The 136,735-nt window shown below is 47.1% G+C and overlaps 2 protein-coding genes across 3 annotated transcripts; one reads left to right on the forward strand and one right to left on the reverse strand.

The window, feature by feature from the left end:
* Positions 1-29,032: 29,032 nt before the first annotated feature.
* On the forward strand, positions 29,033-67,777 carry LOC142825329 (maestro heat-like repeat-containing protein family member 2B). Of its 2 annotated transcripts, XR_012899755.1 has the most exons (26): positions 29,033-29,150; positions 29,984-30,146; positions 30,647-30,745; positions 32,248-32,399; positions 33,333-33,476; positions 38,833-38,925; positions 39,617-39,686; positions 39,801-39,914; positions 41,160-41,233; positions 41,952-42,074; positions 43,532-43,655; positions 44,898-45,007; positions 47,103-47,255; positions 49,041-49,195; positions 50,714-50,876; positions 51,320-51,516; positions 52,809-52,946; positions 53,155-53,266; positions 57,731-57,877; positions 58,886-59,068; positions 59,952-60,107; positions 61,140-61,274; positions 63,491-63,593; positions 64,566-64,631; positions 66,552-66,815; positions 67,682-67,777. XR_012899755.1 is itself a non-coding variant. In XM_075917285.1 (25 exons), exons 1-25 carry the CDS (start codon positions 29,136-29,138, stop codon positions 66,623-66,625), a joined length of 3,063 nt encoding a protein of 1,020 aa, XP_075773400.1. In that variant the 5' UTR covers positions 29,033-29,135; the 3' UTR covers positions 66,626-66,881. The 2 variants fall into 2 exon arrangements, 1 of the variants encoding a protein (XP_075773400.1); XM_075917285.1 differs by lacking the exon at positions 67,682-67,777 and having other exon boundaries at positions 66,552-66,881.
* A 15,824-nt stretch (positions 67,778-83,601) lies between these two features.
* On the reverse strand, positions 83,602-88,249 carry LOC142825333 (macrophage metalloelastase-like). The gene is made up of 5 exons (XM_075917289.1): positions 87,780-88,249; positions 87,528-87,678; positions 85,426-85,551; positions 84,796-84,957; positions 83,602-83,738 (listed from the first exon to the last, which is right to left on the reverse strand). The coding sequence occupies exons 1-5, from the start codon at positions 88,035-88,037 to the stop codon at positions 83,716-83,718; spliced, it is 720 nt and encodes a 239-aa protein (XP_075773404.1). The 5' UTR covers positions 88,038-88,249; the 3' UTR covers positions 83,602-83,715.
* Positions 88,250-136,735: the final 48,486 nt, after the last annotated feature.

The following is a 136,735-nucleotide window of genomic DNA, read 5'->3' on the forward strand; positions in this document are numbered from 1 at the left end:
CCTGAGGTTAGGAAGAAATTCATTTATGTGCAACTTATTCCTTAAACGAGACCATGTACTAGATTCCATGAATCACTACATTGATTTAGCACAGTAATTCCTACATGTTTTCTGTGTATAAGCAGAGTTGGTGGAATACTGCAAAAAAAGTACGGCTATGTCTACATTGGCATGATCTTACGCAAATACTCTTTAACGCAAGAGTTCTTGCGTTAAAGTATTTACGCAAGAGAGCATCTACACTGGCATGTGCCTTTGCACAAGAGCATCCGTGCCAGTGTAGACGTTCTATTGTGCAAGAAAGCTCTGATGGCCATTTTAGCCATCAGGCTTTCTTGCGCAAGAAATTCATGTTGCCTGTCTACACTGGCCTCTTGCGCAAGAACAGTTGCGCAAGAGGGCTTATTCCTGAGCAGGAGCATCACAGTTCTTGCACAAGAAGCACTGATTTCACACATTAGAATGTCAGTGTTCTTGCGCAAGAACTCCCCTCCAGTGTAGACAGGCAGCACGTTTTTGCGCAAAAGCGGCCACTTTGGCGCAAGATCGTGCCAATGTAGACACAGCCTACATGTTCCCTCAAATGTTGAATGGCTATTCATTTTCACTAGGGCAGGTCAAAAACTTCTCTCTAATCTAATTATTAATGGACAGCTGGACTCTCAATTACATCACATTTTTCACAAAAAGTGATTTTTCACAGAAAATGTCTTTTGTCTACAAATTCATAAGGGTTTCACTTCTATTCAGGAGATGTGGCTATTCTTTAGATTGGGGTGGACAAAAGTCTCTCAGCGGGCTGGATCCAGCCCACTTTGGGCTTTGATCCGGCCCGCGAGGCAATTACAGACCCCTCCTCCTAATTAGAGGACTCATGATGGGGAGGAGCTCAGCTGAGCCCCTACATGCCCCACACTGCCACTGGAGAGGAGGCAGCGCCAGGACTCAAGCACCTCTATAGGGCCAGCCTGGAAGCATTGCTACCACAGCCAGGCAGCCAGGGGCCAGCCCAGGAGACACTGCTTCTGCGGCCACACAGTCTGGGGTTGGCTCCGGAGGATGGAGACGCTGATACCACAGCACCTCCAGGGCTGGACCCGGACGGCCTGGCTGCAGTAGTGGTGCCTCCAGGCCAGCCCTAAGACACGGTAGCAGCACCTTCAGGGCCAGCCCTGGGTCACATAATTGTGGTAGCAGTGACTCCAGGGCGAGCCCCAGGCCATGTATCCGCAGTAGTGGCACCTCTGGGGCTGGCCCCTGGCCATGTGACTGCAGTGCCTCTGGGGCAGCCTGTAGGGCCTGTTGTGTAGCCATGACAGTGGAACCTCCTGGGCCAGCCCCAGGCCATGGTGCCTCTGTGGCAGGTGGTACCTGGGGTCCGGCCGCGTGGCTGCGGCAGTGGCACCTCCAGCCTCTGGGGTGGCCTGTGGCTGCAGTGCCTCGGGGTCAGCCCTGGATCGCATGGCCACAGCCGCAGTGTCTCTGGCCTTCGGAACCACGTGGCCCGCAGAAGCAGGGCCTCCCTCTGGGGCAGCAAGGACAGCGTGGCTGCAGCCATTGCTGCAAGGGAGCACGAAGCCAGGTAAGGTTCCCCCTCATGTCCAGACCCCCTCACTTACACCCATTTACCTCCCCACCAACACCCAGCATCCCCAGCTTACTCCGACACCCTCCTTTGTTCTTTAACCCTCTCTCCTGGCCACACACTGCACCCTCCCTCGTTCTTGCTCCCTCCAACTGGCCAGAAACCCTACTCCCAGCCTGCTTCTGCACCCCAACTGCCTCCCAGATCCTGCACCCTGTCCCTATCCTACTTGCTGGGAGTCTTGTCTCACACACTGTCCCCTTGGGGACAGCCACCACCAGTGTCACAGAGAACGAACCTGGCACCCTTGAACACAGGAAGGATAAAGGGGGCCCTGAAGGTAGGGAGGTTGGAGGGCTCCTTCAGTGTCACAGTGGAAAAGGTACCTACCTCTGAAGCCTTATTTTTATCCCTACGCCAGAGTCTAATCCACTAACTCCAGAACTCCAGAAAAATAAGTCTGGTCTATGGGAAGCCTGTAACCTCAGTTTCCCCCTTCACTTTCCCTCACTCTGTGAAGTTGTGGCCACGAGGAGTAACGGTAATTCGGACTAGAAAGCCTAGTCCGAACTACCTAGTCCGTGCCGCGCGGCACGGGGTTCAAACGAGCCGGGATTTTAAAATGGCAGCGCCCGGCTTATGCAAATGAAGCCCGGGAAATTCAAATCCCGGGCTTCATTTGCAAGTGCGGTATGCCTACATTACCCTCCTAGTTCGAACTAGGAGGTTAGTGTAGACATACCCCTAGAGTCCCAGGAGAGAACAGCATTGGCAGTATTTAATGATCACACAGCGGTGTCAGAGCTGTTCACATTTCTCCAGCAGGGAGAAGGGCCATTTGCAATGACCATGCAGAGCGAGAGCCTGGATGGCCAGGTCTCAGCTGAGCTCCTTTGGGACATGTTCATCTCATAAACAACTTTGCCATTTGCTAGAAGTGCCTTCTCCTACCCAGTACTGCTGGCCCTTGCCCATGCTATTGGCTCCTCTGTCTCCTGCTGCCTCTCATCCATTTATCCCTCTCTTTTGCTATTTCTTTCCTCCCCCTTCTCTTGGGACCCATCTAATTTTCATCCTTCCTGCTGCTGCCACCTCTGCTCCTGCCCTTTCACCCATTTGCTGGTGCTTTCTCCCACTTTTAGCTGTCTCCACCGTCAATTTGCTGCCTTCTGCTGCTGCTATTACCACAGGCTTCTCCCTCCTCCCCTCCTAACTACTCTGTGATCTTGTCCAGGAAGACTGCTGATGCTGGGGGGTCTAGATTGGGATCTGATAAGAGCTGATCCAGCTGCTGTGGCATATGGTGGATCTGGCCAGCAGGAAGGTGTTTGTCTGAGAACGGCCCCCACAGACTCAGGGGATGGGATTGCCCCTGTGCATTCAGCAGGGAGTCTGGAATGATAGGATGGGGAGGGAGTGGAGATTATAACAGATTGGCTATCCAGCTGCCCAGGGGAGTTGAGGCTGGAGCCTGTGAGCACTGAGGAGAAGGTGCTGCCTTGGCTAGCAGTGCAGATGGAGTTAGGCAGTAGTTGAGACCACCCCATTAGAGGGCTTGTGGTCAAGCAAATTACTGCACCAAGCCCTGTTGTGCGCCCACCCACACAGGTTTTTTCCTTGGGCCTCCAGCCTGGGAGGCAGCTGTCCTGCATGCTAGGGGTCACTGAGGGGGGAAATGCAAAGCCTTGCTTCCCATAAGCATTCAGGGTATGTCTACACTACAGCGCTAATTCGAACTAACTTACCTCGAATTAGTTAATTCGAACTAAGCTAATTCGAACTAACGCGTCTAGAACTAAAAACTAGTTCGAATTAGCGTTTTGCTAATTCGAACTAGCAAGTCCACATTGAGTGGACCCTGAACAGGGCTTAAGGATGGCCGGAAGCAGTGCCGGCAGGGCATCCGAGGAGGACTTAGAGCGTGCAGATGCTGTCTCAGGCTAGCCGAGGGCTGCGCTTAAAGGGTCCCGACCCCCACCCCGGACAGACAGTTCTAAGGGGTGCCCCGCTTGCAAAGCAGTCCTGGCTTGGAGTGCCCACACTCGGCACATCACAGCACTCGGCCATCAGACCGGCTGCACTTGCCGCAGGCTGCCATCTGGGGAGAGGGGGCAATTGGGGGGCTGCAGGAGAGCTTCCACCCCCAGAAGCCCGCAGAGCCAGCCCAGTCCTCCCCATCGGGGGCGCGTACCCCATTCCTCCCTCAACTCCTTCCACTTACCCTTCCCTAGCCCCTTTTCTTGATGTACAAAATAAGGGTATGTCTACACTACCTCGCTAGTTCGAACTAGCGGGGTAATGTATGCATACCGCACTTGCTAATGAAGCCCGGGATTTGAATTTCCCGGGCTTCATTAGCATAAGCGGGGAGCCGCCATTTTTAAATCCCCGCTGCTTCGAACCCCGTGTAGCGCGGCTACACGGGGCTCGAACTAGGTAGTTCGGACTAGGGTGCCTATTCCGAACTACCGGTACACCTCGTTTCACGAGGAGTACCGGTAGTTCGGAATAGGACCCTAGTCCGAACTACCTAGTTCGAGCCCCGTGTAGCCGCGCTACACGGGGTTCGAAGCAGCGGGGATTTAAAAATGGCGGCTCCCCGCTTATGCTAATGAAGCCCGGGAAATTCAAATCCCGGGCTTCATTAGCAAGTGCGGTATGCATACATTACCCCGCTAGTTCGAACTAGCGGGGTAGTGTAGACATACCCTAAAGGACAATTGTGTTCAAAAATGGAATCTGTCTTTATTGAACAAAACTGGGGGAGACTGGGAAAAGGAGGTGGGAGAGGGGAAGAGAAAGGCTGGGAGAGAGGAGGGCCCAGATGAAGAGAGGCTACAGAGACTGGGACTGTTCAGCTTAGAAAAGAGGAGATGGAGCGGGGACAGGCTAGAGGTCTCTAAAAGCAGAGGTTGGGTGGAGAGGGTGCATTCAGAAAAGTTCTTCATGAGTTCCCAAAAAGAAGGACTAGAGGACACCAAAGGAAAGGAATGGGTAGCAGGCTTGAAACTAGTAAGAGAAAGTTGTTCTTGACAAAGCAAATAGTTAACCTATGGAACTCCTTGCTGCAGGAGGTTGTGAAGGCTACAACTAGAACAGAGTTTAAAGGGAAGTGAGTTCAAGTCATGGAGGTTGGGTCCATGGAGTAGTCTTAGCTAGGGGGTAGGAGTGGTGTCCCTGCCCAAAGTTTGTGGCAGGCTGGAGATCTATGGCACGAGACAAATGGCTTGGTGACTGTCCTCGGTCCATCCCCTCCAGGGTCCCTAGGGTTTGCCGCTGTCGACAGACAGGCTATTGGGCTAGATGGACCTTTGGTCTGACCCAGGACGGCCATTGTAAGCTCAGGGCTCAGGGTCGGGGGTCTCAGTGGACCACCTTCATTTTCATGCACACCTGCTCCTGGGTAGCCAGGCTGGAAGCTCTCCTGCCCTAGACGGCCACTTTCCTGTGCCTAGTGCGGAGATCGTGGACGAGGTCCATGATGTCTGCACTAACCCAGGAAGGTGCCCGCCTCTTGCAGTCCAGGGCAAGCTCCCGGGAGCTGCCAGCCTGGTCCTGGGAAGAGGGGGTGGGCTGGGGGACATCGGGTGGGTGGTTCTGTGCCGTGCCAGGTGCAGGGTCTGCTGGCTGGGTGCTGGCAGGCTTGCACCTGGCACGGGCACCGTAGCCAGCTCGTGCCCCTTTAAGGGGTCCAGGCCCGGGAGGGGGGCATAGAGTTACCCTGGTGTTGGCCAGAGTGGCCACCAGGGAAAGCTGGGGAGGGCTAGCCTCCCACTAGTTCGAATTAAGGGGCTACACACCCCTTAATTTGAACTAGTAAGTTCGAACTAGGCTTAATCCTCGTAAAATGAGGTTTTCCTAGTTCGAACTAAGCGCTTCGCTAGTTCGATTCAAATTCAAACTAGTGGAGCGCTAGTGTAGCGCCTATGAATGTTAGTTCGAACTAACGTCCGTTAGTTCGAACTAACATTGTAGTGTAGACATACCCTCCGAGACTTTCTCCTTGGCCTGGGTGTTTGCTCAGTACCCTATACCTCACCTGCACCCTAACACTGTGCTCCAGCCTAGCGCCCCTTTCCTGGACCCAGTTTCCCTCCCAGAGCTTGCATCTCTTACCCCCTCCTGCTCCCAGAACTCTTGGTTCCAGCCTGGAGCCTGCACCCCCTGTCCCAGCCTAATGAAAGTGTGTGTGTGGGGAGAGCAAGTGATGGAGAGAGCAGGGAATGAAGTCTGTGAAGCCTCAGGGGTAGGGTGGGTAAATCCTGAGTTGCCCTAATACTTAAAAAATGTTCTTGTGCATAAAAAGGTTGGAGGCCACTGGTGAAGACATTAGGGATGTTAGATTGGAACCAGCTAACTGTTTAACGGATAAGTTGATGCTTGTCGGTTAAACTTAGGCAGTTCCCAGGGATGTAGCTTCACTGTGGCAGGGAAACCACTTCCCTGGGAGCCAGGCCAGCAGGGGTTGACAGGCCTGCTCTTAGGGAGGCATCGCTGTGGGCTCAGCAATATAATGCTTATTTAAGAGCATGCAGCATGTTGCCCATGAGATTTTCAGTGATCACATAGTTACCTATTTAATCAACTTTTAACATCCCTAGTAGACATACCCTGTCTGCTCCATTCACATTCTCACTCAGCATGGGTGCTTGATACGAACATAAGAATGGCCAGACTGGGTCAGAGCAAAGGTGCATCTAACCCAGTATCTTGTCTGCCAACAGTGGCCAACACCAGATACCCCAGAGGGAGGGAATACAAGTAATCCTCACGTGATCCCACAGATCCTCTCCCCTGTTCAGTTGGAAAACAGTACTTCTCGTGGGATAGCACTCATCAGGCTTTCTAATGCACTGCAAGAGCCCAGCATATAAATTACTTCTAACATGTTATTAATATTTCTAAACCCAAGCATAACAAATATCTCAGGTTAGGCCTGAAAAAAAGTCATTCATTTGGCTTAAAAATCATGAGGTTTTTTAAAAAAATATTATTTTTGGACTGTTTTCTGAATTCTGAGTCATTTTGGTGAACTCATGTCATATTTTAAACTTCTCTGTAATCATGACGGATAGAAACTTACTTTTTGAAGGCAAAAACTGAGTTGTACATAATCATGAATCCAAGAGCTAGGGCTCGGAGGAAAAACAAAACTAAACAAAACAAAATCCTGCTAAAGTTGGCCACACACATAGATAATCATATTGTGCTGAGAAGCTCTCAGTATCTGCAGCTCCCACTGACATCTGTGGAAGTTGATGACACTAAGACTTTTGCTCATTGCTTTGGATCCGACATGCCAGCCTTGGAGTTTATGGATGTAGACTGTCGCTCTCCATATACAGCTCAGCAAGTGTGTGGATACATTTCAAAGTGCTTGCTATTCCCTGCCTACATGTGCTCTGCATGTTAGGAAATAAAACGGGTTTAAGTTGTATTTCCTAATGATTATAGTTGTACAAGTTGACAGGCATATATCACTACACGTTTTTATGAGTCCCTGCCTTTGAGTCAGCCTTATGTGTGTCACATCATTTCTTTAAAAGAACAAACTAACTGTTGGGCTACTGTGTATGCAGGCATGTATGTGCGTGTCTGAAGAGATATATCACAAATAAATATCCTTTACTCCTTAATCTTTCATTGTGTCTGTGTAGAGTACCATTGACATGAATGCAGACACACAGATCCATCTGTGTGGATCATTTTGTAGGAGTAGGGCCCAGATCCATAAAGGTATTTAGCCTTCTAACATCCATTGAAAGCAATGGACTTTAGGGCTACGTCTAGACTGCAAGCTTCTTTTGGAATAAGCTTTTCTGGAAGGGTATGTCTACACTAGCCCCCTAGTTCGATCTAGGGAGGCTAATGAGGGTGACCGAAATTGCAAATGAAGCGCAGGATTTAAATATCCCGCGTTTCATTAGCATGTTCCCGTCCAGTCGCCATTTTAGAAATTGACTAGGCCGAAGTAACTGCCTGCGTCTACACGCGGCAGTGAAACGGGATTCCAAATTAAAGCCCTAAATTGAATTAGCTGTTATTCCTCCTGCAATGAGGTTTACCAGGAGTTGCTTCTGGGTGCTGTTGCCTAAGGCTAGCTGAGACATGTGCTTAAAGGGACCCCGCTGCTTGCTTGCCTACCTCTCCGAGGGACAGCAAAGCTTTTGCAGTGTGTGCTCTGGTTGCCCGGCTTTTGGACACCACGGCATACTCTTTGCCATGGAGCCGAAGCTGCCTGTGGGCATGCGATGGCCCCACACTGCTGCAGCTTCTGTTTGTGCAGGCTGCTTCCTGGCCCTGCACGAGCTCGACACCGAGCTCATCATTGAGACCCTCTCCCTGTGTGCGGAGCAAGGCCCTGGCAACTGCATCCCACAGTGAAGAGACGGTTTTGGAGGCTGGACACCAGTTCCGACTGGTGCGACCAGCTGGTCATGGAGTGGTGGGACAACCAGCAATGGCTCCATAACTTTCGTATGAAGAAGGCCACCTTCATGGAGCTGTGTGCCTGGCTTGCCCCTGTCCTCCATTGACGGGATACCCAGATACGACCCGCCATCCCCCTGGACAAGTGGGTCACCGTCGCTGTCTGGAAGCTCGCCACCCAGACAGTTAGTGGTCTATGGGCAAGTAGTTTGGCATGGGAAAGTCCACTGTCCGGGCCCTCCTCATGGAAGTAAGGTGTTCTCAGAATCTCTGGGGGGGGGGGGGGAAGTCTTGGAAAAGGGGACCCTAGGGAAAGGGGTGCGAGGCTGTGGGGGGTGGGCTGGGAGTGGAGGGAAAGTCCCATCCCTGGGGGGGATGTGCCATCCCGCCCTCACACAGCCCTGCAGGGGGTGGGGGACGACTCATAGGGGGTGGCTCCTGCGGTGTTTGAGGGGGAAAGGAGGAAGAGGGACTCCGGAACCTCCCAAGGGCTCAGGCACCCCCTCTCATTCTCTGTTTTCTGTATTTCTTTGTCTCCTTCTGCAGGTGGTGAAGGCCTAACTCCATCCTGCTATACAGGGTCATCTGCTTGGGAGATCTGGACCCCATCATGGCCAGATTTGCCACCCTGGGCTTCCCCACCTGCGGTGGGGCCATAGATGGAACCCATATTCCCATGCATGCACCACAGCATCGAGCCGCCCAATACGTCAACTGCAAGGGCTATTTCTGCATGGTGCTGCAGGCCCTGGTCTACCACCATGGACAGTTCATGGACATTTTTGTTGGGTGGTTGGGCAGAGCTCACGATGCACACATTTTCAGGAATTCCAGCCCCTACAACTAGCTGGAGGTTGGCACATTCTTCCCCCAGCGTGACTGTCAGATTGGGGATGTGCAGATGTAGGGATAACATATTAATATATTGAAAATGATTCCCCCAAATGAAAGTGACTCCCCATAATTTGTTCCCCACAACTTAAAGTGTTTAGATTTATTATTAATTCTTCTTCTTATTATTATTATTATTATTTGTTAAGATTGTTAAATGTTTAGATTTATCATTATTATTGCCCCTTTAGAATATAATGTATTAGGTTATGTAATTTAGAACTGTTAAGAATATAATCCTATGTAGCCAGAAACAGCCCCCCCTCTGTGCTCCAGGGCATGCTCAAGCTTGTGCAAGGGGCTGCTTGAAATTGACATTGCAGAGATACATTGTAACAATGCACTGTCAATCCACTAACTCTGCTATGGGAGCCAAGCCCTGTAATTGACTAAGGGCATTATTACTTACTTAACGCCTGTTCTCTTTAAAACATTGTAACTTTATTCAGCACTCAGAGACTGTTTTAAGCAATACCATCCAGAAACTTTTTGTAACTACAACTCTGAGATATGTAAAGTTATTATTATACAAAAATATTGTATGGGAAACATTAATTAAGGAATGTATGTAAGAGAGAGAGTGCTTGGATGATGAGTGAATGGTTCTGAGAGGTGCCAGCCTGAGAATACAGCAACAAAGGGCTGAAAAAGGCGTCAGGTGCCAGTGCAACCAAAAGGTGTCAAATACTGAAGGTCCACCCGATGAGATCACTGTCAAGCACCTGGCAGCCACCCTGAAGACATCAGCATGATGCAGCAATTTCCATAGACTGGCATAGGAAAAAATTCCTATAAGAACTGGACTAAAAAACTATGGAATCAGAGTCCAAGGTTCTGCTGCCAGCCTACCAGGAGCTTCAGATGCGCATCTGATCAGGACTTCGCTCCCCACTACCATCACTTGTGTACAGAATACCTGGCCATTTTTCTGTCACAAGCAACTTCCAGGCTGGTAACTATAACAAATACACAGAACCTGAATAAATGGATGAATGAATGTTTATATGTATAAGGGTTAAGTAGTTAAACAACATCTTTATTTTTTATTATTATCTTTACAATAAACGTGGCTTTTTGCCTTATCCCCCTCATAAGATCCTGCTTGCTTTTATTTGGTATAACATAGATGCCACTGTGCATCATGGGGGATGTGGCCTACTCCTCATGCCATGGCTGATGAAGCTATACACCTGCCACCTGGACCTCAGCAGGGACCAATTTAATACCCACCTAAACAGGGCCTGTATCCACGTGGAATGCGCCGTGCACAGCTGCCATCCACCAGGCCCATCAAATGAGGGTGCACATCTGGGAAGCTCTGAGGGAGAGTTTCTTTGAAAGACCCCACCAACTCTCCCCATGACCCCCCCCCCCCCCACTAGAGGCCTGTGCCTTGCCCCTCTCTGCCTTTCCCACAACAATCTTTCCCTTCCCCCCTTCCTTGGTATCAGTACAGATACCAGTTTTGTGTTGAAAACCAAGAACTTTGTATTTTGTCCATAATAAAAGTAACTAGGGAGGAGCAGGATTCAGAACCTAGAATCAAAGAATCATAGAACCATAGAGCTGGAAAAGGCCTCAGGAGGTCATCAAGTCCAGCCCCCTGCTCTAGGCAGGACCAATCCCAACTAAATCAACCCGGCCAGGGCTTTGTCAAGCCAAGACTTAAACACCTCTAGGGATGGAGACTCCACTACTTCCCTAGATAACCCATTCCAGTGCTTCACTGCCCTCCTAGTGAAATAGTTTTTCCTAATATCCAACCTGAACCTCTCCCACCACAACTTGAGACCATTGCTCCTTGTTCTGCCATCTGTCACTACTGAGAACAGCCTCTCTCCAGCCTCTTTGGAACCTCCCTTCAGGAAGTTGAAGGCTGCTATCAAATCCCCCCTCACTCCTATCTTCTGCAGACTAAACAGACCCAGCTCCCTCAGCCTCTCCTCATAAGTCATATGCTCCAGCCCCCTAATCATTTTGGTTGCCCTCTGCTGGACTCTCTCCAATGCGTCCACATCCTTTTTGTAGTGGGGGGCCCAGAATTGGACACAATACTCCAGATGTGGCCTCACCAAAGCCGAATAAAGGGGAATAATGACATCTCTGGATCTGCTGGCAATGCTCCTCTTAATGCAACCTAATATGCCATTAGCCTTTTTGGCTACAAGGGAACACTGTTGACTCATATCCAGCTTCTTATCCACTGTAACCCCCAGGTCCTTTTCTGCAGAACTACTACTTAACTGGTTGGTCCCCAGCTTGTAACTATGCTTTGGATTCTTCCGTCTTGTTGAACCTCATCAGATTTCTTGTGGCCCAATCCTCCAATTTGTCTAAGTCACTCTGGACCCTCTCTCTGCCCTCAAGCGTATCTACTTCTCCCCCTAGCTTAATATCATCTGCAAACTTGCCGAGGGTGCAATCCATCCCCTCATCCAGGTCATTAATAAAGATATTGAACAAAACCGGTCCTAGAACCAAACCTTGGGGGAACTCCGCTAGAAACCAACCACCATCCTGACATTTCATATATGGTAGCACACATGTTTTGGCTCTGCTGCACCATCTGAGCCCATATTTGGGTCCCATCTAGACTGCAAGCCTCTTTCGAAAGAGCATCTAGACTACAACCGGTACTTTTGAAAAAGCAAGCCACTTTTTCAAAAGAGAGCACCGAGACAGTCTGGATGCTCGCTTTCGAAAAAGCACAGTTTGCAATACATAGTGCCTTTTTTTGAAAGAGCACTTTTGAAAAAAGGCGTTATTCCTCGTAAAACGAGGTTTTCCATAGTTAAAAAACCAGCCATGGTCTTTCGATTTACTTTCAAAAGAACATGGCAGCAGTTTAGATGCAGGGGAAGTTTTTTCAAAAAAAGGCCACTTTTTTGGAAAAAACCCTGTAGTCTAGACACACCCTGGCTACATCTACATTGGCAAGATTTTGCACAAATACTTTTAACTCAAGAGTTTTTGCATTAAAGTATTTGTGCAAGAGAGCGTCTACACTGGCATGTACTTTTGTGCAAGAGATGTGCTTTTGCGCAAAAGCATCCGTGCCGGTGTAGACGCTCTCTTGCGCAAGAAAGTCCGATGGCCATTTTAGCCATCGAGATTTCTTGCACAAGAAATTCATGTTGCCTGTCTACACTGGCCTCTTGCGCAAGAACACTTCTTCAAGAGGGCTTATTCCTGAGCGGGCGCATCATAGTTCTTGCGCAAGAACTCGCGGCCAGTGTAGACTGGCGGCAAGTTTTTGCGCAAAATCTCGCAAATGTAGACACGGCCCCTGAGCGTCCTCCTGGTCATTCTGGGCCAGGATCCGTTGCATGCCTTGGAGGATGACCACGTCCTGTCTCATCAGGTCCCCCTGGACCCTCCTGCACTTGTAGCTCCCCCAGGGTCAGGCGGCTGCCTCAGCTGGCGGTGATCGCCCATTAGTGACGCTAGTCCGGCTGTGGAGAATAAAGAGGAAGAGGCGGTCAGTCATCCATGCAGACACTGTCCCTGAGTCCGTGCCCTCCTCTGTGAGCTGAGAACAAGAGTCCTCAGGTTAGAGGGCAGGGATGTTCCGGGAGCAAGGCTATGTGTGGCCTGGACATCGGCCCTGCCTCACAGAGGCCCTGAGGTGCCCAGGGGACCATGCTTCTTGCTCCCCCCCATCCTCATCCCACAGACAGGCAGGGCAAGGGAAGTGGTCGGCCACAGTGGGATGCCATGGACAGGAGCGGGGCCTGGAGCAGTCTGCTCTTCCATGGGGGCTGCACGCACACCTGCCAGCGCTGTCCGTGGAAGTGGGTGGTGCCTCAAGTGTGCAGGCATTCCCGTGTGTCGTGTGCGGCACTCCTAAGTCTGTGTGCAGCCATGTGTGTGCCCTTGTCCCCAGCCTGCTTCCAGCAGTGGTTAGTGGTGGGAGGGCATCTCCCCCAGGGGTCAGATGTGTGTGTGTGGCCTCCCCAGAGCCCGTGAACAGGACCCTGGGGACAGGGCCGGATGGAGGCATGGGTGAGCCGGGCAGCTGCCCAAGGCGCCAGCCGATGAGGGGCGCCTAATGGCAGCTGTAAGGGGTGCATGGCGTCCCTTACAGCTGCCATCAGGAGCCACGTGCCCGGATCTCGCAGCGCCGGCCCCGCGGCGCTGGCCAACAGCACCCTTCCACCCATGGCTGCGGGGCCCTGCACGGCCCGGCGTGCGTGCCAGCAGCGCTGGCCGGACCAGGCTGGGCAGCGCATGTGCTGTGCACCCTGGGGGCGGCCCCGGGCTGCGCACGAGTGGCCTTGACCAGCTCGCGCATGCGCCTAGTGCCCTGGGGGGCAGGCCCACGCATGCACCCTGCGCCTGGGGGTGGCGCCGCATGCCTGGGCCCAGGGTGCCAAAGGGCTCAGGCTGGCCCTGCCTGGAGGTGCTTTGGGGCTGCCTCCTGGGGCTGCATGTTGCAGACTGGCACTGCATGTAGTTCCACGTGCACGGAGTGTAGCACAATATCCAGGCCAAGATGACCAAGCGACGATTGCATCCCATCCTCTCTGCGCCCGCCTTCCCTGCCCTGTGTGTGTGAGAAACAGAGCACTCACCTGATGATTCCTCCCCGTCCTCAGAGAATGCGTGTAAGACATCCAGGCCCTGGGGTACGGGCTTGAGGGTGAGGGTGACTGTGCTGGCTGTCTCCTCCTCCTCCTCCTCCAGCTCGTCGTCGGATTCTTCCTCCTCCTGGCCTGGGAGCCCTGGGTTGGCAAAGATGAGCATCTCCAGCCCCAAGTCCACCACCAGGGGTGAGGAAGGGGCTGAACCACCCCCCAGGATGTGGTGGAGCTCAGCGTAGTAGGGCTAGGAGTGGGGTCCTGCCCCAGAGAGAGAGCTGTGCTCCCTTGCCCTCGCATAGCCCTGGCAGAGCTCCTTCACTTTGCTCCATACTTGTATGAGGTTCTGGAAGTGGTGGCCTCTTGTGGCCAGAGCCTCGGCCATCCGACCGTATATGTCGGCGTTGTGCCACTGGGAGCCGAGATCCTGCAGGGTCTCCTGCTCATCCAAAACCTACAGGAAGGCCAGGATCTCTGCCCTGGACCACTATGGCACAAACCTCTTCGGGCCTCTGGCTGAGTCCTGGGAGCCCTGGTCATGCTCCCTGTGAGGGCCAGAGAGGTCTCAGGAGGCTTGTGGCTGGGCCATGGGTCCCAATTAGTGTGGCAGTCACAGCCACACAGTGAGGTGCAGCTCTCTGGGCCAGCCCCCTGCCACAAGTGTTGTCCCAGGTGCCTGCAGCTTTAAGAGCTGGCTGGAGACAGGGACTATAGAGTTCTGATTAGTTTGGACGGAGTGGCCACCAGGGCACCTGTGCTATTTCCTGGAGGCCTCTTCTTTCAAAAGAACTCCCTCTTCTGCTCTTTCAGACAAAGACGTCTTCCTCGTGAAAGAACCCCTCCGTTCTTTCAACTTTTTGTCAGAAGAATGCAATAGCAGTATGGACGCAAGTATTTTTTTCTGGACTAACGGCAGTTATTCTGGAAAAACACTGCAGTGTAGGCATACCCTAAGAGCCTAAATACCTCTGAGGTTCTGGGCCTAAGGCACTTAGGGTATGTCTACACTGAAAAGTTAGTTCGAACAAACGGACGTTAGTTCGAACTAACTTTCCTAGGCGCTACACTAGCGCTCCGTTAGTTCAAACTTAATTCAAACTAACGGAGCGCTTAGTTCGAACTAGATAAACCTCATTTTACGAGGACTAACGCCTAGTTCGAACTAGCTAGTTCGAATTAAGGGCTGTGTAGACCCTTAATTCGAACTAGTGGGAGGCTAAGGCTTCCCAGGTTTCCCTGGTGGCCACTCTGGCCAACACCAGGGAAACTCTATTGCCCCCCTCCCGGCCCCGGAGCCCTTAAAGGGCCACGGGCTGGCTACTCACTTTGTGCCAGTTGCAAGGCTGCAAGCACCCGTGCCTGCACAGCCTGCACCTGCCACAGGATGAGCCAGCCATCCGAGGGCTCCCAGCCCTCCACTGCTCCCCAGGACCAGCCTGGTGGCTCCCAGGAGCCTGCCCGGGGGCGCAAAAGGCGGGCGCCCGCCTGGTCAAGTGCGGAGATCGTGGACCTCATCGAGGTTTGGGGGGAAGCCTCCAATGTCCACGATCTCCGCACTAGCCACCGGAACGCGGCCGTCTACGGACGCATGGCTGCCAGCCTGGCCGCCAGGGGCCACCAGTGCAGCCGGGAGCAGGTGCGCTGCAAAATTAAGGACTTGCGGCAGTCCTACTCCCGGGCTTGCCTGCCAGGGGCCGACCCGGAGGCCTGCCCCCACTTCCATGCCCTGGATCGCATCCTGGGGCCTCATGCCGTCCCTGCCCCCCGGGACGTGATTGACCCCGGGGCAGAGGGACCGCTCCTGGACACAGAGGAGGAGGAAGAGGGCTCTGAGAGCCAGGAGCCTGCTGCCAGCCTGCCCAGGACCCAGGACCCCCGAGGCACGCCACAGAGCCGCTCGCCTGCATCGTCAGAGGCCGGGGAGGCGTCCACCTGTGAGTACCCTCGTGTTCCCCTTATGTGTACGGGGGGCTGGGGCGAGAGGGAGCGCCGGGACCGTGCGCCTGGGCCTTGCTCACCACGGAGCAGCAGCTGGGGATCCTGCAGGGGCCCTGGCCTTGCAGAGGGGAGCTGGGTTTCACACACCTGGGCCCCTGGGGTAATTGACCGCTGGTCTTCTTGCACCACAGCTGCAGCACCTGGGCCTGCAGGGCGCACCACCCCGCCTGCAGCAGCCGCCCGCGCCCAGGCAAGCAGGACAGCCAGGGACCAGGAGGACTACCAGAGGCGGCACCTCCGGTTCCTGGATCGACAGCTCCGTGTCCAGGACCACTAGGTCCAGGAGGACCTCAGGCTGCGCCGGAGGAGTCTGGAGGCCCTGGAGGAGCAGGGCCATGCTCTGCGAGGCCACCTCCAGAGCCTGCTGGACCGCTTCCCATTTCCTCCTCCCCCTGCTCCCCCTCTTGCTCCCCCTGCTCCCACTCCTGCTTCCGCTCCTGCTTCCTCCACACCCCCCCCGTCCCTCCTGCCCCACCCTCCACAACCATTCCCCACCAACGCCCCCGGACCCGCAGTGTGGTGAGACGGGAGAGGCAGCCGGACTCCCACCCCTGAGCTTTCCTTTCCCTTCCTCCCTTCCCTTCCCCTCCCCTTCCAGCTCCCTCGTCCCAGGTTTCCCCCTCCCTTCTCCCACCTTCATTCTTCCCTCCCCCCACCCCAGTTCTGTGAAATAAACAGACGGTTTTGTTTGAAAAACAGGTGTCTTTATTTGACAGTAGGTAGGGAGGGGAAAGGGGAAGGAGGGGGGGTAGGGTGGAAGAAGGCCCCAGTGGGGCATGCAAGGGAGAGGTCCGTCCTCCTCCTCCTCCACCTGGAAGCTCTCCCGCAGGGCTTCCCGGATCCGGACGGCCCCCCGCTGGGCTTCCCGGACGGCGGCGGTGCGGGGCTAACCGTAGCGTCCAGCCATGCGGTCAGCCTCAGCCATCCAGGCTGGCAGGAAAGCCTCCCCCTTCCGCTCACACAAATTGTGGAGCACACAACATGCCGCCACCACGGGAGGGATGTTGTGCTCGGCCAGGTCCAGACGGGTGAGGAGGCATCGAAAGCGGGCTTTCAGTCGTCCGAAGGCCCCCTCCACCACGATGCGGGCCCTGGTCAGCCTGGCATTGAAGACCTGGCGGGAGGGATTGAGGTGCCCCGTGTAGGGCTTCATGAGCCAGGGCTGCAGTGGGTAGGCGGCATCCCCCACCAGGCACACGGGCATGTCCACGTCCCCGACCCTGATGTGGCGGTCGGGGAAGAAGGTCCCGTCCTGCAGCCGCTGGCACACGGAGGAGTCGCAGTACACCCGTGCGTCGTGTGCTTTGCCGGACCAGCCCACATTAATGTCCGTGAACTGTCCCCGGTGGTCACACACGGCCTGCAGGATCACAGAGAAGTACCCCTTTCTGTTGACGTACCGGGACGCCTGGTGTTCCGGGGCACGGATGGGGATGTGCGTCCCGTCGATGGCCCCCCCGCAGTTGGGGAAGCCGAGGGCGCCGAATCCCCGGATGACGGCGTCCGGGTCGGCGAGGCGGACCACCCTGCGGAGCAGCACCCGGTTGATGGCCTTGACCACCTGCGGAGAGAGACACAGCAAAGCGCCAATCAGTGGGGCGCCCGGGTAGCTGGGAGCGTGCGTGTCCTTGCAGTGCCCCACGCCCCACTCCCGGAAGCAACCCCCCTGGCGGCGTGTAGTACGGCCGGGACAGCCCGACCCCTCCGGTGTGGGGCGCTTTCGCCTCCTCCCGCCCCCCCCCTTTGTCCCTGGGGCGGTCCATCCCCTCCTCGCAGCTCCCCTCCCCCCCCCGGCTCGGTGGCCGACGAGCGCCTTACCTGCATGAGCACCGCTCCGATGGTGGATCTCCCCACGCCGAACTGGTTCCCGACGGATCGGTAGCTGTCCGGCGCGGAGAGCTTCCAGAGGGCGATGGCCACCCGCTTCTGGAGGGGGACGGCGGGTCTCATGCGAGTGTCCCTTCTTTGCAGGGCAGGGGCGAGCCACTCGCAGAGCTCCAGGAAGGTGTCCCTCCTCATCCTAAAGTTCTGGGTCCACTGTCAGTCGTCCCAGCGCTCCAGGACGATGCGGTCCCACCAGTCGCTGCTGGTGTCCATTTAAAGAGGTATAAGGGATCTTTTGGAAAAGGCTTTATTTTCCGAAAGATCCGCGTCTAGACTGGCGCTTTTTTCCGGCAAAGCTCCGAGCCGGAAAAAAGCGGCAGCCATGTTTATGCAAATGAAGTGGGGGGGATTTAAATCCCCACTTCATTTGCAATTGTGATGTGTCTAATTTGCATCCCTTTTACGGAAAAAGGATGCATTCTAGACACAGCCCTAGTGTTTGACTACCCTGATAGTTAGGAACTTTTTCCCAATGTCCAACCTAAATCTCCCTTGCTGCAGTTTAAGCCCATTGCTTCTTGTTCTATCCTCAGAGGCCAAGATGAACAAGTTTTCTCCCTCCTCCTTATGACACCCTTTTAGATACCTGAAAACGGCTATCATGTTCCCCCTCAGTCTTCTCTTTTCTAAACTAAACAAACCCAATTCTTTCAGCTTTCCTTCATAGGTCATGTTCTCTAGACCTTTAATCATTCTTGTTGCTCTTCTCTGGACCCTCTCCAGTTTCTCCACATCTTTCTTGAAATGTGGTGCCCAGAACTGGACACAATACTCCAACTGAGGCCTAACCAGCGCAGAGTAGAGCGGAAGAATGACTTCTCATGTCTTGCTGACAACAAGCAGTATAAGAACCTCTATAGAGTAGTAAAGGAAAAAAGAGCCTCTTCCCAAGATTATCCCTGTCCCTGTCCCTGTCCCTACAGATAGAATCATAGAATCATGCGGAGTATAATTTGATGTATTTCTACAACAGGGAATATAAATAACAAAAGTTATGCAAACCCACACCACTAGGTGGAGGCAGATATTTTGAGGAGTTTGTGAGAAAACTTTCAAAAAAGAGAAGTAATATTGGAATTCTGCTTTAAGTCATTTGGCTCACATCTCAGCAGAGTGATCTGTACAGTGCTGGATCTTTAATTTTTTTCCATGAAAGAACCTGGTTAAAATCTTTTAAATAAATCATGTTATTTCCACTCTCCTATTTGTCTGTGCTCTAATAGGGATAGAAAAAATATAATTATTTGCTAATAATGGCTTATATTTGAATCAGAGAGTTAGTAAAATGATTTAAAAAAGAAAATCTCTCTAGAAATGCATATTGTTGTTGCATCAAATTCTGCCGTCCTTGCTCAGATCCTCCTAGGTATTGAGATTCCTGGCTCCCATTGGTTTCAATGGAAATTAGTCTAAATACCTTTGAAGATCTGGGCCTCATACCCTACTCTGACAAAACTTAGGTTGAATTAGAGTCAGTCAAACACTGAGCGGGATTAAGGTGTGCATCTTACTGCACATTGTACAAAAGCTTCTTGCTATCAGTCTATTTTTTGCAGTACAGCTGCTCCCCGAGTTGCAAATGGTCGAGTTACGACCGTTCGCACTTACGACCAAAGCTCCCATGGAGCAGTCATAAAGGCGGTCCCCGAGTTACGAACGTGACCCGCGCTTACAAACAGCGCGGTCACGTGTAACTCAATGGGGTCCAAGTTACGAACTGATCGAGTTACAGCCAAGTGTTTGGTCTGTAACTCGGAGAGAGGCTGTAATGTTTTTTCTGTATTCACCAGTTTTGTTTTCTTGCCTCCTTGGACATGTTGGACTTTGTACATAATGGTGAATAAATGGTATATTTATCATCCTCTCTGACTGTAATGTGTTTTGAGTGATGGCAAATTGTCAAGCCATATTCAGTACAGGCTGATCAATTGATACTCATTAGTGAGATAAGCATGTGAATTGTAAGCCCAGGACTTGCTAAGGGCAGGATCCCACTACTAATTGCTGCAGGACAGTGTGCGTTGCTGCAGAACTCTTAGTTGTGTATGTGCACATGACTTGTTTTTGTAAAAATCTGGCCCTGGGGCAAATAAACTAACATTCAACCAACGATTCAGCTTTTTATCTTGTAAAATACAACCAACTGATAAGTAAAATACAACCAATTAATAAGTAAAGTTTCCTTTTGAGGATATACTATTGCACCAAGATCTGAATTAAGGTTATATGCTAACTTATGAGTTCCCTGACGTCTGCACGGTGTTTGTGATGACTTTGCTACACACATTGGTGTCCTTAATCTGTTCTGTGGTCCTGGGGTTATTTGTCACATGCACAAACATTATTCCTATTGCTGATCCACCCATAGTGGACTGATATTGGATGCCTTGCCCTCATGTAAACAGATACAACGAACAAGCATTGTTACAGTTACCTGTACATGATGCTGTGTTTTTGAAAGGCCTGAACTTATGGAGCAGGTGTAGACGGTGAGGGATGCGAAAAACTAGCAGAGACAGGAAGTCTCTCTGTGCTGACCATGCCCTTAGCTTCTTGTGGAAGTGGCCTCCTGTGCACGTATTAAATATGGAGTACTCTTGAACTGTACTGCTGTACACTTTCTATCTAGCGCAGTTGTATAAGACCCCAGTTTGCACAATGGTATGGAACTGAAGCTTAGCCACGACAGACCCTGAATCAGGGATAAAGTTTCCTAAATATGTAGTATTATTACACTAGTTTCATGTTGGTACCTGGTCAAAGTAGGCTTATCTTCTTGCTTAATTATCTTCTCTGTTGTGCTGTGAATAAATATTACTTAATGACAGTTAAGGACCATCTTATTCTGAGTTTGTACAGGTTCTAAGGCAATGAGATTCTGGCCTATGACTGGGACTATGAGGCAGTACCGCAATACAAATAATCACATGCTGATCTACAGAAATATTTTTCTGCCTTGGACATCCCCACTAGCTTGAGAGATCCAGATGGATCAGTTACTGAAAATGGAAGCAGGTGAACTTGACAGCTTCAGTTTCAGTCCCCTTGTTTCCTGCACTGAGTGTTTTTTCTGCTCTTTACACTAAATGGTAAGCATGTCCACATAATAGTGTGATGAAGATGGATGGATGGGAGGTTTTGACTTCCTCAGTCATGGCATACTGTTGCAGGAAGGTGGTTTGCTGGGAAGAGATGGGGTGGATCTGACCACAAAAGGGAAGGACATCTTAATGCAGTGACTCACCAATCTTATTAGAAGGGCTTTAAACTAAGTTGAGTAGGGGCAGGTGACAAAAGGCAACTAGGTTCAAAAGGTATCTTTAATAGAGGACTAGTTCTTTGGGGAGAATCAGATATGGAAAATTAGAGTAGAATTACAGGAGCAACAAGAGGGAAATCCCTGGGGGGAATTTGATCAATACCTTAGATCAGTGTTTCTCAAAGTGCTCCGTGAAACCACTTTGAGAAAGTTGCTAACTGGCTGCGCCGGTGTGTTTATTTACCAGCACTGAGGCCACGGAGCCTTGCAGGTCCCTTTGGCTCTGGTTAGCCAGTCATAGCAAAAGGAGCTGTGGCTGCTGCTTCCCATGGCTCCCTTTGGCTGCAAACAGCAAATCGGATCCAATGGGAGCCACGAGGCTTTGTGGCTGCGGCACCAGTAAATAAACACACCAGTGTAGCCAGTTAGCAGTTTTCTCAAAGTGGTTTCATGGACCATTTTGAGTATCACTGCTTTAGACGTCTACTCACAAATTCAAGGAATAACAGGACTAAGCAGTTAGAATTGGGAGTACTAATAGACAAGTCATAACTGAGCTTAAGTGGCATCTCAGATACTTGATGGGATAAATCTCATAACTGCAGTATTGGCATAGAGGGGTACATCTTGTTCAGGAAGAGCATGTAGGAATAAAAGGGCGGTGTTGGTGTATTGTACACTTGTTCTGAGTTCCAGAAAGAGGCAAGAGGCAGACCGGTTGAAAGTCTCTGGGTAAAGACGAAGTGGGGAAAACACATCCAAACCAGGAGGAGGAGGGAGATGAGGCATTTCTAGAACAAATAAAACAAATATCCAGAACACAGGCCCTTATAGTAATGAGGAACTTTACCTACCTAGACATCAGTGGGAAAAGTAATATGATAAAACACAAAATATCCAATAAGTTCTTGGAATGTCATGGGGACAATGCTTTGTTTCAGAAACTGAAGGAAGTAACCCAGGGCATAGGCATTTAAGAATTGATTCTGACCAACAGGGAGGAGATGGTTGTGAACCTGTAGGTAGAGGCCTATTTGGGTGAAAGTGATTATGAATAAGGCTGTGAATCATTCATGGAGGTCACAGAAATCATGAAACAAAACCAGGACTATGTAGCACTTTAAAGACTAACAAGATGGCTTATTAGGTGATGAGCTTCCATGGGCCAGACCCACTTCCTCAGATCAAATAGTGGAAGAAAATTGACACAACCATATATACCAAAGGATACAATCAAAAAAATGAACACATATGAAAAGGACAAATCAAATTTCGTGTGTTCATTTTTTTTTATTGTATCCTTTGGTATATATGGTTGTGCCAATTTTCTTCCACTATTTGATCTGAGGAAGTGGGTCTGGCCCACGAAAGCTCATCACCTAATAAACCATCTTGTTAGTCTTTAAAGTTCTACATAGTCCTGTTTTTTGTTTCAGCTACACGAGACTAACACGGCTACATTTCTATCACAGAAATCATGGATTCTGTGACTTTCTGGGACCTTTGTGACTTCCACAGTAGTTGGTGTGGTACATCTCAGGGCATCCCTGGGGCCAGATGCTGTGCTGGAGCAATGGTTGGAGAACAGTCAGGGTACCCTGGGCAGTTCACCCACCTGGAGTGGAAGTAGTAGTGGCACCCTAGCCTGCTCTCAGAGCAGTGGAGTCTGCTGGAGTGCTGCCTTTCCCCAGCACCTAAAATTTATTTAGGGCCATTTTTAGTAAAAGTCATAGACAGGTGACAGGTCATCTTAACCATAGTTCTCTCCAGCACAGTGACAGAGTCCCTGTGTGCCTACCTGGTCATCAACAGTTTATGGAATTTGCTTTGGTCACAAGGATGTCACAATAGTGCTTGTGTAAGTTTAACTGGAAGTTCTGGTTGACAGACTGAGAGGCCATCTATCTCTCAGTACTAGAGCTAGTTGGAGGGAGAAAGGATTGAGAGAAGGTGTTGAGGAAAGACTAAACCATGAATACATTTGTGAGTGAACAGGAGGTAATTGATAGAGGTAAGGGTCACTATTGTATTTTTTATATCCAACCTGTATCCACACATACACATTCAAGAGCATGGGTGCATAGAAACGTGTAATATTCTCCATTTATATGACCAGATCATTAGCTGCTGTAAATCCAGTGAGCCTCTACTGACTTCCCTTTTAATTGACTTGAGTTGAAGGACTGGCCTACAGCCTCTGAACCTGGAAACTTTCCTGACAACCTGAGTCACTATTGGATGTTATGGGGAAGGTCTTCTTTCCTTTCTCCAGTTGTTTTATGTTTAATATGGGTCCTTATTTTATGACTTCTGCATCCTTGGAGCCAAAATCTAGAGGTGCAAAGCATCAGAGATGGGAGAAATTAGAAGAGAAAACACAGAAGGACTTCTCTTCTAGCTGACTGTGTCTAGACTACAAAGTTCTATCACTTTTCTTCTGAAAGAGGCTTTTCTGACAGTTGGCCCGTCTACAGTGGGCCAAATGTCAGAAAAAAAGCCTCTTTCAGAACATCCCTTCTTCCTCGTAGAACAAGGTTTACAGAGATGCTGAAAAAACATGTCTGCTTTTCCAATATTTTTTTGGAAAAGCAGACGCATTCCTTGGACGTGGCAGAGCTTTTCTGGGATATCTCTGGTATCCTGGAAAAACTCTGCAGTCTAGATGTACCTGCTGTCTACTTAAGATATTAAGTGGATAGCTAGCATATTAAATGGAGGATAACAAAGCGTTTCTTAGCAACACTAGTGCTCTTAATCCTTCACCATTACTATTGCAACTGTATGGGCAATGTAAGTTACAGTTCTGATTCCATCTGCATCTGGGTGTTGGAATCGAAGGGTAAGGATGGGTAATCGCCTAATCTTGAGCAATCTTTCACGGGAAGGGTAAATTCTGATCAATTCCTCCTCCATGCCTTGGAATGCTGTTACAATGGAGACAGATAAATATGGCATTTCAGATTTCTTGTTAAATATTAAGTCTCCAGGAGAATTTTTGCTGAGAGACACATGGGAGATAAAATCCTGATTTTATTAATACATCAACTATTTCACAGTTTCATAGAGTTTAAGGCTGGTAGGTCATTAGATCATGTACTTTAATCTTCTGTATGTCACAAACCATTACGTTTCACCTAGCAACCCTATGCTGAAACCAAAACTTGTCTTGGACTAAAAATTGTCACTCTTGAAGGGTATGTCAACACAGCAGTGTTAATTTGGAATAACTGATGTTATTGCAAAATAACATAGTCCGCATCTACCCAGCAAGCCATTATTTCAACATAATGTCAAATAATGTCAAGCTGGAGGACTTCTTTCTCCGACTCCTATAACCCGCATTTTATGGGGAGTAACGGAAGTAGGAGGAAGAGTGCTCTTTCCCCGACTTCCTGCTGTGTAGACAGCGCCAAAAGCCGAAATAAACTATTTCAACTTAAGCTGCACAATTGATAGCTCAAGTTGTGTAGCTTATTTCTGCTTTAGCCCTGCTGTGTAGATGTGCCCACGGCCTAGGAGACTAAGATGCTGTGTGCTGCAGACAGAGGATAGGAGAAACTGAAATGCTACCAATGCCTGAGGCCTTTGCAATGGTAGAGAAATGATTAGGTCAGAAATGCCCTGATGATCCTGGTGGTTGATCAGTGCCCCATACTCCCGAAGAAGACAAATTCCCAACCTCCCAAACAATAATCCCTGCTAGTCTGACCCAGGGAAAATTCCTCCCCACCCTCAAATCTGGAGATCAATTGCATCCTGACCAATGTTCTCTCCAATTCTACGTGTAGAATACATTTTAGGTGCATTGAGGCATGTACGGATGTGTACAACCATTAGAAACACATGTCTGCCACCCAAGTGCTCAGTTTACAGGTAACACTGATCCTGACTATGTGAGCAAGACTTACCAAGACTTAATCTCTGAGGCTTCACATAAAGGTATGGGGCAATCACCCTACCCATGGAAAACACCTAGCTAGATAATTTCATGGAGGTTAGGTCCATAAAAGGCTATTAGCCAGGGGATAAAATGGTGTCCTTGGCCTGTGTTTGTCAGAGGCTGGAGAGGGATGGCAGGAGATAAATCGCTTGATCATTGTCTTCTGTCCACCCTCTCTGGGGCACCTGGTGCTGGCCACTGTCGGCAGACAGGATACTGGGCTAGATGGACCTTTGGTCTGACCTGGTACGGCCGTTCTTATGTTCTTATGTTGTGCATTGGGGGAAAATCTTTTAGGGTCTCTAGAGGCAACTGGACAAATACCTAGTCCATGTGTCTTCTCTGCAAGTATTTAAATTACCATAAAATAAAACTGAAGCCTTTTTTCAAAACAGAGTGCATAAAGTTTGACTTCTAAATTCATACAGTGGGGTCTTTAAAAAGTGGCTTGATTTTCAAGAGATACTGAACCCCTAGAAGTTCTTTGCACCATCCATAGGTAATTCTGGGTGCTCAGCACTTTTGGAAATGACACCCTGACTAAGCAAAACACTTCAGCATGTGTTTAACTTTCGATTTATTTGTTGGCATTGAGTTAGGCATGTGATTAATTTGTTGAATCAGGATGTAGGCGTGTTAATATGGATTTAGGAGTTGTAGTTTAGGCACCCAGTTTTAAAAATCTTGGCTATAAATTATTCTGTGTGCTATCAAAATGCCTAAATTAATAGTAAAGGTGGAAAAGATTATTTTATGTGGGGATCTTATTTAAAAGGAGCAGCTTTTCCTTATTATAATCCGTCCCCCCACAATAGCTCTGCAAACAGACATGGTCACCATGAGGGAAGAAAAGGATTTGCATGATTCCCAGGTCCACTTATCACCATGTCTGGTCTCCTACAGAGTCTTTACTAGATAGTGAATTAAAGATACAAGCACTGAATCCCAACATCAATGATAACCAGCAGAATCCTTTCCTTTAATTTCAGCTGTTTACAGCGAGGTTGTTTTCCTCCTGGACCATATGGACGATCAAGATAAGGCCTCTATTGCCCTTCAGATTGTCAAGATAGCTGAGACCAAACTGGCTGTCGTTGTGACTGTTCTGCTAGAAAAACTTCAGCAGGATGAGGTAGGGCAGTTTCATCAAATCACATCTGTTTTCCATGTTTCCACTCCAAATTCTGTTTGACTTCATGGAAGTAATTCAATACAGAACTTGGCTCAGCCCACCTTCAGTGTAATCAATATTTACCCTTCTGTCTTCATGCAAAACTCATCCTGCAAAATTCTGTTACAGATCAGGATGATATAATAAAGAGACACTCAGAGGAGCACTGTCCTTTTGTACACACTGGAGTACATGGGCTGTATATTATAAAAGTGCACTGTAGGGGTATCTATAATCTCTTATAGCAGTATTTTGTCCTCCTTTAGCATCTTCATCCAAAAACCTCAAAGCACTTACCTACTTACTCATGAATTAGGTTTTACAGCACCTTTGGGAGAGTGATAAACATCCCCATTTACTGATGGGCTGTGTCATGGGGAATTAAATAACTTGCTCAACACCACATAGTGAGTTAGTAGAAGAATGGTGAATACAACCCATGTGAACTGACTCTCTGCTCTAAACCCAAGACAACACTTCTTAATTATAATGACATATGATTGGGCTATAGCTTTGAAGGGTTCTTAAATAATCCAAAGCCCTTTTTCTTTTATTAATACTCGCATCCAGCAAAGTCCATTTCTCTATTAAGGGTCAACACAGAAGGCATTTTAGTTTCAAGTACCAGGAAGCCAAGACAAGCAGTTCATTTCTGGCTCGCTTGAATAGTGTGGGGCTCTTGTATTCATAAGTTATCAATTATGATTTTCAATTAAAAATCCTCCTTACATTTAAAAATGAATGGAAAGAGGCAGAGCCTCTCCCCACTAGAGCAGTAATAATAGCAGTTTGCAGCAGCATCCTTTAAAAGCACAACCACTGGAATGTGTAGCCAACCATTGGCTTTGAACATTCCAAAGTGCTTTATGACCTTAGCAGGCAGTTCACACCTTCAGCTGCCTGAATTCAGAGTTATAGACTCACAGGAGACAGATGCGAAAGGCTTGTTGGATCATCCAATTTCCCAGCAGTGCCTTTTTCATTTTTGGGGGCCAAACCAATTTTAAAAGCTCCTAGTGACTGGGTTTCCACCACTTTCCAATGAAGACTATGTAATAACCTGATAGATGTCTTATAGCTGGGGCATTTTTCCTGATGTTAAAGTCTAAATTTTATGTCTCTGATACTGCCCCCTGCTGTGCAATGTACGTGCTGCAGGGTAAGAAACACTGACTCCTAAGCATCCTCACTCCACAGTGCATGCTATGCAGCAAGGAGGTGGTGGCTGGCTGGAGTAGGCAGTCACGGTTGTGCTGACTCTGTGGAGGAGAGCTGACCTGATCTGAGCCCAGGGGAGTCCAGTTGTTTTCCCACTGTGATGTGATACGATTTATTTTAGATCCAAGAGAAACCAGGACACTCCAGGGATACTTAACCACTTTCTTATTTATTGCAAGCTTTAAGCAGTTATTACAGTTGTTTAAGTTTTACAAGCCTTAAAAACAATTACTACACAATTTAAACCTTAAATGCCATACATTCTAAAGCAATAATATAGTGCAAAGCAATGCAAAAGCAATTAATAAAAGAGCTACTATAATACAATAATAAAGACTAGTTCACTTACACTTCACCCGTATGCTACCTACAGTAGCAGGCAGGAGGTCAGGGTTCATTTTCTTCCCATGCATTGGAACACCATGCACTGGATCACCGGTGTGTAGGGCCTATTTACTTCTAGTTACATCGAGCAGTACCTGTGGGTCAATCCTGCTCATTCCCTCCCACTGATTGTTCTTACTAAGCCCATTTTATAGCAAAGCGAGACTTGGTTGTTCTAATAATATTTACCAATTGATTACATATTGTGTAGGATATGTAACATGCCCAATACCCTATCTGGAGTACATCCTGTCACTCAGGATGTTGCTGCTATGTGCATAGTTGACAGTTGTATGGCTGCATCTGTAATTTGTGGTTATCAGAAACAGAAGTACCTGTACAAGATTGCTTGCCATGTGTTCTTGACATAGTCTCACGTACCATGCTTCATCTGCATTGTTATGCAAAACATTCCTTCCTCTCACAGCTTCTCCCATGACCTTGCCTGCATGCTTATGTGCACCAGACTTGAGACAGGCCTGGGTTTTGCTTGTTAGAGATCCGCACGTGTCAAAGGGAGACGTGGCCATTTATTGTCAAGGCAGGCTCCCCTACACCCACCCAACCTCACCCTGATGCATGAGGTCAGATCCCATAGAGGTTGCAGGTCTCTATTTAAAAGTCAGTTCTGCTGGCCTCCCTGCACTTTTTAAAATTTTCTCCTGAATTACTTCCAAGCTGTTGATCTTTTCTGGGGAATGTGGTGCCAAAAAAGTGAAATAAGCCAGAAGCAGTCACACCTCAGATGAACAATGAGAAACTGTTGTCTTCCTGCTTTATGACAAGATTCCTGTATGTAACAAACCCAACCCAGATGGCTGACTTTTTTTTTCACTGTCACTCCAGGTCACTTGTTGTTTCCCACTTTTCTCCCTCTCATTATGTCAGTTATATTGACCCCCTCTCTAGGTGCGCTAGTTTGCAGTTCTCTGAAATCAGTCTTGTTCTGCTCAGGTTTCTAATTTCTCTGTGCCCCTCTTGATTATTTCTCTGTCACAACTCATACCTTCAACTCCTCCATATTTAGTATCATCTGTGAATTTGAACTTTGATGGACCCCATAAAAGAGACCTTCAAGTGTGCTACTGTCAATGTAGAGGTAACTCCTGAGCTAATTTTCCCTAAAAGCTGCAGAAGATTTACTGCAGGAGTTGGGTATTTTATAATTGTATTTACAAATTCTGTCTGGAGTGGATAAAAAAAGGCATGATGCTAATAATAACAAGAACAACAATAACAACAACAATAACAACAACAACAACAACAACAATAATAATAATAAACGAAATTAGATAAGGGGGCAGTGCAGGGCCCTTCTTCTGATTAAAAAATTTGTAAATTGCTCAGCTTCTTCTGAAATGCTGCTAGCTGGGGTGATTGTGGAGGGCATAGCAAGTTTTATACAAATGAAGACTAGGGGTTACTTGAGTGAGTATGCAGGCTGTGGAATCAGTGTGGTCTAGTGGAGAGGACTCCAGATAGTGAATCAGAAGACCTGAATTATTTTCCTGGCTATTGATCTGCTCTTTTAGCCTGGGCTAGTTGTTTCATGTTTAGATTGTAAACTCTTTTGGGCAGAAGCTTATTAGCGTAAGTGTTACTATATTGCGTTACTATATTAGCTTATAGCATTACTATATTGTCATCAAGGAAACATTTTCCCCAATTGTTCTTTTATGTTTTGTCCCCAGAAAAACAGAGTAGACATTTACTGTATCCTGGAGAAAGTATTACAGCAGGATGCCCAGGTCCTAGAGAGAAGGCTACTGAGCAAAATAATAACACTTGCCTCAAACCACATGAGAGAGACTCAGGTAAGTTAGATTAACGGAAGTGTTGGAGCATAAGCTTTTGTGGTCAAAGACCCACTTCACTGCTTTTGCAGATTCAGACTAACACGGCTACCCCTCTGATACTCAGGTAAGTTAGTTTTCCCTATATGCTAATGACAGGAATGAAAGCATTAAAACACTAATTAAAACATTTTTTGTAAACTATATACTGAAACTCCAGGATTAATGACTGCTAGGGGCCCACAGATCCCCACACCGTCCTCCAGAAATCCCAGGTCCTAAGCAGCATGTGACTAGTTTCATCTTGTTCAAGTTACACATGTGCTTAAGTGCTTTGTAAGGTCAGGATATTGTGACATATATCAGATGCAGAGAGGCCTACCGTTTCTTAACAAGCAAGTATTTTGTGAAGTCTACTAGGGATTTCATTATTGATACTGATTTTGTGTGGAAGGTGCTCTGATACTATGGTGTTAAGCAGCAGGATGAAACCTTTAAACAGAATCTGAGCTGTTTCCAAAAGAAGCAGTATTTGGATTTAGGGGATAGTTTATTCAGGAAAATTCTCTGAATATCTTGAAGCTGCCCACCTCCTCTGAGGGAAAAATATCATGTCACTATGATAGCCAATCATCCACCACAAATAGCTAATAGCGAATAGTCTAAGCAGCTTGCAAACAACTGAAAGGCTGACAAGTGTTTAGCCAAACGATTCAATGATTATTTATGACTCATGATTCTGTTCTCAGAAAGTTGGGTGGAAAACAGAAATAAGAACTTGATTCATTTGAGCAGCATTGGCTGGTGTAGTTGGCTTTAATCACTTCAGTCTCTCTCTTTTTGTATTTTTTAAGGAAGCAACAAATGAACTAAAAGTGGCAGCGAGCAACACATTAGTGGCTCTGGCACGCTGCTATTTCAATGAGGTGATGTATGAGCTTCAATGTCATCTGAAACCACTGAAGCTGTCTGACGTGTTCACTTTGATTACGCTGGACAACCTATCATCAGCCTATCGTATGTCAACTTCCATCTTTTGTTTCAAAGTTATTGTCTTCCATTTAAGGAGAGAGGTTCACGCTCTGTACAGCTACACAGAGTGCTATTTGGGGGGCATGAGATGAACTGCTGTGGCTGGTTCCAGTTGCTAGACCATGAGCTATCCACACCAAGGTGCAAGCTCTTATGCCCCATTTGAAGTTCTTAAAGGACAGGATTGAGGAAAATCAGGTCTAGTGGAGCTCTTCTCCATTCCATTTCTCATCCCTCCCCAGTGCTCTCTCTCCTACTCTGGGAGAGGATTGGGCATCTGGCACAGCTGCACATTGGTGGAGAATGCTCCTCCTCAGGGTAAATCCCCCACTGATTTTTTACTTCTGCCTTATCATTTGTGTACGCAGCACAAAATGACCTAGGAGCCCATAGCATCCGACCCAGCGGTGTTTCTAAATGCGATAGTAAGAAGGCAGATAACAGTCAATTGACTGTCTTCCTTTTCTTCTGGTCCTTCTTTTCAGCACTCAAGTGCATTCCTTTTGAGGGAATGACCCTGTACAGCATGAGCTCCATGCGGATGTTAGTCGGCGAGAGCAGGCTGAGGCAACCATTTTGTGGTGGTAAGTGCCAGCACTTATTGTAGATGTCCAAAATGGATATTTAGGGGCCTTGGTACAGAGTTAAGTGACTGATCGTTTACAAACAGGCTCTGAACTGGATTGTACCAGGGGCTGAGTCCTCATGCTCCTGTGGCACTCAGTGGAGTTGAGAGTGCTCCTTACTTTGCTGGAGGTGCTGAGCATTTGTAAGTTCAGGCCCTTTATGACTTGTGGATATTTTAAAAATAAACAAAAGCTGATGCTGCCCATGTGCCAGGAAATTCCTGGGGGAGAATGTGCAGGCAACAGACTGAATTACATTTAAAAATGTCCCGTTTTCCACCCCTCCACCCATTCCTCCTCTTTAGTTTCTTAATTATCATCTCCTTTCACCCTCTTTCTCTGTCCTCTGGTCTTCTCCACTTCTCTCTTCCTTTGCTTTTTAGTTGATGCTCAAGTAAGGCCACGTCTACACTATGCAGAAGATCAATGCTGCTGCAGTTGATCACCAGGGTCCAAATTAGCAGGTCTAGTGAAGACCCACTAATTCGAACTGAGTGGGTGCTCCCGTTGGCACCGGTAGTCCTGCTTCTCATGAGGAATAACACTCCTGTCAACCTTCCACTGTGTGGACAGTCTGAAAACACGATTTAAGATACGTCAACTCCAGCTGCATAATTAACATAGCTGGAGTTGCGTACCTTAAGTCAACTTTCCCCTTTAGTGTAGATCAGGCCTAAGGGATTAATCCTGCACCTTTGAGATAAATGGGAATTTTGCCATCAGCTTCATAGAACATAGGATTGAGCCTTAATTTTCCTTTCAAGGGCAGCGGGTGCATCTAATTTTAGGGCAAAATGCTGTCAAATCTCAGTATAGCTAATAGGAGTTAGGGGCACTGAACATCTTTCAGACAAACTGTAACCCAATAGGAAATCATACAGTTTTAGGGCTAAATAAGCAATAACTGCAGAGGACATGAATCATTCAGAAAACAGCTGGTCAAAATATTTTGTTTTTTTATTACATTTTTCATATTTTTTTCCAAGTTGATGGAATATTAAACTGAAAAAATGTCAATGACAGTTTTAATCAGGATGTGTTCAGTGTTTTTGTACAGCTAAAAAGGTGGCTGAAATTTGTTGATTTTTGAAACATGTGAATGATCTTTGTAATTTGAAATTTTGAAAAAAACAAGAGTAAACACTTTTAATTTAATTTAAACTACCTTTACAATCAGCTCTAATTAAGAGGTAACAAGGGAGAAAAAAATATGTTTTCAAATGATGGGAATTAAAAAGAGATGGAGAGAGACAAAAGAGAAGAAAGCCTTTTGAGAAACAAGAAACGGAAAGGAGGGAAGAGAAATAATTCAAAACTGTTATTGGATTTCATCAGCTGTTCCTGAATTGGGCATGGAATTGTAATAAACTACAAGCCTGGGTGTCTTCACTGATAAAACAACGTATCCTTATTACTATTGCATCCTTTTCATATTGCCTGTCTTTTTTCCTTCCATGCAGTTCTGGAAAAATGGTCAAGGGCAGTAAATCTATATTTTAGGAACTGGGAAAGGTGGCCATTTCCCAAAATGGGTAAATCTCAATTCTGTGATGAAATTCTTCCCCTCTATCGTCATGTGACAAGCAAATGGACCACATGTGAAGATTTGGAGGTGAGAATTGTAGGCTTTCTAAACCTTTATGAGAAATTATATTGTTAAATTCTCTGTGTATGGCACTCTTTGTGATGATGGAGTTCAATGGCAGGTTCTTTGGGATAGAACGGAGTATGATGTAAAACATTTAAAAAAGATTATAATGTCACAATCTCATGGAAATTCTGTCTGTACATAGTGTACATAGATTCCAGTTTTGTCACCTGACATGCAGATGAATATAGGAGAATGGGCTAAATTCATTCCTGGCAGATGTCTATTCAGTTCCAGTAGAGTTACAGCAGGAATGAGTTGGTTTAGTGTGCATACTAATCTGGGGAAATATCCCACTTGGGAAAGTTGTGAGGTGCAGTAGAATATAATTCTGAAACCAACACCATAGCTGTCTCTAGACTGGAAAAACTTGCCAGCTGTCTACACTGGCTGCTTGAATTTCCAGAAAAGCACTGACGATCTCATGTAAGATCGTCAATGCTTTTCCGGAAATACTATGCTGCTCCCGTTCAGGCAAAAGTCCTTTTCCGAAAGACTTTTGCGCAAAAGGGCCAGTGTAGACAGCACAGTAGTGTTTTCTGCAAAAAAGCCCCGATCGCGAAAATGGCAATTGGGACTTTTTTGCGGAAAAGCGTGTCTAGATTGGCCACGGACGCTTTTCCGCAAAAAGTGCTTTTGCGGAAAAGCATCCTGCCAATCTAGACGTGCTTTTCCGAAAATGCTTTTAACGGAAAACTTTTCCGTTAAAAGCATTTTCGGAAAATCATGCCAGTGTAGACGAAGCCCATGAGTCTTAACTCTTTACCAGGAAATATTGAGATAGGGCTGTTTCAACAGTGGAAAAGGGAAATTGCACTCGTCAGAAGTAGAAAAGATGGGCCCATTGCATGATATTGAATGAATTTGTAGGAACATAAATTCTGTGTCTCTATGTAGGTCAAGCAGGCCATTATCAAAGCCCTTGGTACTATGATGAGCCTCCTCCTGCATAAAGAAGATCATCAAGATAAGGTGTTCGAACAGATCCCATGGCTCCTTGAGCAATATAAAGAGGATGTTAATGTTTTTCATGTCACCAAGGTGAGATACTTATTAAAATAACTATCAATGTGTGCGCATAGGTGAACTGCACTAGCTGCTACCAGTGGCGTTTCCTGGTCTACATAGTGACTTGTTAGATAATAGATAAACACGCAAGTCTTGATTTTATAGACATGGTGACCCAGGTGACAAGTTTTGTAGGTAAAAGCCTCTCATGAAAAGTATCTTCTGTTTCTGGAGATGATAAGGAGGTAAGAAACAAAACACCTGTTCCCTCCCCCCGCCCCCCCATAAGATACTCCCTCCTTGTGATTTACTGGTACATCCTATCAACTCTGTGTCTCTCTTTTAGATTATAAATAAACTCCTCAGAGCAGGGGCTGCTGTGTGTTGTCTCTGGGCAGTATTAAATAAACTGCCAGTAGCTGAAAATTAATACTAAGAAGGCCTGAAGTGCATTGCTTTAGATTATATAACTAGATAGATATAAAATCACCGTCTAGTTCATCTACCGTTGTGTACAGGGCTGTTGTAGCTGTGTTGGTTCAAGGATATTAGAGGGACAAGGTGGGTGAGATAATATAATTAAAGATATTATTTCACCCACCTTGTCTCTCTTATTTCATCTACCCTCAGTATCACATGACCAAGGTAACTCTTGTCTGCTGATAGTGAGAGGATGGATTGAGGGCAGTTGGCTTCAGTAGTATGATTGAGCATGCTCAGTCTATGTGAGCTGGCTCAGTACAAGCCAAGCAGCAAATCCAGGGCCACAACCCTGCTGCCCTTCCCCCCTCCCCACTTCCTCCATGGTTTACTCCCAATCTATGTTGGCTTTCTGGTCCAGAATATGTGGTTGCTTTTGGGATTGGAATGCCCATGATTTTGAGGGAATCAATGTCTCATGGACTTGACTAAAAGTATCAGAGGACTACACAAGAGCCTAAATGTAGTAAAATATGTAGATTTCATCAGAGATATCCTGGAAGCTTCAAGCAGCAAAGAAGAAAAGTGTGTAGGTACCGGAAGGAGTTAGACTGTCATCTCATTATCAATAGCCTGGAAGAGAACATAAAATCATCATTGATAAAATTGGCAGATGAAATAAAAATTGGGGAGTGGTAAATAATGGAAAGGACAACTCACTGATTCAGAGTGATATAGATCATTTGGTAAACTGGGTGCTAACAATAAATGTGCATTTAAATATGGCTGAATGTAAATAGATGCATCTAGGAACAAAACAATGTAGGTGATACATACATGTTGAGGGATGCTTCCTGAGAAACAGTAACTCTGAAAAATATTTTGGGAAACTTGGTGAATACTCAGCTGAACATGACCTACAAATGTGATGCTGTGGCCAAAAAAGCTGAAGTGATACTGGGATGCATACATGGGGAAATCTCAAGGAGGAATATAGTGGGAAATGCAAAGTTCATTTCCACACTAGAACTGACCAACAGTTATTAGTAGATACCCCTGATACCGGCTTCCTGTGAGAAGAGTGCCTTCCACACCCTGCTTGGCTTATAGCAATTCAGCAGGATGCCATTTGGGCTGCACAGAACCTCAGCCACTTTTCAGCAGCTCATGAACCAAATATTGCAAACATATATGCAATATACAGCCGTGTGCATTAAGAATATTGTCATCCACAGCACCAGCTGGGGGAAACACCTCTGACATCTTAGCAAGGTATTGTAAGCCCCAATAGATGCAGGACTCACTGTGAATCCAGCCAAGTGCCATCTTAGTGAACACAGTAGGAAGGGGAAAACTATAGCTCCTTGATAAATAAGGTCTAAGGCTTGTGTGACTGCCCCACCTCCATGACAAAGAAACAGGTGCCACAATACTTCAGACACAGTGGCTGCTTAGTACTCAACTTCATCACACTGGGCACCCTATTATTGGACCTGATGAAGAACACCCAATCACAGAAAGTCCAGTAATCAGAAGACTGTGAGGAAGCCTTCCAGGCCCTGTGAAAACAGCTGAACCAAGAGCTGGTCCTATCCCATCCAACTTCACAAAGCCTTCTATCCTTCAAATGGAGGTCTCGGAGGTAGGACCAGGAGTGGTACTATCTCAAGAAATAGGTGGGAAGGAGCACCAGATCCTTTATCTCAGCTGCAAGCTGTTCTCCTGAGAGACCTGCCGCCCTACTATAGCAAGGGAGGCCCTGGCCATCAAGTGGGTGATCTACACCCTGGGGGTATGTCTACACTACAAAGTTAATTCGAACTAACGGATGTTAGTTCGAATTAACTTTGATAGGTGCTACACTAGCGCTCCGCTAGTTCGAACTTAATTCGAACTAGCGGTGTGCTTAGTTCGAACTAGGTAAACCTCATTGAACGAGGACTAAGCCTAGTTCGAACTTACTAGTTCGAATTAAGGGGTGTGTAGCCCCTTAATTCAAATTAGTGGGAGGCTAGCCCTCCCCAGCTTTCCCTGGTGGCCACTCTGGCCAACACCAGGGAAACTCGTCTGCCCCCCTTCCGGCCCCGGACCTCTTAAAGGGGCACAGGCTGGCCAGCACCCAGCTAGCAGACCCTGCACCTGGCACGGCTCGAGCCAGCCACCCGCTGCCACCCAGCCATCCCCCTCTTCCCGGGACCAGGCTGGCGGCTCTCGGGAGCCTGCCCAGGACCGCACCCGCCTGGTTTAGTGCGGACATCATGGACCTCGTCCACGACCTCCGCACTAGGCACAGAAAAGTGGCCATCTAGGGCAGGAGAGCTGCCAGCCTGGCCACCTAGGAGCAGGTGTGCATGAAAATGAAGGTGGTCCACTGAGACCCCCGACCCTGAGCCCTGAGCTTACAATGGCCGTCCTGGGTCAGACCAAAGGTCCATCTAGCCCAGTAGCCTGTCTGCCGACAGTGGCCAACCCTTGGGACCCTGGAGGGGATGGACCGAAGACAGTGATCAAGCCATTTGTCTCGTGCCATCCCTCTCCAGCCTTCCACAAACTTTGGGCAGGGACACCACTCCTACCCCCTGGCTAATAGCACTCCATGGACCCAACCTCCATCACTTTATCTCACTTCTCTTTAAACTCTGTTCTAGTTCTAGCCGTCACAACCTCCTGCAGCAAGGAGCTCCACAGGTTGAATCTTTGCTTTGTGAAGAGCAACTTTCTGTTAGTAGTTTGAAGCCTGCTACCCATTCTTTTCCTTTGGTGTCCTCTAGTCCTTCTATTATGGGGACTAATGGAGAACTTTTCTTAATGCACCCTCTCCACCCCACTCATGCTTTTATGGACTTCTATCCTATCCCCCCTCAGTCTCCTCTTTTCTAAGCTGAGAAGTCCCAGTCTCTTTAGCCTCTCTTTATATGGGACCTGTTCCAAACCTCTGATCATTGTAGTTGCCCTCCCCTCTCCCACCCTCTCTCTTCCCCTCTCCCACCTCCTTTTCCCAGTCTCCCCCAGTTTTGTTCAATAAAGACAGATTCTATTTTTGACCACACGTTTTCTTTATTTTGTACATCAGGAAGGGGGGCTAGGGAAGGGTAAGTGGAAGGAGGTGAGGGAGGAATGGGGTACGAGCCCCCGACGGGGAGGACTGGGCTGGCTCTGCGGGCTTCTGGGGGTGGAAGCTCTCCTGCAGCCCCCCAATTGCTCCCTCTCCCCAGATGGCAGCCTGCGGCAAGTACAGCCGGTCTGATGGCCGAGTGCTGTGATGTGCCCAGTGTGGGCACTCAGAGCACTCCAAGCCAGGACTGCTTTGCAAGAGGGGCACCCCTGAGAACTGTCTGTCCGGGGTGGGGGTCGGGTCCCTTTAAGCACAGCCCTCGGCTAGCCTGAGGCAGCAGCTCCACGCTCTAAGTCCTCATCTGATGCCCTGCCGGCACTGCTTCCGGCCATCCTTAACCCCGGTTCAGGGTCCACTTAATGTGGACATGCTAGTTCGAATTAGCAAAACGCTAATTCGAACTAGTTTTTTTAGTCTGGATGCATTAGTTCGAATTAGCTTAGTTCGAATTAACTAATTCGAACTAAGTTAGTTCGAATTAGCGCTGTAGTGTAGACATACCCTGGGATATTCTGTACTGGGGAAGCCCTTTCAACTGGTCACCAACCATGCACCCCTCAGATGGATTAATAACATGAAGGACACCAGTGCCTGAATCATGAGGTAGTACTTCCCGCTCCAACCCTATGACTTCTGTATGTTACACTGGGGCAGGGAAGGCTCATGCAAACACAGACTTCTCCCAAGTGGAAGGAGACGATGAAGAGGAAGGTCCACCAATGGACACCCTCTTAAGGGGGAGTGTTTGTGACAGAGGATACCCACCATGCATGTTTCAGCGGGGGCTAATCATGATCTGTGGGCTATGCCCCTTCATACTTGCTGGGAATGCTCCAACTGGAATCAGGATATAAAAGGGAGCAGCTCAGTTCTGTCTAGGCTGACAGCTGAAGGGAGCAGAGGTGCTTTGCAGGCTTTTGTGGAGGGACTGCCAGTGCCCTAGGATGCAGAAACCAGCCAGCCTGTGGTTCCAGTTGACCCCCCCACAACCATCCAATGCCACAGATGGAGGAGAGACCACGGAGTTACTGAGATGACCTGCTGCAGAAGAATGGTGGGAAGTAATCTATGTGAACTAAGCATTATTGAGTTGAGGTATTAGGCTTTGACTCTGCATGTTTTGGAAGAAACCCCATTGAGCTGCAAGACAAGGCCCTGGGCTGGGACCCTGTGGAGTAGGTAGAGCCTGGTGGAGAAGGGCTGGCCACTAGGCAACACTGGTTTGCCCCAAAGGGTGGTTGAGCACTAGGTTGCACGGTCGTACCTAGAAGGGCTTGGGTCATTGAGCTGAAGAGCCTCATTAAAGGGCTGCTGCACTGACCCTGACTATTAGGCAATGCTGCTCTAAGAACCAGGCCTGCTATGGTGGTTGGGGAGACTAGGTCACTTGGGCTGCCTTAGTTCTTTAACTCCTCCACAACCTGATACCATCCAAACAGGGTGGACCTACCCTGTGACAGGTGACTTACTTACAGTCTATAATATCTTCATGGGGAAATATATGTAATGACCTAGCAGAGAAAGGCATGATATGATCCAGTGGCTACAAGCTGAAACAGGATACATTCAGATGGGAAATAAGGTCTACCTTTTCAGTGGTGGGATATTAGCCATTCAAACCATTTACCAAGAGTCAAGGTGATCATTTTAAAATCAAGATTGGATTTTTTTCTGAAAGTTCTGCTTTAGGAATTATTTTGGCAATTTCTAAGGCCTGTGTCATACAGAAGGCCTGACTAGTTGATGACAATCATCCCTTTTGGCCTTGGAATCTATGAATTCCATGAACCTGCTTCAGTCATTGCATATTGCTCCTTTGTATGCCCACCTTCTAACTTTCACCCTCTGTTGTAGAGTCTGAGGCAGCTCTTGGAAGTCTCCGGTGAATATAAGATCCTTCTACCTGAAGGGAAATTTCAAGCCATCTGCAGTGCTCTGCACGACCAGGTGAGGGGAACTTGTTCTTGTATCACTTGAGCTTAAGCACAGCAGATCTGAAGCATATTAAGAATAAACATCTTTTGAATGCTAGTGAAGAGCCCGGAGACCTTCTCATGCCTTATTGGTTTCTGCTGGCTTAAGAATAAGCAGATAGTGGTCTCATTTTATTAGCTAAAATCCAGCTCAGTTTGTAAAGCAATTTTAGCATAAGCCAGTTCTTAGAGGGAGTTAGAGTTATATAGTAAAAACTGATCCCATCCAAATGGGGAGGACCTATCCTGTGACAGGGTGACTTAATTGCAGTCTATAATATCTATGTGGGGAAACATATGTAATAATCTAGCAGAGAAAGGCAGAACGTGAGCCAATAACTAGAAAATGAAGCTGGACAAATTCAGACTGCAAATAAGGCCTACATTTTTATGGTGGAATAATTAACCATTTGAACCAGTTACCAAGGGTCAAGTCTTGATTCAATTAGCTCTGCTGCTAAAAACACTTTGAAAGCATGAACTTCTGTTATCCAGTGTATCGGTCATTGTTTCTGATTCTTGTTGTGCAGTCAGTACCATTTATTTTGGGTTCAGAGCTCTATTTGGAAAGGTAGGAAGTGAGTGCTTAGAAATTAATTGAGCATCTTCTTTTCAGTTGCTTGTTCTGATTAGTTTTCCTTTGATCACTTCTCTTCTTCCCACAGATCTGTTCTCCAACTCAGCAGCTCATCATGGAAAATCAAATGGAGCTGTGCTATTGTATCCTACTGCTAGGTAGGGGAAGAGACTCCAAATTACACAGTAGTTTCCTTGTAACTTCCTTCTTTTGTAGGTGTGGTAAGAATGAGCTTTCAGTTGTTAGTGAGGATGTGATTTCTTCCTTTGCAGCCCGTTCTTCTCCTGATGACCTCATAGCATTTCTGCACTCGCAGCTGAAGATTGAGAATGAGACTGTTCGTGTGGCATCCCTGAATCTGCTCACAGCTATTATTGGTGCTGACTGTAAGTAACACAGGAGTAACTGTGACTGCTGCGATCATCGCCATCGTGCTGGGGGTTGAGTTGGGGACATCCAGAGCTAAAAGCATGAGCTGCTATAGGTTGATCTAAAGAACCAAGGCTTTGCAGGCATGGTAGGGCTATAACATACTCATGATCTCTGCAAATGGGGCACAGAGGATCTGTAACACAGGGGCGGATATAGGGCAGGGCGAGTGGGGTGGCCGCCCCGGGTCCCGCGCTTCAAAAAGCCCCGCGCACGCGCCGTGGTGCCACCGCGCATGAGCATGGCATCACTGTGCATGCGCCGTGGCAAAGGGGGGGCCCCGCGGAATTATGCTGCCCGGGGCCCCGCAAAACGGTCATCTGCCCCTGCTGCAACACATAGAGTCATATAGTCATAGATTATTAGAACTGGAAGGGACCTTGAGAGGTCATCAAGTCCAGTCCCCTGCCCTCATGGCAGGACCAAGCACTGTCTAGATCACCCCTGATAGGTGTCTATCCAATCTGCTCTTAAATATCTCCAGTGGTGGAGATTCCACAACTTCCCTGGGCAATTTTTCACAGTGTTTAACCAACCTAACAGTTGGGACGTGTTTCCTAATGTCCAACCTAAACCTCCCTTGCTGCAATTTAAGCCCATTGCTTCTTGTCCTATCATCAGAGGCCAAAGAGAACAATTTTTCTCCCTTCTCCTTGCGACACCCTTTTAGATGCATGCTCACCAGAGGGTTGGAAATTCACTAAAGGGACCCAGTGCTGCGCTACGTAACTCCCATGTGGTCACACAGAAATCAACAGGGTTAATTAAGTGCTGAATGTAGCCTAAAATATTTTCAAGGTACAAATACAAATGTAATCTTGTGGCGGATGCATGTTAATAATAATGAGATAAAAACAAAATAGTACTCCTGACTGAATAAGTATTAGACACTCTAGAATAGATTCCGAATTCTGCTATACTGGTGGTAAACACAGACTAACTTCACTAACCTCCATTTGTCTAACTCTCTTACAATATTTCCATCAGGATAGTATGATGGTGCTATTTACAGAAGTGGAAATACTTCAGACTTAGACTGGTGTAACTGAGATCAGAGTCTGGTCCTATATTTTCCCCGCTGATTCTGTATATGAGTGAAGCTTGGTAGTACTCTTAAATAGGGCACAGGACACATTCTAATGTGGAGCATGAGTGTTTGGAACAAAGATATACTATATTGCACACTTCTCCTTATCTTTCAGTGCCTGAGACAAGAGTTAGAAAGTTTCTGATTGTGAAGGCAGTGCAATCTGCTCTCAGTGATCAGAGTGCTAAGGTAAGATTGTGTGTGGAATAGTGGTATTGCTGTTAATATCTGGGAAGTATTTCACTCAGTGGAGAGTCTGGCAATGAGACACATTTTTAGGGTGAGATTATTAATAGGGTTTCAATTAATCACAGTTAACTAAAAATTAATGCGATTAAAAATTGAAATTTATTAAATATTTTTGTGGTTTTTTACATTTTCAAATATATTGATTTCAATTACAACACAATGACAAGTGTGTACTATGCACTTTATATTATTTTTATAACAAACATTTGCATTGTAAAAATGACAAAAGAAATAATATTTTTCAATTCATCTCATAGAAGTGATGTAGAGCAATCTCTTTAGCGTGAAAATGCAACTTACAAATGTAGATATTTTTTGTTAACTGTAACGAAACAATGTAAAACTTTAGAGTCTACAAGTCCATTCAGACCTACTTCTTGTTCAGCCAGACACTAAGACAAACAAGTTTGTTTACATTTATAGGAGAAAATGCTGCCTTTTTCCTAATTACAGTGTCACCTGAAAGTGAAAACTGGCATTTGCATGGTACTTCTGTAGCCAGTGTTGCAAGGAATTTACATAACAGATGTGTTAATCATTTGTACTTCAGCCACTATTCCAAAGAGATAAAAGCAAAAGCAAAAGGACTCTCATATCCTGTCTCATATTGCATGCAGAAGAGATAATAATAACTCGTGCATAATCTCTACCCTTGCAGGTGAGGATGGCAGCTCTCCATTTTGTCCTGAAGCTGCTCAGTTCAGGAAGTGTGGAGAATTGTGCAGCAGGGGATATGGTCGCCTATGTATTCAGAGAGTTCGATGTGTCCACCAGAAATCTGGTAAGGAGAGTTCTTAACACTTAGGACTCAGTTCTGCCATTCTGGCATGCTGATTGTTCCCCTTGACTTCAGTGGGAGCTTTGGATGCTCAAGGATGCAGCTGGACTGAAGGATTAGAGCTAGAATCTGATCAGTGATATTCGTGTAAAGCCAGGGTAATGCCCCTGACTTCAGTGGCATTATTTTGGATTTACACAAGTGTAACAGAGACCAGAATCTGATTCTGGATATTTACATCTGACAGTGCGACCTACATTCCTTAGACCTCGGGCAAGTCAGTGAAAATTCTGACAACACAATCTTTCAGTGAAATGCTCTTGTATAAGGAAGCACATCTTTTTTATAAATAGACTCTTGATACAATTGCAGTGCCGCTTGTTAAGTTATTGTGGTCACACATAGGTTGGCTGTGTCAGTGTCATAGATGCATTCCTATACTCTCAGGCTGTTAAAGTTGAAGCAAAATGCAGGTCAATGTAGCACTTTAAAGACTAACAAGATGGTTTATTAGATGATGAGCTTTCGTGGGCCAGACCCACTTCCTGATCTGAGGAAGTGGGTCTGGCCCACGAAATCTCATCATCTAATAAACCATCTTAAAAAAAAATAAAAATAAATAAATCTTGTTAGTCTTTAAAGTGCTACATTGTCCTGCATTTGCTTCAGCTACCCCAGACTAACACAGCTACATTTCTATCGCTGTTAAAGTTGAATTTCTATTTCTATTTAATCAGATAAGAACATAAAACATGAATGGCCATTCTGGATCCCCCAGACAAATGGTTCATGTAGCCTGTCTTCTGACAGTGGTGGGTGTTATGTGCATCAGAGGGAACAAACAGAACAAGGCAATTGTTGAGTGATCTCTCCCTTGTTGTCCAGTCCCAGCCCCAGGCAGTCAGAGATATAGGGACACCCATATCATGCATCTCTGATCATCTTATATGGCTCTATCATACCCCCCTGTAAGCATCTCTTTTCTAAGATGAATGGTCCCAGTCCTTTTAACTTCTCCTTGTATGAGTTGTCCCATATCCCATATCATTTTTGTTGCTTTTCTCTGAACTTTTTCCAATTATAACCTAACTTTATTTAAGTTGGAGGACTACAATTGCTTGCAATATTCAAGGTGTGAGTGTACCATGGATTTGAAACAGTGGCATGATGATATTTATCATATTATTATTCATCCCTTTTCCTAGTGGTTCCTAACATACCATTAGCATTTTTAACTGCAGCTGCATGTTGAACAGATGTTTTTAGAGGACTATCCACAATGACTCTGAGATTTTTCTTGAGTGCTACAGCTAATTTAGACCCCATCAATTTGCATGTACAACAAGGATTATGTTTTCCAATGTGCCGTACCCAGGTACAGTAATGGAGTTCACAATAAAGAAGGCAAATAATGTCCAGTATAGCCGGAGAACTTTCATTCTTCATTCTTTTAAAATTAGCCTCAGGAAACTTTTCATCAGATTGGATCTCTGATTGGGCTGTTAGCACCATACACCTGTGATTCAGTTATGACATCGCGTCAGAGGGTGGTTGACTGTATCAACTGTCTTCTCAATATACAAGGTGAGGAGACCATGAGCAGGTGTAAGTAACTCTTCACTTTCTTTCATTGTTGTAATGACCATTTTTTCCATCTGTAATTCTTTCTGTCTTGTTAGCAACACTTATATAACAGAACGACTGGGGCCTTGTAAGTACATTGCTGGAAGAGAACTGCACAAATAATAAATAATCTGCAAATATTAGAGGGTGGACAAAATATAGCACACAGGCCAGATCTGCCCTTCTCCCCAGAATTTCTGTCTGGAGCGCTCAGCTGATTAGCAAGCATGCCAGCAGCATGTGTTCAGCTGCCCCTCTCCGACCTTGCTCCATCCTATCTGCTGCTAGTGGTGTGTGGAGGGGAGGTGAGCAGGGAGACGTGCAGAAGTCAGGGTGACCCCTTTGCCCTTGTCATCATCTCTGCAGAGCAGAGTTTGGGGAGAGGGACACATACAATAGTGCTGCTCCAGTCTGAAGTATGGTGAGTAACGGAGTGCCTATCTAAAGAGGCAGTGCACTGTTTCTAAGATTTCTCTGGCAGCCAGCATGTCCCTCTCTCTCTCTCTCTCTCTCTCTCTCACACACACACACACACACACACATTGTCTCACACACACTCTCTCCCCCGCCATATGCCCATATGCCCCCGCTCTGCAGAGTGGGGTGGGGAGAGGGAGATGACAGAGCAGGACAGCTTTCCCTTAAAGAGACTGAGAGCAGAGTGGCTACTGAAACCAGATATACAGAGAAAGATGCTCCACACAGAATACAGTGCCTGTTTAATCCTGTACGAATCACAATGAATCACATGCCATTACTGTTAACTTTCAGACATAGGGGCTACGTCTAGACTACATCCCTTTTTCGGAGGGATAAGGGATCTTTCGGAAAAGGCTTAATTTTCCGCAAGATCAGCATCTAGACTGGCGCTTTTCTCCGGCAAAGCTCCGTGCCGAAAAAAGCTGCAGCCATTTTTATGCTAATGAAGCAGGGGAGATTTAAATCCCCGCTTCATTAGCAATTGCGATACGTCTAATTTACATCCCTTTTCCGAAAAAGGGATGTAGTCTAGACATAGCCTGACGGTAAAATTCTGACTCCGTTAAAGTCAACAAGAATTTCGTCATTGGCTTTAGTGGGGCCAAAATTTCACACACAGCTGGTAATAACATACCCCATAGATCCTCCTGTATGATTATCTATGGATCAGAGGTTCAGTTTTATTAAATGTTGCCATACTTTTTCTCCTTTTCTCTATCCTAGGTCAGTGCACTAACCTGGGGTCAGCAGAGGAGGAGCTGAGTTGTCTCCGTGAGGCACTAACAACTCCAGACCCTGAGGCTCTGTTTCAAGCATCTTCCAAAATGGCTAAGGTAACAGACACTAGGTGACTGTCCTAGTGGCTGTGCACCATTCATTTTCCCTTGTCCAGAGGACTGGAAAAGGGCAAATATAGTGCCCATCTATAAAAAGGGAAATAAGAACAACCCAGGAAACTACAGACCAGTTAGTTTAACTTCTGTGCCTGGGAAGATAATGGAGCAAGTAATTAAGGAAATCGTCTGTAAACACTTGGAAAGTGGCAAGGTGATAGGGAACAGCCAGCCTGGATTTGTAAAGAACAAATCATGTCAAACCAATCTGATAGTTTTCTTTGATAGGATAACGAGTCTTGTGGATAAGGGAGAAGTGGTGGATGTGGTATACCTAGACTTTAGTAAGGCATTTGATACAGTCTCGCATGATATTCTTATCAATAAACTAGGTAAATACAACTTAGATGGGGCTACTATAAGGTGGGTGCATAACTGGCTGGATAACCATACTCAGAGAGTAGTTATTAATGGTTCACAATCCTGCTGGAAAGGCATAACAAGTGGGGTTCCACAGAGGTCTGTTTTGGGACCGGCTTTGTTCAATATCTTCATCAACGATTTAGATATTGATATAGAAAGTACGCTTATTAAGTTTGCAGATGATACCAAGCTGGGAGGGGTTGCGACTAATCTGCAGGATAGGGTCACTAATTCAAAATGACTTGGACAAATTGGAGAAATGGTCTGAGGTAAATAGGATGAAGTTTAAGACAAATGCCAAGTTCTCCACTTAGGAAGGAACAATCAGTTTCATACATACAGAATGGGAAGCGACTGTCTGGGAAGGAGTACGGCAGAAAGGGATCTAGGGGTTATAGTGGACCACAAGTTGAATATGAGTCAGCAGTGTGATGCCGTTGCAAAGAAAGCAAACATAATTCTGAGATGCATTAACAGGGGTGTTGTGAGCAAGACATGAGAAGTCATTCTTCCGCTCTACTTTGCGCTGGTTAGGCCTCAATTGGAGTATTGTGTTCAGTTCTGAGCACCGCATTTCAAGAAAGATGTGGAGAAATTGGAGAGGGTCCAGAGAAGAGCAACGAGAATGATGAAAGGTCTAGAGAACATGACCTATGAGGGAAGGCTGAAGGAATTAGGTTTGTTTAGTTTAGAAAAGAGAAGATCGAGGGGGAACATGATAGCAGTTTTCAGATATCTAAAAGGGTGCCATAAGGAGGAGGGAGAAAACTTGTTCATCTTGGCCTATGGGGATAGAACAAGAAGCAATGGGCTTAAACTGCAGCAAGGGAGATTTAGATTGGACATTAGGAAAAAGTTCCTAATTGTCAGGGTAGTCAAACACTGGAATAAATTGCCCAGGGAGGTTGTGGAATCTCCATTTCTGGAGATATTTAAGAGTAGGTTAGATAAATGTCTATCAGGGATGGTTTAGACAGTATTTGATCCTGCCATGAGGGCAGGGGATTGGACTCGATGAACTCTCAAGGTCCCTTCCAGTCCTAGTATTCTATGATTCTATGATTGTTTTATGCTTTTGTGATGTCTTTCCACACTTGGAGCGAGCTATGGGAGTGAGGCATTCATGGGTAATCAGTAACATGCTTTTCATAGGTATATGCTATGAATGCCATGTAAAAAACAAACAGATTCCAGACAGTTGCATGAACATGCCCATGCATGTGCGCGCGCACATCCATCCATCCATCCATCCATCCAGGGGGAAAATATGTGAGCGGGACATCAAGCTGAGAAACCAGTCTTGGCACCTTGTGTGTTTACCTGAACCTATATTTGTGTGCATGCATCTCTTTGCATATTTTTATATTTTGTGAAAAGATGTCATGTACATAATAGAATATAAACTGGAAATTTACATCCTGTTTGTCCCATACAATGTTGTGCTAACTGTACAACCTAAGATCTAACCTGATATTATTAGTGTAGAATAGAGATGTGGTAGCTAGAAAGATTACAGAGAAAATTTTAATTGCAACTGCCTTGCCAGATATGAGCCCAATTAGCAATTTGCTGATGAATACATTATTTTCCTATACAGCTCTTAGGCCTCCTTTCTTAAAAGTACTGGAGCCGACTATCATTGCAATCTTTCCTGTTTTTGATCTGTCCACAGGTGGTTAGTAAGTACTTTCCCTCTGAACAAGCCACAGATTTTATTGAGGCCATACTGGATCGTATGCTGTCTGCTAGCCCCTCCTGTGCCACAGCAGCCGGTCTGTGGATGAAGATCATCCTGAAGGAGTGTGGAGGTGCCATGCTGGATGAGGTAAAATAGAAGCTGGAGAGGTTTTTCTGGCTAACCTGCAGGCTTTCAGGTCTTTGCCATCATTTGCAGTGAACACAAGTCTTGCTGTTTCTCCCCCTGGGATTGGAAGTTAATTCCATCTGTGTTCCTATCCTGAGTCAGGCAATGGGGGAATCAACAGCAGAAGACAGAGATAATCTAACGGTACATCTGCACTAGCTCGTTAGTTCGAGCTCGGTAGGGTAATGAGGGCAAGCGGAGTTGCAAATGAAGCCCGAGATTTAAATATCCCGGGCTTCATTTGCATGTTCCCTGGCGCCACCATTTTTAAATCCCCCTTACTCCAAACTCCGTGCCCGCGGCTACATGCGGCATGGACTAGGTCAGGCGTGTCCAAAGTCCGGTCCGCGGGCCAATTGTGGCCCGTGTTCCAGTTTAATACGGCCCCACAGGTAATTTGGCAATATCTATCTTTTATGGCCCCCAACGAATCCATATGTATTGAGATGAATACATTGTAAAATCTCAGTTAATGTCAGTTGGTCTAAATCAGTTATAAATATATTTGGACACAACATGTATACTTGGTGTTATGTTCCTGTTCATATTTTTTGAACTTAAAAGTTGACAGACAACCTTTATTACCAATAATATGTAATGTATTTACAATGTTCCTGACATATATTTCAGCTTCCTGGATTTTTTTTTCATCTGGCCTTCAGATATGAAAGGCAGAGTGATTTAACACCTGTTTAGATTTGTCATCCATGTGACGAAATGAAAAGTATGCCGTTTGCAATAAACTTTGCATAAAATAGTTAATTTGCATTTAATTTTAATGGTTCAAAGAATGTCAGGCAAAATGGTCGGCCCTCACGCATGTTCACTTCATCAAATCTGGCCCTCTTTGAAAAAAGTTTGGACACCCCTGGACTAGGTAGTTCAAATTAAAGATCCTAATTCGAACTACCGTTACTCCTCATGGAATTAGGATCTTTAATTAGAACTACCTACTCCGTGCCGCGTGTAGCCGCGGGCACGGAGTTCGGATTAAGGAGGATTTTAAAATGGCAGCACCCGGGAACATGCAAATGAAGCCTGGGATATTTAAATCCTGGGCTTCATTTGCAACTCTGCTTGCCCTCATTACCCTACCTAGCTCGAACTAACGAGCTAGTGTAGCCGTACCCCAAGGGAAAAGGAAGATGCTTGATTAATGTCTATCTTATTGTCACAGTTTCCAGCCATGAAAGGCTTGGAAAAATTAGACTCCGAGTAAAATGCAAAAAGAGAATATCCGGCCCCAAGAGACAAGCTAAGTGAACTACGTCTTAGGGCCTCAGATAATGAGGGGTCTCTAAAAATACCCCCAAATTACTAGTTTTTACTTGCCTCTTTGCCTATGTACAGATAGATAGATAGATAGATAGATAGATAGATAGATAGATAGATAGATAGATAGATAGATAGATAGATAGATAGATAGATAGATAGATTATTTCTATTTTCATTGTCCTTTCTGTTAGAATAATACATGTTTTTTTGGAAATGCAATGAGGCCTCTTTAACTTGACATAGCTTAGGGCCTCAGCATGTCTTAACCCGGTGTTGCAGCCAGGTATGGGCAGAGATATGTATAATTTTTGTGGGTTAAATCTATGCAGCCATGTCTAAATACTTGTTTTTTGAAGGAAGGATTTTCTACAAGAACAGCAAATTGCTAAACGACTAAATAAACGTTTTGGTTCTGCGGAATGAATGGAGAGAATGGAAAAGGGACATTTTTTCTGGTTTTATTCTGTCCAGGTGCCAGCTATCCTGAGTAGAATATACATTCACATGCCTACCATCAAGCAGGGTAGCTTGAGGCAGTTCCTGGTGGAGGCAGTGTCCATTCTAGGTCACCATCACCTAGAGGCAGTGATCTTCAGCCTCCTCCTCAAACGTCTGCCGATGGACAGGTATATAGTGCTCCTTACAGTGTTCATTTTGGTAACCATGGATCCCACGGCTTCACTGGAAGATGTAAGGCTTCATTTAAGCCACAGACAGTTTGAGATAATTCCTAAAGGTTAATAGCTTGGGTCTTTCTGCAGAAAGGTCCAAGACCATGTCAAGGTGGGTGCAGGGAGAAATTAAGTGTCATTCTGTTTCCATTAATTAATAGTTGCTTTGGCATCCTAAAGACTTCCCTTTACTGGCATCACTGGAGTGGACTTTTGCCTCTCCAGACCCCTGAACTAACATCACCCTGGAAATTGCCAGTGACTGTTCGTTTTCTGGTAGCATGAAAGCTTCAAATCCAAATTCCTGGCTGATTAGCAAGGATAGGGCACCAGGCTTTTGGTATCAGCAAGGGTATGGCTGCTGGAATGGAATTGTCATTCTTGGTACTTAAAGACAGGGTGGTAAGCATATCTATCATTTCATTCAAACATCCCTAGCTGAATTATCAGTCATCAGTGCAGGAATCTAAGAACATGAGAACGGCTGTAGTGGGTCAGACCAAACGTCCATCTAGCCCAGGATCCTGTCTTCAGACAGTGGCCAATGCCAGGTGCCCCATAGGGAGTGAACAGAACATGCCCATTCTGGCAAATAGAGGCCAGGGAATGCCATTTGTGAAGAGGTCATGGGCTAGCCACAAATATTTGTTCTCATAGTTGTACATCCAGTTAGTAGGAAGATCATTTTTCTTTCTTCAACTTGTCTCCCAGGCCGTAGATCTTTGGGCATCACATGCTCATGATTCCATATCTACTGAGAAGTAGGAAAACAGGAACTGTGATTAGAGCTCTGTGTCCTTTCCTTCTGAAGTCTAGCATTAATGGTTATGGTGCAGTAAGACTAGGGTTGTGTCTATACAGCACCCTAAACTTGAAATAAGATGCACAATATGCACTCTGCAAATTGCGTATCATATTTTGCATAGCCTATTTTGAAATGTGGCGCTTCTACACAGCACCAAATGTCGAAATAATGTGCTATTTCAAGCCATCCCTTATCCCTCATGCAACAAAGTTTATTGGGATGGCAAAATAGTGTGCCCATTATTTTGAAAAATATTTCAAAATAACGGGCTGCTTGTGTAAATGTGGGGTAGCTATTTCAGGATACCTCCAGGATCCCCAAATAGTCATGCACTGTAGAAATGTAACCTGAAATGTAATTTAACTTAGTTCTGTAACTAGAAACTCAATATGTAAAACATGAGGACCATATAAGGAGGACAGCACTCTGAACTTGCTCATCATAGGCAGGGCTTGACAAATAATACAATCTACTCACCCATGGCGTGTAGATTGTAACCTGGAAGAGCCAGGTTTGGGCGATCTGTGCACGCGCAGATCGCCGGACAGCGCGGTTGGTGAGCCCTGATCATAGTCAAGGAGAAAATTTGTTCTTTACTTGAATATGATGCATATAGTCAGAGCCACAAAAGTCTCCAGGGGTCACATATAACTTATGTTAAATTGCAGTGACACCACTGAGCTGTGGAGATCTCTGGGGACAGATCCCTTGCTCGCCCCTCAAGTCCTGAAGGTCCTAATAGAAAGAATAAAGACTCCAACAAGCCAAGAAGGAAGCACGACCTCAGAGACAGAAACTGACCTGCATTTAGCAGCTGCTGAACCTCTCACAGTAAGTTAGACGACAGACATGTATTTCTCTGCCTTGTGACACACATGCTGATGGAAAGCTAGATGAGTGGTATAATATTGTCATATGGGCACTTCTTTTCTGAAGTACTGTTTCCTGGATTCCAGCTGTGCTTTCTGTGGCACAACAGATGGCAGATTTAGAGTATGTGGCTGATTCACTTAATAATATCTGGCAATTAGAAAGTCTTTGAATAAGATTTCTTACAGTGCTTTGCAAATGTTTTGTGCAACTCATAACATGCCTTGATAGGTCGTACACATTTTTACAGATATGGGACGCTAAGGCACACATGGAGTGAATTGCTCTCGGTCATTCATCAAGTTAGTGACAGGAGTGGGAATTTAGTCCAGCAGGTATCAGAAGGGGAGAGAGTGTGATAGTGTTAGGAAGAGACCTCTTCTTTTACCATGCTCTCCTTTCAGGCAACATGTGCCATCTTTGAAGTGGTGTCAGCATTGCAGTTGAGCAAAACTGTGCAGGAGCTGTTCCCGGAGTTGTTCACTGTTCTTCTGCAGCAGATCAGCCAAACCCTAGGACAAAAGATGCCTTTGCCCAGGATGAGCAGCCGAAGGAGGTTATTTAGAAAAGGACAACAACTATGTGAGGGCAACCCTTGCAGGTAATTAGAAGAAAGGGAGCAAAACAAAGAGAATCCCAGTACATTTGTGTGACACTCCCCAGGAGTTCTCAGGGTTATGAGGCACCTTACCATCACCTGCTTTTAATATGAGAAAGTCTTGTTTGTGCTTGCTATAGGTCAGTTCCCTGAAACCACCAACCTCTGGCAAAACAAACACTACTATCTAGGCCTCCTCAGGCCTCAGTCTCTTTGTCCTCTCTTTCTGACTACAGCTTAGAGAATCTCTATCAACGGATTCTCCTCTAAGAGAAGTCTCCCTGCATCTCCCCACCAATCGGCTTTCCCCCATCTCTTAGTTTAAAAACTGCTCTACAGCCTTTTAAATGTTTAGTGCCAGTAGTCTGGTTCCACCCTGGTTTAGGTGGAGCCCATCCTTCCTGTATAGGCTCCCCCTCTCCCAAAAGTGTCCCCAGTTCTTGATAAATCCAAACCCCTCTTCCCTACACCATTGTCTCATCCACACATTGAGACTCTGAAGCTTTGCCTGCCTACCTGGTCCTGCGCATGGAACTGGAAGCATTTCCAAGAATGCCACCATAGAGGTCCTGGATTTCAGTCTCTTTCCTAGCAACCTAAATTTGGCCTCCAGGACATCTCTCCTACCCTTCCCTATGTCATTGAGACCTACATGTACCACGACCACCGGCTCCTCCCCAGCACTACACATAAGTCTATCTAGATGCCTCTAGCATTTTGTCTCTTTTGCTCTCTGTTTCCCTCAAACACTCCTGTGGGTGTCCCTTTAGGCAGATTCCTTATTAATGGGATAATAGGTTTGTTGATTCTATAGCCCCACTCTAGCCAGGCAATCAGGTACATTTCTATCCAATTAGGCTTTCTCTGGGGAAGCTAATTAGTACTAGTAGTTACCAGAGTGCTGACCCCAAGTGCAAGCTCTCAGCACCCTGTCACATCTCGCTGGACATAGGGCCCCAAAATAACCATTAGTGATCACTAATCTCTCTGTGTCCCAGCTTTTGGGGTCTGGTTGTGTATTTTTTCCATATTACTGTACTGTGCTAGTGCCCATACACCTTGCAGATAGGAGAAAGTGACTGCAAAATGTTGTCCATAGCAACACTAGTAATATGAGAGGTATGAGACTGAAATACCTCCTGGAATTAAGTCCTTCCAAAAAGAGTGGTCCTCAGGATACTGTCAATGGATGAACTGTCAATGAACAACAGACCTGACAAGTAACTGGGGTTTCCTGACTGCTTAGGCTGTGCCTTTCTATTGGTTACTACAGTTCTGTGCCTCTTTTCCCCCAGGCTTTCTATTGAAGCATTAGAGGCTGTGCTTCTCAAGGCTACGAATGAGAAACTGATAAGAACTCTCTGGATGCAGAAAACTTGGATGCTTCTTGAAAATCCGCAGACTCACCACGAGGGGGTGTGTTTGCTGGTGAGGTAAGAGATCTAGGAGACAGCACTTCATCCTCAGGGATCGGCAACAAATAGAGTGACTGACAGGGAACTTTCAGGTATAGCTTTGTGCGGGGTGCCCTGGGTGAGAAACACAGAGCTTCCATGCGTAGGTTTTAGAGTTGTATGGTCATAGCAGCTAAGCTTTTGAAGTGCACAGTCTGCCCCATAAGTGGTTCCTTTTGTCTTCCAGGGTTCTGCAAAGATCTGGAGTAATAACAGTGGAGATCATACAGAGCCTCCTTCCCTGGGTAAATTCCCCATCAGAAAACCAGCGAGTCACCAGCACAGCTTTCTTTGCTCAGGTATGAGCAGTTCCACCATTAGGCTGTTATCTGTTGTTTACCTTTCTCTGGGGAATTGTACAGTTCAGTTCACAGGAATTCATTTTAGATAGTAGAATGTGTCCTTTATAAGGAAATCTCATAAGGAACTTCATTACACCTTTCTTAATCATTTTCTCTTTGTTATTTTTGGGGCCTAAACTAGCCTAGCCTAGCTGCCTATTCTAGTTGCTGGTTAAGAGAGAGTGAGCAAGATATAGATAGGCTACGTCTACATTGGCAAGATTTTGCGCAAATAGGGTATGTCTACACTACAGCACTAATTCGAATTAACTTAATTCAAATTAGTTAATTTGAAATAAGCTAATTCGAATGAGCGCATTTAGACCTAAAAACTAATTCAAATTAGCATTTTGCTAATTCGAAATAGCATGTCCACATTGAGTGGACCCTGAACCGAAGTTAAGGCTGGCCAGAACCAGTGCCGTCAGGGCATCAGGTTAGGACTTAAGGTGTGGAGCTGCTTCCTCAGGCTAGCCGAGGGCTGTGCTTAAAAAGACCTGACCCCCATCCCGGACAGACAGTTCTCAGGATTCCCCGCTTGCATGTCTAACTCGATGGGGACATCAAAGCAGTCCTGTCTTGGAGTGCCCTGAATGCCCACACTCGGCACATTTCAGCACTCGACCATCAGCCCGGCTGCACTTGCCGCAGGCTGCCATCCGGGGGAGGTCAATCAGGGGGCTATCAGGATCCAGGAGGCCCTACAGGAAAGCTTCCACCCCGAGGAGCCCGCAGAGCCACCCCAGTCCTCCCCATCGGGGGCTCGTGCCCCATTCCTCCCTCACCTCCTTCCACTTACCCTTCCCAAGCCCCCTCTTCCTGATGTAAAAAATAAAGGACACGTGTTCAAAAAAAGAAACTCTCTTTATTTAACAAAACTGGGGGCGGGGGGGATTAACCTCTGGGGGACTGGGAAAAGGAGGTGGGAGAGGGGAAGAAAGAGGGTGGGAGAGGGGAGGTAGAAACCTGGGAGGAGGGAGCTGGAAGGGGGAAGCCAGGGGAAGAAGGAGGAGGGGAAGTATAAAACTATGGTACGCCATATCTTCAGAACTGTCTACAGATGTGGTCTTCTCACCTCAAAAAAGATATGGCCTTAGAAAGGGTTCAGAAAAGGGCAAGTACAATGATTAGGGGTTTGGAACAGGTCCCATATGAAGAGAGGCTAAAGAGACTGGGACTTTTCAGCTTAGAAAAGAGGAGACTGAGGGGGGATATGATAGAGGTCTATAAAATCATGAGTGGTGTGGAGAGGGTGCATAAAGAAAAGTTCTTCATTAGTTCCCATAATATAAGGACTAGAGGTCACCAAATGAAATGAATGGACATCAGGTTTAAAACTAATAAAAGAAAGTTCTTCTTCACACAAAGTTCTTCTTATAGTCAACCTGTGGAACTCCTTGCCACAGGAGGCTTTGAAGCCTAGAACTATAACAGAGTTTAAAGAGAAGTTAGATAAATTCATGGAGGTTGGGTCCGTGGAGTGCTATTAGCCAGGGGGTAGGAATGGTGTCCCTGGCCTCTGTTTGTGGAAGGCTGAAGATGGATGGCACGAGACAAATTGCTTGGTCATTGTCTTCGGTCCATCCCCTCCGGGGTACCTGGTGTTGGCCGCTGTTGGCAGACAGGCTACTGGACTAGATGGACCTTTGGTCTGACCCAGTACGGCCATTCTTATGTTCTTATGTACTAAGCGCAGGGCTCAGGGTCGGGGGTCTCACTGGAACAACTTGATTTTCATGCAAACCTGCTCCTGGGTTTGGATGTGGCCTTTGGTGGCCAGGCTGGCAGCTATCCTGCCCTAGACGGCTGCATTCCTGTGCCTAGTGTGGAGGTCGTGGACGCTGGAGGCCTCCCCCCAAACCTCGATAATGTCCACGATCTCTGCACTAGACCAGGCGGGCGCCTGCCTCTTGTGGCCCTGGGCAGGCTCCTAGGAGCCGCCAGCCTGGTCTTGGGGAGAGGCGGAGGGCTGGGTGGCAGCGGGTGGCTGGCTCATGCCATGCCAGGTGCAGGGTCTGCTGGCTGGGTGCTGGCAGGCTTGCCACTGGCACAGGCACTGTAGCCAGACCATGCCCCTTTAAGGGCTCTGGGGCTGGGAGAGGGGCAGAAAAGTTTCCCTGGTTTGGCCCAGAGTGGCCATCAGGGCAACCTGATTAGGGTTAGCCTCCAACTAGTTCGAATTAAGTGGCTACACAGCCCTTAATTTGAACTACTTAATTCGAACGAGGCGTTACTCCTCGTAGAATGAGGTTTACCTAGTTCGAATTAAGCGCTCCGCTAGTTCGATTTAAATTCGAACTAGCAGTTTGTATGTATAGCCGCTATTAAAGTTAATTCGAACTAATGGCTGTTAGTTCGAATTAACTTTGTAGTGTAGACATACCCATACTTTTAACGCAAGAGTTTTCGCATTAGAATATTTGCGCAAGAGAGCGTCTAGACTGGCATGTGCTGTTGTGCTAAGAGGCGCTTTTCTGCAAAATCATCCGTGCCAGTGTAGACGCTCTCTTGCGCAAGAAAGCTCCGATGGCCATTTTAGCCATTGGGCTTTCTTGCACAAGAAATTAATGTGGCCTGTCTACACTGGCCTCTTGCGCAAGAACAGTTGCACAGGAGGGCTTTTTCCTGAGCGGGAGCATCATAGTTTTTGCGCAAGAAGCACTGATTTTAGACATTAGAATGTCAGTGTTCTTGTGCAAGAACTCCCCGCCAGTGTAGACTGGCAGCTGCTTTTGCGCAAAATCATGCCAATGTAGATGTAGCCATAGAATTTGCATTACTAGACCTTTTCTGACAATTCCTAGGGCTAATACTGACCAACAGCTCCTGATTTTGGTCTAGCTCAGCAAATCTTCTAAATGAATCTAGTGTCCTAATACTATAAAATAAGCAACATACAAATACATTAACATCTATCTTAGATTCTCATTAATCTAGAATAATAGATTCATAGAACATTCGAACTGGAAGGGATCTTGAGAGGTCTTCGAGTCCAATCCCCAGCCATCACGGCAGGACCAAGCACAGTCTAGATCATCCCTGACAGGTGTTTGTCTAACCTGCTCTTAAATATTTCTAGTGATGCAGATTCCACAATCTCCTGAGGCAATTTATTGCAGGGTTTAACCACCCTGACAGGCAGGACGTTTTTCCTGCTGTCCAACCTAAACTTCCCTTGATGTAATTTAAGCTCATTGCTTCTTATCCTATCCTTAGGGGCCAAGGAGAACAATTTTTCTCCATCTTCCTTAAAACATCCTTTTAGAAACTTGTATTATCTGAGTACTTCAAAATGATAATGTAGTATCTGAGTGCCTCAAAACTCTTTAAAAGTATGTATCCCTACAATACCCCTGTGAGGCAGGGAAACACTATTAGTCCCATTTTGCAAACAGGAAACTGATGCACAGAAGGCCCAAGTGACTTGCCCAACATCATCTAGGAAGTCTTTGAGGGTGCAGGAAATTGAACTGGAACCTCCTAAGTCCTAGGCTGCTAACTACTGGAGCATCCTCCCTCTCCACAGCCTTGCTATAACGTCTGTGTCATATTTCACATTTACGCTAAGTCGCTATTTTAGAGGCTCATCTGGTGGTTCTAGGAATCTGTTTGTGCCCCAAAATCTTTCTACACCCCACCTAGGAAAGGAGTCACAAACGTGGGTTTTCAAGAGGCCTCATGAAAGCTGCCAATCAGAGCCCAGCTGGCTCAGATATATGGAGCTACAGGGCTTTATTAGGTCAGTTCCTTTCAGGAAGTGGAGGGCCAAGAAAAGATGCTATTCTCTGGCCAAACCAATTCACAGGGGTTTATTTCAGGCAGCATTTTCTGAAGCTGAATTTGCAGAGAGAGAGTCCTTACGAGCCTTAAACATATAATTAGAGGGAGAAACTGAAAGTGGCCCCATAGGAAGAACCCAAGGAAAAAGTAGCAATAAACTGAAATGAAGCAATGACTCGCTGCTATTTCTAGGTTGGAACCAAGAGTAGTGGGCAGGCTCAGGTTCCCCAGTGGCATAAACCCGATGAAGGGGACAAGGCTTATGGAGAGGTTGAACAAAGAACAGACTATAAAGGGTCCAGAGTTGGGGCTGAAGACCCTAGTGAGGGCAACAGGACCTAAAAGGCATTTGTTTGGACTTTGGGACTTGGCCAGAGGGCTGAGCCATGGAAGACTCACTAAGATCGACTGGCAGGATGCACCTGGGCGAGAAAAGGATTGTGGTATCAAATGCAGTCACTGAGAGGCTTTCAAGGGATGAGCAATCACCCATTATAGTGCCTAAAAGGAAAAATCCATGTTTTTAACACAGTACTCATTCATATAGAATAATAAATTACAGTGTATTACGTGTCTCCTCAAATTATATTCGCTATCTTAATGAACATATTAGAGCTAATGGACATGTTGATTTTATTTCAGCTAATGACTGATCCCATACTCAGGGAGAAGAAGATCCTTAAGTCTATCTTACATAGCTTAGAAGAAAGGTCACGGGACAATAACAGCATTGTCCGTCAAATGGCTGTAAGAGGCCTAGGCAATTTAGTCTATGGGGCACCTGAGAAGGTAAGATAGAATACTGAATACAATGCAGCATAACTAGAGAAACTAAAGGAAACAATTGCTCAGGATTTACAGAGGCCATGCACAATGCACTAGGCCAATGTCTGCTCTCTCATACCCCTGTAACCTCTTTGCAGTCAATACACAGCAGGTTTGTTCTCTTGGTAAGCTGGGCATAAGGAAACAATATGTACTTAATATGATCATATGTAAATGTATACTCCTAGGAATGAAGAGTGTAGGCTTTATTTCCACGATGAGAGATTCTATTCCAGGAAACAGAGACACTAAAAAACTCAAATCATGATAGATAATCAGCTGAACGTAAGCACCCAGTACAAAGCTGTGACCAAAAGAGCTGAGGTGATCCTCGGAGGCATAGACAGAGGGATTCTGAATAAGAATAAAGAAGTTATTTTACCTCTGCTTATGGCACTGGTGTGAGAACTGCTAGAATACTATGTCAGGATCATGCCTGCAATTCAAGAAGGATGTTGATAAATTGGAGAAGAGTCACAAGAATTTTCAAAGGGCTAGAAAATGTGCCTTTAGATTCAATGGGGGAGGGAGGGGGAATGAAGCTAAACTAATTCAGACTGCTAGTAAGGCATACATTTTAATGGTAATTTTAATCATTGGAACCATTTACCAAGGGTTGTGGTGGGGTCTCTATCAGTAGCAACTTTAAAAACAAGATGGGCTGTTTTTCTAAAAGAGGTGCTCTAGTCAAACAGACATTATTTTGGGGAGGTTCTGTGTTGTGAAGGAGGTCAGACTGAATGATCACAATGGTCCCTTTTGGCCTTCAAATCTAAGTAATTAGAAATCTAATAGGATTACATAGGTGTAATATGGCACAGAGTTTGGCTTATTGTAGCTAGTACCTGATGTAAAATATAGCTATAGGTCACTAGGGGGGCAGATGAAATTCCCACTGCTTCATAATTGCTAAAAAAAATATTAGAAATGTGGTTAGTGGAAAGTGTTTTTTAATGTCATACGTCTGAACAGGTGAAAAAGTACAAGAAGTTTCTTCTGGAGGCACTGATCAGGACTTTAGAAGACACTTTCAGTTCTGAAGTCACTGCCGAAAGCCTGAAGGCACTGGCCAACGTTCTGAACGAGCTGAAAGGGAAGGACATAGGTTCTTCCTTCAGAGACCTCACCACACAGATCCGGAAGTACTTCGATAATGTACGTGAACAGAAGCCTTCAACCCCAGTTCAGCTGACATTGATGAGGCTCCATTTACAATGCATGATGTGTCCTCACTGGGCATTGTTCATGTCAGAATGAAGTGATTTTAGGCCTTAGGGAAGAGATGTGTTTTATGGAGGAGCAGAGAATTAAGAAAATGAGGATGCCATCCCTGCTCCTTCAGTCTCACCCTTCTGTTCATCTTTATTTCCAATGAGAATGGCAAAGGAAGTATGAATACTAGATTAGGTAGCTGCATACAAGGAAAATGGGCATACAGGGTGTAATAGACTGTTTTGGGCCTGCTCCATACGATTTTTATGTCAGATGGTTGAAATTATTCCATTTTGCAGAGAAGTTTGAGATTTCAAATTTTGGTTTTGTTCCTATTTGGGGGACACACCCCCCAGCCCAAATTTCAAAACTCTTTGTGAAACCGTAATACTATTCTCAACCCAGCTCTACTGGGAGCCTTGCCTGAGGGCAGTCTACTGGCAGACTATGCTGGAGACAGGGAACCTGGAAACACTGGGAATTAGAGGTGCCAGGGTGCACATTTCCTGGCTCCTTGTCAGCCTGCCAGACAGGCTGTTCTGAAGGTGAGGGCCAGGAAGCCCAAGATCCCAGTTAGCCTGCTAGATGGGTCACCAAGAAGCTGACCAAGTACCCCTACTTGGCTTCTGGAAGAATGTTGTCAAAATTGAACTGTCTTCAAAGTATTTTGATGAATCAACACATTTGGCCCAAACTTGATTAATTCCAGTTCTTTTAAACTTCTGTAGTTGGAATCACTCTACCCTAATGTAGAAGAGACAGCTGTGCTAGCTACATGATGTGGTTATTTCTTCGTTACCAACCTGTGTGGCTTTCTTGGCTATAGGAGGACAACACTCTTCGTGCATTGGCCTTTGTCCTGTTTGGTATCCTGGCCGGCTCTGCAAAGAGAAAATGGAAGGACTATTTTGCCAAGCAGGTTAGACAGAGCTGGGTCACGCTTCTGCTGCACCTGCAAGATCCAAGCCCTGAGGTTTCAATGGTAAGAATGACAGTGACTTAATTACTAAGCAAAAAGAATCTTCCTCCTGATGCCAGGGGAGCTCTGCTATTCCTTCCCGCAGTGGAGACCTAAATTCTTCCCTCAGTTCATTGCCCTCCTTTTGAGTCAATCCCAGACAGGCTGGTCCTTAGCAGCCAGGGTTGTCTCACTGGAGTTCAGGATAGGTCATGGGTCTGATCCCAAGAGTTCATTCCTGCCTATCTCTGCACCCCACGTTCCTGCCTCCCCACAACAGAGGAAAGACCACAGCTATGCCTAGTGAAGCAGCTTTCATAGCTACATCTGTTCTGAAAAAACATTGCTGCTATCTCCAGTTTTCAGTATTATAAAATCATAGAACCATAGGTTTGGAGGAGACCTCAGGAGGTCACTGAGTCCAACCTCCTGCCCAAAACAGGACCAGCCTCAACTAAACAATCCCAGCCAGGGCTTTGTCAAGCTAGGATTTGAAAACTCTAGATTTAGAGGTTCCGTTGCCTCCCTAGGTAACCCATTCCAGTGCTTCACCACCTTCCTAGTAAAATAGTTTTTCCGAATATCCAACCTAGACCTCCCCCACTGTAACTTGAGACCATTGCTCCTCATTCAGTCATCTAGTACCACTGAGAACAGCCTCTCTCCATCCTCTTTGAAATCCCCCTTCAGGTAGTTAAAGCCTTCTATCAAAGCTCCCCTCACTCTTCTCTTCTGAAGACTAAATAATCCCAAATCCCTCAGCCTCTCCTTGTAAATCATGTGTTCCAGCCTCCTAATCATCTTTGTTGCCCTCCATTGGACTTTCTCCAATGTATCAACATTTTTTAAGTAATGGGGTGCCCAGAATTGGATGCAATACTCCAGAAGTAGAATCCCTTTCCCCCTATTAAAGTCATGCTGGCATATTTTCTGTCTATTACTTCAGGGGAATCCCTTTTATTCTTGGGGTAGATGAGCAGTCAAGGACATGAGTTCCATTTGAATGAGCACAATACGTGTTATGGAACAATTCAATGGTGCAACCCTCTTTTTCAGGAGTGCAGAGCTACATTTCATCTCTGTGCCCCATTTTTGGGACTGAAGAGGCTCCAAACTATACTTAATGAGCATCTTAGTTGGAGAACCAAGCTGAACCCTGAGGAGCTCCAGATGGATATCTGCAGACACCTTGTGAGTGACCTACAGAATTATATGAGATTATTGACAGCATAGGCTTGTGGTGTAGAAGCAGGGGGAATGTGTGATGGGCAATGTAAGTATCTATGGGTATGTCTATGCTACAAAGTTAGTTTGAACTAACGGACGTTAGTTCGAACTAACTTTCATAGGTGCTACACTAGCGCTCCGTTAGTTTGAATTTAATTCGAACTAACGGAGCGCTTAGTTCGAACTAGGTAATCCTCATTCCACGAGGATTAAGCCTAGTTCAAATTTACTAGTTCGAATTAAGGGCTGTGTAGCCCCTTAATGCGAACTAGTGGGAGGCTAGCCCTCCCCAGCTTTCCCTGGTGGCCACTCCGGCCAACACCAGGGAAACTCTATGCCCCCCTCCCGGCCCCGGACCCCTTAAAGGGGCACGGGCTGGCTACGGTGCCCGTGCCAGGTGCAAGCCTGCCAGCACCCAGCCAGCAGACCCTGCACCTGGTGCGGATCGAGCCACCCACCCGATGCCCCCCAGCCCTCCCCCTCTTCTCGGGACCAGGCTGGCAGGTCCTGGGAGCTTGCCCGGGACCGCAAAAGGCGGGCTCCCTCCTGGGCTAGTGCGGACATCGTGGACCTCATCCACGATCTCCGCACTAGGCACAGGAAGGTGGCCGGCTAGGGCAGGAGAGCTGCCAGCCTGGCCACCCAGGAGCAGGTGTGCATGAAAATCAAGGGGGTCCACTGAGACCCCCGACCCTGAGCACTGAGCTTACAATGGCCATCCTGGGTCAGAACAAAGGTTCATCTATCCCAGTAGCCTGTCTGCCGACAGCGGCCAACCCTAGGGACCCTGGAGGGGATGGACCGAAGACAGTGACCAAGCCATTTGTCTCGTGCCATCCCTCTCCAGCCTTCCACAAACTTTGGGCAGGGACACCACTCCTACCCCCTGGCTAATACCACTCCATGGACCCAACCTCCATGGCTTGATCTCACTTCCCTTTAAACTCTGTTCTAGTTGTAGCCTTCACAGCCTCCAGCAGCAAGGAGTTCCACAGGTTGACTCTGTGCTTTGCGAAGAACAACTTTCTGTTACTAGTTTGAAGCCTGCTACCCATTCCTTTCCTTTGGTGTCCTCTAGTCCTTCTTTATGGGAACTAATGAAGAACTTTTCTGTATGCACCCTCTCCACCCAACTCCTGCTTTTAGAGACCTCTATCCTGTCCCCCCTCCGTCTCCTCTTTTCTAAGCTGAAAAGTCCCAGTCTCTTTAGCCTCTCTTCATATGAGACCTGTTCCCAACCCCTGATCATTTTAGTTGCCCTCCCCTCTGCCACCCTCTCTCTTCCCCTCTCCCACCCCCTTTTCCCAGTCTCCCCCAGTTTTGTTCAATAAAGACAGATTCCATTTTTGAACACAATTGTCCTTTATTTTGTACATCAAGAAGAGGGGCTAGGAAGGGTAAGTGGAAGGAGTTGAGGGAGGAATGGGGTACGCGCCCCCGATGGGGAGGACTGGGCTGGCTCTGCGGGCTTTTGTGGTGGAAGCTCTCCTGCAGCCCCCCAATTGCCCCATCTCCCCAGATGGCAGGCTGCGGCAAGTGCAGCCGGTCTGATGGCCAAGTGCTGTGATGTGCCCAGTGTGGGTACTCCGGGCACTCCAAGCCAGGACTGCTTTGCAAGCGGGGCACCCCTGAGAACTGTCTGTCCGGGGTGGGGGTTGGGACCCTTTAAGCACAGCCCTCGGCTAGCCTGAGACAGCATCTCCACGCTCTAAGTCCTCCTCTGATGACCTGCCGGCACTGCTTCCGGCAATCCTTAAGCCCGGTTCAGGGTCCACTTAATGTTGACATGCTAGTTCGAATTAGTAAAACGCTAATTCGAACTAGTTTTTTAGTCTAGATCCGTTAGTTTTAATTAGCTTAGTTCGAATTAAGTAATTCGAACTAAGTGAGTTTGAATTAACGTTGTAGTGTAGACGTACCCTATTAGAGTGGGATACAGGACTGAGGGTGAGAGGAATGTAAATCTGCCATAGATTCCCACTTTCCCCACTTCTACACAGCCTCCTGTCCTTTCTTTTATTTACTTGTTTAAATTAAAAAAAAAGTCTGAGTGAGTCCAATAACTGACAGCAGTGGCAAGAGGAACACAGACTGTTTACTTGTGGTTTGTAAAGGCATGTGTTGGCAGTCAAAGGGCATTTCTAGCCAGAGAGAGCTCATGTGTCCCTGATTTTCTCTAGGCCAAAGAGAAGGCTGAGCTACTGGAGAACTTTTACAAAACTACCATCACATACTTCTGCAGCAGCTGGGAAGAGATCCGGGCAGTTGCAGCCAAGTTAGCTGGTGAGAGAAAGTGTGCCGTGTCCCTTTTGGTATTCCCTTTGAGGTAGACAGAAAAAGTCCCTGTGTGCAGCACTGAGCTACTATTAATCTCTCCGTGCTGTGACTTCTCATGCATAAATGGAGATGTTAATGTTCTCCTACTTCTCCAGTGTGGTGTTGGGAGGAATTTGTAAGTTGCAATAGAATGCTTTGAGATGGCGCAGTCATTTAGTAGCAGAGGCTGGCACACTGTCACGTAGGGTATGTTTATTCTCCGATCAAACTAGTGTGCTAAAAATAGAGTAGCTGTGGCAGGAGTAGCAGGAGGGGTTAACTATTCCAAGGATGATCCCATCCAAACCCAAAAGTCTGTTCTCAAGGTGGCTAGCTCCTCCGACTGCTTCTGTCATCTTACCTGCACTCTATTTTTAGTAGTCAGAGTTAGTGTGGACTCAAACTATAGACCTAAGCTCAGTGTTGTTCACTGTTCCTTACTGGTGCTTCATCACTGGGAGGTAGGCAGGCCACCGCCACACAGTGCCTGCTGTTGCAGGTTCCTGATTGCCTTGCCCAGGAAGCACTAGATTCCTCCCCTTTGGCCCTGTGCCATCCTTTCCTTAGCACACCCATGCAAGCCAGGCAAGCATTGTGGCCTAATTAATTTATCCATGTGAGATCCTTGCTTAGTACGCACTTATTCCTGGCCCCAGCCCTTTGTTCACACCACTAGATTAATACACTATCCTAGTATATCTCCAATAACTGACAGCAGTGGCAAGAGGAACATAGATTGTTTAAAGCAAATGAGGTTTTATGTAAACATTCTTAATTTTTTTCTCTTATTCTCTTCAGTGTGGACGCTAAACTTTTCTAGTATTTTCTTGCCTACAGCTCACCTTAGACCCACAATAGAAGCCAAAGGGCCAATGTTATCACCTTGCACTTAACAAGAGAAGGTTTTTTATTGATGTTTATTTTACACTGCTTATTTAGGCATCATCCTGGAACATACGGACACCAAAAATATGAAATGGCTGGACATGGAACATCTGTTGACCTGTAAGTAACAAATACAGGTGAAATCCTATTCATTAGTGAGTTATAAAGAAATTTAGCTGACAAGCAAGCAGTAACTGATACCACAGGTGTGAAGTGCATCAGCCACACATCAAAGGACAGATTCAGCTTTAGTCTGCTCTGAAAGAGGTACGTCTACACTACAGCGTTAATTCAAGTTAACTTAATTCGAAATAGTTAATTTGAATTAAGCTAATTCGAATTATGCATCTATACACAAAACCTATTTCAAAATAGCATTTTGTTATTTTGAAATAGCGCGTCCACACTGAGTGGACCCTGAACCGAAGTTCAGGCTGGCCGGAACCAGTGCTGGCAGGGCATCAGGTTAGGACATAGTGTGTGGGGCTGCTGCCTCAGGCTAACTGAGCTCCGTGCTTCACGGGACCCTACCCCCACCCCGGGTTCCCCGCTCGCTTGTCTACCCCGATGAGGGACAACAAAGCAGTCCTGTCTTGGAGTGCCCTGAGTGCCTGCACTCGGGACACCACAGCACTCGGCCACATGGAGCCAGAGCTGCCCCTGGGCACACCGGTGCGTCTCGTAGGGTTGTTGCCATCAGCCCAGCTGCACTTGCTGCAGGCTACCGTCCGGGGAGTCCATTGGGGGGCTGTCAGGATCCAGGAGGCCCTGCAGGAGAGTGTCCACCCCGAGGAGCCCTCAGAACCACCCCGGTCCTCCCCACCGGGGGCTCGTGCCCCATTCCTCCCTCACGTCCATCTACTTACTCCTCCCTAGCCTCCCTTCCTGATGTCAAATAAAAGACATGTATGTTCAAAAATAGAAACTGGGTTTATTGAACAACAGGGTGAACCTCTGGGGAGACTGGGAAAAGGAGGTGGGAGAGAGGAATAGAGTGGGTGGGAGAGGGGAGGGTGAAACCTGGGAGGAGGAAGTTGGAAGGGAGAAGCAAAGGGAAGAAAGGAGAAGGGAAGATCAGGGCCCAAGGTTGGGGGTCTCACCGCACCAACTTGAATGTCATGCAAACCTGCTCCTGGGTTCGCATGTGGCCTTTGGTGGCCAGGCTGGCAGCTATCCTGCCATTGACGGCCGTGTTCCTCTGTCTAGTGCGGAGATCATGGATGCTGGGGCATCCCTCCCAAACCTGAATTAGGTCCATGATCTCCACCCTGGACCAGGAAGGCACCCGCCTTCTCCAGCCCCTGTCAGGCTCCTGGGTGCTGGCAGACTGCTCCTGAGGAGCAGTGGAGGGTTGGCTGCCAGTGCCTTGCTGGCTCACGTTTTGTGGCTACTGGCTCAGGGGCCCCAGTGGCCACTGCTGGCTCTTGGCTGGTAGGCTTGGATCTGGCACGGGCCAGGGTCTATCCCTTTAATAGCTCTGGGGTTTACCAAATTTGAATTAAGCGCTCTGCTATTTCGAATTAATATCGAAATAGCGGTTTGCATGTATAGATGCTATTAAAGTTAATTCAAAATAACAGCTGTTATTTTGAATTAACTTTGCGGTGTAGACGTACCTGGAGGAAACTGCAGCCAGTGTGATATAAGTCAGTGCATCTCCTGGCTATCCTGGCAATGCCTCTTCCCAACCTGTGTGATCCACTCTTTGGGCTCCATCGGCTCCCTGGAAGCCACTTTTTGCTACCCCAAACTCCACACCATCAGATTTATTTCTGTCAGGAGATGTAAAATAACTTAAAAGCAGAAGCTATTGAGTCAATGGAGCACCTTCCAATTGGATGAGTTTCTGGTAGGGTCAGGGTCTCCCCTCTCCCCCCTCCTCCATCTCAGTTTGGAGCTTGGAAGGATCCCAATGGAGGAACCTAAAGCTTTGTTTGTACAGAGAGCTTCTGTAGCTTGGTACTCACTGGTACTAAATCTCCAGCTACTGCAGGCATAGGTGACTATATGAAAAGTGAGTCATATTCTCTGTAATTCCAGCTCTCCAGGTCCTACAGAATGACCCAAGTCCCATTGTCCAGATGGTGGCAACTCAGGTCCTAAGAGACATCTGACCTGGATGAGTGCTCGGGGAATGAAGCACAGACAAATAGATCAAAGAGCTCCTGCTACCTTGAATGGGAACAAGAGAGGGATTGCTGGAGGACAATGTGCTCTGTCTGTGCCAGCTTGTTTCCAGCTTGCACCTCATATACTTCGGTGGGAAGCTAGACCTTGGTGGTATGCGGCCAGCTCTGCTATGGGGTAGGAGAGTAGTATAAGGGCCCTACCATCAATCAAACATTAGCCCTGCCACCTGACCCTGGAAGTCCCCCCCCCCCCCCGACTCCCCGGAAGTTCCTTCTCCCTTGTCACCGGCAGTCCCGCCCCTGGAGGGTAGTACATCCGGGTCGAGAGGGACAGGTGACCGGAAGTAAAAAAGGATGTCATGTGACCCCCGTTAGGCCCGTCCCCTGTCACCGGAAGTCCCGCCCTTGGGGGTAATACATCCGGGGTCAAGAGGGGCAGGTGACCGGAAGTAAGGGGTGTCATGTGACCCCTCTAAGGACTTGCCCCGCCTCCCTCTACCAATCAGGAAGGGCTTTCCCCGTAGGACCGCCCCGCGAACCGCTTTGACCAATCGGGGGGCAGTTCCGGGACCGGATGACCCGCCCAGAAGTGGGTCGTGTGACCCCTCTAAGAACTCGCCCCGCCTCCCTCCACCAATCAGGAGGGGTTTTTTCCCTGTAGGACTGCCTCGTGAACTGCTTTGACCAATCAGGGGGCAGTTCCGGGACCGGAAGACCCGCCCAGTAGTGGGTTGTGTGACCCCTCTAAGAACTCACCCTGCCTCCCTCTACCAATCAGGAGGGTTTTTTTCCCTGTAGGACCGCCCCACAAATCGCTTTGACCATTTGGGGGGTGCAGTTCTGGGACCCGTTGACCAGACCGGAAGCTGGTCGTGTGACCCCTCTAAGAGCTTCCCGTGACACCCTCTGTCAATCAGAGCATAGCACTTCCCCATAAGTTCTAGCGCCACACAAAAGAAGCCATCTTGTTCCAAGAGCGCGTGTTTCAGAGAGCGTGCAAACGCTGAGCAGAAACATGGACTCTTTCACCACCCCCACCAGAAGTTTGGAGTTTGTTTTGGTGACGAGGGCCTTCCACCACATGAGAAGAAAGTGCCACATCAGCAACAGTTCCGAGGACGAGGGAGAGGCAAAAAGGGGCCCTTTGCCCCCTCTGCTATTGGATACACCAGGATCTGATCCCGAAACCCAACTCCTCCCACGGCAGCCTGACGAGCTAGACGGCCTCTCGTTATCTGTCCCTGTGGAGGATGCTGCCCATCTCTCCCAGGAGTCGGACAAGGTGAACGGAAAAGAAGTCAAACAGGTAAATGAAAAAATCGAGGTGGGGGGCATCATGGGTGTTTTGTGAATCTAAAAACCAGCAGCTGTAGCTTATTCTCTTTTTTGACAATCTCTTGCCAGGTCGACGATGACTTTCTAGAAACCTTTGAGAAATTGCACATCGGTAATCCTGTGGGAGTAAATCTATCTTGTGCCCGCTTTTTTTGCTCATATCTGACACATGGATCTCGAGAACAAACGTGCAAGAATGAATTAACTCGGACTCCCTAATAGCGATAGTGGTGGGGGTGTCATGGTGCCCATTTGCAGATGGCTGTAAAAGGGTGTGTTAATCCAGATGCTTAATAAAACTTGTATGAAATGTGTTGGTGTGAATGTGTTCCTTCCATACTTACAGCATCTTTTACTAACACAAATAACAGTCATGTCTACGCAGATTGCTCTGTTAGAGAAAATACATTACACCCCCAGGGAAGCTGGCAGCTTTGGTGGGGTGAACCCTCTGTTTCAAGCAGTCAAAAAGCACAGTAAAACTTTGAACAGAAGACAGGTAACATCATGGCTTTCGGACCAAGACGCTTACTCTTTGCACAAGCCTGCTCGAATACATTTTAAAAGAGACAAGACCATTGTCTCAGACGTGGATGCACAATGGCAAGCAGATTTGGTGGATATGCACCGGTTCTCCAAACGCAACAGCGGTTTTAAGTATATTTTAACAGTGATAGACATTTTATCAAAATATGCCTGGGCCTTAGGCCTAAAGGACAAGACGGGCAAGGAGGTAGCCAAGGCCTTTAAAGCTATTTTCAGCGAAGGTCGCGTGCCTCAAAAATTACAAACGGATCGGGGAAAAGAATTTTTAAACAAACCTTTAAGTGGATTGTTAAAGCGGCATGGTGTCCACCATTTTGTTACTAACAATGAAGTCAAAGCGGGGGTTGTGGAGCGATTTAACAGAACTTTAAAATCTAGGATGTGGAGATATTTTACAGCCCACAATACCTTTCGCTACATTGACATATTATCTGAGTTTATAAAGAGTTACAGCTGGAGCTTTCACAGAACTATACGGACCAGACCTGCTGATGTGAACCCCGCAAATTCTCTGAAGGTCTGGAAAAGTGTTTATGGAGATGATGTTAAAATAAAACAGGCTGTTGTTCCTTTTAGAAAAGGGGACCACGTGAGACTCTCTAAAACCAAAGGTGCCTTTAAAAAAGGTTATGAACAAACATTTACCGATGAGATATTCATAGTGGATGAAGCCTTAACCAGGGGTGAGAGACCTGTCTACCGATTAAAAGATTATGAGGGTGAGACAGTGACGGGGTCGTTTTACCCTGAAGAATTACAAAAGGTGAACCCCAAACAAGACAGGATTTACAGGATTGAAAAAGTTCTAGCAGAGAAAGGGAAAGGAAGAAAAAAGCAGCTATTGGTGAAATGGCTGGGGTGGCCCAACAAATTTAAGTTGGGTAGAAGCTTCTCAACTCTGTAACGTTTAAGCGAGAATAAAAACAATCCCACCTGCAAGGAGAGAAATGGGGGACGGGGGCTTCTACATCACTCTGCCCAGCAACGCCAGCTCTGGGGTTTTTCCCCAAAACACCAGCTCGGCCTTTACAATACAGCTAATAAAGTCGTTGGATCTCCCGGGGGCCTGGGAAGTGGGGTTAGCGGAAATACAATATCCACACAGCTGGAACAACATTACTGAGGACACCCCTTTCCAAATCACCTTTGGAGATAAACCATGGAGTTATATCCTACGGCGAGGTTATTACTCAACTATACCCGAATTATTGGAACATATGAATAGCATTGTGGCACGTCATTCTGGACCGCCTGATGTTATCATGAATTATGACCCCGTGAGTAGAAAATGTAGACTTAAATCCACCGATGCTACTGCTACGTTTTCTACCCTCGGGGAGCTAGCTAACATTCTGGGTTTGGCCCCCGGGCACAGTGTCCAGAAGAGTCCCTTCTCAGCAGACATCACAGGGGGTTTCAACTCCTTGTATCTATACACGGATATTGTAGAACACCAGTTTGTGGGGGACTTTTCTGTCCCCCTGTTACGCTGCGTCCCTGTCAGAGGAAATAACAATGAGTTTGTTACCATCACCTACGATAAGCCTCATTACGTACCCATCAGTCAACACCACATCGACACCATCACCATTGAAATAAAGACGGATCAAAACAGATGCGTTTCATTTCGCTTTGGCAAGGTGATTGTGAAGCTGCACCTGCGTTCCCGGAAAGAGCGAGGTTTCTAAAAAGCAAAACACTATTATGGCGATCGTAAAAAATTACGGTGACTCCAAAGTCTACAGCAACTATTACAAAGCCCAGGCTGGATATGCCCTTCCTGGATATCATGGAGCCCCTGTGATGTACGGGGCCGGCGTGGGCGGTATATTCCGTAGCCTTTTTCGAAAAGCTGTACCGCTTTTGCGAAGAGGGCTAGAGATTATTAAACCCCACATAAAAACAGCCGCTCAAAACATAGCCAGAGATATGGTAGGCCACGTTTCCCAGGCTGTCTTGGAGAAGGTGGGGAATCCGGCTAAACAGGAAGGGTCAGGGCTGATGTATATTAAAAGGAGGAAGAGAAAGAGAAATGCGTCATATCCGCGACGCACAGGACCCCCGAAACCCTTTAAAAGAAGAGCCTTGACACGCAGGACAGGCCATCAGCAAAAGTCCAAGAGGAAGCCAGGGAGAAAGAGGACACGCTCTGTACCTGGTAAAAGAGATATATTTTAGTCAACATGGCTTTCGTTCACTGCGGGTCGGAAGAGTGCACCAAATCTGAACTAGACTTGTTTCAGATAGCCCCTACTCAGACCAGCATTGAGAAAAGCATCTACATCGAGGTGCCGCCTCTGTCAGCTGTGACAGAAACTGCCCCCATCGACTTTTTTATAGCAGGGAATGGCATAGATTATATGGATTTAAACAACATCCTACTCTACCTTTGTTGCAAGATAGTAAAAGGCGATGGGACTGCACTCCCCAGGGATGCCGCGGTGGCCTCTATTTTCAGTCAATTGGACGTTACATTGGGAGACCGCCTAGTAAGCAATTTTCCGCCTGACTGTTTTACAAAGACACTCCTGGACAACACGAAAAAACAGCTGGATGGTGAGAATCTAGGATTTGTGAGGTGTGCAAGGCTGACGTCCCAGAGCAGGACAATGGAGTTGTTGGGTCATCTACACAGCGACCTGTTTTTTCAAGAAAAACTTTTGTTGAACGGGGTGGATGTGAAAATTAAATTGACACGCAGTAAAGCACCCCAGGTGAGGGGTTTAAAGGCAACTGATGGTTGTTTTTCTTAATTTTTCTTCTTAAAAACAATGAACAATTCAGAAAAAATACCTAGACATAATATATATATATATTAAATAGATATTCTATATATAGAGAAGTGTTTTATTTAAAGCAAAATGTGATCAAGTTCAAAAATTATTTTTAGAACATGACAAACTTCACACACTGAGCCAGTCAGACAGTTTAGCCAATTTTTGTTTTTTAGAAGGCAAAAAAGGAGTTGGTGTTTCTCGATCCATCCCAGTGTCAGTGGCTGAGGCCTTCAGGCGTTCCAAAAGAACTCTGTTGTCTGCACTGCCCATGATGGAAGATGGAACGTTTAGTTCTGCCATGGCATTGATAAACACATCCCATCCTTTAGGTACATGTCTGCTAGGGACAGAACGCGTCTGGGTGACGGCTCTGACTAAGTCAAGCATGTTAGAACCATTCACCACCGAGCCTTTGTACACAAATGCACCTTTATCATTCCAGGAAGCGATAGTTTTATCCTGGCCCAGCTTATTTAGCAACACTGAGGCGTTTTTCTTATAACGCTTATTCACGTTATCCAACAGCTCCTGAACCACAGAGTCTGAGGTGTTTTCTGTTTCTGGAGGTTTGGCGGTGTCACTCTGTTCTGGTAGAAACAGACTTATTTTCCTTTTATCTGCATCACTTTGCCTCACGTACGTTAGGTATCTCTGAAGCACAGCGCTGTAGAGTTTAGCCTTTTCGTATTCGGCTAAGTCAGTCCTTTGAAGAACAGACTTCATTTCAGCATCCAGTAAGCGAGTTGCAGTTGTTCTGATATTTTCCTCCACTGGAGGGGGAGCCCTTAATTGCTCCAGCTGATGACTGGGCACCAGGTACATTTTTTCTGCATACTCCATTATCGGTTATTCAAAAGCCCCGTTATCAGAGGGACAGCAAAACTTAACAAAGGGCCGATAAACCCCCCAGACTGCTTCACCAGATGCTTCTTTCTTTTAAGCGAGACCCTTTTATTAGACAATGTTTTTATAAGCGTGCGTTTCTTTTTCAGCACGCTCACTTGATTCTGCGTCAAAGGCACGTTTCCTTTTAAGGTATTGAGTGCTAGTTCTGAGATGGCCGCTACTAAATCGTCAGAGGCCAAACACAGTATAGCCTTCCTTTGCTGCGGGGGTGATTTGCTAAGTAATTTTAAAAGAGCCAGGTTTCTCTTCACGCAGCTAGACATGTTTTCGGTCGGCAACCCCCAGCTGTTAAAAAGGGTCTGCCGATAAATCATCTCTTTTTATACCCGGCGGTTGTTCTTTTCAAAGTAGAAGCCACCGGCCAGTCTGGAGGGAAAAGACCAGTTCTTAGTCTATAAGCTTCTGGCGTGGACGCATTTAAATCCACCACCAGGTAGCCATAAGGTCTTTTGGTAGCATCCTCAAAAGCTTCTAGAAAGAATTGAGCCTTGCCGAGGTAAATTTGCCGAGCAAGCGTAGCGATTTGCAGTTTATCCCTGGGGTTTTTGAACAGAACCATGTACTTAGTGTTTAGGTTAATCGTACGGCTCTTTTTCCCCTGACAAAATACGTTCTGAACGATATACATAATGCTCAATTTCCTGTGGTGCACGTACTTGGTAAAGGCTTTCTCAATTTCATCGCTTTCACAAGCAGAGTTCATCAGATCATCCACGATAATCAGATTCACTTTATTAGTAGGAAACAAATGGTCATCGTCAAAAGCATTAGGCAGACCCTCCACAAAATTAGTAAAGGGATATTTACAGAGCAGTTCTTTATACAGAGGTTGCCAACAACTGTAACACCACAAAATATTCTCAGGCATAACAGACAGTGTGTGTTTGGCATTATCCAATACGTTTTTTATAAAGTAACTTTTCCCACAGTTGCTAGGCCCTGCGAGAATTGCAGAAAAGGGGTGTTTCCACCTCGTATCCATTTTTCAAAAGCCGAAGGGCCGGGTTTTAAACCCTTCTCCTAGGACCCTCTTGTTATAAACACCTTTGTGTTTTTTAAGGGTTTTTGTCTCTATTTGCCACTGATTTTTGTTTCTTACAATCGAGGGCTGTTGCACCTCTATCTTTTTTGAGGTGTTTTCTTGCAGACCCGTGCAATAGTCCAGGACTAGATCTTTCAAACTGTCAAAGTTGATCTTTTCACAGTTTGCTACGTTTAGGGTAATTCCTTTGACTTTCATACAGGCCTTTCCTCCCGACAGCTTATACCCGTAGGTTTTCGGGCCTGCCGACACAAACTCAGTGATGTGTTGATCTGACGGGATCTCGCTCGTGAGGTCCCCTAAATAATCCCCCAGAGGGGGATTCCAGTCACCTTCCCTTTTCACAAATATCACTGAGTCAGTGTCATGGTATAGGCACCGCTCTTGCAACCCATCTAGGAGACTGTATAATTCTAAGTGGGCATAAGCGGTGGTGAAACAGGCTATGAAAACATTGGTATTGCCAGAGACAGAGTACCGGTCTTTTGCGTGCTTCCAAGACACGCATGCTGTTTCATTGTCGATAAACTCGCAGGATGAAACCTCGTAATTGGGGGAAAACAGGTACCGAAAGAGTTCATCAGGGTCTCTTACGATGCTGGTGTTGGGTAGGTTTGTTCTTTGGCCGAATTTACCCCACAGAGAATTTAAAAACAGTTTAGCAATTTGGCGTTTAGCTGGGTTCGACCTGATCTCGTGTTGGCGTAAACGCACGCCTTCTTTTTGGTAAAAATCGTTAACGTACTTATTTTGTTTTTGTTCGTCTGTGCACCAGCCGGGATACCCTGAAGCCTCTTGTTCCTGACGGAGGTGTAATTTGATATACTCTGACAAGAGTTTGTCAGATTTGTCACTGAAATGCCAGATTTCACAGATTTTAGCCACTGTATACCCCTTTGCTATGGCCACAGTCAATTCCACCGTGCACCATGTCCCCAGGATAGCTCTCTCCTCATCAGTATGGGTGCACGTCTCCCGCTGCTCGGTTTCCGCACATGTTTGGCATAGCGGGAACATAAGCTTGCCACCCACTCTGACAGGTAACAATGGGAAAAAGAGGCCTCGCGGGGGGTACACCTTAACTTTTGCAATTCCAAAATAATTTGCAAGGGGTCCAAAGTTGTCATAAACTATATCGGGGTGTCCAATAGGGTATTCTTTGGTTTTGTTTACGAAAGGGTAAAATCATAATAGTGGATTTCTTCCCCGGGGTTAGGCTTGTAATATAGGCGGATAGCGTTTGTCCTCCCCCCGAAAAGAGCATCCTTAGGCCTGAGAGGCTGGGGTAACTGGGCTCGGTTTAAAAAGCCTGCAAGCTCCCTGTCTGTTTCTTTCATCACCTCCCACTCGTGCTCCCAGAGAGTCCTCACTACAAAACCAAGTCGTTTTAGATAGTCAGTCTTAAGCTGCGTCTTGTAATAAAGAAACCCAAAAGTTGTCCCTGTCATAGGGTTTTGTGCTTTTTCACAATAACAGGTGACACAGCCATGGAAAAAACACCCGTTAAACTCAAAGGCCGTGCGTACCCCGTCAACATTGGCATAACCGTCTAAAAAGTAGGGGCCTACCTGTAGTGCCCCACCCTGTAAAGCATGCCGTATTTGTATATTTTCTTTGTAAGAGGTATACAGCAGCCACTGAATAGATGGGGTCGAATATCTCTTTTTCTGCCGGTGGTAATTGTCTGGAGGGAGAAGAGCTACCGTGTTAGGCTCCAAAAGCATAAACCTGTACATCGCCATGCAGATGGAGGCCAGCGTGATGTACTGGAAAGGATCGATATACAGGTTTATCTCAGTGAATTTACCAGGGCCTCTCTCTGCTACATCCCCCATCTCTGTCATGTTCATAATCTCTTTTCTATATAGAATACAAGCCTGTCTCAAAATGTTAACATCCTGTTGACAGTAATACGCGAGCTCTTTCTGCAAGTCAAACGTCTCATAGCTGTGGTCCCGATACCAGTCGAGAAACTCTGCTTTTTCCCTGGGCATCATACTGTCTACACCATAGTGTCCCACACCAGGCATAGGCCCCACGTAATTTTGGTGTGAAAAAAATGTGGAAAATACCCTTTGCACCCTTCAAACCCCATCGCCTGCAGTAGCTTGCTAAGCTTCATGGGCAAGAAGTTTAAAGAGTCTATAAAACGAATGTCCAGGGCCTTAACTTTCACACACATTAGTTTACTACCCTGAGTGATCAGCTCTAGGCACATCTTTTCCTTCAGTAGCTGTCTCACGACAAAGTACGCATCGTAACCTTTGGAATTGTGCGCTATGAATGTGTAGTCACGGAACTCTTTGCCAATAAAGGTCTTAACGAACATAGAAAGACACTCGCTACCCTTAAATTCCCAGGATTTTTCTGGCTTTAGGGCCAGAGCAAAAATGTAATTGGGAGTGTGCAACCCCGTCTCCTGCGTGCATTCGAAATCATAAAAAATATACTTTTCTGAGGCTTCGGGCTTTCTAAGGCTGTCCATAAAACAGAAATGATTGTCAATGTTGCCAACAAGCAAGCCCTTACACTGCTTACAGCGTCGCCCTTTACAGCGGTGCCGCTTGTCCATGTAAGACTGACACACATCACACAAAGTTTTAGACAGGCATTCAACTTGTTTTTTCGATGCGCAGTCTATGTGTCTGACTAAGCACTCTTTGGCTCAACAAAATAGTCTACAGCTAGGACACCGCAGCGGCACGCCCACGCTGTCTGAGCACGTTCCGTTCAAGCAGAGGCGGCAACAATACCTGCAAGAGTGGTCATGACTGTACACTGTGTGGCAAAACTCACAATAATTTTTCGCTCCGAACAACTTGTTCACATCCAGAACCCCATAATAATGCTCATCTCCGCCAAGCACCGCGCGCCCGGGGCCGGCACCCCCACCCTCAAGCACCACGCGCCCGGGGCCAGCGCGCCCCCCCCCCCCCGCGCAAGCGCCACGCGCTATGTACCCAGGGCCAGGTCAACCCCGAGCACCTGGCAGGTGCATGCAAATGCCCCTGCGGGCGCCATGGCGCCCGCGGGCACCGTGTTGGGGACCACGGACCTACGGCAATAACAGTATTTAATAAGCTTTCCAAACACAGTTCAGCACATAGGCCCCGGAGCTTGCAGTTTATACCCTCTGGAGTCCAAGTCAAACAGTCATGGTACCGCTGGGCTGGCGCATTTATGACACAACCCTCACAGTCCTCAAAAAGCTTTTCCCTAAGACAGTGACTAAGGACGGTATAAACACCAACGCGTACAATAGAGCGCATAACTTTTTTACGCTTATGATGTGGCACTGGCTCAACTAGGTCAATGCACAGCCACCTCCTGAATTCTTCATGGCCGTCATCCTTGGCGTTCTCTTCAATGCTTTGTATCAGTGTTGAGCAAAAACAAGGTGGGCCCGGTTCGTCTTCCTCGTCCGATGCAATGCTGTCCCGGGTCTGATGGTCAGCTAGAAAGGCATCGTCAAGCTGTCAAAAGATTGCCAGAAAGAAATAATGTAAGACGCTCTGGTCATTTTTTTTTTTAAAGTTTACAAAATCCGGTTTCCTAACCCCATGATGCCCCAACTTCGATCTTTCATTTACCTATTTGGCTTCTTTCCATGCGTCTTGTCCGACTCCTGAGAGCCATGGGCACCTTCTTCCTCCAGGCCATCTAGCTTGTCTGGCTGCATCGTGAGCGGTTGGGTTTCGACGTCAGATATTGGTGTATCCATCAGCGGCTGGGCCAAAGGGCTCCCTTCAACTTCTCCTTCCTCCTCAGAACTGTCGCTGATGTAGCGCTTTCTTCTCAGCACCAAAACAAAGTTGATGAAAGAAGCCATGTTTCCGCTCAGCGTTTGCACGCTCTCTGAAACATGCGCTCTTGGAACAAGATGGCCTCTTTTGTGTGGCGCTAGAACTTACGGGGAAGTGCTATGCTCTGATTGGCAAAGGGTGTCACGGGAAGCTCTTAGAGGGGTCACACGACCCGCCTCAGGTCTGGTCAACGGGTCCCGGAACTGCACTCCCCGGATTGGTCAAAGCGATTCGTGGGGCGGTCCTACAGGGAAAAAACCCCTCCTGATTGGTAGAGGGAGGTGGGGCGAGTTCTTAGAGGGGTCACACAACCCACTGCTGGGCGGGTCATCCGGTCCCAAAACTGCCCCCCGTTTGGTCAAAGGGGTTCGCGGGGCGGTCCTACAGGGAAAAACCCCCTCCTGATTGGTAGAGGGAGGCGGGACAAGTTCTTAGAGGGGTCACACGACCCACTGCTGGGCGAGTCATCGGGTCCCAGAACTGCCCCCCCGCTTGGTCAAAGCGGTTCGCGGGGCGGTCCTACAGGGGAAAAAGCCTTCCTGATTGGTTGAGGGAGGCGGGGCGAGTCCTTAGAGGGGTCACATGACACTCCTTACTTCCGGTCACCTGCCCCTCTTGACCCCGGATGAATTACCCCAAAGGGCGGGATTTCCGGTGACAGGGGACGGGCCTAACGGGGGTCACATGACACCCGGTCAGCTGTCCCTCTTGACCCGGATGTACTACCATCCAGTGGCCGGCCTTCTGGTGACAGGGGAGAAGGGAATTCTGGCGGTCAGGGGGGGGGGACTTCCGGGGTCAGGGGGCAGGGCTAACGTTTGATTGATGGTAGGGCCCTTATACTACTTAGGGGATTACACATGCCGGGGGAATTCACTAAGGGTGGCTTTAATTGGCATTTAAGCATCTAACTGTGGATTTTGGTGATTTCCTTTAGATATCCAGGGCCTTTAACTGTGCTTGTATTGTCCAGTCCCATAAGTTGCTGAGTGTCCTCAAACTCCCTCTGATGTTATTGGGAGTTCAGAACACTCTGCCCTTCAAAGAAGGTACTCAGCAGATATCATTCGTCCTCCAAATTTAGAGGCTATGATCCTCCACCTTATAGAAAAAGTTTCCTGAATAGTTAGGTTTCTAGTCTCTCTCAGCACTTTACTCTTGCCCTCCTGGGTTCTGGGCCTATGAGGAGTCACCAGACAACAGTTAGCAAAGGAGGGTAAAAGGCTGAGGGGGTCTGGGATATCATTGTCTGTGGTTCTCAATGGGGAGAGAATCTTCCTGTGATGGCTGAATATGGGAAGGGGATCAGTGTTTTCCCCTGTTGAATTGACACTTTCTGATAATTCACTATATTAGGTAATAGGAGTTCCCCTAATCTTGTGGTGTTTCCTGTTTTGGAGATTGTTTTCCATTCCATATCCAGCAGCTTAATCCCAACCCATGTTATTATATTTACTAAGGGGCATTGTACAAATGCTGATGACTCTTTAAGTTTATTTCTCAGGTGCTGGCCATGCTGTGTCTCACAAACAGTCACCTGTAAATAACCCTCCCCTGTAAATAATATAGTGTTTGTATTTACTGTGCACATATCATTCGTCCTCCAAATTTAGAGGCTATGATCCTCCACCTTATAGAAAAAGTTTCCTGAATAGTTAGGTTTCTAGTCTCTCTCAGCACTTTACTCTTGCCCTCCTGGGTTCTGGGCCTATGAGGAGTCACCAGACAACAGTTAGCAAAGGAGGGTAAAAGGCTGAGGGGGTCTGGGATATCATTGTCTGTGGCTCTCAATGGGGAGAGAATCTTCCTGTCATGGCTGAATATGGGAAGGGGATCAGTGTTTTCCCCTGTTGAATTGACACTTTCTGATAATTCACTATATTAGGTAATAGGAGTTCCCCTAATCTTGTGGTGTTTCCTGTTTTGGAGATTGTTTTCCATTCCATATCCAGCAGCTTAATCCCAGCCCATGTTATTATATTTATTAAGGGGCATTGTACAAATGCTGATGACTCTTTAAGTTTATTTCTCAGGTGCTGGCCATGCTGTGTCTCACAAACAGTCACCTGTAAATAACCCTCCCCTGTAAATAATATAGTGTTTGTATTTACTGTGCACATATCATTCGTCCTCCAAATTTAGAGGCTATGATCCTCCACCTTATAGAAAAAGTTTCCTGAATAGTTAGGTTTCTAGTCTCTCTCAGCACTTTACTCTTGCCCTCCTGGGTTCTGGGCCTATGAGGAGTCACCAGACAACAGTTAGCAAAGGAGGGTAAAAGGCTGAGGGGGTCTGGGATATCATTGTCTGTGGTTCTCAATGGGGAGAGAATCTTCCTGTGATGGCTGAATATGGGAAGGGGATCAGTGGAGACCCCCTGTTGAATTGACACTTTCTGATAATTCACCATATTAGGTAATAGGAGTTCCCCTAATCTTGTGGTGTTTCCTGTTTTGGAGATTGTTTTCCATTCCATATCCAGCAGCTTAATCCCAACCCATATTATTATATTTATTAAGGGGCATTGTACAAATGCTGATGACTCTTTAAGTTTATTTCTCAGGTGCTGGCCATGCTGTGTCTCACAAACAGTCACCTGTAAATAACCCTCCCCTGTAAATAATATAGTGTTTGTATTTACTGTGCACATGTTTCCAATTAAACTCTTTGAAGTATCTGTTTCAATTACTCAGGGGCCTGATTTCTTCTTTCAGAGTATGTCTACACTACAGCATTATTTCAAACTATCTTATTTCGAAATAGTGCGTCTACACACAAAATGCATTTTGAAATAGCGTTTTGCTATTTCGAAATAGCGCGTCCACACTGAGTGGACGGTGAATCGCATTTAAGGCCGGACAGAACCAGGTCCGGCAGGGCATCAGGTCAGGAGTTACTTTGTGTGGCTGCTGCCTGAGGCTGTCTGAGGCCTGTGCTTAAAGGCACCCCCCTGGACAGCCAGTTCTCAGGTTTCCCTGCTTGCTTGCCTACCTCCATGAGGGACAGGAAACCATTTTGTCTCTGTGTGCTCTGGTTGCCTTCACTCGGGACATCACAGCACTCTGCGACATGAAGCCAGAGCTGCCCCTGGGCACTCTGGTGCTTTTCGTGGACGCGTTGCTGCGGACCTGTCTGAACTTTCTGCAGGCTGCCATCTGAGAGGTCCATCAGGGGGCTGTCAGTATCCAGGAGGCCCTGCAGGAGAGCTTCCATCCTGAGGAGCCCTCAGAGCCTCTCTGGTCTGCCCCACTGGGGGCTTGTGCCTCATTCCTCCCTCACGTCCTTCCACTTACCTCTCCCTCTGCCCCCTTCCTGATGTCAAATAAAATACACGTATTTTCATGAACACAAACTATCTTTATTTAACAAAACCCCGGGGGAGAGGGGGGAGAATGAAACTCTGGTGAGACTGGGGAAAGGAGGCGGGAGAGGGGAGAAGAGAGGGGGGGAGAGGGAAGGGGGAAAACTTGGGGGGAGGAAGCAAGGGGAAGAAAGGGGAGGGGAAGGTCAAGGCTCAGGGTTAGGGTGCTCTCCAGACCAACTTGATTTTCATGCAAACTTGCTCCTGGGTTCACATGTGGCCTTTAGTGCCAGGCCTCTAGTGCAGAGATCATGGACATTGGGGGCAATCCCCCCAAACCTGAATAAGGTCCATGATCTCCACCCTGGACCAGGAAGGTGCCCGCCTTCTCCAGCCCCTGTCAGGCTCCTGGGAGCTGGCAGACTGCTCCTGGCGAGTGGTGGAGGGCTGGCTGCCAGTCTTTGCTGGCTCATGTTTTGGGGCCACTGGGTCAGGGGTAGTGACTGCTGGCTCTGGCCTGGCAGGCTTGGAACTGGCACAGACACTGTGGCCAGAGTCAACCCCTAAAGGCTCCGGGGAGGGAGGAAGGAGAGGAGTGATCTTGGTTGAGACTGGAGTGGCCACCAGGGCACCCTGGGAAGGCTGGAGGCCCCCTATTTCGATGTGTCTACACAGCACTTATTTCAAAATAGCTATTTTGAATTTGGCTTTATTCCTCATGGAATGAGGTTTACCAAATTTGGAATAAGTGCTCCGCTATTTCAAATGAATTTCGAAATAGCAGTTTGGCTGTGTAGATGCTAGTGAAGTTATTTTGAAATAATGGCTGTTTTTTCAAAATAACTTTGCTGCAAAGACATACCCTCAGAGAAGTTGAGGTTTCCAGAAGATCCACTGTAAGTAACCAGTATGCAGGGTTTTCTCCCTTGCCCTTTCTCCACTAAGATGGTAGAAGACCCTCAGTCCAGTGCCTCTTGGGGGTCTCTAACCACTCTTCTGTGATACACACCAAGCTAGATCTAAACCCTATAGCTAGTGATATGGGGTCTGGTTTTTTTTATCATCTTCACTTTGTCTTTCTGGGAATTCAGTGTTGCTGATGAATTCTGGGCTGTAAGTGGCATTGACTGTTCAGGTGAGTTACCCTCCCTCTTGTCTAGTCTCTTTCTGGGTCAGAAGGCTATCTGAGAACTGCATGGGCTCGTCTACATTGGCCCCTTTTCCGGAAGGGGCATGTTAATTTCAGAGGTCGTAATAGGGAAATCCGCGGGGGATTTAAGTATCCCCCGCGGCATTTAAATAAAAATGTCCGCCGCTTTTTTCCGGCTTTTAGAAAAGCCGGAAAAGAGCGTCTACACTGGCCCCGATCCTCCGGAAAAAGCGCCCTTTTCCGGAGGATCTTATTCCTACTTATTCAAAAAAGGGTGCTTTTTCCGGAGGATCGGGGCCAGTGTAGACGCTCTTTTCTAAAAGCCGGAAAAAAGCGTTGGACATTTTTATTTAAATCCCCCACGGATTTCCCTATTACGACCTCTGAAATTAACATGCCCCTTCCAGAAAAGGGGCCAATGTAGACGTCGCCCATGTGTTTACTTACAGACTTAGGATAGGTGCCTGTAATAGTGATTGAGGGAAGGCATCTCTGCTTTTTTAAGCTAAGTCCCTGTTTGTGCTTTGCAGACCTTTATCAGGGAGGAACGATTGGATCCCCTAGCTTCCCCCACTGTTCTATGAGGGAATGGCTGTCCTGAGATATCACTGACAGGGCTGCTAGGCTCACTGGTCTTATGACTTCTCTATATCAGGGACCAGCTCATTTGTTAATAATTCACGTTGGACGGGAGCTGGGTGAAGGCTGGAGGGTCAGTTTTGCTGTGATGATCACCAGTTAAGCTCTACAGAGAATCATAGAAATGCAGGGTGGAAGTGACCTAGAAAGACCTCCTAGTCCAGCTCCCTGTGCTGAGGCAGGACCAAGTATTCCTACACACTTTTGTCTAACTGGTTCTTAAAAACCTCCAGTGATGGAGATTCCAGAACCTCCCTTTGAAGCCTACTCCCTAGCTTAACTGTTTTTATAGTTACTTAGAAAGTTTCTCCTAATATTGAACCTAAATCTCCCTTGCTGCAGATTAAGCTGATTGCTACTTCTCCTACTTTCAGTCCACATACTGTCTAGACCATCCCTGAGTTGACTTGATGTTAACTCGATAACACCACCAGTCCGTGAGCCACCCATCCAATCTTCTCAAGGCTCTGCCAGCCCTTACTTTACCTTGCAGGGTAAAAAGTAATGGTGCCTGACGGGAATGGGAGTGTGAAGTTTGGATATGAAGGTGGGGCGGAGGGGACGACACTTACCTGGCTCTGTACCTCCTGTCGCTCTCAGGCACCATGAATCTGGCCAATGGAAGCAGCAGGGAAAGCTTTCAGGTGAACAGTTTCTTGGACTGCCAATCCCCCTGCTCAGAGGAGGAGGAGTGGGAGTGCATGGAGCTGCTTCCTTTCCCCATGAGCTAGATCTGGCCCATGTGGATCCTCCCCCAAGAGGGGAGCTGCAGAGCTGGAGCACCAGTGTAGGCTCCCCAGTATAGGGGTGTGTGAACCCAGAGCCTGCAGCTTACCTGCAAGATGGTTGCAGACCACACTTTGTGAACCACACACTGCCTTACATGCTTTCTCTAGGCCTTGTGGAGAGTACTCAGAGTCTGGATATGTATATGCAGTAAGGAGGAGAAGGGAATGGGCTGGGAACAGAGAGCCTAAATCGTGATGTTAGATGCACTTCAAGCACCCACCTGACAATTTTTGTCCTGCATGCATTGACCATATAGTAGTCACCGAGCCCCCCAGTGAAATGCAAACCACCAGACAGGAATGTAGGATGGCAGAATAGTGCTGGGAGAATTTTTATTTTCATAGAAACTACTGAATACATTTAAAGAGGTTTTCAAATCTCAGTAAAGGTGCATCTCCACTGCACCCGTAGGTCAAAATAAGCTACGCAATTTGAGCTACGCAAATTGCATATCTTATTTCAATCTAATTTTGAAATAGATTATTTTGAAATTTCAGAATAAAGCGCTATTCCAGCAAGTCCCTTAACCTTCATGGAACGAGGGCTACAGGGACACCGGAATATATTTCGAAGTAATGGGTGCATTTAAAGATGAGAAATAGCTATTTGTGGATACTTTTGACTATATCCCAAAATAGAACTGCTGTCTAGACGTAGCCTAAATGTATAGGAGCAGAAATTAAGCTTCAAACATTTGCCATTTAAAGAAATAAAATGAAACATTTCTGGTGTGAAAGAAAAGTACACTTGCTGACTTCTTCATTCTCTTTAAAAACACCATGGTTCTTTAGAAGTTTTCTCTTTTTCTGCCTGTGGAATAGAAATACGGAAATAATAAGGTATTTGTTTGAGACAAAATGCAGAGAAATATGTACCATGATTGCTGTCCCTTTGTGAAGTGTCTGATGGAAGCAAATGTTCACACACAAGTGCCATAGTTTTAGAGCATAGTTTTGCCACTGTAACTTAGAATGAGTAGGTCCTGACTCCGAGAACAGTGATGTGAGGGCCAGATTCTGCCATACTTACAGGCTACGTCTAGACTGGCATGATTTCCGGAAATGCTTTTAATGGAAAAGTTTTCTGTTAAAAGCATTTTCAGAAAAGAGCATCTAGATTGGCGTGGACGCTTTTCCGCAAAAGCACTTTTTGCGGAAAAGCATCTGTGCCAATCTAGACGCGCTTTTGCGCAAAAAAGCCCCGATCGCCATTTTAGCCATCAGGGCTTTTTTGTGCAAAACAGTACTGTGCTGTCTACACTGGCCCTCTTGCGCAAATGATTTGCGCAAGAGGGCTTTTGCCCAAACTGGAGCAGCATAGTATTTCCGCAAGAACAATGACAATCTTACATGAGATCGTCAGTGTTCTTGCAGAAATTCAAGCAGCCAGTGTAGACAGCTAGCAAGTTTTTCCGCAAAAGCAGCTGTTTTTGCGGAAAAACTGGCCAGTCTAGACACAGCCACATTGCACAATCTCACATTCAGCAAGCAGCCATACTGCTTTCAATATCCTCTTTGGTAGAGCAAGGTACTACTCACTGGCAGTTAGGTTAGCAGCATGCCATCATTGATTTCTGCAAAGCACTGGTGTGTAGGGGACCCTTTGTCAGTCCCGGTCTATAACTCCATTAGGTGGTTTTGCGATATGGACAGCTTGCTCTTAGACTCCAGAAAGAATAGGCGGAAGGGATAAAGTATATCATGTTGGCTTGATCTAAATTTAGGTACTCTCACTGAGTAGTACCTTGCTCAGAGAGTAGACCATTCAAATCAGTTTGGCTGTCTGAGTAAGGTACTTAAAGTATGACAAAATCTGTCCCTTTTTGGTATTTTTTTATATCAAAATTAACATCTGACGCTGAAATTACCATATAATCGCTGAATTCCTTGTCTGTCGTCATCTGGAAGGACGAAGGTGTTTGGATCCCAGTAGCGATAAATAGGGTACGTCAGAGCACCTTGAACATTTGAATGACCCAGTCCCAAAGAATGGCCAAATTCATGAGCAGCAACAAGGAACAAATTTGTTCCTAAATTTTTCATATAATAAAAAGAGGAAAAGAATTGTTAACATACAATGGAACGGAGAATCACAAGCAGAAGAATTCACATCTTTTCATTGTGATGAAATCCTATAGGTTTAATTTAAGTTTATCTGCTCTCCCATGTTTTAGTAAGAATTTTTCAGAGGCCATGAATGGGAAGTCAGGAAACCTGCAATCTATTCCTGACTCTCCTTTTGTTAATGGAGATCACTTTTGACAATCACTTAAAGTTGTGTCTAACTTACAAAAACACCAGGATAATATTGCTCTCCCACTTTTGTAAAGTGATTTGAGCTCCACAGAATACAGACCTTATATATATGCTCTGGCAGGCAAAGGTAAGTATGTTACATTATATATAAGAGAGAGGGACAAACAGTTATAGGAAGAAAATGCCAGGGCTTTGTGTAGAAGGAGCTGAATTTGTTGCGACGGGCACAGGAAATACTTTACCTATATGATTTTGTGACCATTTCTCAGCTTCATCAAAATGAGCATCTCCTCCTATCCCTGGGCTTGGTGCAAAGGCATGAGCCAGTACTCCTCCCCTTCCATCAAAGGGAGATTGGTCGCCATGTGCTGCATAGGAAAGGAAATTAATATGTCATCAATTAACACAATGATTCATTTTAAACACAGTTACATATCTTGAAGTTTAGAATTTGCTTTTATTCATTGTAGATAATAATATATTAAAATGAGACTAAAATAATGTTAAGGTTGCAAAGTCAAACATTCAAAAGGTAGGAAATGTCACACTTAAGATTGCCTGTTCAATGAACTCAGCTCCCATGTGTGTGCACATTATGGTACGGTTTTTAATTCCATGATTGCAAACTATTTTTTCCCATGGACTTCTGTCTTATGGAGGGCATTTTCTCAGTAATGGCTGAATCATCTTCTCTGAAACTTTCCAAAATTTCAGCCTGAGGCTGAAACCAAGTGAGAAAATGTCTGGCTTAAGTTTTGCAAAGTTATAAGCATCTGAAGGCAAGGTCCTAGAATTGAGAGCATTGGGCAATAATAAGGATAGATTATGCTACCTGCACTACCTGTGCTACTTCAAGTGAATGATTTTAGGGAACCACTGCTTTGAAAAACTGAGCCTCTCATTTGGTAAACTAATTTAATGTGTCTTCTGTTAGAATCTCCCGTAAGAGTGGCTGAGGTGTCTGGATCTTCAGCTGGAGTGGAGGTTGGATGGAAAAGGTTGACTCTCCTCTTCTGCCTATAAGAAGGGCTACAATTTCTTGCTGGAATTCAAGGATTTGCAGGACAGTTGTCAAAAATTAATAACCCAGGAAGACAGTACAACATTATTGTACTATTGGATGTTTGGGAATGAATCTTTAAGGGTTTGGCTACACTCAGAATGCTACAGCTGCACCACTGTAGCACTTCAGCATAAGTAGCACCCACAGTAATAGGAGTTCTCTCCTTGGTGGAGGTACATCACCTCCCCAAGAAGGGGTAGCTAGGTCAATGGGAGAAGTCTCCTCTTGACCTAGCACTAGTCTACACTGGCTAGTATAGATGACTCTCAAGGGTCAGGATTTTTCACAGGGCCGACCGAGGGACATAGCTTTATCAAAATAAAAATCTAGTGTAAACAGCACTTAAGAGGAGGACTAACACTTGTATGTCTACACTGCATCTCTTTAGCACAAAAGCCTATGCAAACAAAGTGCAGATTAGCATATTTCCCTGCTTCATTTGCATAATTAATCAGGGGACATTTTTGCACAAGAGGCTTTTGCACAAAAAGTAGCCCTCTACACAGCTCCTTTTTGGGCAAAAACACCCTCTTTCACAAGAGCCATTCTTCTCAATTTTTTCAGAAAGAATAGCTCTTGCGCAAGAGGGTGTTTTTGTGCAAAAAGGAGCTGTGTAGATGGCTCTTTTTTGCACAAAGACTCTTGCGCAAAAATGGCCACTAATGAATTATGCAAATGAAGCATGACAATATGCTAATCGGTGCTTCAGTTGCATAGGCTTTTGTGAAAGAGGGGTGCCCTGTAGTTGTAGTGAGAGAGGAACTAAAGTATGTGCACGTGTGCGTATACACACACATTCTCCCCCTTTCAGACTTCTTAGAAGCCTAAAATAAAACTGTAATCCAAAATAGTCCCCCTTGCGTTGGACTACAGTGGAAAGAAGCTCTGTTGTATTTGTGTTTGTCTCTAATGAGGCAAAAAAAATGTTTTGAGGCATATGACCAAGGTGTTTAAACCGTTCACAAGTGTGAAGACTCCTTGTTTGCTCATATATAGGAATAATGATCTTAGCAGAGGAGTACTTTTACAATCACATATACGTTGACACTATTTTCCTCATTTTACAGTTTGAACTTCCAAGGGATTTTGTGATGGTTGATTAGTTAAACTGATACACAAATATAAAACTGCAGGACATGATAAAGATCGGATGAACTCAGAATGAAAATAATTGTTCTCTCTTCAGCCTTTGGGTATGAAAACATGTAAGCTTTTAAAGTATAGCTTCAACTTTAAATAAATGTAATTCATGGATTCTTAAAACCATAGCAGTAGCCTCACCACCATGTGCAAAACGAATTAGGATATCCGCTTCTCCCCTGGCAACGTTTTGAAATCTCAGTGGAGTCACATCACTCCACACCTGAAATGCCTTTTTGATCGCTTTCACCACCATAGAACGAGGCAGATCAGGTGTATAGTTCAGAATCCTTTCAGCAGCAAAAGAAAAGAAATTATTGTCATTTAAGGCATGGAATAATATGACAGCATTAAAACAAAACAAAATGCACAAACGTGGCATATAACCAAGCTGTAAGTCAATACATTCTTCCTCCATCTTGGAGTTCCTGGAAATGTGCTGTAATCTAATACATCAGGGACTCCACACCTTGGCCGTGCCATCATTTCTTCTGTTTGTGAATTTAATTTTCCTGTTACAGTCAGGTGGAAAAATTTCTGCATCTCTTTAATTTTCTCTTCTAAGTCCCAACCACCTACTTTATTAATAGATGGAAAGAACCTGTGCAGATAATCCTGAAAATAAAAAGAAACTTTAGATTCAGGGTTCATCTCCAGTTGTGTTCTCTTATACCTTAAAGAATCAATTTGTCGGCAAGTATAAGATCCAGATCCTTGACTATACTTCAATTACTAGATCCCTAGAAAATCACAGTACTCTGTCATAAAAGGGAAACAGTTCAGACAGATATGAGACCACTTTTCCAATATAAATGAACACTAGGGGCTCGTCTACATTGGCCCCTTTTCCGGAAGGGGCATGGTAATTTTTGAGATCGTAATAGGGAAATCCGCGGGGGATTTAAATATCCCCCACGACATTTAAATAAAAATGTCCGCCGCTTTTTTCCGGCTTTTAGAAAAGCCGGAAAAGAGCGTCTACACTGGCCCCGATCCTCCGGAAAAAGCGCCCTTTTCCTTTTCCGGAGGATCTTATTCCTACTCCTTGTGCTGCAGCTTAGCTCCATTGTCACTAAGCTGTGCACCCAAAATGCAACAGTACGCTGATGGCTATGGGAGATTTTTCTTTCCTCATCTCTGCCTCAGGCAAATGAATGATGGTATCTTGGGTCTCATAGGGCAAGGTTCTTTATCTTCAACATGGGTGGAATGTGGGTTGCTGGGAAGAGGTATACATTCTAATGTCCTTTGTGGCTTCTGTTTCTGTGGGCTAAAGCAACCCGGCAGACAAAACCATATATCATAGAAGGCACCAGGTAAGGTAAGGCATGTTGCTATATCACACATTCTATTGAGCTTCTGCTCCTGTACTGTCTCTGTGAGGAAAATGAATGTTACAGTGAGGCCCATAATCAGGGACTCACCAAGTGGCAGCGAGTCCCGCTCGCCAGCTGTGCGGTTCGGCACACTGCGCATGTGCAGACCGCGCTGCGCGGCTGTGCTGGCTTGTAATCTACTCACCATGGGCCATCTTTATGTCATCTGTTGGTTCTGAAGATGATTCACCATTATTTTTCCCTGACCACAAACCAGGAACAACTGCACTTTAGTTTGGATCTCTGCATTAATGTTTAATACAGGAAGCAGGATATTCGCCGATCATCCCCAGCTTTTCCCCAGCCTTTGCAACATGGCCCATTTTGTTTCCCTGTGACTTCATTATTTGCATTCTTCCATAACTATTAGGGAACAAGCCCTGTTTGACTAGAAAGATCAATGAATGGCAAAATACCAGAGAAATTTCAATACTCAAGTTTTCCTATACATTAATTTTCCTTTACATTTGTAATGAATATATTTTTCATCACTGTGTGTATGGATGTAATCTATGACAGACTGTTACCTGATGTCACCAGGCTGTGTTCAGGCAATCCCTGAGTTATAAACATCTGACTTAAAAACATCCATCCATACAAACAAGAGCTCACTTGTAGCCTTGGAGAACAGGCAGAAAGACACACGTGGTGGTGGGCAGACAAGCGCTGGGCAGAAGACTCCAGAGGAGCAGACGATGGTTGTGAAGCCAATGACTGGAGAGGAACGGTGCATTGAAGGTGAAACCAGTGCTTCTTTGCAGCTGATGGCTGCATGCCGCCTCCTCCCCTGCTCTTCCCGAGTCCTCCGGCCTATGCTTCTGGTGAACAAAGGCTGGGTGCAACCTGCAGGGGATGGGGGAAGGAGGGTGACTGGGAGATAGGTCTGGCAAGGCTGGTGGCCGAAGATGGAACAGAGCTCATGAAGGAGGATATCAGCCAAGGGATGCCCAGAAGTCCCCTTCAGAATCTCCACCTACCTCCTTAACTGCCTCTAATTAAACTTGCCTTTCCTCAAGCTCCATCATTCAAGCTTAAATGAAAAACTATTTCTACTATTTTTCATTGTAAATATATCGTATTTCAGCTACAGTGTGGGTTAAATAGGCTTTTGTGGGCTAGCCTGGGAACCTAACTACCCTATGGGAGAATGCATTCCAAGTTCCAAACCGACTTACAAAGGAATTTTGGGAACACACCCTGTTTGTAAGTTGGAGACTTCCTGTATTTTATGTGGTCATTTACACCTGTGCAAAATGTGAGTGTACATCTGATATGGTAGTGCATTCAATTTGCACAGGTGTAAATGACCACACAAGGTTCAAAATATGTTGTTAAAATATAGTTCTAAATTCACCTTGGTGCAACTCCATGACATTCAATACATTTATTGTGCATAATATTTTGTGCAATAGAGGCCAGTGGACTCCACTGTCTAGTCATAGTGACTACTTAGACTAAGCAAGAACAAACACCTTGCTAATATAAAACATTTTCCTTAAGCAAGATCAGTGCTTCCCATAAGCTAGCACAGACAATGGTATCATGACCTAAAAGGAGTGAAATGTATCACTACACCTAGAACTCCAAAGAATTAGCAAATGTCATCAACAAAGTGCCAACTCTCCTTGTCTTAATCACTAAAGTAGCCCCATTAGACTAAATGTATCCTTATCGAGGCTCTGATGATTTCACAAGGGATGTCAGCGACAATCATTGCAGGAATAATGTAGCCACAATTTAGCCCCAAGAGAAAACATTTTGTAAAACACTGACCCAGAATTCTGTCATATCTGGTTGGTGAAGTGGTGATCTACTGAGGATATTTTTCGTGAACAATAACAAGATTTTTCAGAATCAAGCTGGCCAGAGAACAGCTTCAGAAGCAGCTCCATAGCCACACTCTGAATTTGCTGTTAGAGAGCTGATTGAGCTACATTTTTGGATGTTATTATATGGAAATACAATCCAGAGTTAAATATTTAAATTCTGTATAAAACAAGTAATCAGAAGTTGGTCTTAGAATTCCAGCCTGCACAAGTTGGCAGCTTTACATATCAAGAGCAATGATTTGTCCCAATGTATAATTTACCCACTATTGACATGACTGCAGCATTTGGACCTTAAATTTGTCAGAGATTTCCTACAATATTTCCTTCTTGTCTCCATAAACATATAGGCTGTGTCTACACTGGCATCCCTTCTGGAAAAGGGATGCTAATGTTGCACTTTGGAATAGGCAAATGCGCGGGGGATTTAAATATCTCCCGCGGTATTTGCATTAACATGGCTGCCGCTTTTTTCCAGCTTGGGGATAAGCCGGAGAAAAGAGCCAGTCTAGACGTGATTCTCCAGAAAATAAACCCTTTTCCGGAGGATCTCTTATTCCTACTTCAAAGTTTAATCACCCTTTTTATTGCTCTTGGCTGTCATGTAGCTTAACTGTCCTGGCAGAGATCAGCAAAATGCCTAACTTTCTCAGCAAGCTGAGAAAGGTATCAGATACTTTTTAAGGGGATCCTTCAACCACTTTGTTGCTCTTCCAGCAATCAGCCAGCCAATATTACAAAAAAGTGAGGAAGAGCCAAGTTTTTCAAGTAATGGAGGATATTTTGCAATACCACAGAGCAGCTAACTGAATATGTGAATTGAAATATTCGAGGAAGCAAAGGATTTGTATCTTTGGTTTGTACTGCATACACTACACATATTAACTCAAATTGTATCTCAGTCTTCAGAACCTGCTGATTCATAACCTAAGAAACAAAGTGCAATTTTCATTTAAGCACAACAGTTATGGTTATCATAACAAGTGCACTGAATTTCTATAATTTTAACGAGCAAGTGAGTTGCTATGTACAGTATATTTAAATATATATTAAATATGGATCTCTTCACATATTTTCTGCCAATCCGTTTTTGCGCTAGGGGTTTTTGTGCAAAAAACAAGCAGTGTGGACATTTTCTTTTTGCGCAAAACCCCCTTTCCCCACAAGATCCTTATGTGCGGAGGTATACCAATCTTGTGGAAAATGCGGGTTTTGCGCAAAAAGAAAACATCCACACTGCTTGTTTTTGCGCAAAAACCCCTAGCGCAAAACAGATCGGCAGAAAATATGCAAATGAGATCGCTCCACACTCAGGAGCAGGTGTGGATGAAAGTAAAGGCACTCTGCCAGGGATATGCTAGGTCCTGAGAGGACAGCTCCCACTCCAGGGCAGAACCCCATACCTGCCCCTACTATGAGGCCGTGGACCACATCCTGGGGGTGTGGAGCAGTCCCTTCTCCCCCGGTAGTGGACTTGGGGCTCAAGACGCCTATCATCATCCTCCTGGGGACAGAGCCAGTGAAGAGGAGGAAGAGGAGGAGCCGGACGAGTCCAGCACCATGACCATGCAGACTCTGGAGCCACTACCTTACACCCCAGATGTGTCTCAGGCATGTCTGAGGCCAGGGAAGCCACACCAGGTGACTACCATCACATTCCCCACACACACAGGATGGAGGTGGTGGGCAGGGAGGGGCTGGGGCGCACTTGTCGCTTGGCCTCTGTGGCCAGAGGATCGCACAGCAGCCTGTGTGTGTGGGAGCAGGTGCAGCATCACTCTAGGGCACACAGCCCCAGCAGGCTGCACCAGAGGACCCTTGTGCTATTGGCCACAGGATGTCTGGGGAGGGTGTTCCATACTCATGACACTGGGGTGGGACACCCTTCCTCCACCAGCCACCACTAGAAGGAGGCTGAGGACATGGACACACACACACACCTACACCCTCTCAGCAGTCCTGCACACGGACATGCCCACACTGACGGGGCAGCATCCACTCCTGAGGACAGTGCAGCGAGGCACAGGAACATTTGCCACTCACACACACCTCCCCCCAACACCGTGTCCTCCCCTCCTTCACTGGGCAGGGATACAAGTCCTCTCCCTGTGGGATGTTGCCACTGCTGGACCTGGCATGTGCATGGCATGGAGGGAAGCCCAGCCACTCCATAGCCCCCCGCCTGCCCACAGGATCCCAGTCTGGCCGGCACCTTCACATGCCTGCTTGTCCCCAGGATGTGGGGGTAGTGAGGCTCCACCACCTTGGACATCTGTGCCCCTACAGAGAAGGGCCCACTGGCTAGACTGCACATGGTCTTGCTCCAACCTCATCGCCTTCGTCTGAGCTTAGAACTGTCGCTCTCGGCTCAGAGGTGTGGGGAAGGCTTCAGGCATAGTGTCTCCTCCGATGACTGACCGTCTCTTTTTATTCTCCACCACAGACCAGCTGTGAGAGAGGGGCGGTCAACACTACCCGGGGCAACTTCCTGAACCTGAGGGACCCGCAGACACCGGAGACCCATGGATGAGTTCCAGAGGGAACACCTTGTGCACTCTGATGCACGGAGCTGACCCTGGACTGCAGAAAGATATCCAGCTGTGGTGAGACACCTGGTGGGAGATGCTGGATCAGGGCCACACCATGTGCACAGCTGTGCAGTCCCTAGTCACCAGCATGTTTCCTGCACCTGCTCCTGCTCCTGCACCTGCTCCTGCTCCTCCCTCTTCTCCCCTAACCCCTGCTCCCTGACCCCGGGATCACCAGAGCCAAGCGCCACTCCCAACTCCACATCTGAGCCTCTCCTCCCCTTCCTCCTCCTTCCAGTTCCCTCCTCCTCCTCCAAGGTTCTCATCCTCCACCTTCCCCTTCCCTCTCCTTCCTCTTCTCACCCAGGGTATGTCTACACTACCCCCCTAGTTCGAACTAGGGGGGGTAATGTAGTCATACAGAGTTGCAAATGAAGCCCGGGATTTGAATTTCCTGGGCTTCATTTGCATGAAGCCGGCCGCGCCATTTTTAAATGCCGGCTAGGTCGGACCCCGTGCCGCGCGGCTACATGCGGCATGGACTAGCTAGTTCAGATTAGGCTTCCTAATCTGAACTAGCTGTACACCTCGTTCCATAAGGCGTACAGCTAGTTCGGATATGACGCCTAATCCGAACTAGCTAGTCCGTGCCGCGTGTAGCCGCGCTGCACGGGGTCTGACCTAGCCGGCATTTAAAAATGGCGCCGGTCGGCTTCATGCAAATGAAGTCCGGGAAATTCAAATCCCAGGCTTCATTTGCAACTCCGTATGACTACATTACCCCCCCCCCCACTTCGAACTAGGGGGGTAGTGTAGACATACCCCTGTGTACTTTCCCCAGTCCCTCCCAGTTACTTCTACCCCAAATAAAAAATACACAACGTTTTTTTCCCCCAAAACAGTCTTTTTTATTGTCTCTGTAGGGGAAGGGAGGAAGGGGATGAAGGGAGGGCTGTGGGAGGAAAGGCAGAGAGGAGTGATGCACAAGCCTCTGGTAGGGAGGCCCAGGGGAGAATGTCACTGGGGTTCTTGTGAGAAACTCTCCCTCAGGGCCTCCCGGATGTGCATGACCTTTTGATGGGCCTGCTGGATGGCAGCTTTGTACAGCTATTTGAAAGCCTGCTCATCGGGTCAGGCTCTGCCCCTCACTCTGGCAAGAATGCCTCCCCCTTCCGTTCACAAATATTTTGAAGGACACAACATGCGTCCGCCACATGTGGGATGTTCCATTCCCTGATGTTCAGCAGGATGAGGAGGCATCTGAACTGCATCTTCAGATGCCTGAAGTTACCCTCAGCAACCATGTGAGCTCTGCTGATCCTGTAGTTGTACTGTTCCCTAGAGTGGCCAAGCTGGCCAGTGTAGGGCTTCATGAGCCAGGGCAAGAGAGAGCAGGCTATGTCTCCCACCATGAACATGGGCATGTCCATGTCCCCAACCCTGATGGTGCAGTCAGGGAAAAAAGTTCTGGTGGGCAGCTACTTCAAGACACTCCAGTTGCAGAAGATGCCAGAGTTGTGCGCCTTCCTCGACCACCCGACATATATGTCTGTGAACTAGCCTCAGTGGTCCATGACAGCCTGCAGGACCATCTAGAAGTACCCCTTCTGGTTAATATACACAGAAGCCCGGTGGTCGAGGGCCTGGATGGGGATGTGGGTGCCCTCTGTAGTCCACTCCTAACATTCCTGGAGCATTTACAGCTCTGTATGATATGTTTAAATATAGGAATTATAGATGTGAACGAATGTACTGAAAAAAACCCACCTTGCAGTTTAGCAGACAGATCACTGCCCTGTGGAACTATGATGTTGCATGAGAGCCATATTTTGGTATTGTATAATTATTAACTTGTGTCAGTGTGTATTCCAATATGAACTATTTGACAACCTACGGGCTAAGTCTAGACTGGCATGATTTTCCGCAAATGCTTTTAACGGAAAAGCTTTTCCGTTAAAAGCATTTGCAGAAAAGAGTGTCTAGATTGGCACGGATACTTTTCCGCAAAAGCACTTTTTTCGGAAAAGCGTCTGTGCCAATCTAGACGCCGTTTTGTGCAAGAAAGCCCCGATCGCCATTTATGCCATCGGGGCTTTTTTGTGCAAAACAGTTTTTAGCTGTCTACACTGGCCCTCTTGTGCAAAAACATTTCCGGAAAAGGGCTTTTTCCCGAATGGGAACGCCAAAGCATTTGCGCAAGAAGCACTGATTTTGGACAGTAGAACGTCAGTGCTTTTGTGGAAAATCAAGCGGCCAGTGTAGACAGCTGGTAAGTTTTTGCGCAAAAGCGGATGCTTTTGTGAAAAGCTTGCCAGTCTAGACGCAGCCAAGATGTATAAGATCTACTCAATGGATAGATGTTCCCTTTGTCAAATATTTCCATCTCCTTCAAGTAATAACTCTCTTTCCATCCTTTCCATAGCCAATCAGGCAAGAGTCTGATTTAAACACTGTGTCCTGAAAGTCAGAAGACTCAGACAATCTAGTAGAGGTATTGAGTTTAAGACCTCAAAGAGCTTGTCTCCAAACTCCAGAGATTTACACAATGGCTACGTCTACACTGGCCCCTTCTTCGGAAGGGGCATGCTAATTTCCAACTTCAGAATAGGGAAATCCGTGGGGGATTTAAATATCCCCCGCGGGATTTAAATAAACATGGCCGCCGCTTTTTTTCCGGCTTGGGGAAAAGCCGGAAAAGAGTGTCTAGACTGGCGCGATCCTCCGAAATAAAGCCCTTTTCCGGAGGATCTCTTATTCCTACTTGCAAGGAATCCCCCGCAGATTTCCCTATTCTGAAGTTGGAAATTAGCATGCCCCTTCCGAAGAAGGGGCCAGTGTAGACGTAGCCCTAGAGTGTGTATTAGTAACAATCACTCATTTTCTCAACCACAGAGAATTGTGATTTAACATACTCAGGTGTTCTAATGAAAGGCATGACACCTTCATCTTCTGTGTTCCCTTTTATTTTTCAGAACCCTTTCCTTTCATCAGTTCTAGGTAGAATACCTTACCAATGAATGTATGCATGATTGGCTTACACTGCTGAAATGCATCACTGTAATTTCCTTTTGTCAACTGGACAGTTTTCTAATCTCTGCATTTAACCTTGATCACTAAACAGCCCCTGATAACTTTAGCTCAGGCTAGACTCAAAATTCACAGGAGCAGAAATTTCGAAGATGAGTCTGGGGCTCGCTGAAATACTGAACATAAGAACATAAGAACGGCCGTACTGGGTCAGACCAAAGGTCCATCTAGCCCAGTATCCTGTCTACCAACAGTGGCCAGCACCAGGTGCCCCAGAGAGGGTGGACCGAAGACAATGATCAAGCGATTTGTCTCCTGCCATCCTTCTCCAGCTTCTGACAGACAGAGGCCAAGGACACCATTTTATCCCCTGGCTAATAGCCTTTTATGGACCTAACCTCCATGAAATTATCTAGCTTCTCTTTAAACTCTATTATAGTCCTAGCCTTCACAGCCTCCTCTGGCAAGGAGTTCCACAGGTGGACTACACGCTGTGTGAAGAAGAACTTTCTTTTATTAGTTTTAAACCTGCTACCCATTAATTTCATTTGGTGTCCTCTAGTTCTTCTATTTAGGGAACTAATAAATAACTTTTCTTTATCGGCCCTCTCCACACCACTCATGATTTTATAGACCTCTATCATATACCCCCTCAGTCTCCTCTTTTCTAAACTGAAAAGTCCCAGTCGCTTTAACCTCTCCTCATATGGGACCCGTTCCAAACCCCTAATCATTTTAGTTGCCCTTTTCTGAACCCTTTCCAAGGCCAAAATGTCTTTTTTGAGGTGAGGTGACCACATCTGTACACAGTATTCAAGATGTGGGCGTACCATAGTTTTATACAGGGGCAGTAAGATATTCTGGGTCCTAGTTTCTATCCCTTTCCTAATAATTCCTAGAATCCTATTTGCCTTTTTGACCGCCGCTGCACACTGTGAGGAAGTTTTCAGAGAACTGTCCATGATAACTCCAAGATCTCTTTCCTGATTTTTCGTAGCCAAATTAGCCCCCATCATACTGTACGTATAGTTGGGATTATTTTTCCCAATGTGCATTACTTTACACTTATCCACATTAAATTTCATTTGCCATTTTGTTGCCCAATCACTCAGTTTGGTGAGATCTTCTTGGAGTCCTTCACAGTCTGCTTCTGTCTTGACTATCCTAAACAGTTTTGTATCATCTGCAAACTTTACTACCTCACTACTTACCCTTTCTCCAGATCATTTATGAATAAGTTGAAAAGGATTGGTCCCAGCACTGACCCTTGGGGTACACCACAAGTTACCCCTCTCCAATCTGAAAATTTACCATTTATTCCTACCCTTTGTTTCCTGTCTTTTAACCAGTTCGCAATCCAAGAAAGGACCTTCCCTCTTATCCCATGGCCATGTAATTTACACAAGAGCCTTTGGTGAGGGACCTTGTCAAAGGCTTTCTGAAAATCCAAGTATACTATATCTACTGGATCCCCCTTGTCCGCCTGTTTGTTAACCCCTTCAAAGAACTCTAAGGGTATGTCTACACTACAAAGTTAGTTCGAACTAACGGACGTTAGTTTGAACTAACTTTCATAGGTGCTACACTAGCGCTCCGTTAGTTCGAATTTAAATCGAACTAGCGGAGCGCTTAGTTCGAACTAGGAAACCCTCATTTTACGAGGATTAAGCCTAGCTCGAAATAGCTAGTTCAAATTAAGGGGTGTGTAGCCCCTTAATTCGAACTAGTGGGAGGCTAGCCCTCCCCAGGTTTCTCTGGTGGCCACTGTGGCCAACACCAGGGAAACTCGTCTGCCCCCCTCCCGGCCCCGGTCCCCTTAAAGGGGTATGGGCTGGCTACGGTGCCCGTGCCAGGTGCAAGCCTGCCAGCACCCAGCTAGCAGGCCCTGCACCTGGCACGGATCAAGCCCCCCAGCCCTCCCCCTCTTCCCGGGACCAGGCTGGTGGCTCCCGGGAGCTTGCCCGGGAAGGCAAGAGGCGGGCACCTGCCTGGGCTAGTGCGGACATCGTGGACCTCATCCACGATCTCTGCACTAGGCACAGGACAGTGGCCGTCTAGGGCAGGAGAGCTGCCAGCCTGGCCACCCAGGAGCAGGTATGCATGAAAATCAAGATGGTCCACTGAGACCCCTGACCCTGAGCCCACAATGGCCGTACTGGGTCAGACCAAAGGTCCATCTAGCCCAATAGCCTGTCTGCCGACAGTGGCCAACCCTAGGGACCCTGGAGGGGATGGACCGAAACAATGACCAAGCCATTTTTCTCCTGCCATCCATCTCCAGCCTTCCACAAACTTGGGGCAGGGACACCACTCCTACCCCCTGGCTAATACCACTCCATGGACCCAACCTCCATCACTTTATCTCACTTCTCTTTAAACTCTGCTCTAGTTCTAGCCTTCACAGCCTCCTGGAGCAAGGAGTTCCACAGGTTGACTCTGCTTTGTGAAGAACAACTTTCTGTTACTAGTTTGAAGCCTGCTACCCATTCCTTTCCTTTGGTGTCCTCTAGTCCTTCTAGTATGGGAACTAATGAAGAACTTTTCTGTATGCACCGTCTCCACCCCACTCCTGCTTTTAGAGACCTCTATCGTGTCCCCCCTCCGTCTCCTCTTTTCTAAGCTGAAAAGTCCAAGTCTCTTTAGCCTCTCTTCATATGGGACCTGTTCCAAACCCCTCATCATTGTAGTTGCTCTCCCCTCTCCCACCCTCTCTCTTCCCCTCTCCCACCTCCTTTTCCTGGTCTCCCCCACTTTTGTTCAATAAAGACCGATTCCATTTTGGAAGACACGTGTCCTTTATTTTGTACATCAAGAAGAGGGGCTAGGGAGGGGTAAGTGGAAGGAGGTGAGGGAGGAATGGGGCACGAGCCCCCGATGGGGAGGACTGGGCTGGCTCTGAGGGCTTCTGGGGGTGGAAGCTCTCCTGCAGCCCCCCAATTGCCCCCTCTCCCCAGATGGCAGCCTGCGGCAAGTGCAGCTGGTCTGATGGCCGAGTGCTGTGATGTGCCCAGTGTGGGTAGTCCACGCAATCCAAGCCAGGACTGCTCTGCAAGCGGGGCACCCCTGAGAACTGTCTGTCCGGGATGGGGGTAGGGACCCTTTAAGCACAGCCCTCGGCTAGCCTGAGAAAGCATCTCCACACTCTAATTCCTCCTCTGATGCCCTGCCAGCACTGCTTCCGGCCATCCTTAAGCCCGGTTCAGGGTCCACTTAATGTGGACATGCTAGTTCAAATTAGCAAAATGCTAATTCGAACTAGTTTTTTAGTCTGGATCCGTTAGTTCGAATTAGCTTAGTTTGAATTAACATTGTAGTGTAGACGTACCCTAACAGATTAGTAAGACAGGATATCCCTTTACAGAAGCCATGTTGACTTTTGTCTAACAAATTATGTTCTTCTACATGCTTCACAATTCTATTCTTTACTATTGTTTCTACTAATTTGCCCGGTACTGAAGTTAGACTTACCGGTCTGTAATTGTCAGGATCGCCTCTAGAGCCCTTTTTAAATATTGGTGTCATGTTGGCTACCTTCCAGTCATTAGGTACGGAAGCCGATTTAAAGGATAGGTTACAAACCACAGATAATAGCTCAGCAATTTCCCATTTGAGTTCTTTTGGAACCCTTGGATGAATGGCATCCGGTCCCGGAGATTTGTTAACATTAAGTTTTTCTATCTGTTCCAAAACCTCCTCTAAAGACACTTCAATCCGGGACAGTTCCTCAGATTCATCACCCACAAAGGACAGTGCAGATTCAGGAATCTCCCCAACGTCCTCAGCTGTGAAGACTGAAGCAAAGAAATCATTTAGTTTCTTCGCAATGACTTTATCGTCCTTGATTGCTCCTTTTATAGCTCGATCATCTAGGGGACCCTCAGGTTTTTAAGCAGGCTTCCTGCTTCTAATGTACTTAAAAAACATTTTGTTATTTCTTTTTGAGTTTTTGGCTAGCTGTTCCTCAAAATCTTTTTTTGCTTTTCTTATTACATTTTTACACTTGATTTGACAGTGTTTATGTTCCTTTCTATTTCTCTCACTAGGATTGGACTTCCACTTCTGAAAAGATACCTTTTTGTCCCTCACTGCTTCTTTTACATGGTGGTTAAGCCACGGTGACTCTTTTTTAGGTCTCTTGCTATGTTTTTTAATTTGGGGTATACATTTAAGTTGGGCCTCTATTATAGTGTCTTTAAAAAGTTTCCATACAGCTTTCAGGGATTTGGCTCTAGCCTCTGTGCCTTTTAATTTCTGTTTCACTAACCTCCTCATTTTTGTGTAATTCCCCTTTTTGAAATTAAATGCCAGAGTGCTGGACTGCTGAGGTGTTCTTCCCACCACAGGAATGTTGAAGGTTATTATATTATGGTCACTATTCCCAAGCGGTCCGGTAACGGTTATATCCTGGACCTGATCCTGCACTCCACTCAGGACTAAATCGAGAATTGCCTCTCCCCTTGTTTGTTCCTGCACCAGCTGCTCCAAGAAGCAGTCATTTAAGCCATTGAGAAATTTTATCTCTGCTTCTCTTCCTGAGGTGACATGTATCCAGTCAATATGGGGGTAATTAAAATCCCCCATTATTATAGAGTTCTTTATTTTGGTAGCCTCTCTAATCTCCCTTAGCATTTCAATGTCAGTATCGTTGTCCAGGTCAGGTGGTCGGTAATATATCCCTACTGCCAATTTCTTATTATTGGAGCATGGAATTACTATCCATAGCGATTCTATTGAACATGTTGATTCACTTAATATTTTTATTTCATTTGATTTTACATTATCTTTCACATACAGTGCCACTCCGCCACCCACTCGGCCTGCTCTATCCTTTCTATCTATTTTATATCCCGGTATGATTGTGTCCCACAGATTTTCCTCATTCCACCAGGTTTCAGTGATGCCTATTATGTCAATCTCCTCATTTAATACGAGATACTCTAGTTCACCCATCTTATTAGTCAGACTCCTAGCATTTGTGTACAAGCACTTTAAAAATTTGCCACTGCTTATTTGTCTGCCCTTCCCTGATGCATTGGATTCCTTTGTATGCGGTTGTTTGTCTGCTCTGGCCCATGGTTTGTCCTCTCCCCTCCTCTCTTTCTGACTACAGATTAGAGACTGTGTTTTAACAGTCTTGTGTTTTCTGAATTGAGTGATAATAATGACTTTGCAAAATGACCAGTGAAAGGGAAAATGACAGAAAGGGGATATTCTGGATTCTGGGCCTTGTGCTCCAGTTTTCAGTTCTCACCAGATGCATTTGATGATCTAATACAAGTTTCATTTTAGCAATCAACCTAAGGACCGGATGTCACAGCACTAACCACATCTTTCATCCCTATCAAATGTATGGGCTTTTAGGGCCAGGAAAGAAAAAAATGCTTCCTAAAATAAAAAGAGGAAAGGCTGATTGCAGAAACTAACTTCTTGTAAGGGCTCTATCACAATATTTTGTATTTACATGTGCAGAGAGCTTGCAGAATGTTTGGCTTGCTGAAAACAGATAGATATTCTGTGTCTTTCTTTCTTTCTTATTGCCCATTAGAATTTTGGAGCTACATATTAGCATAGGCATAAGAAATTACGCAGACTTAATCTCCCTAGAGCTGAATTCAGTATTTCTCTTTCTTTAGTGAAGAATTATAGCAGTAGGCATGAAATGATGATACATCAGCTACTGATTCCTTTGGCCTTTGCTGCCTCTAAGCTTAGAGTGTCAAGTTCAAGCTGTATTCCATTTGTCTTTATAATAGTGCCAGAGTTCCTACTTAGGATTTGGTCCCCATTGCACTAAGGGCTATATAAATATAGAGGGTGTGATTGTCTCCTCTGCCAATGAGTAAGAAAGGGGTGAGGATGGGAAGCACCAGGGAGCCAATTACTAAGGGCAGGCATGGGCCTTGATGTAACTTAGGGTATGGCTGCACTAGCCACCCTAGTTCGAACTAGGGTTGCTAATGTAGCCATACCCTTAGAGAACGTCTCATGAAGCTTTAATTTATTCCTCTGATACGAGGGCCTTAATGGTCAGTTGAGGGTTGCTGTGATGAAGTAGAACTCTGCCAATTCTGCCCCTAGAATGCCTCTCCTGGTATCTGCAGGCTAAAAAGACCAGCGGCAATACCACTAGCTCATTTTCTTATTGAGTTGTGAAGAAGGATTTCACAGTAGTCAGTAGACATAACTCCCAGATGCATTTTCTTGATACTGCCACAATTTGTTCTGGTCCAATGGAAACGGTGGTCTGCCAGTCTGTTTGTTTGGTGTTGACTGAAACACACACACAACTCCTGAAAATGTAACATGCAACTACAGGTTGGACCTTCTTGGTCCGGCACTGTCAGGACCTGAGCGGTCCCAAACCAGGGGGCTTGCCAGACCAGGGGAGGTTAGTGTTCCCCTGTTGGCTGTCCCACTCCCAGGCTTCCAAAGCTGGGGCTGCTTCTTGCTGCTACCCGGAGTTCCCCAGGTTCTGCTGCCGGGGCCACCTAGATGCCACCAGCCTGTTCAGATGCCACAGCCTCGCTACCGTTTGGGATTCCCCAGGGCTCCCTGACCAAGGCTCACCTACTGCTGCCTGTTCCCTGGCTGGGGCTCCCTGGCCACCTGCCCCTGACAACATCGGGGAGTTCTCTGGCTGGGGCCACCCAGCTGCCCATCCAGCTGCCACTGGGTGTTTCCCGGGATTCCCTGGCTGGTGCTGCCTGGCTGCCACCAGCTCCACTGCGGGGGCCAGTCCTGCTCCGACCTGGCTTCCCTGGGGCTGCCTGTGCTGCCGCCTGGCCCTGCTGCTGCAAGGGGTTCCCCAGGCGGGGCAGGGACTCCCCATTTGCTGCTTGGCCTGGCTGACACCAGGGGTTCCCTGTCCAGGGTGGGGGCTCCCTGTTCACCACATGGTCCTGCTGAGGCCGGAGGTTCTCTGGCCGGACCAGGGCTCCCCAGGCACCACCTGGCCCAGGCACTGCTGGCCCAGCCAGAGCTTCCCAGCCCTGCAGTCTCCTGGCTGGCTTCAGCTCTTTGCCTCTGGGACTCTCTTGTCCAGCAACATCTGGGGCCCTGCCAGACCATGGATGTTGCCGGACCAGAGAGTCCCGATTTTGAAAGTGTAAAAACCTATTGGATGCGCTTTCATTGTTATTGTTATCTGTCTTAGTATAAATAATGTTTATCGTGTTTTTAACTCTGCACTGTTGGTTTCATAATTTTTACATAAGCAAATTTATATTTGGAAATTACATTCTGAAGATAAGACATTTTAAATGTTTAGTTACTTTATGGCTATGTTTCTTCTATTGACAAGGGGTTGCTTATTCATTGGACCTTTATAATGGTTATTAAACACAAAACCTTCTGCTCTAAAATGTTGGCCATTACCACTTAAGCTGATGGAGCAAGTACTTTGGCTAAGAGCAGTATCAGGCTATTCTCAATGTGAACCGGTCACTTGCTTGCATTACATGTACTCTAACATTAAGCTGAACTTAATTGATATTTTGGCGTTGGAGCTTCCCTACTATATATGTGATATGTAGAAGGTCTTCAATTCATTTATGGATAGAAGAATAGTTTATTTTTCTCTGTGTGTTCAAGGAGGATTAACATTTACCATAAACAATGATGAAAATTAAGAATTTTTCTTAACTGGGAACTCAGTTCTTGCATTTTGCAGGTTTTTTTCAACAGAAAATTGGAGGATTTCAGAACATTTAAAAAGTAAATATGAAAAAGGCTAGTTAAAATTAATATCAAATATTGGGAGTTGAAATTAGTATGGCAATATAATAGTCCCATGCAACCCATCTACTGTAGTAGCTCTCTACAGAGCTAAGTAAATTCAAACCAGCTGAAGGTATCATCCAGTATTATTTAAAAAATACCCATTTGTTTATAGAGAATGACAATGGGTCTATTACTTACATGCCTTCCTCCCACGAATGTTCATGAGTGTTAGGACTGTTACATATGTGTGTGTATAATACTATCTACTCACTTCTGTTGCTGCATCTCTTTTGCCTCTAATCCCTGCAGACTCCTCACCCAGCGCTCTTTGAAAAGTCTTTTTCCATCTTTCTTTTTCCTCACTATAGCTTTGGGAGAAGAGACTATCAGTTTGGAATATCGTATAATTAATAAAGACATTATCATGAATAGGCCAATGCCAAGGTCTCTATTTGTAACATAAAAATATCCTTGGAACAGTAATCATTCTTCAGCGTAGTTACTGATTGAAAACTAGCTGGTATATTTTATGCAAAAACTAGTGTATGGGAGCATCTAAGGTGCATGGGGACAAAGGGGCTTGCTAACAGCCCTTTTCAAGGTGTTACTTACTGCCCTTCCAAACACACACACACTATAGCTAGCCAACTCCAGAGACTAGTTTAAGGGAAGATTTGGGGCTAAAACTTTGCCCAGTTCCTGCCTTTTTCTAACTGAAGTATCTATTGGAAAACATCTGGAGTGCAATTCTTGAGCTTCCCTCAGCAGTTGGGACTAAGACTCTAGTAACTCTAACACAGTGGACCTACTGGGCTCCACATGCAGCCCACAAACCTCCTGGCTGCCCCTCCCCCCACCCCGCCCTTCTCTACATACCTCTGATGCACCAGGGCACCAGAGCCCTGCACTTCCTTCCCAGCACTTTTGGAGCATGTGAATCATCTGATTCATGTTCCATCCCCGCTCCTACCCCTCTCTCCCAGATATGGAATATCACGAATCAGCTGTTCACAGCATTCTAGTTCTGGATAATGGGGGGGAGTAGGCGAGGGGATGAAGCACGAATCAGGCAGTTTGCATACTCCAAGGCTGCGTCTAGACTGGTATGATTTTGCACAATACTTTCAACAGAAAAGTTTTTCCATTAAAAATATTTGTGCAAGAAAGCGTCTATACTGGCATGTGCCTTTGCGCAAAAGATTTGCTTTTGTGCAAAAGCATCCGTGCCAGTGTAGACGCTCTCTTGCACAAGAAAGCTCAGATGGCCATTTTAGCCATCGGGCTGTCTTATGCAAGAAATTGATGTTACCTGTCTACACTGGCCCTCTTGTGCAAGAATACTTCCACAAGAGGGCTTATTCCTGAGTGGGAGCATCAGAGTATTTGCACAAGAACCACTGATTTTGTACATTACAAAGTCAGTGTTCTTGCGCAAATACTCGTGGCCAGTGTAGAGAGGCGGCAAGATTTTGCGCAAAATCATGCCAGTCTACACACAGGCCAAAAGTGCTGGGAGAGATGGTGAGGAGCAGGTAAGTATAGGGCTCTGGTACCCCAGTGTTTGAGAGAGGTGCATGGGGGGGCGATGGACAAATACAGGGGGTCCACAGGGCCAGAGGTGGAGCCCCAGTGTCGCCAGAGGCATGTAGTCTAGACGTACCCTTAGTGAGCGTGCAGAAATCTTTACCTTTCCCCTATGCAGCTCTGTTGGAGTAGGTACAATCTTGCCCTGAGTGGTGAACTGGAATGCTGCTAATGTATCACAGTATGTAGATTGCAGTAAAACGTTCCATATAGTGCTGTGAGCTGGACTGTGAAGAATAATTATACATATGAAACATTTGAACAAAGGCACACTAGAAAAAATAATAAGTAGGGCTAAGAAACTACTTGACCAAAAGGGGCTGAGAAGGCCTGTGAAAGGACCTCCTCCGGAGGAACTGATTAATACCACATTTTCTTCTATGGGTCAGAGTCAAATTTACACCTTCCTTTAGCTGGCCACTGTCGGCAGACAGGATACTGGGCTAGATGGACCTTTGGTCTGACCCAGTACGGCCGTTCTTATGTTCTTATGTCCTATGTTCTTAGAATGCTGCCTCAAAAATGATTTTCCCAGCCCACTGGTATAGCCATATCAGCCCTCTCTTTGAATCCTTTCACTGACTCCCCCTTCTCTATCATATCAAACACAAGCAGCCTGCATTCGCTTTCAAGTCCTCCACAGTCAAGCCTTACCCTATCCATCATCTGAGCTGAAGAAGAGCTCTGTGGAACTCAAAAACTTGTTTCTCTCACCAACAGAGGTTGCTCCAATAAAAGATATTGCCTCACCCACCTTGTCTCTCTAGCTATCATCTTGCTTTTGTTATTACACAAGTCAATAGACCACCCTCTGATAGGCTAGTTATATCAGCCTCCATTGCCCACTTATTGTAGTGTCTAGGAGCATTAGCCAGGGAGCCTGTGTAGGGATAACATATTAATGTATTGAAAACGATTCCTCCAAATGGAAGTGACTCCCCATAATTTGTTCCCCACAACTTAAAGTGTTTAGATTTATTATTAATTCTTCTTCTTATTATTATTATTATTTGTTAAGATTGTTAAATGTTTAGATTTATTATTATTAATGCCCCTTTAGAATATAATGTATTAGGTCATGTAACTTAGAACTGTTAAGACTATAATCCTATGTAGCTGTAAGCAGGGTCAGGGTAAACTCTATCCTGACATCTAGTGGCGAACTGTGGCAAGTGGTGCAAAGAGACTTCAGGGGCTGAGCCCAATTTGCATAGACACACCCACCCTGTCTAGTATGTGCTCACAGCAGCCCAAAGCATCACTTTGACCACTGTGGGAGCCCCAGTCTCTCTGTTATTGAGGCAGGGGGGATAAAAGTGTTGTTACCCTGATTATGCGAATCAAGGACAATGGAATGGTGGAACTGTTTATGACAGAGGGATTCGCCATAAACTAAGTAGCACTCGCTAAACAAGGGGCATGGGTTCCAAACCCAGTCAAATTGAGAGAGGTTGGGAGTAGGTTTTTGTACCTGGTGGTGGGGCAGCCCTGTTTGAGGGCCAAAACAACGTTGGTTGCACTCCCTCTTCTCTCCACTGTGGAATATCAGCGTTAATTTAGATTCCATTAGGAGTCTAGTTGTGAGCTGTAGCATTAACTTCACTGTGGGCCAGTGTAGGACTAGCACTAAGGCTCCTCTGTTATGAGCTGAAATCACTGTGTGCTGTGCTGTGAATGAGAGCTGAAATCACTGTGTGCTGTGCTGCTGATGAAGTCACTGTTGCTGAGGGGAGCCTGGCGCTGTGCTGCTGGGCTACTAGCAGAGCAGTTTGCAAGGGACAACCAGCAAAAAGCACAAGCGGACAGTAGAAGCAGCTGGCGGGGCGACCTTTGAGTGCGGGCAGACAGCGGAGCGGCTGACGGGGGCCACCAGCTGGCAGCCCAGAGGGCAGACAGCGGAGCGGCTGATGGGGGCCACCAGCTGGCAGCCCAGAGGGCAGACAGCGGAGCGGCTGACGGGGGCCACCAGCTGGCAGCCCGGAGTGTGGACCAAGACAGTTGGCGGATTTGCGGAGCCGGACAGTGGAGGCGGCTCACCTGACGACAAGTGGCGGAGTGACTTGCGTAGACAGCGGCAGAACCCCACAGAGAGGTGGGGCCATTGGCGGAGCCACCACCGGACCACGTAAGATTCCCCCACCCCTCCAGGGGACTGGACTTTTGAACCCTGGGGTGGCACTGACCCAGGGCCAAGACTTTGGGGTGTTGGACTTTTGGGACGTTGGGGAGATTTGTGGCTGGGGGGAGGGCCTTTGCTCATTGTTTGATCGGTAAATCTGTGGTGTTTCCCCAATTTAATGCAAATGTCGGTTACCTCATGTTATTAAAGGTTTGCTACTATACTGAGGCTCTGTGCTTGCGAGAGGGGAAGAATTGCCTCTTTTGAGGCACCCAGAGGTGTATGTAAGATTTCCCAGGTCACTGGGTGGGGGCTCGAGCCGGTGTTGGGAGGAGACCCCTACATACTGAACCCGCCCTTGCTGCTATTTACTCCGCCTGGCAGAAGGGTTACATAGCCAGAAACAGCCCCCCCCCGCCCTACCCCAGGGCATGCTCAAGCTTGTGCAAGGGGCTGCTTGAAAATGACATTGCAGAGATACATTGTAACAATGCATTGTCAAGGCACTAACTCTGCTATGGGAGCCAAGCCCTGTAATTGACTAAGGGCATTGTTACATAATTGATGCCTGGTCTCTTTAAAACATTGTAACTTTACTTAGCACTCAAAGAATGTTTTAAGCAATACCACCCAAAAACTTTTGTAACTACAACTTTTATTATTATACAAAATACTGTATGAATGTATGAGAGAGTGCTTGGACGATGAATGAATGGTTCTGAGAGGTGCCAGCCTGAGAATACAGCAACAAAGAGCTGAAGAAGGCGTCAGGTGCCAGTGCAACCAAAAGGTGTCAAGAGGAGAAAACCAAGTACTGGAGGTCCACCCGATGAGATCACTGATGAGCACCTGGCAGCCACCCTGGAGACATCAGCATGATGCAGCAATTTCCATAGACTGGCATGGGAAGAAATTCCTATAAGAACTGGACTAAAAAACTATGGAATCAGAGTCCAAGGTTCTGCTGCCAGCCTACCAGGAGCTTCAGATGCGCATCTGATCAGGACTTCGCTCCCCACTACCATCACTTGTGTACAGAATACCTGGCCAGTATTCTGTCACAAGCAACTTCCAGGCTGGTAACTATAACAAATACACAGAACCTGAATGAATGGATGAATGAATGTTTATATGTATAAGGGTTAAGTGGCTTTTTGCCTTATCCCCCTCATAAAATCCTGCTTGCTTTTATTTGGTACAACACCTGCTGTGCTAGGTGCTGTACAAATGCACAACAAAAAGATACTCCTGGCCCCAAGAAGCTTACAATCTAAGTATAAGACCAGAGACAACAGTTTAATAAAACAGAAAGATGAGAGAGTGCAAGGAAACAATGAAAAAACATTGCTCAGCACCATAGACTGGGTCTCATCTGAGCAGTGTGTATGTCTGTCTGGTTATCTTTTTTAATCAAAATGGTTTTGCAGCTTATGTCATTATTTTTACCACATTAACCACAGGCCACATTAATCTTTGGGTCATTAGAATAAGGGAAGCTTCAGGGACCACACACGCTGTAACAAATTAGATTCCTTGAACTGGGAAGGGGCTAACCTCCTCCCAGTCCCACTGGTGTCCCTGGGAGTTGAAGAGGTTCAGCACTTCCCAGGAGCTGCAGAGCCACGGACATTACAGTGCTCATCATTTGCAAAACGACTTGTGACAAATATCCTCTGTCTGACTGTGTCACTCTGAAGAAACACTTGTTTTCATGTTTGTTGCTTCCTTTTTAGCCAGCATCCGGAGAAATCGGCTGATGACGGCCACAATGGCAGTTTCATTGTATAACATTGTTTGCAGACCAGTTTATATTGTTACTCAGTCACAGTGTGAAAACCTGCTCTATTATTATTACTGGGTGTACAGACCCACATTCAGTTTGGGGGTCCGCTGCATAAGGTCAGTACCTTCCAACCTGAGAGTCTTGAAACTCTGAACAGTTGCTCTTGAAGATAGCTTTGTTCATAAGAAAAAGTCTTTCACTATTCACCGAGGATCTGTTTCTTCATCTGTGCTTTCTACTGACAAATTATAGGGTTTATCAGATTAATACATTTTAAGGCCAGAGGGGACCATTGTGGTCATCTAGTCCAACCTCCTGCAGAACACAGGCCATAGAGTTTCCCCCAGTGATTCCTGCACCAATCACATAACTTCTTATTGAGCTAGAGCAGTGGTTCTCAAACTTTTTGGCCGTGGCCTACCTGGCTCAATGCAAAACTTTCCATGGATCACCAGTCACCATTCATTACATAATTATCCCTGAGCCATTTTGCTAGAGCTGCAGGTAGGGAGAAAGGTTTAATTTAAATTATTAAGCAAATTAAGCATTTTAACTTTCTTATGTTAGTTTATCAACCAGCATTTTAAATAAAGTAAACTATTAATTTATGTGCAACACAAAAGGTTTCAATGTTTTCTTTATTTATGGCAGAGGTAAGGAGCTTTTTTGGGGTTGTGGGCTACAAACCCACAGAAAAATAAGTTGGGGACCACACAAGTCAGAAGCAAAAAACTCTTCCAAAACTCCCAACCCTCACTTATGTGGCTCCCAACTGAGACACCTTACTCCTAGAATCATAGAATCATAGAGCTGGAAGAGATCTCAGGAGGTCATCAGATCCAGCCCCCTGCCCAAGGCAGGACTAATCCCAACTCCTCTGACATGCCAGACCCATGGGGTGAGGGAGAGGGACAGGGACAGGGAGGCCTGAGGTTCAGGGCTTCCCATAAGCCAGATTTATTCTTCTGGGATTTATGGATTTTGTGGATCTCCCCTCCCAAGGATTTGTAATCGGATTTAAGTTAGATTTACTATTGTAACTCTTGTATTTGTTTGGCCCCCTTTGTATGGTTACTATCTAGAAATAAATAACTTTCATGGTTAAAAGGGTTGCTTTTTTTCTCTTTTCCTCTGTCTTTCTCTGCCCCTTGAGAGTTGGCTTCCGCATTCACTCTGCAGCAAAGCTCCTTGTACCTAAGCTAACGATCCCTGGAGCACCCAAAAATCTTGTGGGGTTTGTTCATCAAGTGGGACACTAGCAGAAAGGTTGCTGTGTGAAAGTGGGAAAGGGAAGGGTACCGAACCTGGGGGCATATGAGGATGGTAGCTTAAAGTGGCATCACATGAAGGCCACAGTTTGGCATTGCTATGCAACCCATCCTACTGACTCTAGGGACAAAGAGGGTTCCTCTTGTGAGTGTTGATTAACTGGTCCTCTCAGACGTACTCTGTTAGTGGATGTGAGTGTCTGTGTTCATCTGATTCTAGTGTGAAAAGAACCCGTTTCTGGGGAACATAGTTCCTACAGGAGAGCTCCATTGGGAGGGAATTGGTAGAAAGGAGAAGGAAAGAAGAAGGAAAGAGTTATCTCTCACAAACATTTTGTTAGAGGAAGCACAGCAGCAACTTGCTTCCTGGCAGATGCAAATAAGGCAGCCAAGAGAGCAGCTGACCCTCAGAAGTGTGAGGCAGAGATCAGTAAATTGCACACCCAACTTAGTGCCCATAAGCAGATGGTAGTGACTGTAAGGTTAAGAGAGAATTGTGATTGCAAGCCCCCTGCAAAAATAGAAATATTCCTCGATGCTGAACCCCAAACCTCAATTAACCCCAATTGGCCACACGTGCATAATGTTGCCCTTGTTACCAAAAGGGAGGTTAAACACATAGACCATAGGGTCTGTGGATATAAAGCACCTCATCTGGAATGGACTAGTGGCAAAAATCAAACAGGCAGGGGATTTGTAAAACAAGATGGGTGTCTGAAACCGACAAATCAGCAAAGCCAGTATAGTTGATTACATTTGCAAATAATGGCTCTCATTCTGCCAGTTACTCTCCTAATTATAGTCTCTCTAAGTCTCACAACCATGGGTAGTGCCGATCCAAGGACAGCCTTAGGAACATGATTTGGAAGGAGCTGGTGAGGTTAGGGGATGGTATGAGGAAATATGATCGTCAGCCCCTCAGCTGATTAATACTTTGTCAGATCAGCAGAGAACACACTTAATGAAGGAAACCCCACTTTGGTCCACTGCCTCAGTGAGGAATGAGTCCCTTTCAGGGCCGTTCCACACTCCAGCACTCCAAGTGCAGAAGAAGGGCGCCTGCAAAGACTTTAAATGTACCTTGCCACTACAAGCACTGTTTACAAAAGCTTCCCCCAGAATCACAATATACAGATTTTGGAGGGGTCACTGCCTCCATCAAGTGATTTTTATCTCCAAAACTGGGGGCAAACACTTGAACCCACCCCCAGGGTACCCCAAGCTCTTTTGCCACAAGAGAGCTTTAAAAAAAGGAAAGAGAAAAACAAGCTGCAGTGGCTAGTAGATGACCCCTCAGACTGAGACATGCGGACACACAGACACAGACACAGACACAGACACACACAGACCTCCTCTGCCTTCCAGGACTCACGAATCAAATAATCACCTTACAAAGTGATTTTTATTACAAAACAAAAGACATACTTCATAAAGCATGCTTGGCTGCTAGATGTTACAGAGCAACTAAGGAAAACAAATACAAAAAATCAGAGAAAATCTATGGAAACAATGCTTAGATGGTATATGGGGAGGGGAGGCATAGATCCACACAGAATAGTTCAAATCAAACCACAAAATAAAGAAAATACCCTGATCGCAACTAGATTAACTTTTTCCCCTTTTCTTACTTCCAATCTTTTCTTGGTTTAGGCCACTTCCATGCCCCAAATTTCCTGTAGGCATGGTAGTCCTGCCTGGGTTTAAATCATTCTGTATCTCTCAACTCCTGATTTAATTCTCCCACACAAAGAAAGCTTTTATTCCTTCAGTGTTATCCAGGAAGATGAGTTTGTTATTGTCTATGTTGGTAAAGCATGACTGTGTGTAATAACAAGATATAGGATTGTACTTCTGTAACCCTCATTTCATGAGGAGTAAGGGAAGTCGAAGCAAGAGTCTTCCTTCAACTTCCTGCTGTATAGATGGAGCCAAAAGTCGAGTTAAGGTAGCTCAACTTCAGCTATGTAATTAATGTAGCTGACGTTGCTTATCTTAATTGACTTTAGCCTGCAGTGTAGATGGACCCTGATAGAATTATTAACCTCCCCCATAAGAGTAACCCTAATAAATGAGTATACCCAAATGTAATAGGCAAATCTTTTAACAAATTGGTGGAAAATGTGGGCAACACATGATCCTTATTATGGGGTACTTGTTGAGTAGTTGCCACAGAGTGTGGAAATTGAGGCACAAACCTGTGAACATTTTCTATTGTCCTTTTTTTTTTTTTTTTTTTTTGAAGTCCAAGCTCCTTTAGTGAGGTCCCTTTATCTTTCTCACAGAATATTTGGTAAAGTTCTGTAATGTTTACATTAAGAAGTTTGCTTGTAATTATTGTTGACCTGTGCAATAAGAAGTTAAATATTGTTCCTTGAAAGTAAACTTTTTAAAGCTATATTGTATCTGTGAGTAAAGATTACAAATGAAATAAGGGAAGGAGAGATGTCCGAGAAAACCCCTTTGATCACCTGAGACAGAAGAAAACCAACAGATTAGAGAGATGGGTAATGAAGAAGGGGAAATGCCCTTGGGAAAGAGGATGCTTTGAGGGTGAGAATCGCCTGCTTGAAACAAGTCTGAGGTTTGAACAATATTGCACAACCATTAAGCCATGAGGTAGTGCAAAGGATGTGGTCACTGAATGGGCATTATTTTATTAATGTCTGGACATGACTGAAATGGTAAAGAGAAGGCAGAAACTGGAGCTGGAGAAAAAGCAGTTCCAACAGCGTTTGAACAAATGTGAGACTGATGGATACGAATTTATAACAAAAAAAGTTAAAATGGCGACTGTATTCAGATGAATTGGATGATTGGCCAGAAGAAATCTGATAAGGGCAAATGCAGAGTTCTGTACTTGGGATGTAAGAATCCCATAGACTCTGTAAGGGTATGTTTACATTGCATTCCTCTTTCTAGAAAGGAATGCAACTGCAGATGAACAAAATTGCAAATGAAGTGTGGATTTGAATTTCCCTCATTTCATTTGCATAATTGCATCTGGCCACTTTTTCGAAATACCCTATTTCAAAAAAAGAAACGCTGTCTAGAAACGGTTATTTCAAAAGAAAACCCTTCTTTCAAAATAACTGTTAAACCTCATTTTTTTAGGCGTAAGGATTATTTCGAAAGAAGGGTTTTCTTTCAAAATAACCACGTTTAGACAGCATTTCTTTTTTCGAAATAGGGTATTTTGAAAAAGCAGCCAGGTGCGATTATGCAAATGAAGCGCAGGAAATTCAAATACGTGCTTCATTTGCAATTTCATTAGTCTGCATTTGCATTCCTCTCTCGAAAGAGGAATGCAATGTAGACATTCCCTAAGTTGGAAACCAACTGGCTAAGCAGAAGTTATGCAGGGAAATACCTTAGGATTACAGTGGATAAGAAACTGATACTAGTCAAGAATGTGCCCATGGTGCCAAGCAGGATAATTGGGATGCATTAGGAGGAGCATTTCCAGTAGATCTAGGGAAGTGTTTCTTCCCCTTTATTCAGCACTGGTGAGGCCACATCTGGAGAATTGTGTCCAATTCTGGGCCCACCATTACAGACAGGATTTACATGCAATTGATAAAGTCCATCAAATGGCAACAAAATGACTTATGACTTAGGAGGAGAGGCTGAGGAATTTGGCTTTATTTAGTCTACAGAAGAATGGGGGGGTAGGGAGGAATTTGATAGCAGCCTTCAAATACCTGAAGGAGGATTCGAAAGAGGATGGAATGTGTCCGTTCTCAATGGTGACAGATGACAGAATGAGGAGCAATGGTCTCAAGTTGCAGTGGGGACTGTCTAGGTTGGATATTAGAAAATACTATTTCACTAGAGGTGCATTTACACTGCACCCTACCCTCAAAATAAGCTGTGCAATTTGTGTAGTACAAATTGCGGAGCTTATTTTGAGACAATTCTGAAATAGTTTATTTCCAAATTTGGCTCTGTCTACACTCCAGCAAATTTTGAAATAAAGTGCTATTCTGACAAGTACCTTAACTCTTGAGGAATGAGGGCTACAGGGACACTGGGAAATCACACCCATTATTTCAAAATACATTTTGAAATAACAGGCACATTTAAAGACACGGAATAACTATTTTGGGATACTTCCAGTATCCCGAAATAATGTCACTGTCTACACGTGGCCTAGGAGGGCAGTGAAGCATGGGAATCAGTTACCTAGGGAGGTGGTGGAAGACTTCCTCCCTAGAGATTTTTTAGTCCTGCTCTGGTAAAGCCCTGATTTGGATGATTTAGTTGAGATTGGTCCTGCTTTTAGCAGGGGATTGGACTTGATGACCTCCTGAGCTCTTTTCCAACTCTAGGATTCCACGATTCTATGAAGACTGACCTCCGGAGCCTTGATCTTCTGGTACGTAGAGATGTGCCCTAACTGCCTGAGGTTAGGAAGAAATTCATTTATGTGCAACTTATTCCTTAAACGAGACCATGTACTAGATTCCATGAATCACTACATTGATTTAGCACAGTAATTCCTACATGTTTTCTGTGTATAAGCAGAGTTGGTGGAATACTGCAAAAAAAGTACGGCTATGTCTACATTGGCATGATCTTACGCAAATACTCTTTAACGCAAGAGTTCTTGCGTTAAAGTATTTACGCAAGAGAGCATCTACACTGGCATGTGCCTTTGCACAAGAGCATCCGTGCCAGTGTAGACGTTCTATTGTTCAAGAAAGCTCTGATGGCCATTTTAGCCATCGGGCTTTCTTGCGCAAGAAATTCATGTTGCCTGTCTACACTGGCCTCTTGCGCAAGAACAGTTGCGCAAGAGGGCTTATTCCTGAGCAGGAGCATCACAGTTCTTGCACAAGAAGCACTGATTTCACACATTAGAACGTCAGTGTTCTTGCGCAAGAACTCCCCTCCAGTGTAGACAGGCAGCACGTTTTTGCGCAAAAGCGGCCACTTTGGCGCAAGATCGTGCCAATGCAGACACAGCCTACATGTTCCCTCAAATGTTGAATGGCTATTCATTTTCACTAGGGCAGGTCAAAAACTTCTCTCTAATCTAATTATTAATGGAAAGCTGGACTCTCAATTACATCACATTTTTCACAAAAAGTGATTTTTCACAGAAAATGTCTTTTGTCTACAAATTCAAAAGGGTTTCACTCCTATTCAGGAGATGTGGCTATTCTTTAGATTGGGGGTGGACAAAAGTCTCTCAGCGGGCTGGATCCAGCCCACTTTGGGCTTTGATCCGGCCCGCGAGGCAATTACAGACCCCTCCTCCTAATTAGAGGACTCATGATGGGGAGGAGCTCAGCTGAGCCCCTACATGCCCCACACTGCCACTGGAGAGGAGGCAGCGCCAGGACTCAAGCACCTCTATAGGGCCAGCCTGGAAGCATTGCTACCACAGCCAGGCAGCCAGGGGCCAGCCCAGGAGACACTGCTTCTGCGGCCACACAGTCTGGGGTTGGCTCCGGAGGATGGAGACGCTGATACCACGGCACCTCCAGGGCTGGACCCGGACGGCCTGGCTGCAGTAGTGGTGCCTCCAGGCCAGCCCTAAGACACGGTAGCAGCACCTTCAGGGCCAGCCCTGGGTCACATAATTGTGGTAGCAGTGACTCCAGGGCGAGCCCCAGGCCATGTATCCGCAGTAGTGGCACCTCTGGGGCTGGCCCCGGGCCATGTGACTGCAGTGCCTCTGGGGCAGCCTGTAGGGCCTGTTGTGTAGCCATGACAGTGGAACCTTCTGGGCCAGCCCCAGGCCATGGTGCCTCTGTGGCAGGTGGTACCTGGGGTCCGGCCGCGTGGCTGCGGCAGTGGCACCTCCAGCCTCTGGGGTGGCCTGTGGCTGCAGTGCCTCGGGGTCAGCCCTGGATCGCATGGCCACAGCCGCAGTGTCTCTGGCCTTCGGAACCACGTGGCCCGCAGAAGCAGGGCCTCCCTCTGGGGCAGCAAGGACAGCGTGGCTGCAGCCATTGCTGCAAGGGAGCACGAAGCCAGGTAAGGTTCCCCCTCATGTCCAGACCCCCTCACTTACACCCATTTACCTCCCCACCAACACCCAGCATCCCCAGCTTACTCCGACACCCTCCTTTGTTCTTTAACCCTCTCTCCTGGCCACACACTGCACCCTCCCTCGTTCTTGCTCCCTCCAACTGGCCAGAAACCCTACTCCCAGCCTGCTTCTGCACCCCAACTGCTTCCCAGATCCTGCACCCTGTCCCTATCCTACTTGCTGGGAGTCTTGTCTCACACACTGTCCCCTTGGGGACAGCCACCACCAGTGTCACAGAGAACGAACCTGGCACCCTTGAACACAGGAAGGATAAAGGGGGCCCTGAAGGTAGGGAGGTTGGAGGGCTCCTTCAGTGTCACAGTGGAAAAGGTACCTACCTCTGAAGCCTTATTTTTATCCCTACGCCAGAGTCTAATCCACTAACTCCAGAACTCCAGAAAAATAAGTCTGGTCTATGGGAAGCCTGGAACCTCAGTTTCCCCCTTCACTTTCCCTCACTCTGTGAAGTTGTGGCCACGAGGAGTAACGGTAATTCGGACTAGAAAGCCTAGTCCGAACTACCTAGTCCGTGCCGCGCGGCACGGGGTTCAAACGAGCCGGGATTTTAAAATGGCGGCGCCCGGCTTATGCAAATGAAGCCCGGGAAATTCAAATCCCGGGCTTCATTTGCAAGTGCGGTATGCCTACATTACCCTCCTAGTTCGAACTAGGAGGTTAGTGTAGACATACCCCTAGAGTCCCAGGAGAGAACAGCATTGGCAGTATTTAATGATCACACAGCGGTGTCAGAGCTGTTCACATTTCTCCAGCAGGGAGAAGGGCCATTTGCAATGACCATGCAGAGCGAGAGCCTGGATGGCCAGGTCTCAGCTGAGCTCCTTTGGGACATGTTCATCTCATAAACAACTTTGCCATTTGCTAGAAGTGCCTTCTCCTACCCAGTACTGCTGGCCCTTGCCCATGCTATTGGCTCCTCTGTCTCCTGCTGCCTCTCATCCATTTATCCCTCTCTTTTGCTATTTCTTTCCTCCCCCTTCTCTTGGGACCCATCTAATTTTCATCCTTCCTGCTGCTGCCACCTCTGCTCCTGCCCTTTCACCCATTTGCTGGTGCTTTCTCCCACTTTTAGCTGTCTCCACCGTCAATTTGCTGCCTTCTGCTGCTGCTATTACCACAGGCTTCTCCCTCCTCCCCTCCTAACTACTCTGTGATCTTGTCCAGGAAGACTGCTGATGCTGGGGGGTCTAGATTGGGATCTGATAAGAGCTGATCCAGCTGCTGTGGCATATGGTGGATCTGGCCAGCAGGAAGGTGTTTGTCTGAGAACGGCCCCCACAGACTCAGGGGATGGGATTGCCCCTGTGCATTCAGCAGGGAGTCTGGAATGATAGGATGGGGAGGGAGTGGAGATTATAACAGATTGGCTATCCAGCTGCCCAGGGGAGTTGAGGCTGGAGCCTGTGAGCACTGAGGAGAAGGTGCTGCCTTGGCTAGCAGTGCAGATGGAGTTAGGCAGTAGCCGAGACCACCCCATTAGAGGGCTTGTGGTCAAGCAAATTACTGCACCAAGCCCTGTTGTGCGCCCACCCACACAGGCTTTTTCCTTGGGCCTCCAGCCTGGGAGGCAGCTGTCCTGCATGCTAGGGGTCACTGAGGGGGGAAATGCAAAGCCTTGCTTCCCATAAGCATTCAGGGTATGTCTACACTACAGCGCTAATTCGAACTAACTTACCTCGAATTAGTTAATTTGAACTAAGCTAATTCGAACTAACGCGTCTAGAACTAAAAACTAGTTCGAATTAGCGTTTTGCTAATTCGAACTAGCAAGTCCACATTGAGTGGACCCTGAACAGGGCTTAAGGATGGCCGGAAGCAGTGCCGGCAGGGCATCAGAGGAGGACTTAGAGCGTGGAGATGCTGTCTCAGGCTAGCCGAGGGCTGCGCTTAAAGGGTCCCGACCCCCACCCCGGACAGACAGTTCTAAGGGGTGCCCCGCTTGCAAAGCAGTCCTGGCTTGGAGTGCCCACACTCGGCACATCACAGCACTCGGCCATCAGCCCGGCTGCACTTGCCGCAGGCTGCCATCTGGGGAGAGGGGTCAATTGGGGGGCTGCAGGAGAGCTTCCACCACAAAAGCCCGCAGAGCCAGCCCAGTCCTCCCCATCGGGGGCGCGTACCCCATTCCTCCCTCAACTCCTTCCACTTACCCTTCCCTAGCCCCTTTTCTTGATGTACAAAATAAAGGACAATTGTGTTCAAAAATGGAATCTGTCTTTATTGAACAAAACTGGGGGAGACTGGGAAAAGGAGGTGGGAGAGGGGAAGAGAAAGGCTGGGAGAGAGGAGGGCAACTAACATGATCAGGGGTTGGGAACAGGTCCCAGATGAAGAGAGGCTACAGAGACTGGGACTGTTCAGCTTAGAAAAGAGGAGATGGAGCGGGGACAGGCTAGAGGTCTCTAAAAGCAGAGGTTGGGTGGAGAGGGTGCATTCAGAAAAGTTCTTCATGAGTTCCCAAAAAGAAGGACTAGAGGACACCAAAGGAAAGGAATGGGTAGCAGGCTTGAAACTAGTAAGAGAAAGTTGTTCTTGACAAAGCAAATAGTTAACCTATGGAACTCCTTGCTGCAGGAGGCTGTGAAGGCTACAACTAGAACAGAGTTTAAAGGGAAGTGAGTTCAAGTCATGGAGGTTGGGTCCATGGAGTAGTCTTAGCTAGGGGGTAGGAGTGGTGTCCCTGCCCAAAGTTTGTGACAGGCTGGAGAGGGATGGCACGAGACAAATGGCTTGGTCACTGTCTTCGGTCCATCCCCTCCAGGGTCCCTAGGGTTTGCCGCTGTCGACAGACAGGCTACTGGGCTAGATGGACCTTTGCTCTGACCCAGGACGGCCATTGTAAGCTCAGGGCTCAGGGTCGGGGGTCTCAGTGGACCACCTTCATTTTCATGCACACCTGCTCCTGGGTAGCCAGGCTGGAAGCTCTCCTGCCCTAGACGGCCACTTTCCTGTGTCTAGTGCGGAGATTGTGGACGAGGTCGAGGAGATCGTGGACGAGGTCCATGATGTCCGCACTAACCCAGGAAGGTGCCCGCCTCTTGCGGTCCAGGGCAAGCTCCCGGGAGCTGCCAGCCTGGTCCCGGGAAGAGGGGGTGGGCTGGGGGACATTGGGTGGGTGGTTCTGTGCCGTGCCAGGTGCAGGGTCTGCTGGCTGGGTGCTGGCAGGCTTGCACCTGGCACGGGCACCGTAGCCAGCCCGTGCCCCTTTAAGGGGTCCGGGCCCGGGAGGGGGGCATAGAGTTACCCTGGTGTTGGCCAGAGTGGCCACCAGGGAAAGCTGGGGAGGGCTAGCCTCCCACTAGTTCGAATTAAGGGGCTACACACCCCTTAATTCGAACTAGTAAGTTCGAACTAGGCTCAATCCTCGTAAAATGAGGTTTTCCTAGTTCGAACTAAGCGCTCCGCTAGTTCGATTCAAATTCAAACTAGTGGAGCGCTAGTGTAGCGGCTATGAATGTTAGTTCGAACTAACGTCCGTTAGTTCGAACTAACATTGTAGTGTAGACATACCCTCCGAGACTTTCTCCTTGGCCTGGGTGTTTGCTCAGTACCCTATACCTCACCTGCACCCTAACACTGTACTCCAGCCTAGCGCCCCTTTCCTGCACCCAGTTTCCCTCCCAGAGCTTGCATCTCTTACCCCCTCCTGCCCCCAGAACTCTTGGTTCCAGCCTGGAGCCTGCACCCCCTATCCCAGCCTAATGAAAGTGTGTGTGTGGGGAGAGCAAGTGATGGAGAGAGCAGGGAATGAAGTCTGTGAAGCCTCAGGGGTAGGGTGGGTAAATCCTGAGTTGCCCTAATACTTAAAAAATGTTCTTGTGCATAAAAAGGGTGGAGGCCACTGGTGAAGACATTAGGGATGTTAGATTGGAACCAGCTAACTGTTTAACGGATAAGTTGATGCTTGTCGGTTAAACTTAGGCAGTTCCCAGGGATGTAGCTTCACTGTGGCAGGGAAACCACTTCCCTGGGAGCCAGGCCAGCAGGGGTTGACAGGCCTGCTCTTAGGGAGGCATCGCTGTGGGCTCAGCAATATAATGCTTATTTAAGAGCATGCAGCATGTTGCCCATGAGATTTTCAGTGATCACATAGTTACCTATTTAATCAACTTTTAACATCCCTAGTAGACATACCCTGTCTGCTCCATTCACATTCTCACTCAGCATGGGTGCTTGATACGAACATAAGAATGGCCAGACTGGGTCAGAGCAAAGGTGCATCTAACCCAGTATCTTGTCTGCCAACAGTGGCCAACACCAGATACCCCAGAGGGAGGGAATACAAGTAATCCTCACGTGATCCCACAGATCCTCTCCCCTGTTCAGTTGGAAAACAGTACTTCTCGTGGGATAGCACTCATCAGGCTTTCTAATGCACTGCAAGAGCCCAGCATATAAATTACTTCTAACATGTTATTAATATTTCTAAACCCAAGCATAACAAATATCTCAGGTCAGGCCTGAAAAAAGTCATTCATTTGGCTTAAAAATCATGAGATATTTAAAAAAATATTATTTTTGGACTGTTTTCTGAATTCTGAGTCATTTTGGTGAATTCATGTCATATTTTAAACTTCTCTGTAATCATGACGGATAGAAACTTACTTTTTGAAGGCAAAAACTGAGTTGTACATAATCATGAATCCAAGAGCTAGGGCTTGGAGGAAAAACAAAACTAAACAAAACAAAATCCTGCTAAAGTTGGCCACACACATAGATAATCATATTGTGCTGAGAAGCTCTCAGTATCTGCAGCTCCCACTGACATCTGTGGAAGTTGATGACACTAAGACTTTTGCTCATTGCTTTGGATCCGACATGCCAGCCTTGGAGTTTATGGATGTAGACTGTCGCTCTCCATATACAGCTCAGCAAGTGTGTGGATACATTTCAAAGTGCTTGCTATTCCCTGCCTACATGTGCTCTGCATGTTAGGAAATAAAACGGGTTTAAGTTGTATTTCCTAATGATTATAGTTGTACAAGTTGACAGGCATATATCACTACACGTTTTTATGAGTCCCTGCCTTTGAGTCAGCCTTATGTGTGTCACATCATTTCTTTAAAAGAACAAACTAACTGTTGGGCTACTGTGTATGCAGGCATGTATGTGCGTGTCTGAAGAGATATATCACAAATAAATATCCTTTTCTCCTTAATCTTTCATTGTGTCTGTGTAGAGTACCATTGACATGAATGCAGACACACAGATCCATCTGTGTGGATCATTTTGTAGGAGTAGGGCCCAGATCCATAAAGGTATTTAGCCTTCTAACATCCATTGAAAGCAATGGACTTTAGGGCTACGTCTAGACTGCAAGCTTCTTTTGGAATAAGCTTTTCTGGAAGGGTATGTCTACACTAGCCCCCTAGTTCGATCTAGGGAGGCTAATGAGGGTGACCGAAATTGCAAATGAAGCGCAGGATTTAAATATCCCGCGTTTCATTAGCATGTTCCCGTCCAGTCGCCATTTTAGAAATTGACTAGGCCGAAGTAACTGCCCGCGTCTACACGCGGCAGTGAAACGGGATTCCAAATTAAAGCCCTAAATTGAATTAGCTGTTATTCCTCCTGCAATGAGGTTTACCAGGAGTTGCTTCTGGGTGCTGTTGCCTAAGGCTAGCTGAGACATGTGCTTAAAGGGACCCCGCTGCTTGCTTGCCTACCTCTCCGAGGGACAGCAAAGCTTTTGCAGTGTGTGCTCTGGTTGCCCGGCTTTTGGACACCACAGCATACTCTTTGCCATGGAGCCGAAGCTGCCTGTGGGCATGCGATGGCCCCACACTGCTGCAGCTTCTGTTTGTGCAGGCTGCTTCCTGGCCCTGCACGAGCTCGACACCGAGCTCATCATTGAGACCCTCTCCCTGTGTGCGGAGCAAGGCCCTGGCAACTGTATCCCACAGTGAAGAGACGGTTTTGGAGGCTGGACACCAGTTCCGACTGGTGCGACCAGCTGGTCATGGAGTGGTGGGACAACCAGCAATGGCTCCATAACTTTCGTATGAAGAAGGCCACCTTCATGGAGCTGTGTGCCTGGCTTGCCCCTGTCCTCCATTGACGGGATACCCAGATACGACCCGCCATCCCCCTGGACAAGTGGGTCACCGTCGCTGTCTGGAAGCTCGCCACCCAGACAGTTAGTGGTCTATGGGCAAGTAGTTTGGCATGGGAAAGTCCACTGTCCGGGCCCTCCTCATGGAAGTAAGGTGTTCTCAGAATCTCTGGGGGGGGGGGAAGTCTTGGAAAAGGGGGACCCTAGGGAAAGGGGTGCGAGGCTGTGGGGGGTGGGCTGGGAGTGGAGGGAAAGTCCCATCCCTGGGGGGGATGTGCCATCCCGCCCTCACACAGTCCTGCAGGGGGTGGGGGACGACTCATAGGGGGTGGCTCCTGCGGTGTTTGAGGGGGAAAGGAGGAAGAGGGACTCCGGAACCTCCCAAGGGCTCAGGCACCCCCTCTCATTCTCTGTTTTCTGTATTTCTTTGTCTCCTTCTGCAGGTGGTGAAGGCCTAACTCCATCCTGCTATACAGGGTCATCTGCTTGGGAGACCTGGACCCCATCATGGCCAGATTTGCCACCCTGGGCTTCCCCACCTGCGGTGGGGCCATAGATGGAACCCATATTCCCATGCATGCACCACAGCATCGAGCCGCCCAATACGTCAACTGCAAGGGCTATTTCTGCATGGTGCTGCAGGCCCTGGTCTACCACCATGGACAGTTCATGGACATTTTTGTTGGGTGGTTGGGCAGAGCTCACGATGCACACATTTTCAGGAATTCCAGCCCCTACAACTAGCTGGAGGTTGGCACATTCTTCCCCCAGCGTGACTGTCAGATTGGGGATGTGCAGATGTAGGGATAACATATTAATATATTGAAAATGATTCCCCCAAATGAAAGTGACTCCCCATAATTTGTTCCCCACAACTTAAAGTGTTTAGATTTATTATTAATTCTTCTTCTTCTTATTATTATTATTATTTGTTAAGATTGTTAAATGTTTAGATTTATCATTATTATTGCCCCTTTAGAATATAATGTATTAGGTTATGTAATTTAGAACTGTTAAGAATATAATCCTATGTAGCCAGAAACAGCCCCCCCTCTGTGCTCCAGGGCATGCTCAAGCTTGTGCAAGGGGCTGCTTGAAATTGACATTGCAGAGATACATTGTAACAATGCACTGTCAATCCACTAACTCTGCTATGGGAGCCAAGCCCTGTAATTGACTAAGGGCATTATTACTTACTTAACGCCTGTTCTCTTTAAAACATTGTAACTTTATTCAGCACTCAGAGACTGTTTTAAGCAATACCATCCAGAAACTTTTTGTAACTACAACTCTGAGATATGTAAAGTTATTATTATACAAAAATATTGTATGGGAAACATTAATTAAGGAATGTATGTAAGAGAGAGAGTGCTTGGATGATGAGTGAATGGTTCTGAGAGGTGCCAGCCTGAGAATACAGCAACAAAGGGCTGAAAAAGGCGTCAGGTGCCAGTGCAACCAAAAGGTGTCAAATACTGAAGGTCCACCCGATGAGATCACTGTCAAGCACCTGGCAGTCACCCTGAAGACATCAGCATGATGCAGCAATTTCCATAGACTGGCATAGGAAAAAATTCCTATAAGAACTGGACTAAAAAACTATGGAATCAGAGTCCAAGGTTCTGCTGCCAGCCTACCAGGAGCTTCAGATGCACATCTGATCAGGACTTCGCTCCCCACTACCATCACTTGTGTACAGAATACCTGGCCATTTTTCTGTCACAAGCAACTTCCAGGCTGGTAACTATAACAAATACACAGAACCTGAATAAATGGATGAATGAATGTTTATATGTATAAGGGTTAAGTAGTTAAACAACATCTTTATTTTTTATTATTATCTTTACAATAAACGTGGCTTTTTGCCTTATCCCCCTCATAAGATCCTGCTTGCTTTTATTTGGTATAACATAGATGCCACTGTGCATCATGGGGGATGTGGCCTACTCCTCATGCCATGGCTGATGAAGCTATACACCTGCCACCTGGACCTCAGCAGGGACCAATTTAATACCCAGCTAAACAGGGCCTGTATCCACGTGGAATGCGCCGTGCACAGCTGCCATCCACCAGGCCCATCAAATGAGGGTGCACATCTGGGAAGCTCTGAGGGAGAGTTTCTTTGAAAGACCCCACCAACTCTCCCCATGACCCCCCCCCCCCCACTAGAGGCCTGTGCCTTGCCCCTCTCTGCCTTTCCCACAACAATCTTTCCCTTCCCCCCTTCCTTGGTATCAGTACAGATACCAGTTTTGTGTTGAAAACCAAGAACTTTGTATTTTGTCCATAATAAAAGTAACTAGGGAGGAGCAGGATTCAGAACCTAGAATCATAGAATCATAGAACCATAGAGCTGGAAAAGCCCTCAGGAGGTCATCAAGTCCAGCCCCCTGCTCTAGGCAGGACCAATCCCAACTAAATCAACCCGGCCAGGGCTTTGTCAAGCCAAGACTTAAACACCTCTAGGGATGGAGACTCCACTACTTCCCTAGATAACCCATTCCAGTGCTTCACTGCCCTCCTAGTGAAATAGTTTTTCCTAATATCCAACCTGGACCTCTCCCACCACAACTTGAGACCATTGCTCCTTGTTCTGCCATCTGTCACTACTGAGAACAGCCTCTCTCCAGCCTCTTTGGAACCTCCCTTCAGGAAGTTGAAGGCTGCTATCAAATCCCCCCTCACTCCTATCTTCTGCAGACTAAACAGACCCAGCTCCCTCAGCCTCTCCTCATAAGTCATATGCTCCAGCCCCCTAATCATTTTGGTTGCCCTCTGCTGGACTCTCTCCAATGCGTCCACATCCTTTTTGTAGTGGGGGGCCCAGAATTGGACACAATACTCCAGATGTGGCCTCACCAAAGCCGAATAAAGGGGAATAATGACATCTCTGGATCTGCTGGCAATGCTCCTCTTAATGCAACCTAATATGCCATTAGCCTTTTTGGCTACAAGGGAACACTGTTGACTCATATCCAGCTTCTTATCCACTGTAACCCCCAGGTCCTTTTCTGCAGAACTACTACTTAACTGGTTGGTCCCCAGCTTGTAACTATGCTTTGGATTCTTCCGTCTTGTTGAACCTCATCAGATTTCTTGTGGCCCAATCCTCCAATTTGTCTAAGTCACTCTGGACCCTATCTCTGCCCTCAAGCGTATCTACTTCTCCCCCTAGCTTAATATCATCTGCAAACTTGCCGAGGGTGCAATCCATCCCCTCATCCAGGTCATTAATAAAGATATTGAACAAAACCGGTCCTAGAACCAAACCTTGGGGGAACTCCGCTAGAAACCAACCACCATCCTGACATTTCATATGGTAGCACACATGTTTTGGCTCTGCTGCACCATCTGAGCCCATATTTGGGTCCCATCTAGACTGCAAGCCTCTTTCGAAAGAGCATCTAGACTACAACCGGTACTTTTGAAAAAGCAAGCCACTTTTTCAAAAGAGAGCACCGAGACAGTCTGGATGCTCGCTTTCGAAAAAGCACAGTTTGCAATACATAGTGCCTTTTTTTGAAAGAGCACTTTTGAAAAAAGGCGTTATTCCGCGTAAAACGAGGTTTTCCATAGTTAAAAAACCAGCCATGGTCTTTCGATTTACTTTCAAAAGAACATGGCAGCAGTTTAGATGCAGGGGAAGTTTTTTCAAAAAAAGGCCACTTTTTTGGAAAAAACCCTGTAGTCTAGACACACCCTGGCTACATCTACATTGGCAAGATTTTGCACAAATACTTTTAACTCAAGAGTTTTTGCATTAAAGTATTTGTGCAAGAGAGCGTCTACACTGGCATGTACTTTTGTGCAAGAGATGTGCTTTTGTGCAAAAGCATCCGTGCCGGTGTAGACGCTCTCTTGCGCAAGAAAGTCCGATGGCCATTTTAGCCATCGAGATTTCTTGCACAAGAAATTCATGTTGCCTGTCTACACTGGCCTCTTGCGCAAGAACACTTCTTCAAGAGGGCTTATTCCTGAGCGGGCGCATCATAGTTCTTGCGCAAGAACTCGCGGCCAGTGTAGACTGGCGGCAAGTTTTTGCGCAAAATCTCGCAAATGTAGACACAGCCCCTGAGCGTCCTCCTGGTCCTTCTGGGCCAGGATCCGTTGCATGCCTTGGAGGATGACCACGTGCTGTCTCATCAGGTCCCCCTGGACCCTCCTGCACTTGTAGCTCCCCCAGGGTCAGGCGGCTGCCTCAGCTGGCGGTGATCGCCCATTAGTGACGCTAGTCCGGCTGTGGAGAATAAAGAGGAAGAGGCGGTCAGTCATCCATGCAGACACTGTCCCTGAGTCCGTGCCCTCCTCTGTGAGCTGAGAACAAGAGTCCTCAGGTTAGAGGGCAGGGATGTTCCGGGAGCAAGGCTATGTGTGGCCTGGACATCGGCCCTGCCTCACAGAGGCCCTGAAGTGCCCAGGGGACCATGCTTCTTGCTCCCCCCATCCTCATCCCACAGACAGGCAGAGCAAGGGAAGTGGTCGGCCACAGTGGGATGCCATGGGCAGGAGAGGGGCCTGGAGCAGTCTGCTCTTCCATGGGGGCTGCACGCACACCTGCCAGCGCTGTCCGTGGAAGTGGGTGGTGCCTCAAGTGTGCAGGCATTCCCGTGTGTCGTGTGCGGCACTCCTAAGTCTGTGTGCAGCCATGTGTGTGCACTTGTCCCCAGCCTGCTTCCAGCAGTGGTTAGTGGTGGGAGGGCATCTCCCCCAGGGGTCAGATGTGTGTGTGGCCTCCCCAGAGCCCGTGAACAGGACCCTGGGGACAGGGCCGGATGGAGGCATGGGTGAGCCGGGCAGCTGCCCAAGGCGCCAGCCGATGAGGGGCGCCTGATGGCAGCTGTAAGGGGTGCATGGCGTCCCTTACAGCTGCCATCAGGAGCCACGTGCCCGGATCTCGCAGCGCCGGCCCCGCGGCGCTGGCCAACAGCACCCTTCCACCCATGGCTGCGGGGCCCTGCACGGCCCAGCGTGCGTGCCAGCAGCGCTTTGGCCGGACCAGGCTGGGCAGCGCATGTGCTGTGCACCCTGGGGGCGGCCCCGGGCTGCGTGCCAGTGGCCGTGACCAGCTCGCGCATGCGCCGAGCGCCCTGGGGGGCAGGCCCACGCATGCACCCTGCGCCTGGGGGTGGCGCCGCATGCCTGGGCCCAGGGTGCCAAAGGGCTCAGGCTGGCCCTGCCTGGAGGTGCTTTGGGGCTGCCTCCTGGGGCTGCATGTTGCAGACTGGCACTGCATGTAGTTCCACGTGCACGGAGTGTAGCACAATATCCAGGCCAAGATGACCAAGCGACGATTGCATCCCATCCCCTCTGCGCCCGCCTTCCCTGCCCTGTGTGTGTGAGAAACAGAGCACTCACCTGATGATTCCTCCCCGTCCTCAGAGAATGCGTGTAAGACATCCAGGCCCTGGGGTACGGGCTTGAGGGTGAGGGTGACTGTGCTGGCTGTCTCCTCCTCCTCCTCCTCCAGCTCGTCGTCGGATTCTTCCTCCTCCTGGCCTGGGAGCCCTGGGTTGGCAAAGATGAGCATCTCCAGCCCCAAGTCCACCACCAGGGGTGAGGAAGGGGCTGAACCACCCCCCAGGATGTGGTGGAGCTCAGCGTAGTAGGGCTAGGAGTGGGGTCCTGCCCCAGAGAGAGAGCTGTGCTCCCTTGCCCTCGCATAGCCCTGGCAGAGCTCCTTCACTTTGCTCCATACTTGTATGAGGTTCTGGAAGTGGTGGCCTCTTGTGGCCAGAGCCTCGGCCATCCGACCGTATATGTCGGCGTTGTGCCACTGGGAGCCGAGATCCTGCAGGGTCTCCTGCTCATCCAAAACCTACAGGAAGGCCAGGATCTCTGCCCTGGACCACTATGGCACAAACCTCTTCGGGCCTCTGGCTGAGTCCTGGGAGCCCTGGTCATGCTCCCTGTGAGGGCCAGAGAGGTCTCAGGAGGCTTGTGGCTGGGCCATGGGTCCCAATTAGTGTGGCAGTCACAGCCACACAGTGAGGTGCAGCTCTCTGGGCCAGCCCCCTGCCACAAGTGTTGTCCCAGGTGCCTGCAGCTTTAAGAGCTGGCTGGAGACAGGGACTATAGAGTTCTGATTAGTTTGGACGGAGTGGCCACCAGGGCACCTGTGCTATTTCCTGGAGGCCTCTTCTTTCAAAAGAACTCCCTCTTCTGCTCTTTCAGACAAAGACGTCTTCCTCGTGAAAGAACCCCTCCGTTCTTTCAACTTTTTGTCAGAAGAATGCAATAGCAGTATGGACGCAAGTATTTTTTTCTGGACTAACGGCAGTTATTCTGGAAAAACACTGCAGTGTAGGCATACCCTAAGAGCCTAAATACCTCTGAGGTTCTGGGCCTAAGGCACTTAGGGTATGTCTACACTGAAAAGTTAGTTCGAACAAACGGACGTTAGTTCGAACTAACTTTCCTAGGCGCTACACTAGCGCTCCGTTAGTTCAAACTTAATTCAAACTAACGGAGCGCTTAGTTCGAACTAGATAAACCTCATTTTACGAGGACTAACGCCTAGTTCGAACTAGCTAGTTCGAATTAAGGGCTGTGTAGACCCTTAATTCGAACTAGTGGGAGGCTAAGGCTTCCCAGGTTTCCCTGGTGGCCACTCTGGCCAACACCAGGGAAACTCTATTGCCCCCCTCCCGGCCCCGGAGCCCTTAAAGGGCCACGGGCTGGCTACTCACTTTGTGCAAGTTGCAAGGCTGCAAGCACCCGTGCCTGCACAGCCTGCACCTGCCACAGGATGAGCCAGCCATCCGAGGGCTCCCAGCCCTCCACTGCTCCCCAGGACCAGCCTGGTGGCTCCCAGGAGCCTGCCCGGGGGCGCAAAAGGCGGGCGCCCGCCTGGTCAAGTGCGGAGATCGTGGACCTCATCGAGGTTTGGGGGGAAGCCTCCAATGTCCATGATCTCCGCACTAGCCACCGGAACGCGGCCGTCTACGGACGCATGGCTGCCAGCCTGGCCGCCAGGGGCCACCAGCGCAGCCGGGAGCAGGTGCGCTGCAAAATTAAGGACTTGCGGCAGTCCTCCTCCCGGGCTTGCCTGCCAGGGGCCGACCCGGAGGCCTGCCCCCACTTCCATGCCCTGGACCGCATCCTGGGGCCTCATGCCGTCCCTGCCCCCCGGGACGTGATTGACCCCGGGGCAGAGGGACCGCTCCTGGACACAGAGGTGGAGGAAGAGGGCTCTGAGAGCCAGGAGCCTGCTGCCAGCCTGCCCAGGACCCAGGACCCCCGAGGCACGCCACAGAGCCGCTCGCCTGCATCGTCAGAGGCCGGGGAGGCGTCCACCTGTGAGTACCCTCGTGTTCCCCTTATGTGTACGGGGGGCTGGGGCGAGAGGGAGCGCCGGGACCGTGCGCCTGGGCCTTGCTCACCACGGAGCAGCAGCTGGGGATCCTGCAGGGGCCCTGGCCTTGCAGAGGGGAGCTGGGTTTCACACACCTGGGCCCCTGGGGTAATTGACCGCTGGTCTTCTTGCACCACAGCTGCAGCACCTGGGCCTGCAGGGCGCACCACCCCGCCTGCAGCAGCCGCCCGCGCCCAGGCAAGCAGGACAGCCAGGGACCAGGAGGACTACCAGAGGCGGCACCTCCGGTTCCTGGATCGACAGCTCCGTGTCCAGGACCACTGGGTCCAGGAGGACCTCAGGCTGCGCCGGAGGAGTCTGGAGGCCCTGGAGGAGCAGGGCCATGCTCTGCGAGGCCACCTCCAGAGCCTGCTGGACCGCTTCCCATTTCCTCCTCCCCCTGCTCCCCCTCTTGCTCCCCCTGCTCCCACTCCTGCTTCCGCTCCTGCTTCCTCCACACCCCCCCCCGTCCCTCCTGCCCCACCCTCCACAACCATTCCCCACCAACGCCCCCGGACCCGCAGTGTGGTGAGACGGGAGAGGCAGCCGGACTCCCACCCCTGAGCTTTCCTTTCCCTTCCTCCCTTCCCTTCCCCTCCCCTTCCAGCTCCCTCGTCCCAGGTTTCCCCCTCCCTTCTCCCACCTTCATTCTTCCCTCCCCCCACCCCAGTTCTGTGAAATAAACAGACGGTTTTGTTTGAAAAACAGGTGTCTTTATTTGACAGTAGGTAGGGAGGGGAAAGGGGAAGGAGGGGGGGTAGGGTGGAAGAAGGCCCCAGTGGGGCATGCAAGGGAGAGGTCCGTCCTCCTCCTCCTCCACCTGGAAGCTCTCCCGCAGGGCTTCCCGGATCCGGACGGCCCCCCGCTGGGCTTCCCGGACGGCGGCGGTGCGGGGCTAACCGTAGCGTCCAGCCATGCGGTCAGCCTCAGCCATCCAGGCTGGCAGGAAAGCCTCCCCCTTCCGCTCACACAAATTGTGGAGCACACAACATGCCGCCACCACGGGAGGGATGTTGTGCTCGGCCAGGTCCAGACGGGTGAGGAGGCATCGAAAGCGGGCTTTCAGTCGTCCGAAGGCCCCCTCCACCACGATGCGGGCCCTGGTCAGCCTGGCATTGAAGACCTGGCGGGAGGGATTGAGGTGCCCCGTGTAGGGCTTCATGAGCCAGGGCTGCAGTGGGTAGGCGGCATCCCCCACCAGGCACACGGGCATGTCCACGTCCCCGACCCTGATGTGGCGGTCGGGGAAGAAGGTCCCGTCCTGCAGCCGCTGGCACACGGAGGAGTCGCAGTACACCCGTGCGTCGTGTGCTTTGCCGGACCAGCCCACATTAATGTTCGTGAACTGTCCCCGGTGGTCACACACGGCCTGCAGGATCACGGAGAAGTACCCCTTTCTGTTGACGTACCGGGACGCCTGGTGTTCCGGGGCACGGATGGGGATGTGCGTCCCGTCGATGGCCCCCCCGCAGTTGGGGAAGCCGAGGGCGCCGAATCCCCGGATGACGGCGTCCGGGTCGGCGAGGCGGACCACCCTGCGGAGCAGCACCCGGTTGATGGCCTTGACCACCTGCGGAGAGAGACACAGCAAAGCGCCAATCAGTGGGGCGCCCGGGTAGCTGGGAGCGTGCGTGTCCTTGCAGTGCCCCACGCCCCACTCCCGGAAGCAACCCCCCTGGCGGCGTGTAGTACGGCCGGGACAGCCCGACCCCTCCGGTGTGGGGCGCTTTCGCCTCCTCCCGCCCCCCCCCCTTTGTCCCTGGGGCGGTCCATCCCCTCCTCGCAGCTCCCCTCCCCCCCCGGCTCGGTGGCCGACGAGCGCCTTACCTGCATGAGCACCGCTCCGATGGTGGATCTCCCCACGCCGAACTGGTTCCCGACGGATCGGTAGCTGTCCGGCGCGGAGAGCTTCCAGAGGGCGATGGCCACCCGCTTCTGGAGGGGGACGGCGGGTCTCATGCGAGTGTCCCTTCTTTGCAGGGCAGGGGCGAGCCACTCGCAGAGCTCCAGGAAGGTGTCCCTCCTCATCCTAAAGTTCTGGGTCCACTGTCAGTCGTCCCAGCGCTCCAGGACGATGCGGTCCCACCAGTCGCTGCTGGTGTCCATTTAAAGAGGTATAAGGGATCTTTTGGAAAAGGCTTTATTTTCCGAAAGATCCGCGTCTAGACTGGCGCTTTTTTCCGGCAAAGCTCCGAGCCGGAAAAAAGCGGCAGCCATGTTTATGCAAATGAAGTGGGGGGGATTTAAATCCCCACTTCATTTGCAATTGTGATGTGTCTAATTTGCATCCCTTTTACGGAAAAAGGATGCATTCTAGACACAGCCCTAGTGTTTGACTACCCTGATAGTTAGGAACTTTTTCCCAATGTCCAACCTAAATCTCCCTTGCTGCAGTTTAAGCCCATTGCTTCTTGTTCTATCCTCAGAGGCCAAGATGAACAAGTTTTCTCCCTCCTCCTTATGACACCCTTTTAGATACCTGAAAACGGCTATCATGTTCCCCCTCAGTCTTCTCTTTTCTAAACTAAACAAACCCAATTCTTTCAGCTTTCCTTCATAGGTCATGTTCTCTAGACCTTTAATCATTCTTGTTGCTCTTCTCTGGACCCTCTCCAGTTTCTCCACATCTTTCTTGAAATGTGGTGCCCAGAACTGGACACAATACTCCAACTGAGGCCTAACCAGCGCAGAGTAGAGCGGAAGAATGACTTCTCATGTCTTGCTGACAACAAGCAGTATAAGAACCTCTATAGAGTAGTAAAGGAAAAAAGAGCCTCTTCCCAAGATTATCCCTGTCCCTGTCCCTGTCCCTACAGATAGAATCATAGAATCATGTGGAGTATAATTTGATGTATTTCTACAACAGGGAATATAAATAACAAAAGTTATGCAAACCCACACCACTAGGTGGAGGCAGATATTTTGAGGAGTTTGTGAGAAAACTTTCAAAAAAGAGAAGTAATATTGGAATTCTGCTTTAAGTCATTTGGCTCACATCTCAGCAGAGTGATCTGTACAGTGCTGGATCTTTAATTTTTTTCCATGAAAGAACCTGGTTAAAATCTTTTAAATAAATCATGTTATTTCCACTCTCCTATTTGTCTGTGCTCTAATAGGGATAGAAAAAATATAATTATTTGCTAATAATGGCTTATATTTGAATCAGAGAGTTAGTAAAATGATTTAAAAAAGAAAATCTCTCTAGAAATGCATATTGTTGTTGCATCAAATTCTGCCGTCCTTGCTCAGATCCTCCTAGGTATTGAGATTCCTGGCTCCCATTGGTTTCAATGGAAATTAGTCTAAATACCTTTGAAGATCTGGGCCTCATACCCTACTCTGACAAAACTTAGGTTGAATTAGAGTCAGTCAAACACTGAGCGGGATTAAGGTGTGCATCTTACTGCACATTGTACAAAAGCTTCTTGCTATCAGTCTATTTTTTGCAGTACAGCTGCTCCCCGAGTTGCAAATGGTCGAGTTACGACCGTTCGCACTTACGACCAAAGCTCCCATGGAGCAGTCATAAAGGCGGTCCCCGAGTTACGAACGTGACCCGCGCTTACAAACAGCGCGGTCACGTGTAACTCAATGGGGTCCAAGTTACGAACTGATCGAGTTACAGCCAAGTGTTTGGTCTGTAACTCGGAGAGAGGCTGTAATGTTTTTTCTGTATTCACCAGTTTTGTTTTCTTGCCTCCTTGGACATGTTGGACTTTGTACATAATGGTGAATAAATGGTATATTTATCATCCTCTCTGACTGTAATGTGTTTTGAGTGATGGCAAATTGTCAAGCCATATTCAGTACAGGCTGATCAATTGATACTCATTAGTGAGATAAGCATGTGAATTGTAAGCCCAGGACTTGCTAAGGGCAGGATCCCACTACTAATTGCTGCAGGACAGTGTGCGTTGCTGCAGAACTCTTAGTTGTGTATGTGCACATGACTTGTTTTTGTAAAAATCTGGCCCTGGGGCAAATAAACTAACATTCAACCAACGATTCAGCTTTTTATCTTGTAAAATACAACCAACTGATAAGTAAAATACAACCAATTAATAAGTAAAGTTTCCTTTTGAGGATATACTATTGCACCAAGATCTGAATTAAGGTTATATGCTAACTTATGAGTTCCCTGACGTCTGCACGGTGTTTGTGATGACTTTGCTACACACATTGGTGTCCTTAATCTGTTCTGTGGTCCTGGGGTTATTTGTCACATGCACAAACATTATTCCTATTGCTGATCCACCCATAGTGGACTGATATTGGATGCCTTGCCCTCATGTAAACAGATACAACGAACAAGCATTGTTACAGTTACCTGTACATGATGCTGTGTTTTTGAAAGGCCTGAACTTATGGAGCAGGTGTAGACGGTGAGGGATGCGAAAAACTAGCAGAGACAGGAAGTCTCTCTGTGCTGACCATGCCCTTAGCTTCTTGTGGAAGTGGCCTCCTGTGCACGTATTAAATATGGAGTACTCTTGAACTGTACTGCTGTACACTTTCTATCTAGCGCAGTTGTATAAGACCCCAGTTTGCACAATGGTATGGAACTGAAGCTTAGCCACGACAGACCCTGAATCAGGGATAAAGTTTCCTAAATATGTAGTATTATTACACTAGTTTCATGTTGGTACCTGGTCAAAGTAGGCTTATCTTCTTGCTTAATTATCTTCTCTGTTGTGCTGTGAATAAATATTACTTAATGACAGTTAAGGACCATCTTATTCTGAGTTTGTACAGGTTCTAAGGCAATGAGATTCTGGCCTATGACTGGGACTATGAGGCAGTACCGCAATACAAATAATCACATGCTGATCTACAGAAATATTTTTCTGCCTTGGACATCCCCACTAGCTTGAGAGATCCAGATGGATCAGTTACTGAAAATGGAAGCAGGTGAACTTGACAGCTTCAGTTTCAGTCCCCTTGTTTCCTGCACTGAGTGTTTTTTCTGCTCTTTACACTAAATGGTAAGCATGTCCACATAATAGTGTGATGAAGATGGATGGATGGGAGGTTTTGACTTCCTCAGTCATGGCATACTGTTGCAGGAAGGTGGTTTGCTGGGAAGAGATGGGGTGGATCTGACCACAAAAGGGAAGGACATCTTAATGCAGTGACTCACCAATCTTATTAGAAGGGCTTTAAACTAAGTTGAGTAGGGGCAGGTGACAAAAGGCAACTAGGTTCAAAAGGTATCTTTAATAGAGGACTAGTTCTTTGGGGAGAATCAGATATGGAAAATTAGAGTAGAATTACAGGAGCAACAAGAGGGAAATCCCTGGGGGGAATTTGATCAATACCTTAGATCAGTGTTTCTCAAAGTGCTCCGTGAAACCACTTTGAGAAAGTTGCTAACTGGCTGCGCCGGTGTGTTTATTTACCAGCACTGAGGCCACGGAGCCTTGCAGGTCCCTTTGGCTCTGGTTAGCCAGTCATAGCAAAAGGAGCTGTGGCTGCTGCTTCCCATGGCTCCCTTTGGCTGCAAACAGCAAATCGGATCCAATGGGAGCCACGAGGCTTTGTGGCTGCGGCACCAGTAAATAAACACACCAGTGTAGCCAGTTAGCAGTTTTCTCAAAGTGGTTTCATGGACCATTTTGAGTATCACTGCTTTAGACGTCTACTCACAAATTCAAGGAATAACAGGACTAAGCAGTTAGAATTGGGAGTACTAATAGACAAGTCATAACTGAGCTTAAGTGGCATCTCAGATACTTGATGGGATAAATCTCATAACTGCAGTATTGGCATAGAGGGGTACATCTTGTTCAGGAAGAGCATGTAGGAATAAAAGGGCGGTGTTGGTGTATTGTACACTTGTTCTGAGTTCCAGAAAGAGGCAAGAGGCAGACCGGTTGAAAGTCTCTGGGTAAAGACGAAGTGGGGAAAACACATCCAAACCAGGAGGAGGAGGGAGATGAGGCATTTCTAGAACAAATAAAACAAATATCCAGAACACAGGCCCTTATAGTAATGAGGAACTTTACCTACCTAGACATCAGTGGGAAAAGTAATATGATAAAACACAAAATATCCAATAAGTTCTTGGAATGTCATGGGGACAATGCTTTGTTTCAGAAACTGAAGGAAGTAACCCAGGGCATAGGCATTTAAGAATTGATTCTGACCAACAGGGAGGAGATGGTTGTGAACCTGTAGGTAGAGGCCTATTTGGGTGAAAGTGATTATGAATAAGGCTGTGAATCATTCATGGAGGTCACAGAAATCATGAAACAAAACCAGGACTATGTAGCACTTTAAAGACTAACAAGATGGTTTATTAGGTGATGAGCTTCCATGGGCCAGACCCACTTCCTCAGATCAAATAGTGGAAGAAAATTGACACAACCATATATACCAAAGGATACAATCAAAAAAATGAACACATATGAAAAGGACAAATCAAATTTCGTGTGTTCATTTTTTTTTATTGTATCCTTTGGTATATATGGTTGTGCCAATTTTCTTCCACTATTTGATCTGAGGAAGTGGGTCTGGCCCACGAAAGCTCATCACCTAATAAACCATCTTGTTAGTCTTTAAAGTTCTACATAGTCCTGTTTTTTGTTTCAGCTACACGAGACTAACACGGCTACATTTCTATCACAGAAATCATGGATTCTGTGACTTTCTGGGACCTTTGTGACTT

The sequence above is a fragment of the Pelodiscus sinensis genome, unplaced genomic scaffold (genome assembly GCF_049634645.1).
Source record: "Pelodiscus sinensis isolate JC-2024 unplaced genomic scaffold, ASM4963464v1 ctg49, whole genome shotgun sequence".
NCBI lineage: Eukaryota > Metazoa > Chordata > Testudines > Trionychidae > Pelodiscus > Pelodiscus sinensis.

Coding starts and splice junctions, on each gene's coding strand:
- LOC142825329 (XM_075917285.1), top strand. Junction 38,926..39,616: donor GCAGTGCTCTGCACGACCAG/GTGAGGGGAACT, acceptor TTCTTCCCACAG/ATCTGTTCTCCAACTCAGCA. Junction 39,687..39,800: donor CTATTGTATCCTACTGCTAG/GTAGGGGAAGAG, acceptor CTTCCTTTGCAG/CCCGTTCTTCTCCTGATGAC.
- LOC142825333 (XM_075917289.1), bottom strand. CDS start 88,037: ATGAACCCTGAATCTAAAGTTTCTTTTTATTTTCAGGATTATCTGCAC. Junction 87,679..87,779: donor GGAAGAATGTATTGACTTAC/AGCTTGGTTATA, acceptor TTTGCTGCTGAA/AGGATTCTGAACTATACACC. Junction 85,552..87,527: donor AATTCGTTTTGCACATGGTG/GTGAGGCTACTG, acceptor TTTCCTATGCAG/CACATGGCGACCAATCTCCC.